At 37.7% G+C, this 139,889-nt stretch overlaps 2 protein-coding genes and 1 non-coding gene across 5 annotated transcripts in view; 1 reads left to right on the top strand and 2 right to left on the bottom strand.

The window, feature by feature from the left end:
* Window positions 1–20,363: 20,363 nt before the first annotated feature.
* Window positions 20,364–93,241, bottom strand: LOC141427271 (centaurin-gamma-1A-like). Of its 3 annotated transcripts, XM_074086557.1 has the most exons (15): window positions 92,707–93,241; window positions 55,456–55,602; window positions 53,796–53,881; window positions 37,892–38,033; window positions 37,447–37,581; window positions 36,261–36,385; window positions 31,666–32,193; window positions 30,491–30,656; window positions 29,809–30,003; window positions 28,978–29,138; window positions 28,295–28,406; window positions 27,890–28,007; window positions 27,012–27,131; window positions 26,235–26,457; window positions 20,364–24,616 (listed from the first exon to the last, which is right to left on the bottom strand). In XM_074086557.1, the coding sequence occupies exons 1-15, from the start codon at window positions 92,861–92,863 to the stop codon at window positions 24,179–24,181; spliced, it is 2,853 nt and encodes a 950-aa protein (XP_073942658.1). In that variant the 5' UTR covers window positions 92,864–93,241; the 3' UTR covers window positions 20,364–24,178. The 3 variants fall into 3 exon arrangements, with proteins under 3 accessions (XP_073942658.1, XP_073942660.1, XP_073942659.1); XM_074086559.1 differs by lacking the exons at window positions 53,796–53,881; window positions 55,456–55,602; window positions 92,707–93,241 and adding an exon at window positions 39,905–39,960; XM_074086558.1 differs by lacking the exons at window positions 37,447–37,581; window positions 37,892–38,033; window positions 53,796–53,881; window positions 55,456–55,602; window positions 92,707–93,241 and adding an exon at window positions 36,493–36,753.
* A 31,452-nt stretch (window positions 93,242–124,693) lies between these two features.
* On the top strand, window positions 124,694–124,765 carry TRNAH-GUG (transfer RNA histidin (anticodon GUG)). The gene has a single exon. It is a non-coding gene; the product is annotated as a tRNA-His (tRNA).
* A 4,460-nt stretch (window positions 124,766–129,225) lies between these two features.
* LOC141427273 (centaurin-gamma-1A-like) overlaps window positions 129,226–139,889 on the bottom strand; it is a 205,294-nt gene continuing 194,630 nt past the window's right edge. Inside the window, exon 2 of the mRNA XM_074086561.1 lies at window positions 129,226–129,465. Coding sequence (XP_073942662.1) covers window positions 129,395–129,465 — 71 coding nt within the window. The 3' untranslated portion in view covers window positions 129,226–129,394. The remainder of the gene's footprint in view (window positions 129,466–139,889) is intronic.

Here is a 139,889-nt window from a genome sequence, read left to right as displayed (position 1 = left end):
TTTGATTTTTTCACAGCTCCAACGGACAGTAGACCTGAGTATTTGATATAATTTCAGCTTAATACGTCTCGTCCTGAGAAAAGGGTCTTGACCGACGGACGGACAGATGGACAACAAAGTGATCCTATAAGGGTTCCGTTTTTTCCTTTCGAAGTACGGAGCCCTAAAATACGCAAAAATTCCGAGCTTCTGGTTATTAATTAAGAACACGTAGAGGTATCAAGATTTAAATATATCAAACTCAAGAGTCCGTATTGTCTATCGTGCTGACGTTCGCGATCGCATTCGCCAACTCCTTCTATCCTCGTCTTTCACCGTGTGACAGAAAGAATTGGAGAAAATGGTTGTGATTCAGTCTGTTAGACATAAGGCTCTGCATTTTATTAAAATGTTGAAAAATTAGTCTTAATTCAGTAGAACAAATATATGCACCTTTTCAATAGTTTATTTTTATAAAAAATATTTAGCGTCAAAACCTACTTGCCGTTAATATAGAATTATGAAATATGGCAAGTATGTATGTATGTATGTATGTAACTCTTTATTGTACAAAGAAATTAACAAAATACACTGACAAACTTTAAGATACTTGTAACAAAGGCGGACAAGTAATGTAATAGGCATCTTGATTATAAGTCTAGTAATCGTATCTGCCTAGTGGTTTGACCTATGACCTAGCTCGCACGCTGAGTTTTTCAAATGATGTGCGAAATTACATTTGGACTTAAGGTGAAGAAAATATCGTCAAGAACCTGCACGACATGGGATGAAACGTGTGGGTGAAGTTTCTAATTCGCATCGGGTCGGGTGGGAACTACGGCCCAATCCCTCTTATTCTGAGAGGAGGCCTGTGCCCTGCAGTAATTAACAGTCTGGACCCATTACTGAATTTTAAGCTACTTTACTGAGTTCTATCACATTTTTTTTTCTTTTTAGTTTTTAAGTCAGTCGAATTTTTTTAAACGAATATATATTTCAATTAATACCTTATTAGCAGAGGGTCGTGGGTTCAAACCCCGGCTTGCACCTCTGAGTTTTTCGAAATTCATGTGCGAAATTGCATTTGAAATTTACACGAGCTTTGCGGTGAAGGAAAACATCGTGAGGACACCTGCACAAACCTGCGAAGCAATTCAATGGTGCGTGTGAAGTTCCCAATCCGCACTGGGCCCGCGGCCCGCGTGGGAACTATGGCCCAAGCCCTCTTGTTCTGAGAGGAGGCCTGTGCCCAGCAGTGGGACGTATATAGGCTGGGGTGGATTTTAATTAATACCTTACCTTGCACATTACAGGGAATACTAAACAATTCAAACTTATTTTCTGTTCGCTTTTAAACTTTGTCGGAACCCCCAGTGCGCGGGTGATCACGCTTGGCCAGTTTTTATGTTTAATTTTTCATACATCACGAGTCTCTCGGCGCGGAGACCATAATTTCAGGATAAAATGAGTCCATTATGAGATGCGGCTTATATGACGTCATTACCATAATAATGGGTACAAACGTATGAAGGTGTATGCCGCGGTGAGTAGGGCGACCATGTTTACTGACTTATTGAGACTCCTCTATTAATACTAAATTCGAAAATTTGTGAGCGTGTGTGTACCTATGTGTCTGTCACTCCTAACCTAACAAACTGAGAAAGTTTGAACAACCCCCGATATTTTAAAGTTCAATATTCTCAAAACATCTGAACCGATTTTTATCAATAGCTAAGAACCAAAATAACTCAGTTTCAAGTGCAAGAATCCGCATCGAAATCAGTCCATCCGCTTAAGAAGTAATGCTACAGACTAAACCTATGTGTAACCAAGCCAACTTTGTCACCTCAAAGTTCAATATCTCAAAAACGGCTGAACCGATTTTGATGAAACATGTTTAAGAACCATCGCTAGAAGCCCTGATTTCAAATTAAAAAAACCGCATTCAAATCGGTCCACCCGTTTAAGAGCTACGATGCCACAGACAGACAGACAGACGTACAGAGAGACAGAAACACAGAGCGGTCAAACTTATAACACCCCTCTTTTTGCGTCGGGAGTTGAAAAGAGATTCCAAAAAAATCGAATATAGTCGGACATAGTCATAGTATTTATTCAATAAACAATACAGGTTTTGTGTTTGAAAGTTCATCATCATCATCATCATCTCAGCCGCAGGACGTCTACTGTTGGACATAGGCACCCCATAGACCTCCAGTTGCTTCGGTTCGCAATCGTCCTACGCTGCGCTTGCCGAAAAATTATGCAAACAAACTCAAATAAAAGAAGAAAGAAAAAACACCAAGTTTCTTTTTTGTAATGGAGAAACATAGTATGTAGGACATAACGATATAAGATATAGGTGAAAATACCACAAACGGGACTTATCACGCTAAAACACGCGAATAATATTTACATCGACGTTTCAACCACATAACAGTGGCCGTGGTCACGAATAGACTGAAGTGTAGGGTGTCAAGTCTGCCTAGCAGCGTGTCCTTAAAACGGTTTACTAATGTATCGGCGAAAATTATTTAGCAAATTATTAACTCCCAAACTATTTATCCCATATTTTTATTTAGGCGAAATGTTATTTCCCAACTCAACGTTTCGCACTGATATCATTTTCCAACTAATGATATGATAAATTATTATTATGCAAATTATGACCTGGAATTTTTTTAAGATGTAATTTATGTTTTCGTCAAATGTATTGATTGGCAAACCTCAATTTAGCAACTTATTGAATGGCATCCAACCTACTTTTCTAGTGTCATTTATCCTGGCTGCTATAAAAAAAAACCTAACATCGAAGGCTAAGGCGGGAGCTACGCTCCGCTTCGCTCCCGCCTTAGCCTTCTGAACCTAAACTATCCAAGTCGCTTCTGCTCCAAACCGTCTTGCTCGCTCGCTTCGCTCGCTCGCACAAATCAAATTAAAGTATAACTTTGCAATGTAAAAATTGCCCAAATGTTATTTGACAATTTGTTATTTGCCTAAGCCAATCACTTGCTACATAATTATTTGCCACATAAATGTGTGCTGAAGTAAAATTTTGCAATGTAAAAATGTTGCGAAATAAAAAATTGCGAAGTAAAGTTATGCCAAATATTAGTTTGCCAAATGAAACTTTGGCGAAAGGTTGGTTGCTAAGTGAAATTTTGCGAAACATATTTCGCCGAAAAGGCAGTACACCCCTTAAAACATTAGATATAGGTGAACTTGACTGTAATGAGAAACACTCATTGTTTTCCACTGCCCCAACGCAGAAATTCAAAGTTTCGTAATTAAAGCTATGAATTCAACATGAAAAGGGCAAACCGCACGTGTCCGCCATAGTTGTACACTTTCTTGGTTTACGTTAGGGACAACTTACAAAAACATTGTTTTAACTAGGACATTTTGACTGTAGGATATTACAATAAAAAAAAACAAAAACTTAATCAAAAAAGTTTTTGAGAAATTTACTATCTTTTCAAAAGAGCTGTCGAACTATGTGCCACACGTTGATGCGAGTTAAAAAAAATGTTATTCTATTTCTGTTACGTGCCAGGAAATTGGTCTTGTCAGTGCTCCCATTTAGCTATCCTTTTAATATTTACTTATTCCGCAACATTTTCTATAAATATTTATTTTGGAATTTAACTACAAAACTAAATAGCAGCTTTGACAAGACATCTATACTCCAAATTTCATTGTTATACATCAAGATGTACAAGTAGTTTTCGAGTAAAATGCCTGTGACATACGGACGGACAGACAGACAGACAGACAGGTAGACAGACGGACGGACTTGACAAAACTATAAGGGTTCCGTTTTTGCCATTTTGACTCTGGAACCCTAAAAATATGTAAGTTGTAATAACTACCTTGATTTATTCTCCTACATATGAAATTTGAATACCTTTTACTCCATCACACAAAAACGCCTGAAAGAATTTAAATGAAGGCACAGATATTTTATAACCTGGAAGAGAGGTAGACTGTCTAGCAGTGGACGTATCTGATATGATGATGAGGAATCATCAGATGATGCTGATGAGAGTTTATTTTAACCAATGGTGACTCCATGGTTTCTAGAACAAGGGCACGTGCAAGGCAGAGCACTAATAATAATTTTTATAATGTTTTTATACGAGCAAAATATATTTATCGCACGAGTGGCCTCATTTATTATGAAATTGTCGCCGTACGGAAGTTACCAAAGGTTTTCCTCCTATTCTGGTCAGAAACTTCTGAATGCTCAAGTCCGTGACCCAAATTATTAACATAATTAGAACTTTGCTCAACTCCAACAATAAAGAAGAAATCTTATAACGTGAGATCATTTATTAAGTACTTTTAGTGAAAGCAAAAATCTTCATTAAATTTAAGCTATGCTTGATATTGATATTGATTGCCATAATGGATGTTAAAAAGAATTTTAAAAAATTAACCACGGGTTTGGAAAACCTCTGGTGAAATTTACTCAGTTTTTCACGATTTACGGTTATCATATCACTAGCCTATTTAGAAGTTTACCAAAGGACGGAAGTTTAACAATGTGTATCTTGATTTTTGATATAATCGAAAAATTCAAAAACAACTATACCTACACAGAATAAGCTTACAAAGATGAATAAATTTACATAGAGACGTGACCTCCTCATTCCTTATTTTCTTCAAACTTGACGCTTGTCTAAGTACACAGAAGTAACTTAGTTAACTTTATTCCATTACTCACGCCTTCGTGTATCTAACTTAAAATGTCTCATTTCAGTAATTTCTTCAGACACAACAGGCGTCTTCTCTAAAATCCTTTTAAAGTTAAGACCAGCTTAAACCTACATTACGGCGCTCGGTTTACCACTTCAAACCAGTTCCATATGCAACCTGTAACCGAATCGATGTAAAGACGTTAATTTGAATCTTCTATTACTCGTACTTGGTTAGTTACGAGCAGAACAGATAGGCTCAGAGTTTCTCAGCGAGCTACGGAAAGTGCTACGCTTTGGGGTTTCTCTACGGGATCGAATAAGAAATAAGTAGATAATGTCATCGACATAACCAGGCGAATTAGCTTTAAAATGCTACTAAAACAAGACATACGCCACAAAGTTGAAGGCAATTCGACCCCAATCTAAGACAGATAGAAAGGCAATCAATCCTATCTTCAAGTAATGGTGGGTGTATAATAAAAGGATTGATCAGCAGAAATGTCGACAAGGGAGCTTGGTAACATAACGTGGACGAACAAAGAAATGATTGCAAATCCAATTTGCCGCGCGCGTCGATGCCGAAACAATATGCTGAGGGAATCACGCCTGTTGCGCAGAGGACTTTTCGGAAACAGTATGTTAATGGACGCGAAATTGATATGCTAATGGTTTTAAAAGGATTATTCAAATCTGGAACACCATGTTGTACTCTGAAACTCAAAGTCAAAGTCATAATGTCTTTATTCGAATTATGTAGCCTATAAACAAGCACTAATAAGATCATTCATAAGTGCTTGTTATAGCCTAAATGAACTATTATTATTAATTTGACTTCGACTTTAACACTTCTTCAAAAAATCTACCACCGGTTTGGAAAAACTTCTTTTACGAGCAGTCCGACAAGAAACACAAACAGATATATGAATCTGGATGAATTTGGATTGGATTGGACCCACCATATCTGCTGGATGCACCCATAAAAATGGACTCACTTAGCTACATAATAGTCCGCTAGATATGTTGAAACATGTGTTGTAGGGAGTTGTAAAGTGTTCCAAAGTTAATAGAATTTTTACAGGTTGTTTCATTAACTTAACTCTTCAAGTTGGATCGACTGCATATCCGTCAACATTGCTTAAAAACCTGGTTCATTAATGATTTTTTAGTCAATTTTATTTTATTTTATTTTATCAAGTTTTACTATACAATACAATACAAATTTTGAGGTTTTTGTTCGAAGGTTACCACGGGGATTTCGAGATCCAAAACTAGAATAGTCTTTTAAGCATCATTATTTCCGAATATTTTGCAGAAAAACTCATAAACGGTTAATAAATTCGAAACAGCCCTAATGCCCATTTATACAGCGACGTCATCAGCGCTAGCTACTCACTCAATAGCCTTCACAGTTGATCTGTACTATGTCTAGATGGCGCTATAGGTTAAGACATGTCCACTGTTCCTAACCTGTCTACTGGGCACCTAATATCGCCTGAAGATATTGGATATTCATAAGCAACGGGTATATTTAGGGTATTCCACTGCATAAATAATGTATTCGCACATACAATATTCAGCAATAGTGGAACTAGCACATAGTCGGTAGCGTTTTGCATTCTATATTGAGGCAGACAGAGATTAAAATGACCAAGATGTTACACTTAGAACATCGAATAAGTACAAGTAAATTTTATCCAACTCCAAAAAAGGAGCTGACTGCAAACTTTCAGTAATGGAGTGGCACTTGAAGAAGAAGAAGAAGAAGAATAACCTAGCCAACCAAAAGTTGGAAAACCCTGACTTTGTCGCAGTAACTGCCCGCCCCGTTTGCGCTTACCATTCTGCAGTTCGCTATAAAAGATGCGCTTTGCCACCCTATTGTCAGCCATGCATGAGACATATCCGCACTACCGCAATTGCCGTCTCATTAGATAGGCCTCTATTCCGGCGACACCGGCACGCCTAAGAACCTCCGTGTTTCTAACCCGGTCGGACCAATGGATGCCCATAATGTCGCGAAGGCACCTCAAGTGGAAATCCATATCCAGACAATAAGCCGCTTAGGTACAGGACTTAGCTTTGGGCTTTGCTAAGTTTGGGACTAAGCCAATTAGTCTACTAATGATTGTTCAATCATATAAAACCTTTTTAAATATACTGGTGCACTATCTATGAATGATAAATCTGCGGCTACATTAAATAGAGATCCCGCAAGCGTTGTTTAACAGCTACTGAGGGGGGATAAAGAACCAGATGAGATAATTTAATACCTCTTGTAAAATTGTACAGGGATTGGAATCTAATAGAAACTCCCTGCATAAATTGCAAAGTACTTGTCCACGTTTTAAGTCTATAGGACTAGTAGTTTAGCAAACAGGATACAATGGAGCGGTTTGTGATTCAGGGCAGAGTTGAAGGCAAGAGACACAAGAGTGACCGATTTAGAAGAGACAGAGAAAGAGAGAGAGTTGATTCCCAGTTACCATAATCTTTAACCGTAACATCAAGTGAAACAGCATTCTAAAAAAACACTTGTTCAAATGTTTTTAACCGAAAAATATTTTCGGATTACCGGTCCGGATTCAAACCCGCACCTCCAGTGGCTTAGCGTGCTAGAACCAACCAACTATAGACCACCGGGAGATATGTCCAACCGAACGGAAAATCTTAATAACCCAATAGTCGCATTTGGCTTCCCAAGTTACATAAATATTCAATATCGAACCCTTTAGGTATGTTGTATTCGATGTCCAATGAATCCATTAATTTCTGCATAATCATTCATTCGAGTGGGCTCAGATCTTTCAGATTCATCAAATGATCAATGAGAATTTAAATGAATGGGTGTGTTTAATTTATCTCTTTTTATTAAGCACACATGTATGTGGGAATGAGGGTGGATTAATGTTAGAATGATTTGATGTAAACGAGCGACCGAATGAATGAAGACTTATTGTGGAGTGAATGAGACGAGCGAGTGAGTGAAAGGGATTTAAGATTTGAGTTACGATCGGGTGAGCCTATGCGCAAGTTGTCTTTTCTGTTTTCATTGGTTTTTTTTTCGTATTCACTAGTTTCAATTTTTAATAAACTTTATCTTAGGTACTTTATTTCGAAAAGTTTGTTTTCCTTCACACGATCCCACATGTATTATACCTTAAAAAATATACAAAAAAGCAATTTAATGTAAAAATGTTGATGTTTGTAACGTGACCTGAGCTGCCTGCCTAGCCTAATCGCTTTTCTCAAACAGAGACGCTTACGTTGGCTAGGGCATGTGCATAGAATGGAGCCCTCTCGATTACCACGTCATGTCTTGCTCGGCGCAGTGGCCAATGCCGAGAGAAATGTCTGGAGACCTTTGCTCAGATTTAAGGACTGAGCTAAGCGAGATATGGCCGCCTTCAAAAGTGACCACCTTGACTGGGAAAAGTTGGCGAAGAAACGCACAGATTGGCGCGGACGTGTATTGGAGGGTCGCAAGTATTGCGATGAAGCCTGGCTCAAGGCACTTGCTGACAAGAAAAGAGAAACGACACCAAGGCGGTTCTGCACCAACATCCGCAGATTTCTCTTGTCTGGCCTGTGGGCGAACACGTCGCTCTCGCATCGGTCTAGTCAGCCACCAAAGACGTTGTGCACAGGCAACACGCCAAAATTTGTCTAGAACAGACGCGCAGGCCTGATGATAACGGCAATTTTTTGGGCTTTATGATGGTGTATCTTGATTGATTTATTTAATTTGTGTGACAAAGAGAAAATCGTCGAGTCGTTCAGTTTAACGAGTACAATTTTTTTTATTTTCTGTTAAAGACTGTGGGGTATGTAGAGGTACCTATATAGTTTATTGTCCGTGGCATAAAGAAGGATACATGTTTTAACACCGTTGTAACGTAATATTTATTTCCTGGGCTGTACTTAATTCGATTTGCACAATTTCTTCGCAGGTATTAACTGTGCTAAAGAACTTTACAAAAATAAACAGCAGATTTTTCGTAATAAAAAAGAAACCTTATGCAAAAATGTCCACGGGGCTTATCTTATATCAACCGCCGTTTAATTAATGATCTAATTAAGGAAAAAAGCTGGATTTTTCGCGTGAAATTTTACGCAAAAAGCGTTGCCACACCTCAGATGAGAAGAGATAATTTCCTGTCGGAAAAAATCAAAACATCTCATTTCCTTTGGGAAAAACATTCTCCGTGGAACATAGAAACGTTGATCGATAGAGGACTGTCGATAGGTGTCGAAATTTAGACGCATCCTTTTTACTACGCGTTCGATGTATTTTTAGCGAACCATGGTTGAAAATTTTGGTAAAATTGACATTAATAGGGTAGTTCAGAGAATTGTGAAGAATAGTAGATTGTTCAACAAGGGACTAAAACAAGCCATAATGACACGAGATGTTTAGCCATCCGAGCAGAGCGCGGGTGGCTATAGTTTGAGTGGCATTATGATTGTTTAGTCTCGCGTTAAACACACTACTTTTCACTTTGAATGCGAGGAAAAAAAGCAATATTTTGTTCAAAATTATAATATTTCTTTTTAAAAACGTACGCTCGACTAATGGACAGGCCATCTGTTAGAATTTGTTGCGCGTTTTTTTCTTTTCTTTCATTGTTTATGAAGTGACGCTTTAACATCTTGCATATTTAGCCAACAGTTTCAAAATTGAAACCTATTTTAAAACTAATTTGGACTGCATAATAAAATGAATTAATCCTTAATATAATTGAATAAATTCATATTCGTAATTATTAATTGTGTTTGACGAAATTAAATCGTGTTTTTTAAAATTCTTGCACAGTTGTCATTTTGAGGTTCTTTCCACGCCTAAAAATCCTCCATTCACAACCAACGTGTTGGCTGTTTAGGGGTTTCCAACGTAAATTTAAAAAAAATACTTTATCCCCTAGAGAATAAAAAGGAGCTTTAGTCCCGATATGCAGAGACTAAAGTAACATTTTAAGAGCATGAGAAGTGAAAAAATAATAATATACTCGTAAACTTAAAAGCCTTTAGATTAGCGCAGAGAGTGCAAGGAGTCATCCGCAGCAGCACAGAGTTTACTTACGTTCATTTAAATTACAGTTGAAGGGAATATTTCTTTCTTTCTTGGATCAATCAACAGTACCAATACACCAACAGATATACCCTAACTTATTTCAAGGTCAGCTTATCGAATCAGAAACTGTCGTAATTCCCCCACCACTGATTACCGTCACGTTGACGTGAAGTCGTACAAACTAAGCCTTTTCACCGAGTTCTCCAGAAGTCGTATTTGTAACGAAATTTTGGAAATCGGTAAGTTTTTCGTCACATTTTGCCCGTCCACATTGCAAATACTAGGTACCTGTTATGTAGAGAAATAATACTATTCCTATTTTTTTATGAAAATTTAATATACGTACTACATATCCAAAAAAAATAAACTTAAACCTAACAAACTAGGACATAAACACCTAAACTAAAAATCACCACTTCGCGTCGTACCCGATTGAAAAATGCCCACAACTCCAGCAGCGTTTCACCGCTTTATAGCCAGCGCTATCTGCTGAACCAGGTACGACCCAGAGTGGGGGTCGCAACCCCTATCCCGCAGCCTACCGCAAGTTCGCACACCAAAGATTTGGCCTCAGCACCCCAAGGACCTTCCGTTTCGACCGCAATAGGCACGAAGTTCTTATTTGTTGATTATTTATTGTTAGAAGTGTATCTCTATATTTTGTATTCGACTTTCTACAGTTAATTTGAAGCCCAATTCAATTAGTTACGTGTTGTGGAAACAACCCGATCCGCCTTAAAATTAGAGCACTAAAGACCGGAGACGCCTAAAGGCTAAGGCACGGTTTCACAAACTTTTTAGGTTTGCGGCGCACTTACAGATTTAATATATTTTCCAATTCATGTAAAAATTTCACGTTTACCATTTGTTTATTATTGTATATAGTTACCACTTGTTGATAATTTAAAATTTTATAAGTAATTATAATAGAATATCGTTTTGCTCGGAAGGATCGAATTCGAAACGAGGAGATACGACACAGAACTTAAGTCATCGACATAGCTCACCGGATAAGCAAACTGAAGTGGCAGTGGGCCGGCCATATCAGTCGAAGAACTGATAACCGCTGGGGCAAACGAGTTCTTGAGTGGAGACCGCGAATCGGCAAGCGTGGCGTAGGACGCCCTCAGACTAGGTGGAGCGATGATCTTCGCAGGTTAGCTGGTAAGAACTGGATGAGACTGGCCGAGGATCGTGCTCAGTGGCGTGCAACTGGAGAGGCCTATGTCCAGCAGTGGACTAAGATAGGCCGATGATGATGATGATCGTTTTTGCTCGCTGCACGTGCACGTGTATCAGACTGACTGTCAGTCAGTTGACTTGTCTTGTTAATGTCAGTGCCATACATGTCAAGTCAAATACTTATAACGCCCTTGTGTTGGTAGCGCTGATTATAGATGTTCGCGTTCACTCACAATAAGACACGGTCCGGTCACACGTGCAGCGTGCAATGACGGCCTCACGGTTCCACCGGAAGACCAGCGCTGGCTCTCGACCTGGCATTATGCTGAGGTGGGTCCGTTTTGCGACACTGTTTTCCTCGTCTGTCTGTCGTTTCTGTAATTGTCTGTAAGTCAATATCTCGAATAAATGTATTTTGTTTCTTTCTTAATATTTCGTCTTCCAGCTATGGAGCTTAGCTAGTTGGAATAGGGTACAGCTGCTAGCAATGGCGTGACGCAGTTACCTTCCCTTAGTTTCCGGGTTAACAGGAACCCCACGCGGTGCCATTGGGTCTCACCACGGCGCCCCAAGACGCCACGGCGGACCCTTTGTGACTCCACGTATGTATGTGTACGATTTTTCATATAGGCTTTTTAAGGGTAATTCGTCGAAGAACTAAGTAAAGTCGACGACATAGCTGGATAAAAATGCAAGTTGAAGTGGCAATGGGCGGTCCACATCGCTCGAAGAACAGATAACAATTGGGGACACCCTCATGCAATACGTTCATTTAAGACTTTATTGATTGCTTTGTTTAGATTTTTTTGTATTCTTTTAGGAAGAATTGCGGTAGGTACCTTCACTTATCGTGAATGGATTTGCCATGAGCCGGGCTAGCATAGCATAGCATACGAACGTCCACAAAGTAACACCTTAATCAATAAGTTTTTACGTCATCGAATGCAAGCAAGTGACTGTCTTACTCTACACACCGAAACACAGCAGTGCAAACACTGCTGCAATGTTTAGCAGATCTAGCCCAAGAGCGCAAATTAGTACAAAACAGACACACGAATGTGAAACACGAGCTTTCCCTGGTAAATGCGGTCAAGCGCCTACTTTGCCAAGCACGTCCTGCTCCGGTCATGGGTGCTTTAAGCACTAAATCTAATCTAATAATAATCCAATTACGTATTCAATACAGTTCACCTTGATTAATATTGAACATTATGTTTCAGCGCACGTAATTGCTGCGTGTGTCTGTGTGTTCATACGTACCGTATTAACGCAAATTAATCGAATCCTGATGTTGTTCGCGATCGGATGACTGCGGTGCAAATTAATGATAACACACGGCAGATAATTCGGATAAAAACGCTTTATTCTAGTAAAAATAAAAAGTTGAAATCTAAGTGTGAGTTACACCAAGTTACTATTATTGTTAGAGAAGAAAACAGTTTGGTTTTTTAGATTATAGTTACTTATTTTTTGTACCTTACCTATATATTTTTATAAAAGAACTTTGTTGGAAACATTGAGGCGTTCTGAAGTAAAATTTATATTACAGAGAGAATAGTGTTATTTATAAGTATATTATAAGTACCTACTTGAGCGACCGCGCCAAACTCAACGATTTTTTATCATGTTCTTGAAGAAATAAATACTTAAATAAGCTTTAAAAGTGAAATGTAAATAAATAAATACGTAAAAATAAAAATGAAAAAACTAGTCCGAGGTATGAACTAGAACCTCCAAAATTCTCACCTAAATTACGGGAAAATCTATAAGAAGTCTATAGCATTAAGTAACACAGGAAATTTCCGTTGTGTCTAGGAAATTCTCGTCCAATAAGCGTCTTTTGCTAGCAACACCGCGGCCCTGCTCGTAATTAAAAACTGTATATTTCGACCCCGTCTATTCTAATTATACTTAGTCTTGAATTTGTGGTGGCATGGAAACAAATGGTCACATTACGCGACATGGCTGAAGCCGATGACGTCAATGAAGAAAGAAAGAAAGAAAATATTAGTGACATTTTGGAAAAAAAATCACGTCAAGCATGTCACAAAATGGTCCTAAATTAGAATACTGGGTGTTTCCTTCTTTCGCAGACAGAAATTGCGCAGAATTTCGTTTCGCAGAAAATGTTTAATATAACATTTGGTCCTTGTATTTTTCCTTCGAATATTATTGTTTCATCGACTATTTACTTGAATGAAACATATTTATTAGAAAAACAATACAATGAATTTTATAATCTCAGTTTTTTTATTTAACAAACATAACAAACTGTAGAATTATTTTTTAACAAATATTGTTTGTTCGGTATAATACGTTAGAATAGGTTAGAAATCACAACCTAAAAAGTACAGCGACCCCGTTAGAAAACGACTTGCTGCCAGAAAATTAAGTTAGGTTAGGTTAGAACTGCGACCTCACCAGAAAACGAATTGAATGTTTTTCTTGGTAATCATTTTATATTAAATAAATAATATGAGAATAAAGAATATTTGATTTGTTATTCTATAATATGATATTGTTAAAAATAAATTTTATTTGTAACAAATATCATTTCTTCAAAGTAAGTGTTCTGCGTATTGATTATTCTATGTAACGATAATATAATAAAAAATGTCTGCGAAACGAAATTCAATTAAAATGTTGTCTGTGAAACAACGTACAAACTAGAATACTGCCTTGGGACCGGCGCTGATCTTCATTTGGGACCAATGGGGGATCTTTGGTTAAATTTGCTATCCCGTGTAAAAATATTTCTGAAAGACTAATTGTCCGCGTAGAATTCGTTTATCGCTATCCCGCGGGAACTATACAATTTTTCGGGATAAAAACTCCTTTCCCGGGACTAAAACTATCTGTACAGCCGAATTTCATCTAAATCGGTACAGCGGTTTAAACGTGAAAACAAACAAACCAACTTACAAAGTTTCGCTTTTATAATATTAATGGGAGAACAACCTAACGACTAAACCTTAATCTAAACTAAAACTACACTACAACGAAAGTACGTCAGTACGTCGTCAAAATTGTCCACCACTAGACTTCAAGATGGTAGCGGCATTAACTCTCCTGGACTATTACTATTCCCCTCCCTAGCTCCCCTTAAATTTCATAATTTTCACTGATGTGGATTTCACTAAGAAGTCGATTTTACCCGCCTCCGCTCCGTTTCCACGGAAACACACTCTAAATTGGTAAATTTGTGATCTCATGTCGTTTCACAAGATATATCTGGGGGCACGGTAGTGGCTCTGCCAAGACGGACAAAAACAGATGGGGCACTACCTAACTGCTACTCACTGCACCTAGGTACTACTCACAGCGGATTTACTTTTCCTGCGACTTGATAATTTTGTTACAGCCAAATGGAGGTAGGATCGAGATTGTGCCCGGCACTTATTCCGAATTCCCTCTTACATGGAGAGTGTAAGACGTTGAACATTCCAACATTTCTACTGGCTCTACTCAAACCTATTGTTTAGGTAGACTTATCACTTGCAATCAGGAACGCTGAGCGCTTGGATAGGCTGGATACACACTTGTGTACCTACTATATGTTTCAAATGACAGTAGGATTGGATTTACTGTCAATTTTACGTACTGCCAATGCACCTCCTATTTGTCTACTTGTTTTATTTTTATTTTCTAAGTATTTATTTTCCAAGGGAACTGCCCGCCGATTACAAATTTTCAGCACTTGTCTATTTTGATTGCATAGCTTGATCACACTACTTTAAAGCAAATCATGTTTATCCATTATATTTGTTATAATGATGTTTTTCTGTTTATTCCTATTTTAGTTGACTGTTGCGGTGCCATCTAAACCTACATACATATAAGTAATAATAGGTATATTAACAAAAATTGCACGGTTAGTAATTAACGGCTGTATTGCTACAGAGCGATATTGTTTATAATTAACCACAAATGTGTCAGTGATGTTTATTGGAAAAAATACGAAGTCCAAAAAAAGTTAAGACAGTTTTTTCCCTGTTGAGGCACGGAATCCTAAAATGTAAGAGCGAATTTACATCCGCCGTCGCCCATACTTTCTATTAACGCCTAGTGAAGTACTGCCTTTACGACTTAAATTCAAATCATTCAGAAAATTGGAGCAGAGCGAAACTGCACTGCTCTACGCTTGCGAAGCTCAGACTCGCTCGGATGCACTCCAATCAGTAACTGCAATTTACATCTAAGTACAAATAATATGTACCTACCAGTTAGTATAGCACGGAACTAGAACCTAAAATCATATTTCCCTCTCGCTCGTTTGAGACAAATGTGAACAAGAAAGTAATATGATTCGAGTTCTATTTTCGTGCCGCTTATTATAGCGGATAGTTCGTCAAAACCACAGTACAACTCGATATGAGTAACGGTATGATTGCAACGCGCAAACTTGGCGCTCTCAAACTTACACTGCCGTGTGCACATTTGCTAATTCATCTTAATTTACGTGACGTGACGTAGTTGTGAACATACCTACCTACAAAATCTAGGTTAACTACGAGATACGGTAAATGACATATTAATGTATAAAAACAACATTTACCTACCGATTTTTGCATATTCTGACGTACAAATGTTTATTTATACAAGTACAGAGTAAGACTATTATCAATATTGTATTAGGTAAAAAACCTGCTGAGCTGGCAACGTTGCATTTATGTTAGTTTTTCTCGATTATTCCATAAAAGCTGAATGGAAATTAAAAATGTGGTCTGATAGAACTCTTCTTAATATAATATTAGTTAATGTGTACTCCAATAATAATTCTTGATAGACTTTTATATTCTTTAAAAACGAACAAATGTTTATTAACGGATTAAATCGAATATAGAACGTCGACTTATCTACCTATTCACGTTACTACTAGGTACATACCTAGAACAGGTCATCTTCAAGTTTTTACCTAGGTACCTAATACTAGGTAGGTATACGTATTCTTTTAAAGTATTAGAATGACAAGCCATTGACCTTAAAAGAGCTTTGCTGAAAAACCGGCGGATTAGAGGAGAACTTCTAATTTACACTTTAAATGCATATTCATGAGAGCTAAATTCTAACTGTCAACGAACTGAAAATAAATATAATCGAATCGACCTTCTTTCATTAAATTTAAATGCTCTTTCGCTTAGCAGCAACCAAATTATTCATTGCGGGTGGAAAAATCTAAAACCACAATGGCCATGTCGGCGGCCGATCGTAAAATCCGCCAGATCACGAAATTCCTAGGCATCGTGATATGGCGCCATTTCATGATATGCCTAAAAGTTGGCCAGGCATAATATCACGATGTGCCTGCGTCGATATTCTTAGCTACATACCGATACCGGGCACATCGTGATATATGCCGAAAAAAAGAAAAAATTAAGTACGACGAGCGAAGCGAGGAGTGGTTAGTATGAATTGACACCACAACGCACGAGCCGAGTGAGCGAAGCGAGCGTGCCACGGCAGCGGCCGGCGAAGTGCCAGAACCGATATGGCAGCGTTTCATGATATGCCTAGGAATTTCATGATCTGCCGAAACTTTACTTAACTAGGCAAATCGATAAACGGTGAGTTTTGAACGATATGGCGAATGTCCCTTAGCCAATTCATGAAATGGCGCCATTTCAAGATATGCCTAAGGCATTTCGTGATCTGGCGGATTTTGCGATCGGCCGCCCGGCCGACAGCCATACCAGTATGTTTTAACCTGTTGAAAATAGCGCCTTTTTAAGTGGAAAAGGTAACTTTGTGTGACTATTTTAAACCTTACACTTAGCTCTGGCAGTTGACATTTGGACTTTGCAAAAGGTTATCTAAGCCACAATGTCCCAAAAGCTGTTTATAAATACACTGACATTATATCTGTGCCCATATCAATTATTCCCAGTAGTTTCTTTGCCAATACAATTAAACTTATGTTACTTAATCCTACTATATAATATTATAAATGCGAAAGTTTGTGAGTGAGTGAGTGAGTGAGTGAGTGAGTGAGTATGTTTGTTACTCTTTCACGCTGAAACGGCTGGACGGATTTGGATGAAATTTGGTATGTAGATAGCTGAACATCTGGAATAAAACATAGGCTACTTTTTATCCCGATATTCCCACGGGATAGGATAAATCTCGAAATATCAACCGCTGGCTTAGAGTCATGAAATTTGATGAGTAGGTCTGGACGTTTGAAATAACACATATGCTACTTTTTATCCCACGGGATAGGGATAAAATCTTGAACTAATAACCGCTGGGCTTAGAGCCCTGAAATTTGGTATGTACATAGCTGAACATCTGGTATAAAACATAGGCTACTTTTTATCCCGATATTCCCACGGGATAGGGATAAAATCTCGAAATAACAACCGCTGGGCTTAGAGTCATGAAATTTGATAAGTAGGTAGCTGGACGTTTGAAATAACACATAGGCTACTTTTTATCCCACGGGATAGGGATAAATCTTGAACTAATAACCGCTGGGCTTAGAGCCCTGAAATTTGGCATGTAGATAGCTGGAAATTATGGAATAAAACATAGCCTACTTTTTATTCCGATATTCCCACGGGATAGGGATAAAATCTGGAAACAACGAAATAACAACCGCTGGGTTTATAGTCATGAAATCTGGTAAGTAGGTAGCTGGACTTCTGGAATAACACATAAGTCATAAGTCTTCTTTCTATCCCGATATTCCCACGGGATAAAATGTTGAAATTTCAAACGCTGGGTTTAGTCTTGAAATTTTGGACAGTTGTTCGTGAGGAAACCTGCACAACCCTGCAAAGGTATTCAATGGTATGTGTGAAGTTCCCATCCCGCATTGGGCCCGCGTGGGAACTACGGTCCAAGCCCTCTAATTCTGAGAGGACGCCTGTGCCCAACAGTGCCCAGCAGGACTAGGATAGGCTGGGATGATGATGATGATGATGTTCTTAACACAAAACCCTCAACCTACCTACCATACCTAGGGATAAAAATATTGAAAAAACAACCGCAGGGCTTAGAGCCATGAAATTTAGTATGTAGGTAGCTGGACCTCTGGAATAACACATAGGCTACTTTTTATCCCGATAGTCCCCGGGATAGGGATAAAATCTTGAAATAATAACCGCTGGGCTTAGAGTCATGAAATTTGGTATGTAGGTAACTAGACGTCTGGAATAACACGTAAGGGACTTTTTGACTCGATATTCCTACGGGATACCTAGGGATTTACCCCTTATTCATAAAACTTAACAAGCCTATGGTAACTAACAAATGCTTTGTCCCTTTCTAACAAATACAAATGTCGAAGTGACAGATAAGGACAAACGAATTTTAGCGGCATTTTAACTAAAATAGGTTTGATTGTCGTTTATGAATAAGGGGGAAAATCTCTAAATAACAACCACTGGGTTTAGAGCCATGAATTTTGGTATGTAGGTAGCTGGACCTCTGGAATAACACACAGGCTAATTTTTATCCCGATATTCCCACGGGATAGGGATAAAATCTTGAAATAATAACCGCTGGGCTTAGAGTCATGAAATTTGGTATGTAGGTAGCTAGACGTCTGGAATAACACATAAGCGACTTTTTGACCCGATGTTCCCACGGGATACCTAGGGATAAAATCTCGAAATAACAACCACTGGGCTTAGAGCCATGAAATTGGGTATGTAGGTAGCTGGACCTCTGGAATAACACATAATCTATTTTTACCCCGATATTCCATCGGGATAGGGATAAATTCTTGAAATATTAACGGCTGAGCTTAGAGTCATGAAATTTGGTATGTAGGAAGGTGGATGTCTAGAAAAACACATAGATGACTTTTTGACCCGATATTACCACGGGATACCTAGGAATAAAATGTCGAAATAACAACCGCTAGGCTTAGAGGCATGAAATTTGGATGTAGGTAGCCGTATGTCTGGAATAACACATAAGTACGCAACTTTTATCCCGACATTCCCACGGGATAGTTTTGTAACTAAGGGACCCCATACATCCCCGTATTATTATTATTATTATTTTGTATTTTTTCTTTAATTGTATACTGTAGTTTTTAAGTATTTTATTTGTAATTATTTTATTTTGAAAAAATGACTTTCTGCCAAGTTTCTTGCGGCGCATTCTTCTTGCAATGACGGTCATTCCGAAAGCGCTGGTAGTTTAAAAAATGAGATGTAAAAGTGCCCATTGCGGCCTATTTACTGAATAAATGATTTGAATTTGAATTTTGCATTTGAATTTGGATAGAGAAAAATTTTGAAACTTCAGCACTGGTTTAGAGTCTTGAATTTTGTACAGTTGTTCACAACACAACCTCAATGAAGACCACGATATAAATATTGGAAATTTCCAGGGGAATTTTGTAAAATCCCGAAAATTTCAATTGCAGCTACTACACCGAATAGTTTACGCGTGCGAAGCCGCGCGTAAAAGCTAGTTGCTAATAAATCAAATACGTCGTACTTTAACCGTAACCTTTGTGTGAAGAGTTCGTAAAAATCAGTGGGCCTTAGCTCATTTCAAATGAGTCCGCTATTTATAAACCCCCTTGCAAAAAAAAACGGGCACCTATGGTTTTTCAGATTTTTAGGCATTGAAGCTTAGAAAGTAAGCTTTCATGCACATTAAATACAAAAACTAAACTATTCGATCCGGTAGTTACAATTGAAATTCCGGATTTTACAAAACTCCCCTGGGAATTCCCAAAATTTATATCGTGGTCTTTCTTCCCGTGCGAATATCGGGATAAAATGTAGCCTATATGTTATTTCACACGTCCAGCTATCTACGTACCAAATTTCATCTAAATGCGTCCATCCGTTTTAACGTGAAGGAATAACAAACATACACACACGCGCAAACTTTCACGTTTATAATATAAGTAGAAAGTAGGATGATACTTAATAAAAAAAAAGTAAAACGGTATTTATTAACTAAAGAAAACAATAGGCAACCAAACACCCAAACGACACACTCGAATCGCATTCCAGAATGGAAAGGCAGTACGGCCGCCGCGTCCACTCGGCCACGCATTTGACAATAACTGCGTGCCTCTTACCACGACACTCAGTGCGCTTGGTGACAAACGACGCCCGTCATACAGAGGGCCTACTCCGAAATTCGAAGTTCGTATCGTACCGTCCCTCTCACTCTCGTATTAAACAGTATATAGTCTGTCAAAAAAGAGAAGAAATTAAAAAGTGGCATCACTGTAGTGTCATCCCTTTCAAACCCTGTCAAACCAAAAAGGGAGGACACTACAGTGTTGCCACTTTTTAATTTCTTCTCTTTTTTGACAGACTATAAGTGTCAGAGAGATGGAACGACACGAACTTTGCAATACTGTCGCTATTCCAAAACGTTATCATAATAGGTATCAACTCTTGCGAACAGACGGCTCCGCCGTTTACACTGGTGACTGTATAGGCCAGGAGACAAAGAAAACAAAAGAATCGTGTTCATTATACACTTTATTTTCACAAGATTAAGAACATCAACAAATCTCTTAAAAATTACTTTAACGAAACACTAACCGGGACGATCCCGTAGCTGCGTACAGTACTATTTACAAATAAGCTCTTTGGCTGTACAAAAGAAAATATACAGAGATGTTAAAAATAATCTACATAAAATTGCGAACCGAACGACGTAACGAATTTAAAATTAACAATAAAATTTCAACATTTAAAAATACATACAGAAAAAGTGCGTAAGAAAAATTTCTAACGTGCAATTTATACATTCTCGAATACTGACGTCGGTAAACGATTTATTGCTAAAATTTACATAAAAAAAAATCTTATTCGCATTATTATTAAACAAGTAGAAGTACAAGATTACAGAAAACTAATATAAAGGGATTTCTATGGGCTGATACCAACATCATTATTGTTTTGGATATCATAGATTGTCTTAGTGACCTAAAATCAGACCTCAATTCACGTATAACGGGACAGATATCTTTTTGTCAATTTTATATAATGTAAACATTATACAAAACTTTAATGTATATAAAATTTGTTACTACGTCATTTGGAGGCAAGGTATAATTTTGGTCACCCTAAAAATGAAAGCGCGAATTGACATAATTATTGTTTTCAAACAGTTACTAGTTTTCTTAAACTCGTCTAATTTGTGATTGTACTAAATTGAAACGCTACCGTAAGAACCGACTAAAGTCAAAATGACAAGCTTTAAAAAAATGCACAAATTACAAAATAACCTACAAATCGCGGATTATAATCTAATAGATAGATGTGTACGAATTACATTTAAAATCTCATCATAGGCCAGGAGTCGACGTAAGAAAATAATGCGCTTCGTTTGAAGTCTGCTCCTGGGCTATGATGAGTTGAAGCGTTAACTACCTAAAGTAGGCACAGAAGGGTTCAGTACATTTGGCTTATAACGGGAAATCTTAGGAATATCACATCGACTATTTTATTTACTCCCCTGGGATATGGAATGTAAATTCAATAAATAATAAAAAAGTGACAGCTAACTTTCAATTTAAATACCCGAGGGGATTAGGGTAAAGCGACGATAATTACCACTAAAATATTTACCCTAATTTTTACCCTACAAATAGCATTGAGCTGAGATCTTGTACCTAATTATTACGTATACCTATAAAATTGCTATACTATAATTATTACTCGAGAATGTACTAAGTACGGCGGTCTGGAGTGCCTCATACAAACTTCGGAGTATCGCCTTGAAATGTAAAATGTGATGTGTGGATTCTATAATAGGGTAAACACCTAATAACAGCCGGCTAATAAAACGATTACCCTACAAGAAGCAAAAAAAAAGATTCTACAAAAACGTAAAGAGCAAAATAATATGGTAAGGCTTATATAATCATCAAAATTTCATCAATATTTTTCTATTCTGTTATGATAGCAGTTTAGGTATTCCAAAAATAATGGTTACTGCGGACATTTTACCATATACCTACAGACAGAGACGCTAATTGATATTTAATCGTTTATAAGATAAGCGACGCAAAAAAATTATCAGCGATATCAGTTTAGGTGTTTTTTTTGTCGCTGTTGATATTTTTGCCTCACGCAGAGATGCCAATTAGAATCCAATCATTCATGCGACTATTTTAATCAACGACTCTCAACGAGGTTATGTTTAATCAAAATAACAGAAACGCCATAGCGGGACAAGTCAGCATATCCAGTGCATCTGTACTTAATAGCAAGGCTTTAAAATTGATTTACCACCTTATTCGTAACCATTTGTTAAGCTCAATATTAACTTAACATTCGTTTGTCTTTTGTAACTTTAACCCTAGCCAGACAGAGACAAAAACAAATTGATATTTAATAGTTTTGGTATGTAACAGGCTTACGTGAGATAGTTTCGTTATGTGTATTTCATTGTATATTTACAGAATAAAATATAAATTACATCCTAAACAATTAAACCGATTAAATTTAAGTTGAATCGAGATTTTAACACTTTTAAAGTCTTTTATTAAGAGCAAGACCTTACATTATTCGTATATTTGCGTCCCTTATGCTCGTAAGACATTAAAAACTTTTTTAACGATTATTTTACAAATTACTCGCGTGAGATTTGAATTTCGCCTACAATTTATTATCCACTAAATTTAATCTACGAAACACTATTGCCTTTTAAACAAAAATTTGAACTATTCCAGTAGATATGTGGTAAATTAGGAATATACAGCATTTTACCTAATAATTGTTCTAAAGAATTCAATTAATTTCTCAAATTGATCGACTAAATTTAGCCACGATTTCGATAAAGAGTAATAATAAAGTTTCGTTTAAAAAACTGCATAGGAATTAAAATATTCGCCATTATTTACTCTTTTTTTTCAGATCCAGGGTCCCTGTATTTCAACATTTATATATATTTTTTTATTTAATGGCGAATTTTTAATTACTATACTCGTAACTACGACGACGACATAAAATAGCAGAAATGAAATGAGCGAAGTGGCGCCCTCGTCGCAACTGTCACAGTTTTAGAAAATGGCAACAATTTACCCATGTTCTTCGCTGTTTTATATCGAACTCTTGGGTGCTTAAAATACAGTATTTTTACACGTTTTAAGAACCAAAGATCCTGCGATTTCCAGCGAAAATCCTATTTCAATTGACCAAAATAGGCAAATAACCTACTCACAAAACAAGATTAGTGCTTGGTAAACTTAAAAAAAAAAACATCACCCAATCACCAGGCCGCTATTCTATAAACGTAACCAACGACAAGTCACTATGACCATTCGAAATCCATTACTGGCCTCTACTACGAAGTGCACAATTCGATCTTCGCATCTTGCCGTCCCGCTGTTGCTTATATTATTTAATACGGGAGTGAGAGAAACGGTACGATACGAACTTCGATTTTCGAATTTCGTAGTTGCCCTTATTTGAGGATATCCATCAGAGATAACACATTAGTTACCGCGTAATAGCAGCCGCTACATTCCTTCACCGTCAGTTGGCGTTAGAGTAGAACCAGAGAGTCCTGGCAGTAGCAATGTAAAGCAAACCCTGTTCTGGCAACCCTAAAAATTTGTCCAGCAAGGAGCAATGTAAATTGAACTGTGACAACCGTAAAGCTGTGATTCACATTCGCACGAATATGGTAATCATACTGAAAATGTTTACAAAGAAAAGTTTAAAATAAAAAAAGAAAAGCTTCAACCATTCCTCATTAAGTGATGAAGAAAGTTATAGTGAGTATTTTATAAAGTCATTTGTAGGCTTTGAATTTCTTGAATTAGATTCTGATTGAATTAATGTTTACAAAAAAAATAAAAACCATTCTGTCTCAAATGTTGATGATTATTTTTATCTGTGAAATGTGTTGCCAAACTTTTTTTTTGCCGTAATTTTTTACTGCATCGATTCGCTGGTCAGACTTCATCAGCACACACTATCGAGTGACAACTATCGAAGGAAATAGAATCACGAACGGTAGCGGTGGGGAAGTAACCTAACGTATGAAGTGACGTCACTTGTTCCATATTAAACCGGGCATCATACTGACCACGAAATTAACATTATTTTAATTTTACAGCGCATTGGAGTTTCAACTGTAATGCTGTAATTTTTTTGTTGAAAAATAAATAAATACTGTCGATGTCACGTTTACAAACGGGCCGGTCAGCAAAAACAGTCAACATCCACACGCAAAACAGTGGTAACTAAATACGACTTCACATAATTTAAAAATAAATAACTACATAATGTTTATATGTAACATTTTTACACGTAAAACAAATCTATACGATGCTGCCTGAGCATTTACCGTTGGTCAACGAAAGATTGTTACCAAGAGATGCCCCCCGGCCTAACGTACCGTGGGTAAACGTAGCCCCGTTTAGACTGTCGTAACCGTTCATGTATTGGTTGTTTTGAAGACCAATCAGTAACTCTACTAGAGCGTTGGCTGAGCTTTGTGCGTTCAACAACTCGAATATGATGCAATTGCATTCCGGTTCTGGATTTTTGATGTTGCTCTTGTTGCTTGAATTGGAGCTTGTGGAGTTGGTGGCTGAGGAGTTTGTGGAACTTACGGGGGGGTTGGGGTGGAGGGGGCAGGTTAATTGGAGGTTCTTTGGGTACTGGGTGGGGACTCCTGAGAGGTGGTTGGCGGCGGCTCGGGCGTAGAATACGCAGGTGTGGCCATCCGCGTCCGGGTAGTTTGGGTTGCCGTTGTGCTGGAATAGAAGAATTTGGTGTTATTTTTTGATCTGTTAGGCATTGAGTTAATATGAGGGATAATTTAATAACGTTGAGTTTCTTGCCGGATTCTTCTCAGCAGAGGTTTTTGGTAGTTTTTTTTTTGACATTCATAAGTGCTTGTTAAAGCCTAAATTGAATAAAGATATTTTGACTTTGACTTTGAATTTGAATTTTAAGCTTTACATTAAAAATTCGACTGAATTTCAAATCCGAGACGCGGACGTAGAATAGCGGACGACAGAAACGACGTTATTATGATCATCATGCGCGTCCTATTAGTTCTGTTAAGCGATACTAGATGCCGCTAATGACGGCAGCCGCCCCGCAGTGAGTTTCCTGTTAGTTTCCTTAGGCGATACTAGATGACGGCCACACGGCCAGCATGCGCGCTAGTAGAGACACAGTTGCCCCGCAGTGCGTTTCCTGTTAGTTTCCTTCGCCAATACTAGATGACGGCCACACGGCCAGCATGCGCGCTAGTAGAGACACAGTTGCCCCGCAGTGCGTTTCCTGTTAGTTTCCTTAGGCGATACTAGATGACGGCCACACGGCCAGCATGCGCGCTAGTAGAGACACAGTTGCCCCGCAGTGCGTTTCCTGTTAGTTTCCTTAGGCGATACTAGATGACGGCCACACGGCCAGCATGCGCGCTAGTAGAGACACAGTTGCCCCGCAGTGCGTTTCCTGTTAGTTTCCTTAGGCGATACTAGATGACGGCCACACGGCCAGCATGCGCGCTAGTAGAGACACAGTTGCCCCGCAGTGCGTTTCCTGTTAGTTTCCTTAGGCGATACTAGATGACGGCCACACGGCCAGCATGCGCGCTAGTAGAGACACAGTTGCCCCGCAGTGCGTTTCCTGTTAGTTTCCTTAGGCGATACTAGATGACGGCCACACGGCCAGCATGCGCGCTAGTAGAGACACAGTTGCCCCGCAGTGCGTTTCCTGTTAGTTTCCTTAGGCGATACTAGATGACGGCCACACGGCCAGCATGCGCGCTAGTAGAGACACAGTTGCCCCGCAGTGCGTTTCCTGTTAGTTTCCTTAGGCGATACTAGATGACGGCCACACGGCCAGCATGCGCGCTAGTAGAGACACAGTTGCCCCGCAGTGCGTTTCCTGTTAGTTTCCTTAGGCGATACTAGATGACGGCCACACGGCCAGCATGCGCGCTAGTAGAGACACAGTTGCCCCGCAGTGCGTTTCCTGTTAGTTTCCTTAGGCGATACTAGATGACGGCCACACGGCCAGCATGCGCGCTAGTAGAGACACAGTTGCCCCGCAGTGCGTTTCCTGTTAGTTTCCTTAGGCGATACTAGATGACGGCCACACGGCCAGCATGCGCGCTAGTAGAGACACAGTTGCCCCGCAGTGCGTTTCCTGTTAGTTTCCTTAGGCGATACTAGATGACGGCCACACGGCCAGCATGCGCGCTAGTAGAGACACAGTTGCCCCGCAGTGCGTTTCCTGTTAGTTTCCTTAGGCGATACTAGATGACGGCCACACGGCCAGCATGCGCGCTAGTAGAGACACAGTTGCCCGCAGTGCGTTTCCTGTTAGTTTCCTTCGCCAATACTAGATGGCGCCACTCACCCATATCAGCAGCTGCGCGGCGGGCAGCTGCCCCGCGGCGGCGGCGGCCCGCAGCGCCAGCGCCCGCTCGGCCGGCGCGGGCGCGCGCGGCGCGGGCACGGCCAGCATGCGCGCCAGTAGCGACACGGCGCCGCGCGAGCTCGCCGTTAGCAGCGAGTCGACGCCCGTCGGGACTTCGGTGGAGGAGAGGAACGCGCGCCGCTCGTATTTTAGGCGGATCCATCTGTGAAGTCAATGTTAGTTCACTGTTTGCAGGTGGTAGGATCTTGTGCAAGGTCCGCCCGGATTGCTACCACCATCTTGCTCGTTAATCCTGCCGTGAAGCAGCAGTGCTTGCACTGTTGTGTTTCGGCGTGGAGAGTAAGACAGCCGGTGAAATTACTGGCACTTGAGGTATCCCATCTTAGGCCTCTAGGTTGGCAACGCATCTGCAATCCCCCTGGTGTTGCAGGTGTCTATGGGCGGTGGTGATCTCTTACCATCAGGAGACCCACTTGCTCGTTTGCCATCCAATCGAATAAAAATAAAAATAGTTCGTTACTAGATATTAAATGAAGTGAAATGGGACGTAGTTATGCAAACAGGAACCAACCCCCACCTCCCCCAAAATATCGAGTTGATAGAAGATGCATTTTATTAACTTGTTGCATACTTATCTCAATTTTGGGGGGAGGTGTGAGTTGGTTCCTGTTTGCATAATTTGGAACTCGAACAAATTCAACCTCATTAATTACTAACTAAAGTGTAGATACGTAGACGTTTTTATCAAGAGCTTACCTCTCCTTTTCTTCCCTGCTGGAAGAGGCGATGGGTTTGATGTGCCCGCGCAGGTCCGCCTCCCAAATGGAGTTGGCGAGCCCGTTGCCCATCGACACCATCACGCTAACATGCCCCAGCCTGGAAACAAACAGCTTGCTTTAGTAAATGAGGGAGAGAGGAAGAAAGAACGTCAAATGGTAATGGTGAAATTAGTCAACCTTTTAAATGGGTTGTTATTATTTACCTACGATTGATTTTTTAAAGTCTTTATTACAATATTAGCCGTTACCCGCGACTCCGTCCGTGTAGGATTCGGTTTTCACTATCCCGTGCGAACTATGCAACTTTCCGAGATAAAAACTATTCTATGTTCTTCCCTGGGACTCAAACTATCCGTATACCGAATTTCATCTAAATCGGTTAGTAACAAATAAATAAACAAACAAACAGACTTACAAACTTTCGCATTTATTATATTAGTGGAATTTACTATTTAAGAGTAATAAGAGCTTTCAATTTCATTGGTTTTTACGCTCTATCACAAAACTAGTACCTATGACAGTGGACAAGAAACTTTTTTTGGACTATCGCAGCTAAAAAAAAATAACGACCCAGTTTAATGTGAAATCACGCGAGCAGAACGGTGGTTCGCAGTGCGCGTGTTGCGCCGAGAAGAAGGGGTACGAATTAGCCTGAAACATGTCGAGCTAAACTCGATTTAAGACGTTGAGTTATCCGGATTTATTTCATTAGGCATGAGTGAGTCTCACGGTACTTTCATATTCAACGACCCAATTATGCACTAGTTCCCCTCTTGATTGTACATGTATCCAATACTAGATGGCGCCACTAAGCATGCTACAAATGCTGAAAACGGGATAGTGATGGGTACTCACGGCCACTCGTCCAGGTCCAGCGATCGCACCCTGGAGATGTGCGAGCCGAGGTTGCGGTGTATCCCGGAACACTCGATGCAGATGAGCACGCCAAGGTTCAAGCTCGCCCAATCAGGATCTGATTGAGGGAAAACAAGATCATAAACAATTTATTTTTTTGACAAAATAGGGTGGTAAAACAAGGCATGTTTATTAAGCTTCGATATACATATTGTGGAGTTTTAGAGCCCGTTCCCACTTGTCAGTTGTCGGATTATGTAATGTGTGTGACACACATTTGTTGCATAGACGTAGTTATCATAAGGTGAACAAAGTAATTGTTTATAGTTCATTAGACCTAATGGTTTCCGCGTGTGAAGCCACAGATTGAGGCTAGTAATATTTGACCTTCGTCGAGATACGTACCGTTAGCACCGCAGTCGCAGCACTTGTCGTTCCCCTTAACTCTTCTGATGTAGTAAGTGGCTCGCACGTCGCCCGTTGAGTTGGCGCCCGTGGGTGCCGGCTGGCGGGACGTCTGGAAAACAATTGTTTGTCGTAACACACTGCAGTGGCGTGGTACCGTAACAAGTCGACGTCAGTTGACAAGCGTGGCAAAGGCTGTGTAGTGTACACTTACTGCAATGTACTGCCAAACTCACGTTGCCTAACGAAAATGTTTACTACACGCTACAGCTGAGGGGTTGCACATGCGTTGTAGCGTTGCAACGAATACCATATTTACGAATACGAATAAAGATTTTTATTATTCTGCGAATACAAAATTATCAATACAAATGGCTAAGTATGATTGATCAATCACTTGTTAATGAACATAAACTGTATTTAATAAGTAAATAAAATAACCAAAATAACTTTTTGATTTATAAAAAACATATTTCGTAGATAGTTGAGCCTCGAGATGTTTTTACTTTCACGACACTGCCAGCTGTTGAAATTTGGTTTTATTTTCAAAATCTAAGCTTTAATCAAAATGGCTAAAATGATCGACTACATTTTAATATACTTCTCCTTTCCTATACCTTACTTTAAAAAAAACATAATGACAAAAAATGTAATAAATAAAGTAAAATAATAAATAGTCTCACCCGTCCCTGCAGCGACTGCAATATCTGCGCTTCCACACACGCCACCCAGGCGTCTCTTTCTGCCGCGCACGCCATCCCGCTCGCACCACACACCTCCCAACGCCATCTTTTGCCGTCGAGCGATACTATCGTGAACTCGCATGACGCCGCGCCATCGCCATCTAGTGGATAATACATTAACTGATTAGTCTTGAAGATGGGTTTAGTTCCACTCACATGCTGAGCCACCAATTTTAGCAGCTCTCTCTCTCTCTTTATTAATTTGTAAAAGCCAGCAAACAAAATACTATTTGAAAAAAAAAACTCACGCATGTTTTCATGAAAATGTAAAGAAATGGTCTATGAAATCGAGGAATTTCAGCAGTCAAAGCAACGCAACCACACCTGACGTTAGTAAGTTAAAAGTCGCTGTCTTTTATTTTAATAGAAGTAATTTAAAAACATGAAGTATCTAGTCAATGTCATACACTTTGCTTCAAGTTAGCACTAGCAGAGTAGTGGCAACAAAGTGAGAACAAGAGTCGATCCCCCATCAATTGTTCCCCAAAGAACGCACCAAAGATTAGTTTAGCACCGCTTACATTCAATTCAACGGACTAGCGAGCACCAATCCACTTGTGGAGGGCTATGAGACCCATCACACTGCCACCACAACCCAGCCAGCCAGCCGCCAGCGCAACGTTTTATGCGAACAAGTACACTGATTCGCGCGACAGGACGCCTGCGCTGCGTAAGCCCGGCGTTCAGCAGCCGGCCAGCGCTGGCATCGCGTCAACTCTTACACACGTTGCGCGTTCCACCTTTCAAAATGTTTAAACTATATCTGCTCACCATCTTCTCCATTCTTAACCCCGCTGCTCTTCATCCTGCGATGCCTCTTCTTGACGTGAGGCGTGTCTTTATCCCCGTTCGTGGTGAGTTCCACCTCTGAGGCCAACGACTGCCGGCTGGATGCCGGCTCTTTCAGGGTGTCGAAGGCAGACATGAGGGCTTTGTCTGTGACGCGCGTCGGTTTGTCTTTATAGCCTGGAATTCAATAAAAAGAAATTTCAACACATCAACATTTTAAATACTTACTTAAGAAACAAAATATTTGAAAAAACATGTAATTAAAATGAACAATAAAAATTCAAAACAATAAATTACAATATGAATAACAAAATATCGATGTTACAATGACTGAATAAAAATAAAATGGTATATTATTAACTTGACACATTAGCTTAAGTAAAAATTTGTAAAAACCAATCTTGCAGTTAGATTTCTACCCACTTCAATGACCGCATTGACTTTTTGTTTTAATGTGTGGCGTTTGGTGGCGCCATCTGTTGTCGAACAGCTGAACTACAAAGTAAGAATTCAATACTTCTCTAGTAGTGGGTCAGAATTAACAAGCAAGATTTGAGGCAAAAATTATAAATGTGAAGATCTTTGCCTGTTTATTCTACTTCACATTGTAATAGTCAGTAACAAAACAAAAGCAACATCAACTTCAGATAGAACAAAAGCTTACCCAGACTCAACCCTCCAATGCTGTCATGGAGATCTAGACTGCTGTACCCATTGTAACCCGGAACAGTTGTGATGATAGACTTGGATCCCCTCGGCTTCTGCCCTGGGACCTTGACAGTGACATACTGGAGCGATATCTCTTTTCCATTCACATCCTCCATGTAGTCCTGGAAAATTATAATATTGAGATAAAACGCTAACCATATTCCTCGTTAAAGACGGAGGTTCATGGTGGATGCAGGCTGCTACCAACTAAACCAACTGGAGCTCTATGGAGGAGGCCTTTGTCCAACAGTGGACACCTGTGGCTGATATGATGATGATGAATCATTTTCAGCGAGGAAGACAGAACATGGGTTGGTAGTTTAACAATGAAGTACTCGCAATAAGTCTTTTTTTTTTTACATAGTATAAAATAAAGACACTTCCCAGCGACTCTCTGTATACTACGCTTAGGTATTTTAAACTACGCAACGGATTTTAATACGGCTTTTACCATCAGTTACAAGTAGATAATTTTTCACGGAAGGTTCATATTATATTGATAAATATGCTAGCGCTGCGCCCCCCGTCTTCGCGCGGGTGTAGTTTTGGGGAAAGACAGTTGAAAAATATGAAGCACCTTTGATTAGAGACCTGTTTTTCAAAATCGCACCTGTGTGATGCAGAGACATTCATTTCATATAAACAGTTGTATTATGTAAAGAGCAGTTATAAAATGAAATATCGTTTTGTTTATCAATAACGAATCTGTAAAAGCCTACTTTACGATTAAGATGAACAAGGAAAATCATTAAGTACAATAATAATAGAGGAAAATTGTATTCAACTGACAGTCCTAAGGTCAACAGGAGGACATCTTTGCTATAAGAAATTAAATATTATATTTTACTAGCCTTTGCGTGCGTGTTCGCTCGCGTTACTGTTAAGTGAACTGAAATTCCGAGATTACTTAATTCTCATGTGAATTTCCGAAAAATACAATATTGTGGTCTTCATCAACGATGAATAACGAACAACCGTACAAACTATATATAACAAGGTTAGTGTTTTGGAACTTTACATGGATCCCGGAATAATAAATAAATATACAAAATATGGCCTGCCCATTTCCACCTAACCAATCTAATTCACTTGACTATGTGGCTTGGTAAGTTTTTAATCAATTTCACTTACATGTAAACTAGGATGATACGTGAGCCTGCCGTCATCACATAGCGTCACATATTTCTTCTTCCACTCTTTATTCAGCGCCTTACTGCTCTTTTTGTATAAGTACCCCTGCTTCAACGGTATAGCCCTTCCGGACCCAAGCTCTCCATTCTTCAACCTGTCATCACCTTTCTTCGAAGGGGTGAACAGATTCGATCTTCTCCTAGACTTCCTAGAAGTTGTCGGGGTTGAGGATGGCGTAGGTAAATCTTTGGAGTCTTTTGAAGGTTGAAGGTTGTCCAGGCAGTGCGGGGCTGTGAATTTGACGTTGTTGTTTTCAGTGGCTATTGAAACCAGTCCTGATGAGGACCCATGGCTGCCGAGAGAGTTGCCCCAACGGGATGATGTGTCTGAACCATTTGTACTGTGTATCTCGACGACATGGGTGGACGAAATACCGCTGCTGTTGGACGATGCGTCGAAGGATGACGCGCCGCGGTGGAGGTGGTGGGAGGAAGCTGATAGCGTGTGGTGACCGCGAGGGAGGGAGTCCTGAAACAATTATACGATTATGTTAGAAGGCTGTTAGACTAATTTACCTACATAACTAACTGGTTGAGTGAGGCGTTACTTTCCGAAGGTTCAATCTATAATAAATGAACTATCTTTTACCTTCAAGACGGCTACGTGTGTACGATACGTGTTTTCATGCAGAAACCTGCCCTACTTTCCACAATAAATCAACATAATAAATCGTCACTACTTTTAAAAAAGTTCGTATCTGAAAGTCGATAATTTCTCTGAGTGAACTTTATGAACATTATTTCAAGGGTCAATTTTGGTTACATATTGATTTGAGATACGAGGTTTTTCCAAAGTGTGACTATATATCATACCCATACCAACTCAACTATCGCAAACACCACACAAGATGCTAACAGGTTTCAAACTCTCAACGAGTTCGTTCTCCACGCTATTTGCTACGCATGAAAACACTTGTGTGTCGCACAGAATTAGGAGTCTTGCACGAGTAGCAGCGGAGCATCGAGGTAAAGGTCTAAAAACGAGAGAACAATCTTCAAATTTATAGGTTCTCTTAGGCCTGACGTGGCCTAACGCGCACGGATAATTTTACTATGGTCGTAATTTAGAAAATGTGGGAAAGAGAGAACCGACTGGCACAAATAAAGAAGTCACTCGTGCGATGTTGTGTCGTTAACAAGGATGCTACAGAGACAGCGAGAAAGAGTATTTCCGGACCTATACAACTTGGGTATCTTCAAAAATGTGCCTACTTTTTTCTTAAAGGGCCGGCAACGCATCCATAATTCAACTTATGTTACGCGTGTCCAAGGACACCGGCGATTGCTTTTCACCAGGTACCCGCCTGCTCGTTTTCCCCCTATCATATAAAAAAAAGCATTATTCATACATAGTAGTGTTTTATTTTTTTATATTTTATGATAGTTAGATACTTAATTTTCTATTTTACTTTCATTGTTAATTATCTCTTTTTCCCATTGTCATTCAGGTGTTTTGCTATAGTCTTTAAAACCATGTAAGTAAAAGTACCAATGTAAGTAAATAGGCCACATACATATGAATACAACTTAGCATAACAATGAAAATCCTGTCTTTGAAATCTGTGACCTAGTTAGATAGGAACATAATGAAGTGCTAACATCAATCATAAATTACAGTCATTGTTACTGAAGTTCTGTTTACATTTTATTTATTACAAACTAGCATTCGCCCCGGCGTCGCATGGGTTCTTTGAAAAAAAAAAGAGGCAATAAATAAAGAAAGAGATTTTTCATCTCATTTTCCCAAACTACACAAGCACGGAGCCGGGACGCTACGAAAACTTAATATTTTTGGGGGGTTGGGTTGCTTTAATCACTACTTGTACTATTATTTATTCTGTGCCTTAATAGCTAGGTCCTTGCATAAACAACTGAGAACCAACTCCCTGGAGCCTATTATGAGGAGAAGAGAGTTGGTGGGGTTTTCTGTCTACCCACAGTCTTGCTGCAGCCATTTGCTGGAAAGCCAGGAGGAGCCCGCATTCTCCCATTAGGCTCCGGGGAGTATTTGGGGTCAGTCTCTTTTGTTGATCCCCATTAGCGTCTTCCTTGACCAACCCTCACCCTTTTGTTTACAATTCTAAGCTGAAGGATTTGAGTTTTCGATGTATGCATTTACTTAAAACTAAGGCTTCCTTGCCCTTCAATCAAAGGGAGGGAGGAGGGAATCTGAGGTCTTTTTTTCCTCTTAAATAACTCTATCTAACGAAAACGACGAACGACGACGAACTAGATGAAAACGGCATTCACATTCATCACCAAATTTTTTTTTTCCTGTTTTGTTGAGACTGAACACTCCAGCTGATAATGTCAGCCTCATGGGTGCTCGCTCATTTTCCCTATGCAAGGGACATTGGTATTAAAAAAGTGGTATATGCAAATGGCTTCGTGAGATGCTGGCTCTGAGAGCCAACAATTGACCTGGCCAGTGGGCATGGGGCCCAAACCCCCAAGAACTCTTCTCCTCAAGTCTGAGTTCCGAGCATTCCAACAACAAACGGGACAAGTCTTCTACCTTCTGGCAAATCTCACACAGAGGTAACCACCCGGTTTAACTCTCATTGTGTGTAAGAATTTGTTTGTTGGGATGTGTTCGGAACATACCCTGAAAGCAGATACTAACACTTCTTGTAAGGTTGGCAAAGTCAAACCAAGGTGTCCACAAGGGACTTGTTTGGATGGTTCTATACCAGATCCCTACAGCCCTGGATATCATAACCTAGTTTAAAAGATCTAAGTGTACATACATACAGACTGACAGATGGCGAGAAGTGACAGCTTTATAACACCACCAAAGTAAGGTGGTTGAAATACTCAAAGACTGTAGGCGATTTCCGTTTTTTTACAATTTAATTAAATTACATACTTAATACAATTAACTATATACATCACTTTACACAAATTGAAATCAAAACAAGATAATGAGTGTGAGAATCAGTATTTCTAATCATAATCACTTTAGAACTTATCATGGGAAAGTCCGTTTCCCAGGATAATCTTGATAACGATTCCATAACAAACCCAATTCTTAACAACTTATCTGTTGGATGTAACGGCGAGAGATTACCAATTGGATTGTGATAAGATAGTAATTTAGTTTTCTTAGAAAGACTGTTGACTGAACACTTAGTTCTAGATCACCTCTTTTTTTGGAATTTACACCTAAAAATTTGGTTATCATTTCTAGAAATTCCGTCTTGTTGGTATCCACTGGACCTATGTGAGATAGTATTTGATTTTGGATTGAGTCAGTATGTTTTTACTTTTGTTTACTAGTTTTAGGGGCTGCTGCATGCACCACCCATTAATTAATGTTATTTGACGGATAAATGTGATGCCTTCTCAGTCTATTTGAACAAAACAAACAGCTAGACAGCATCACATTTATCCGTCACATAAATTTAATCAATGGATGCTGTAACAGGGGGTTAGTTTTTAAACTTTAGATGAGGTGCTTTATGGAGGGGATGGAGTCATGCAGTCAGAAAAAGTCCATAATAGACAACTGGGAAGGGATGGTTTAGAAATTGCCAGATTTTCACTAGCTTTCAAAAAGTTGGAAAACTCCCGACTTTGTCACTTCATATCTCAAAAACGGCTGACACGATTTTGATAAAACATGTCTAAGAACCATCGCTAGAAAATCTGCTTTCAATTTAAAAAAAAACGCATTCAAATCAATCCACACATTTAAGAGCTACGGTGCCACAGACAGACAGACAGACACAAATAGCGGTCAAACTTATAACACCCCTCTTTTTGCGTCGGGGGTTAAAAAACCTGGCTGCACACTCTCAAGCTCCGGAGCTAACTAAAAAACAGAGATGTGAGACCGGGTTTGAACCCACAAACCTCTGCTTGAGAGGCCATAGGTCAAACCACTAGGCCACCACAACTGGAAGATTGGCTTAAGCATGCAATTTGCAAAATGTGGGTGCTAACTAGCTTGTCATGATTTAATTAACAGATCTGATGAAAATCTATAAATTTATAAATGTTTTAATTTATTATACAAAATGCCATTAAAAGCTCTCGAAGCAAATATATTAATATATTATACAGAGAAATTATTTTTCTCCCAATTAAATTGAATCAAGTTATGAACTGGATTCTGAATAATTAAATAAAATGTACATTTCAAGCTTAGTTTTAAATGTTTAAGTAATGAAGTTGGCCTGACATTGGACACCTGTATTCAATTTCACCACTTTCATTTATAAATAAACTAACCAAACCATTACCAAGACTAGAGGTTCAATCACATGGACCATTTATAGAATCAATAAAAATTACCTATGATAAGTATATTGGTTTAAAAAGTTACGGTCCAGACCAGAGGTTTTTCAAAGAGGAATGTTAAGGATTTTTTAAACTTGTTTACAAACACAGCCATAGGCCTAAATAATCGCTATACACGGATATTATGTTTCAAAAATAGAATAAAGATTTGCTAGACTCGGGTCACTAGGTGTTAGGCTCATTAAAACATAATTATTCTCACAAACCAGATTATGCTAGTGTTTAAATTAAACTCACCTTATAAAGGAATGTGGAATGATTATGGCTCGGAGAGTTCGCCAGAGGCTGAGGCGTCACAGGCCGGGACCCCGTCAAGCACTGCTGCGACGCCGACAACCGCGACCCAACGATCTTTTGACACGCTAAAACCAAAAACAAACACTTTTAAACCACTTCCTCACATCACAAACTAGAGAAATCACAGCAAATTCCATCGAGAACGTCATAATTTATTCGAAATTCAACACACATTCGAATTTGGCTGATTTCCTACGATCGCGTTCTTCGGCGCGCTGTATGTTATAACACGAGCTCCGGCGTCTCAGGCTCGCTATCGGCGACATGTTCGATTTGAAAATGAGCGTTTTATCCATCGTTCCATTCAGAATTTGATTTAAATAACAAATTTAAGCGGTAGCGGCCGACGCGAAGTCAAGACAAAGCGTACTGTCAAAAATGTAAACAACTTGCGACGAATGAACGAAAACGAACGAACGACCGCTCGGCGGGAGGCCGGTGTTACCACTGCGCGCCGTAGAAATCCCCCCGCACCAAAACTAGATCCCGCTGCCTCGCATACACTCATCCATCACGCAATGCTAGGCCATTCCTCGCAAAAAATCTTCAATATCGAATATTATGTAATTCAACGGTCAGTCACTTTTTATAGTTATTTAAAAGGTGTAAATTTTACCAAGTTTAATTTACATCGTGCCGCATCAAAGTAAAGGCTGTGGTAAAGGTCGTTTAGATATAACATTTTACTAATAGTAATAAGTATTAAGGATGTTTTCAGTCAAAGTCAATATATCTTTATTCAATTTAGGCTATAACAAACACTTGTGGATGTCAAAAAAAAACTACCACCGGTCCGGAAAAACTTCTGTTGAGAAGAATCCGGCAAAAAACTCAACGAGGTATATATTTACTTAAACAGATTTAGGTACAATATTATTAAATGATATTTTATTAGTATGCTTGTACAAAGTTTGCGTGCGGAAGCTACCGAGTTATCAAATGGGAACATCCTAATAAAGCTCCGACGACAAACAACACTAAAATGCAAATAAAAACGATTTTGTGAACTGATTTACATCAACGTTACATGTAAATAAACAGTAACAGCATTCCGACGGCTATTGTTATCGAGCGATTGACATGAAGTTGTGACGTCACAAATAAAATATAAAAAACGTGTTCTTACCATCTTGGAATACTCGTTCAACGTTCAATCCATACGTAGCGCAAGTCTCGTAGTATGAGCATCTTCGTAATTCGTTTGACAGCTTGCGAGCACGGTTGTCATCCACGACGCGTGGACTACTTTCACTTATGGCATCTGAAAGAGTAAGCAATCAATTTTGTAAATGGACAGGAAATCTATCGGAAACGCATGAGTAACTTCTTTGTTTTAGTATTTTTTGTTAATTATTCTGGAAATTGCGATCGTGTGCCGATAAAAGCTTTTTACTTGGAACTTATCAATATCGTATTTCAAAAATAATAATATATGTAAGTACCTACTAAAATGAGTCATAAAAAATAATGTTACATTATGAAATTTCTTTAAGTATATCAAACTTCATCAGTGATACTTATATGTTACAACATAAATTAAGATGTAGTGTAGAAGGTAGAAATTAATTTACCTTGTGTTCCAACAAGAATGATAGGAATCTCAGCTGAATTCCGGTAGTGGGACATTTTGTTGAAGTAATTCGCGACGGTGTTGTAGCTAACCTCGTTGTCGAGACTAAACACAAAGATCACGGCGTCCACCCAGGCTGTGAACTGTAACAATGAAATATAAACATTAGCACTTAAGTACAAACGAGTATAGTAAGCAAGTAAAGAGAACGAAGTATATTCCACCTGAAAAAATACGTGAAAGCAGTGCAGTAACTAAAAATTCCTCAATGGTTAACATTTTTAAATCCATGATTATCAAGTCATCGCCACACAACTGCAAATAACTACCGCATTACGTAAAACCGAAAACCCCCAACATGTAACCCCAGTATTGCAAAACTATTCCAATGGAAAAAAACACCCCTAGTCGGTGGTATGGTATAATTACGTGGGGTAATTTGTGTAGACGTGGGGGATTAAGGAAGGGTTAAGTACCTACCCTATGTAGTTTTTACTCGATCTATGTACTAAAGATGCTATGTATTTCATTGCAGCGCTCAGTGTCATGTCAACCAATTGACCTTATAACTACCTGTGTAATAATAGAGCTTTACTTTATTGAAGCTAAAAGACGACCATAGCAAAAATTTGAAACGTTACCTAGTAACGGTTGCGCAAGATAGCGAGGTAATTTATTCAATTTCAATCAATAGTAAAGTTGTGTGTTGATAAACAGATTAAAAAAAACTCTATCGACGACGACGAATGTTGCTACGACATAACAATCAACTACGTTTAATAGCTAAAAGAAACATCGTCTACATGGACGACGTAAAGCATAGTAGATTTTCCCGATGTATGCGTTGTATTAAAAAGAAAAATCATGTGCGGTAGACAATGAAAAGTGTATGGGCAGCTCAGCTTCCACTTGAATGAAGAATGCGTAGGAGGGTGTCACCCCTTTCCTCTGAAGAACAATTGACGGTAGGAGACGCGTCATCCGACATACGAGAGGTGCGTGATGATGACGACATGCAAGAACATATATGGCATGTCAGCTCTTTGTTTAGCTTTTTTTCAACAAATATTTGAAAAATCTTTACGAACCTGCACTGAATTTTGAATGCCCAATAAATTAAATCAAAAAATTCAAAGGTTCAAATGAAATAAGTAGAATTTACTATAATATTCGAAGCAAAGGTTAAAAGAAATGTATGGATAGAATGTGTCATTTGCAATTTGACACATCACTGAAACATCGTTATCATTGCTGTGAAACCCCTGAAAGCCTTCCACGATAACGAAATTAGAATAATGAGAGGACTCTATCAGTCTTCTTTCGAATCGAGGCCAATTTATAACGTAACTAGCCTTTTCCCGCAGCTTCGCACGTAAACAATTAGATCTGGAAACCGAATTGAAATTCCGGTATTTAAATTAATTCCCATGGGGATTCCCAAATGTTAAATCGTGGTCTTCATTCACATTGTACGACGTACAGTTTTTACAAAATTTTTAACCGTATATATTTTAAGTTCTAAGTCATAATTCAAAATATACAAAGGTATATGGAATATCAAATTTTACTTAATAACGAGAGGAATCTATCAATCTTCGGAAAATATAGTGGTCTCGGTGCCGAATATGATTTTGTACCTTTTGGCGTCGAGACCCTTGGTCCGTGGGGCCCTGGCGCTCTGAGTCTCTTCAAAGATCTATCAAAGATACTCAGAGATACCACAGGAGACCGAAGAGCTGGCAGTTTCCTCGCTCAACGCATCAGTCTGGCGCGATCCAGCGGGGAAATGCTGCCAGCATCTTTGGTACCATGCCGCAGAGTCCATTTTTAGATTTATTATAGTTTTAGTTTATTTAATTTTATTGTACCTTTTTTTAGTTGGACCTGTATTGTTCTGGAAATAAAGTTACGCAAATAAACTTTAGTACCTTAATAACTAATTACATAAAAAACGCAATTGTCAAAAAGGAACAACATTGATGAAAATATTGGATTTTTAAGCAATAACTCTTACCGATCCATGAGTTTTTTCAATTAAACAAGATGCACTCCAATGGCCGCTGAACAATAGGTGCGACAAACTGATATCGAATATTGTCTATTTTTATCGTTTTCTATTAAAATGTCAACCGTAACAAGTGAAATCACTGCTATCGGACCAGCGCACCACAGGCGACTGGGCGGGCGGGCGGCTTTCAGCTTAGGCGGCAAACCTCCACTATACCCATCACCCTCTCTCAACCCCCAAAACACATTCAACAAAAGAGACAAAGGACAAAAAGCTAAATGCATTTCCATGCAATATCTAGCACATATAAATTGACATGGGGATAACATGCGTGTTAATACACCAAGATAAGTGGAATCAGGTCGACGTGTCGATTAAAAGGGATTTTGTCATCAATAACGCTTAGTAAGTATTCTAAGTACCTGATGTTGAGCAATCGACCTTGTCTCTGATTCATTATTTTATTATGTATTTTTATTATGTTCAGCTAGACAATAGGTCTGCTCTTATGTATTTCTTGATCAGTGTTGTGGTTAAAATTTACAAACATCGCTGGTTACAACTCTGGTTCGCAATCATTGTTTTGAAACATCGTGAACCACGGCTATAGTAACGTATTGATCAGTATTATGTGTTTGTTTTTAATCAATAATAATGCCAGGGCAAAGTCTAGCCTCTAGACTAGTCCCTCGAGGCCGCTGTATCCCTTGACACCTCAATGTGATTCAATAACTCGTAATCGAAATCTGTTAGTAACAAGCGGGGGTCGGGGTAACGATCTGTGAAGAATTACAAGCTTTCTCAGACCTTGGGCTGATAGACGTTCGACAAGGTCGAACGATCAAATTTGAACGTGAAAATACAAAACCGGTACCACTGCCATGAGTTTACAGTGACCGTACTCGATAGCGACGGCGTAAATTATTTGTAGTAGCGCTGTACAATTCTCCATACAAATAATTTACGCCGTCGCTATCGAGTACGGTCACTGTAAACTCACGGTAGTGGTACGGAGGCACATTTTTTTTACGCACCAATCGACAATCGTAACGTTTACTGCCTTGTTCGCGGTACCGCTAATTGGGAGTTTAAATAAAAAAAATATTAATTTCAAGATTCACATGTTTATTTATAAGCAGTAAATTAGAAATAATATCCATGGCAGCTTAGCAATGATGTAAATTAATCAATACTGTCAAAATGGCTCATTCCTATCAATTTCGATATAGGACAAAAGTTTTATTCAAAATTACTATGTATTTAAAAATGGCGTTGAAATTGAAGACATTCACGTACTTACTTTCATATGTGGTCGACACCGGACACGGCGAGGAAGCAAAATAGCAAATTACTAGGAAGTAATCGAATGGTTTGAGTCGTGCGTGATCGTGTATTTCATTGTTTTAACAATACAAAGCTTGAAGTTAAAAACTGAAAGTCAAAAACAAGAGGGTTTTTAAAAACAAAAGCGGCAACATAGGTACGTGAATGGTGTGTAAAAACAAAGACAGCTAAGTATATATATCTTACGAAACTAAGGCACCAAACTGACATAAAAATACCTAATAAATTCAATCAAATCTGAAATTTTATTGAGGAATTCGTAAAAACATCAACAGAATCTCTGGTATTGATAATAATAATAAATTCATTTATTTCGGGCAACTTGGCCCATACAATTAAAAAAAGAAAAGAAAAAAATAATAAAAGCATATATCTCGAATAATACAGATAAGTAGATACAAGTGATACAACTGTGGATAAAAATAAAAGCTTTAAAATCAATATTTAATTTACATGGAAGTCTAGGTAAAATTTCGATGTTGAGAATAAATACGAAAATAAGATTTGGGTGTGAACTTAAATATATTTGCACCATCAATATTCATACGTTAACTACGTATTCGCACCTACTTTGGCTTTACTTTCACAATTTGGTAAAATACCTATCTACATACAGTTAGTGAAGAAGCTGGGCAAATCCATCATACGTATGAGACCGTAAGTTTCCGATAGCATCCAGCACTGAATAAGTTTTTTTTTCTATTTTATTACATTTTTACTTTACTGTTTTCTATTACATAATTTATTTTTACTTTCAATAAATAAATTTGCTTAGGTACTACTTGTTTTCGATAGAACCTTAACAAAGACTGTTTTTTAAATGGTCTAATCAAGTCCCATTATAAAATGAAAATTACAAGTATATTTATTATTATTATATTTATCTCGTCCTTGTTCCGTTGATGCACTAATAATCTTTTCAGGTCATTGTACCAAATAGCATTTTCATATCCGCAAATGATTTGATAACATTTCCTGTAGCATAAACCAACAACGTTCAATTTCTAAATATGTATATCTAAAAAACAGTGCAAAAATAAACTCATCAATTCTGCACTACGATACTGCATATCTTTGCACTTCATTTACGCCTTTTGTCTCGGGTCGCTATAGTATAGGTTTGTATAGTAGAGCTGCCAGGAAACTTGTTTCCATGCCCTTACAAAGCGAACAAAAGTCGAACCCATCTACTACATGCTTATACGAAGTTAGTTTTAGTCTTTTTTTCGATGAATAGGAGAGAGAATAATGCCGTAACGTAACTCGATATCGGAACGGGCCTGTACTTTCCTCTCACCTCCACATTGTTAGGATATGATACTTTGGCCGGACAAAGGTTTCCCGTTGCGGTCAGGTAACTTCCCTTGTTAGTGTAACCCTTGGGGTTAAACAATAAATTGTTTAAGAAAACCATTAATTATTGTCATGATGATAGCAACACTTTGAGTGGAGATTTCAAACCACGTTAAATACCCACAGACGACCTTAGAGCACTCCTTAACGAGGCTACTGACACCGTCTATTCATTCAGCACTAATGTATTCCACGCTTGAAACCAATTTCAATTCATTTCATCAATAAAGCATGCAACATAAGGGTCATAATCCTGTGAACCTCATTTAACATAGAGGCTTTGAGTGTGAGTCGAATGTCACAGAAGACCGAGCCGAATAAGACAACTGCTTTTATCTTATTCAAAAGGACCGAGAACGTGACTGACATTATTATGTATTTTTTTCTATTTGGTTAAACAAAACCGTGTTGTTATTGAAAGTAAATGCGTGTACACGAAACAGTTCCGTGTGAAAAAATTACGGTTACAAGTTGTCGAATAAAGTCTTGATAAAAATGGTACCACGCATCAGTGCGTCGGCGGCGCGAGTGGCTGGTGTTGAAAATTAGGCTTAAGTATGCGTGAATTGACAAAACGACATCCTATTTAAGCTGTAATAAACGCCGCAGGATCCGTAACAAACAAAACTTACAACAAAATTACGACCCAATTAAACCCCCCTCTAAATTAGATCGTCGACCCACTGTTACGGTGAAAACAGAAGCAAATATGCGGTTAATAAATTACAACCGAATCTCGCCCTTAATTTCATAGCAGTATGGGTATGTTGAATTAAACCGGATAAAATAATTTCTGTGCTAATATTACGGGTTAATTTATTTCAAAGCGCTCTTTGAAATACTCAAGTGAATACTGGATGTCTCAGAGTTGCCGCAGGCTAACAAACTTCAAGAAACATCGTCAGAAAGTGAAGTAGGTATCCTGCTTTGATTATAATCAAGAAAATGTCAAATGCAGTTATGAGAAAAATAGTGATGTAAAACCTGTACCCGGGGAATCCGAAGACAAAGAGAATAGAAATCCCGCAATAGTTTTTTTTTCTTAGCTACATTAATTTACTTCTTTACATTAAAATAGATTGAAATTTACATTGATTTTTTTTACATTTGAACTGTAAATAAGAATGGAACATATTAAAACCTCTTCCTTTTTTTGAAGACGGGTAAAAAAAGGAACGGGCGCTCAAATTAATGATATCTTTGTCATAACGGGTAAACGATCTCGTAACGTGACTTCTATTAAAAAAAACGATTTTATGGTGACATCTTGTACAAGGATTTTTTTTATTCCTATATCAAAACAAATGCTCATTTCAGTAAAGGTCCTATTAGACGTGCAAAATGGGGAATATGTAGGGCATGGCTGAAAGGACCGGTAGCCAGCGAAACACGTCCTTAGGGAGCCGATCCTGCCGGAGCGAAGGGACGTTTTCATGCTAAGAAGGCGCAATAACGCGAAAATATGATCAAAAATGCCCTTTTGGCTTATTGGGTCGTTAAATACCTAAGGGGTAAGGATATACCCGACAAATATAATTTATTATGATGAAATTTATTAGGAATTTTCAACATATTGTGGGCTTGTGGGATGGAAGATTTTGTCGTCTTACGTCTGGCCCTTGTACCAGAAAAGTTGCAAGTGGTACAATTTGACATAATTTCTAAGTTTCTCATACAAAAAAGTGACAATTATATAGAATTATAGCACTTGTAACTTTTGTTAAATAGGGGCCAGGACTATAATGTATTAGCAGGTACAAACATACTTTAATTAATTATCATAATCTTCATAAATTACTGAAGGGATACAGACCTGTCGTCCTTGTTCCCCAAATCATGCTAAGCATACCTCTGACACCTCTAAATAAAATACGAACCCGCAAAAGGGATCTGTCGGCTTTTATACAAAGTAGGTATCTTTCTCGACAAGTCCTAACTCAGTCGAGACTGAAGCGTATAAATTCTTGTTAAACTATGTATGATATACGTATTTGTACGATGACAGTTAAACTTGTTCTAGCGAATATTATCATATCATACATAAATCATAAGAACAAGCTTAGAAACGTTAACCGTCTCGTTTCTATATTTTCTTTGCTCCTAAAACAACTAAGCTCAAAATATGTACCTACACCAAAGAAAAACATATGACCGTCGTTAAATTTTAATGTGAGCAAGTCATTGCTGTAAATTGTATTTTTCTAAAAATGTATGAGAAAAATGTATATTTATTTCACGTTTCTCCAAATTGTTAGGGAGATCAAGAGACGCGTACGAAAATTTTCCTCCTGCACGCCATCGTTCCCTTTGCATCAAAGTTTCAGGAACATAATTTACCCAGTTACCCGTGACTTTCCGAGTTATAAATAACACCAAACGTAACGATGAAATCGAGTAAATAAATTAGATAACGTTTTATACATAATATATATATTGCCTACGATTTCTCATAAACAAACATTGATAAAAGTTAATCGAATTTATGGTAATTTGATAAATTTTGGCAATTTGTATTTATAAGGAACACTGGTGTCAGTATCACATGTCTACGTTTTGCTAATTTGCATGTTGGCTGAAGTAGAACAACTGAAAATTTAGTTCAGGTAAATAAAACGCAATTTGTGCGCTAATCTTAAACATATGCCGTCATTATTTGAACAACCGTTTGCAGACTATTGAATAAGAAATAGGCACGCCTTTAATATCATAACATTCAAATATCTTAAAATACCACTCCCTCGGAGTAAGAATATCTTTGCAAATCATCATCATGAAGTATTTTGTCAACTATACGGAAGTTTAGCGTTTCAATTTAATCATATTGCCAGGTAGAGAAAATAACATAGTTATCTGAACGAGTGACGAAAGTAAGAACTAAAATCGCCATACCATTCTTACTTTGTGCTGTGCGACAAACGCAACACTGTTAGCTGCACAAATAACTTTGTACGACTTTGCTGTCACAGGTCGTACGGTTCCTGAGAGTAAATACGGTTCCAAAGTTTTTGGTGCCAATTTTAAATTCAGATCATGAAACTCTTTAGATAAACTCGGGTCACTTTTTACGTTGAAGATTTTCCTCGGTGCTCTATGACCTTAGGGTCAACGGACTTTCAATGTTATAACGGGATTTAAAGTTCGTGCGACTATATGGTTCAAAAATAATCGATTAAAGCTGATCTGAGAAAATCGACAATTACACATCAACGAAAATTATTTTCAATCTCATCGGATTGACATTGAATTTGAACGCGTATAAATTAAGTATTTTCCCAAAAAATGGAAAGGTATGGTGTAGCTTCATTTTAAAAGTAAATGGTTGCCAATATAATCCTGAATAAACTTTTTGCAGTGTAAAATTAATCATATGACTTTAAAATACTTATCAACGTAACTAATCAACTGGAACTCGTATTCTAATTATAATTTTAGAAATTGATGGTTTTGTTCATTCAAATCAGTTTTAATTGTCATAAGGCTTTCGTCACTTCCTTGTTCTAAGGTCGCTGTTACCCAACTATTTTCTCCAGGTTATGCAATATGTATATATTAATACATAAAAGTTATTTACGATTTGCACAGGTGCCTGTAACATTCACCTTCCGGTCAGAATATATGAATAAATTCAACGAGAATGTAACCAGATATTATTGAAACAAACATTTAATGCAAATTTTAAAAATATGTCTATATTTGGGGTACCAGAGCTACAGGCGTACGATAGATATAAAAACAATATTTAGTAATAAAAGCAATGTGTTTAAAATTGTATGCTGTACAACCACTTCTTATTTCATGCTAGATAAAACTTAAGCCAACAGCGGTCTCAAGTTTTAATATAAATTGCGCAAAATGTGGCAAAACATTTTGAAAGCTCTCCCCGCCGTTGTGGTTTTATATCTCGCTTTTATAAGCTTTATTTATAAAATCTTGCTATTTTCTGGTTTTAATATTAATACTTTTTTTAATATTTACCTACTCTATTTTTGTTTGTTTTGTTGTCTATATTAAAAATAATTTACGTACATTAGTGCTCTTTATACCGTTAGCTGTGACTTTACTGTCGCATTTCCACGGCCTTGTTGCAATAAAAAATATACACTTAAGGTATTAGCCGTGCCGTGTAATACTCAGGGTAATAATTTGAGGCCTTCACAGTCGAGTCGGCGCCACACGCGATTTTACTGGCCCTAGCTTGGCGCCTTTACCCTTCCAGTGTTGTCGCCTTGTTATGATGGGAGACTTGATTTTGAACGAATGAATGAATGATGCGGAATTTATAAGTGTTCTTGCGTGATCCAATAAGGATGTTTACTACACTGACTTTTTTCAAATGATACCAGTTTATTTGAATACCCTTGTTTCTTTTGTAATGACGCCTAATAAACTACATTAAAAAGTTTTCTCAGGGGTTGTTGGCACGTAATCAATAAATTGAATTAAAAAACGGAAGTAGAGTAAAAAGTAGACACGTTCAAATTGGCAGTCTTTCCTGTCTCTTAATTAGTGGAAGGGCTCTTTGATCGTAGATTTCCTGCTCTAATTTTTTGCTGACGGCTAAGCACAGTCTGCTATGTCGCAGGATTCTTTATTTAATTATAGGTGAGATAAAAACAAAGCTTGTTTTACCAAGGGTTGGCTATTTGGTTAATTCCTGTGTAAATAAAAAGAATAAGAAATAAATTAGTGACAGATAGAATAAATCGAACTGATATGCCGCTTGGGTTTTTAACACCAATTTGCCTAACAAATGAAACTTAACATATTTTTAGGTTTTTTTATGCCAAAACGTAAACCAGTGGTGAATAGGTAATGCCGTAGTTCCTGAAATTAAATTCAAAACATAAGTAAAGCTACATTCAAGAACCATCAACTATGCATTAAATTTTCCTTTTCAAGCCCCTTCGAAGGACCGACAGCGTTCATTTATATTTCATAGCCCATCGTACAAATTAGCTGTCAACACTATTGTACGCAGCCGACTGGCTTTGTTTCTGTTTGACTTTAATACCCGCATATATACTTACATATACAATTGTACAGATACACTGACGAAATTATTGAATTATACGCCATGTCGTAATTTAGTTTTAATAGGCATTTGTTGTGATTTTAATGAAATATTTTCACTGACTTTAATGTCAGTTACCATTGATTTGTAGCTGAGGAGTATTTTTCCGACGCGGATTATTTATGAGGTTGATGAACTGCTCCAGTGCCATACAAACAAGGAATTGAATTTCATGAAATATAGGTAATTAAATTCCTACAATAAATGCAATGAACATTGACGTGTGGACCTATTGCATCGTATCCTAGAAGTTCTTTTCTACAACACCGAATCGTGAACTTAAAATATAATGTACCGTATGTAATGTAATGTAGATGGGTCTAATAAAACAATAAAACATTGGAGGTCATCAAAAACTATAGGTATGTCGTATAACCATGAGGCAATGTGTCATAATTTCAATGCAATAATAAAACCTGGAAGGAGTTAGTCTCAATGGCCAAAGTTACCTTTCAGAGCTAAAGTTACCCGGTTTTGCAGTATCTACTGTTTCATAAAATCTCGAAAAAAAAATTTTTTTCACCCTTTCAACCTCCGACGGGAAATATATAATGTTTGAAATTCCATCAAATATAAATTATATTAGTTAGAGTTGCTCTACGTTTCCCTTTGTGCCCTGGCGTTTAATTTTAAAAAGCGACTGCCATTTACTCTGCAGACGTCCACTTAAAAGAGAGACAAATTATGAAGTGTGGGTGGACCGTGAGTTATGCTTTTTTTACGTTAAAAGTTTTGACGTCTGCAGGGCTACTACGAAACTCGAAACTCGAAGTTCGTATCGTACCATCCCTCTTGCTCTCGTATAAAATTGTATAAGTGTCAGAGGACCACACGATACGAACTTCGAGTTTCGAGTTTCGTAGTAGCTCTGCTGGCCTTTATGAGCCGAAGGCGTTAAATTTAAATGAGATCAAATGCCATAGTCGTTACGTTGCGCTTCGTTGAACTGTCTTGTTTTGTACAAAACAAAACATGCTGGTGAAAACATTTGATTGCTTTCGTATCTGACGCTTCTAATGCTGATATCGTAAAACTAACACCTAGCTCAGAGAACAATGTAAAGTAGTGGCAAGTCTGAAGTGGCAGGACATATAGCTCGAAAGCATTAACTCCTGGACCAAGACTGTCTTGTCTCCACGGCTTTCGGGAGGAAAAAATGCCTAGCGTAAGACCACAAATATGATGGAAAGATGACGTGAAGAAGGTTACAGGTTCGAAATCAATAAAAGCGCGAAAAGCGATCGCGGAAGACCGAGGAAAATAGTTATATCTGAAGAAAACCTTGTTATTCTGTCTAAAACGCGGTTGCTTGATTTAAAAAAAAATGGCACACCTCAAAAAAACGAAATGGTACAGATATTTATTCCGTTAAGTCCTATATAATTACAGCGTAGAAAAAAAATACAAACATAACCTCAAAAAAAACGCACCACAGATTAAAAAGCTCGACTACTTTCGAAATAGGTCACAGCGTCATAGCAATTACCGGGAGGCGGATGTCAGCAGGACGCTCGAATAGCCCCATAGTGCCTTGTGTTGCCAGTGTAATTTTATTATGCATCTACTGTTAGGATAAACGCTGAGTAGGATGCGCAAACTACAATATAAAATACATTACGTGCTTTTAAGCGCTTATCGTTCAGTGCTAGTACCTACCTTCTATTTGATAAGTATTAAGAGCGTTTCAGAACCTGAATAGGATTTCACCACAATAATATGCGAAAATAAAGTGTATTTTTATCATACAATATAACCTAACCAATTTAGCAAAGTTGAAATCCTTCGACATTTTAATTTAATTTCAAAGTTTATGGTGGAACCTATTTTAATAAATAAATAATAAAAAACTGCATTTGTCTCGGTAAAAAGGCGCAGTGCAAATCCATTTCGAACAACAGGTTATTTTCAAAACTAATTTTCCGAAGGAATGCAAAAGCTGAAAGCTGAAGCTGCTGCGCGTTCGCGGATGAAAAACTCCCAGTGTTGCCAGTGCAATTAAACGAGCAGTTCAACTAGTTCCCGGCGCTTTCGTCGAGCGAAATAGTTAGTAAATGCATTTGCATATTGCACAAACACAATGCAATGATCGAGTTTTAAAAGGATTCTGATTTTTTGCTGCGAAGAATGCGCGCATATCCATGGTTAAGTGTAAACTAATGGAGATGGGTCTAGCTAGATAACGAATGTACTACGAGTACTTTGTTCGCGAGTGGTGTACCCTACAGTTCAGTGCATTTTACTTTTTACCCGACTTCCTGAAGAAGGGAAAAATCATGTTCAAATTCCCGAAGGAGGGTTATATTATGTTTTTCAAACGTATGTATGTCTATATATATATCTTTGCTCCGCTATAGAGGACCGGATATGTATTATTAGATTCGTTAATATTTACTATCGGAGTGACATAGGGTATATAATAAATATTCCAAAATTACCAGTAATTTAAATTATTTAACAGAGTTCTACACAAATAGACTTGTTTTTCCATTTTTGTATTTAATTTTTTTAGGGCACTCGGTTTTTGGGATATTTGTTAAATTCATTTTTGATCACCAGTTTCACATTAGTAGGATTATCCTAATTGTCCAAGTATAATATCAAACCCATTCATTAAAGCGGCGACCCTGTGTTTTCTATATTTAGTATTACATGGGACAGTTCGGGTGGCGGGTCAGTCCGGCCTAACGTGATGACGTCATGGGTAATACGACCGTTACGTCTATTTCTGTAACTAAGGTTGAGGCCATACCAAAAAACAAACTTAGCGCTTCGATAGCTTATTAAGCGCAACTACGGGACCTGAATTTAGTAAGATACCTTTTGTTGTGGATACAATTAGGAGTCATTACAAAAAAGTAGGTAACATAAATATATTATACTAATATAAAAACAGTTTCAACAACTTAACTGTAACAGCTTAAAGCACCGGCACTGGCCTCGGCTACGCCTCGTTTCATAAAACCACACTCGTGTTTTAGGACCCTTATTACGAACAGTTGCATAAACTACTATTTTGAGATAAGTACTGCCTTTTGGTTTTGGCTTAAGAGGGCAGAATGAACGCAATGCAGTGTGCAGAGTGGTCACTAACTCCTCAGCGGCATCAGTTACTGCTTACTGCTAAACACGCAAAGGTTGACAATACTCTGTAGTTTGCTAATCACGCTGTCACCCAGGCACAGCAGTAGCGATTGTATTTGTTATCACGTTTATCTAGTAGAAACAACGCATATTTAGTGTCTGCCAATCGCTACCAACGAATGAACGCAACGAACGCTTTGAAACTGACAACATTGCACGCTTAGCTGCAGCTATAATTACAAGAAGTGTGACCTCTGGTGTAGCCTTAGCTTTAGGGCTGGCAACACTTTATGGGAATCAGCTAAAAGGGTTATATTTGCCAAGTTAAGTGGTTTGGGTTGGTAAATTGCATTAAGGGGATAGCAAAATGGGCAGGTGATATCGTAGGTTAGTTTCAGTGGTCATCTATTAATGTGATTATTGCGTTTATGAAGTGTACAAAAAGGATGATTTTGGTTTAGTTCAATGACTAAAATGATCGTTAGACCCATGTTGGGCGCCAATAAAAATGTTCAATCAAAATTTCCATTAATGATACTAAGTTTGACCAAGGCCCAATGTCTTACTTACTCGTAATTCAAAGTGACATTGAATTCAATTATAAGTAAAGAGTAATTATAAAGTTTCAAATTCATAGAAAACAATTTGACGCTGGTTTTAGTGGAATGCAAAGGAAAGCACGTACGATAAGATGAAGAGCAAACAATTTATTTACAACATGAAGAACAAAAAAATTGTTTTCATGTGACCCTGACTTTCAACCTTTTCTTTTACTTACACTTTCTTATTTTCGAGTAAAATATTACAAGTAGTTACGATCACGGCTGCTTGACTACTTAATGTTTGCTGTCTACAAGTCATACATAAGTAAAGTCAGAACAATCAATAAACTGAAATCCAACTCTTTACTATCTTTACAATTTGTGTTTGAAACCTTTCAATTGATAGTGTAATTACGCCACAGTCAAGTACCCTGATTGTTGGCTCAGTAAACAGCGTAGAGTGCAATCTCGTCCTTACCTACACAAGGGCACATTCACCCGTAGATTCATTCAATTTATATTGACAAGCGTACCGATTTCGCCATGCAGATTCTAAAATTGTCACTGAAGAAAGTGACATGAATTTTACGAGATTAAAAGTGCATGATGTGGCAAGTGGCAACACTCATTTATTTAAAGGGTAATTTTGATTTTTGTTCTTGCAGTACCAGCTGTAAACTGTCAACTGTATGCTGTTATGAAAATCGATCATACAGAGGAGATACAGAGCGACCGCTGTGTAATTTTTGTAGTATATAATGTAAGAAGTTTTGATTTTAAGTAGCCTTATTTTAATTTAGAAAAAAAAAACATTTTCATGTAGAATCATTCCCAAATACATTCAAATAGCTTCTTCACTTTAAAGCCAGTGTTTTTTGCGTTTGATCACTATTACGCACGCCTAAAGTAAACTTAGAGCACGCTTGCCTGTTAATTTCATTCTACAGAACATTTTGACGCACGAAAAAATGGATGAATGTTGATGTCCTTAAATTTTGGGCCTCCCGCACAAAAACCGTTTAGTTGATTATAAAGTCGTAACGACACGGTCGTAAAGTGGCGTCAACACGGGCTATTAAAGTTCTGTGCTCTTTATGGTACGAATCGATAGCAGAGCTTCGGTCTGCAGGTGTCCAGTAGCACACGGCGTTCGATTATGTCGGATCAGAATCTGATCATCTGATGACGTGGGACGTGAATTTTTTTTTGAGATACAATGGCTGCTTAGCGCGCTACTACCAAGCATACGTAATAACAAAACAAACTGAGAAAAATATCGGCGAATCAATATTGAAAAGTGATGTTGAGATGTGTTTTGATATAGTGACAAAAATGTCTACTTAGTAAAATGAGTCGAGACTCGGCGGATTATAATTAGGGTGAAGTCACGCAATATTGTATGAAGTGCGTCCGCAATGAATGATGATGAATTGATGCGGATCTTCATACAATATTGCGCTTTTGTATTACAAAATGCGATTCGAGATTCGATGCTGATAGATGTGACTTTACCCTTAAACTGAAGTTATGAGCAAAAATAAAGGGTCATTTGTAGAAAAATATTGTGTGGAAAACGACTCTGTCTTTGCTCGTCACTGTATAATTTCCAATGCATTTTCCTCGAAAATTATACAGTTTAACCCAGTTTCCTCAAAATCTAAGAAAGTTGCTTGCACACAATGTCGGATGTTGTAGAGCAACGGAAACGCGCTACAATAGTGGGTCACCCTTTCAGGGTGTTTGAAGACGTGGCATTCAGGATCCTGCTTGCTTTGGGAGATAGTTTACGCTGTCCTTAGTACAAATAGGTTAATAGTGAAGAATAAACTGCTTTCAGTAGAGCTCGATACTTTGTTTTCGTTTTTGTGCCATTGAACTTGCTTGAGTCGAGATTTTAATTTTTAATATCGAGACTGTTTATTTTTATTTTTATATAAAATCCTAGTTTAGTTCTTCAAGTTCGCATATATGTTGTACTTCTTTTCTAATAGGCTAGTTCTTTATCCCGAGGGGATTTTAAAAACCCCGTCTTGGTGCGTCTTTATGATACTCAAAGTTTAGTCAAACCCTTTCGAAAGTCGAAGCCTTTGCACTCGGCTTCACACGCGTCAATCAATAGATCTAGAAGTTGAATTGAAATAAAAAACTACATGTAAAAAATACATGAAATCAGAATACATAGGCACTCAGTAGTTCGGCGATTCAGTTTGCTTCTAAGGATAGTGTAAGTATTTCTGTCGAAAAAAATATTGAAGTTTGCTAAGACTGATCGTGCGCTTGCGTCGCCTACGTCCAACCGTTAACTAAGTATGAATTTTATCAGTCTATCTACTTTATAGGGGCCCACGTATTGTTCTTGCAATCGACTAGGTACTCAATGTTTTTTCGCATTTATAATCAATTTTACAATACTCAATAGAAATTTGGCGCCAAATTTTTATTATTTTATTTTGATTTAAGTCAGGTTTCTTCTTTTGTTTCACTGCATTTGGGTAAAAAAGCTTACCTGCATTTCTGGGGAGCCACCTTCGTCTCGTATGAGTAGGAGATAACTGTGTCCGTCAATAATTACTTCTTTCTTAAATCTGCCTCCTGAAATAAAATAAACACATGAATAGAATGTTTTTTTTTTGCTTTTTTACACCCTTTTATTCATTTCACCTCTTAATTTGTTGACAAGTCTCCCAAGGCGATCTTTATCCACTTCTAAAGGTCCAATTGACTTGAGATTTGGTATTCAATGACAGTGTATTATAAAGAACCGTCTACGTAAATTACTTATGTTTTAAAAATTACGCTAATAAATTACAGATAAACTCCATCGAAAACTAAAACATGTTTTTATTTGAAAAAAAATTTTTAACTATCAAACTTTTTGACTATATTTTTTGTTCAATCTGGGTATTTGCATTGCATTGTCATCCTGAAACATGTTGGTATGTAATTGTATACATAGTTTCAAGTCAATCTCATTCGAAAACAACTTAAGTACACACGAACATTACAAGTAAAATAAATAAATAATAAGCTGCAAATGTGTTGCAATTCCCCCGAAATATAGATATTTTTTCTTAGTCTGGCAATACACGTAGCTCTTTCTTAGCCCTCATTCATGCTCTCTGTATTCGCGCGTGGCAGGCCATAAATTAAAAAAAAAGTCAATTGTATCATAGATTTATTTTATTTTCCTTTTATTATTTTTATGGGCGGGCCACATCGCCCGAAGAACAGTCCTCGAAATCCTCGAATGGAGACTAGGTACTCGGACTAATAACATCGTGAAATGTGATGAATGCAAGTGGCGAGTTGTCGTTCATTATTATTGTTCTAATTCTAAATGGGAAGTCTTGGTTCAACAGTGGACGTCTTCCGGCTAATGATGATGATGATGATGATGAAATTACTTATTATTCTTGATACTATACTTTTCGACGGACCCCTGCATACACTAACAATTTGTGTTCCTTACCTCTACGTGCCTCTACACCTAAAGTCCACAGTTAATTGTGTATTCAACCAACAATGTAGGCGAATTCGTATAGAACTATTTTACCCGAATTCAAAGCACCCTAACTGCGCCTCAATTCCCTATACCTGCTTTACTATTCACCGATAAAATCTTTGATACCCGTGCATAGAGAATGAAGTCTCAATACTAACACGATCGATTTTTAGAAACCTCCGTTATTAGTGTTATTACCTTCGGCAAACCCATAAATTACCTACTATCACAGTAGATCACTTCGAACAGTCATTATGGAGCAATTGATGGTATTCATGGTTTCGTATTCCTCAGTGTGGGGCAAAAACTGATACTATCTGTCAATGGAAAAACGACGTAAGTATTGCATTATGTGCTTATAGTTCTGTTGTTCGTGCTCCAAGTGGCAGATCTAGTATCTGCCTACGCACAAAATCCCTTGCGAGGTTAATGAACCTTGTTGTGTTTACGTGACTGCTAGCGCCATCTGCTACGGAGTAGAGTTATATTCGTTACCGGCTTGTACCTTGTACGTAACAAAGTGAAGCGGTTTGTGCTGTCATCTAGCGAAGCTAACGCAAACAACGTGCATAGTTTGTACTCTCTAAACTAGATGGCGCTTTAAACTCAAAAGAGATTGGAAATGTATAATAAAAAAATAAAATAATTTTATAACTTGAATTACCTTCTGGACTTTCTTCTTGCATATACGCGCCAGTTAGGTATCGATGGACCAGTGCTGATTTGCCGCTGTCTGGTGATCCAAGAACTCCCACTCTCAATTCTGTGACACCTCGGGACGCTGTCCATTCTTGACTGTTTACGAATGAATCTATAACAAAAGAAAAAACAAACGTTAGCGAGAAATTTTTATGCCTCAATAATAAAGTATTGAAAAATATTTTCCTCTAGCTGTTGTCTACACAGTGATCTCTCGCGGCGAATAGCTGAACTACGTACGTCTTTGTTGAGTTTAGCGCCATCTAGTTTTAGAATGGCACATTGTTGTAGTTTCTATATTGTCCCATAGGGGCAGTAAATCCGTAGAATGAAGCTAAATTTTAAATTGACACGGGAAACAAACAAAAATTACAGCATTGCTATTAAATTCATTGCCATTCTAGATCTTCTCTCTGTTTCGATTGTGTTTAAAAATATATCTCGTTGAGCTTCTTGCCGGATTCTTCTCAACGGAGGTTTTTCCGAACCGGTGTTAGGTTTTTTTTGATATTCATAAGTACTAAATTGAATAGATATTTTGACTTTGACTAGAGGGCTTAGATGGAATAGGTAGGTACCTCTTGTGTCAGTAATTTCATCGGCGCGTAGTTTTTGGGAAATGAAGCTAACAAACAAAGCCGACGCGCCGGTCGCTTGTAATCTATAAACAAATTAACCTTTTATTATTAAAAAATAACGAGCCGCATTTCCAATGAGTTGAGACGCCCTGATATTATCAACTCTTGGAACAGCCTTTAGTGCCGCCGCATAGCCTCCATAAGTAGCTATATTCCACGATACTAGCTGCTAAATGCGACTTTCACCGTGTACTTCCTAGTGTTGTCTATTATCGCATTTGTCGCGTAAGCCATTCGACCGTAGAGTAACGTAACCAGCGATATGCAGATTTCTATATGATTGTTGTGCAATACTAAGGCTAGGGGAGGTGGTTGAATTTACACTATACACAATTGTTGATATAGTGCGCTGGATTTGAAATATGAGTAGTAGAAAATTACGATTCCATGTAATCTTGTCCATCGTCTGAAAACTTGCACACATCTGTGAAGAAATGTAACGGCGGGTGTGAAGTTCCCTCAACTCTTGCGATATCGTCAGTCCACCTGGTGGGAGGCCTGCCAACGCTTCGTTTTCCGGTTCGTGGTCGCGACTGGAGAATTTTTCTCCCCCAACGTTTATCTGTTCTTCGAGCGATGTGACTCACAAGTTTCCAGTTCAACTTAGATTTTGACTAGTTCTTCGGCGCTTATATAATTTTTGGGAATTCCCACGGGAATTTTGGCAAGGTCTAATGGTTTACGCGTAAAAGCCGCTAGCAAACGCTAGTGCGAAATGTCCTAACATCCACATAAACCGCAACAAATCAACATTATGTTAATACTAACCTAATGACCGCTGCCATTGACCTTATAGTGAATGTTTAGTTTGCACGGTTTGTGGTGGAGTTAACTGATGTGGTTAAGCAATGTGTGGTTGCACTAACGACTTAGTAGAAATTGTTTGCACGAGTTGTATAATTGTCGGAAGTATTGTTGAGCTTTAGGGATAATATACGCGTACATAACACCGCATTTACACAATCGTGCTTCGCCATTCGCGACAAAAATTCGACAAAACATTCGTATACGAGTGACGTGGCGAACTACTGTTCACACATTCGCGGGGTGAATTAATTTGACATTGTGCGCTACATCTATTGAGTTTATACACTTATTTAGATATCCTGCGTAAAAATGAGGAGTGAACCGTCGACGCAGACGATGGACACGTCCTGTTGGATCAAGCGCTAGCAGTCAGTCAACTGAATGCAGGCGAATGTGTAAACAGCAAGTTCGTGTTCGCCATTCGTGCCCTTTGATTCGCGTCCGAAGAACCGCTCCCAACGCGAGCGCACGAATCGCGAGGCGAATAGTGAGCGCACTGTTTACGTATGCGTGTTCGTTATTCGCCTCGCGATTCGCACGATTGTGTAAATCCGGCATAATAAAATCGTCTTGTCATACGTCCCACTGCTGGGCAAAGGGTCTCTCCGAATGAAAGGGCTTGGGCCGTAGTTCCCATGCGAGTCCAGTGCGCATAGACACTACAACATGCTACAACGCACCATTTAATGAGGGTTACCGTTTCCGCTCTCCAGTTGGCGCCACTGTAGACAAAGGTCCTGCCTGAAGTATAGTAGTTATTTTGTTATTACGAGCGTGAAAACAAAATTTACATAATTAATTATATTTAATGCCTTAAAACCGTACCATAAAAATTATGAGCATGCCACAGTGTTGCGTATTCCAGTTTTCTTCGGAGCTTTCCGAAAGACAAAACCGTCTTAAAAAACAGAAATTAATTGCCTCGTAACGCATATTTGCCATAATTAATTTAAGGTATTGCAAAACATTCACAAAATTATTCTAATTGTAAATAAACCCGCGTAACTCACCCAAAAACAGTGACGTTTGACATTTCGGAGACCTCTCGCTACACCAGCGCCTCTAGTAGCGAATGAGGATTTTCACAGAGGCGAAATATCGCTAGATGGCGCTAGTATTTAGAATCCGTTTGACGTTTACTCGTGATTGGTTAAAAAACTAAATGAGCCAATCGCAAGCAAACGTCAAACGTCAAATGGATCTCACGATACTAACGCCATCTAGCGATATTTCACCTCTATTAAACCCTCATTCATACGCGATAAGCCTCATCACAGGTTTGTCCAGGTTATCCTTCACCGGAAATCTCGTGTTACGAATGCATACCTCGTGCCATCCACGAAGACGCGTGATTTTGTCAAAATTAGACATTAATGACATCGTAATAAGAACCACGGCACACGTCATCGTGAATGGCTCTACCTATAATTTCGCACATGAATTTCGAAAACACAAAAATGCGAGGTTTTAATGCAGGATCCTCTGCTTGAGAGGCCATAGGGAAAAGCACTGTTACCACGGCTTTTCATTTATTAATATCATCATCATCATCATCATCATCATCATCATCATCATCATCATCATCATCATCATTAGGACTTACGACGACCGGATGGCCAAGTAGTTAGAGAACCTAACTACGAAGCTTGAGGTCCTGGGTTCGATTCCCGGCTGGGGCAGATATTTGTATGAATAATACGAATGTTTGTTGTATAAGTATGTGTATCCGTTGCCTAGTAGGTATACATAGTAAGCTTTGCTTAGTTTTAGGGACTAGGTCAATTTGGTGTCAATTAATCAATTTATGATATTTATTATTTATTTATTATTAGCCGGACGACGTCTTCTATTCAACAAACGCCTCCCCATTAGAACTTCACAATGAGCGACAACTCGCCACCTGCATCCATCGGTTCCGCGCAACGCTCGCCATGTCGTCCGTCCATTTAGTGAGAGACCTGCCAAAGCTTCGTTTATTAGTTCGTGGTCGCCACTCGGGGACTTTTATATACATAATAAATAAGGTAAAATAAGTAAATAACTTGTTGCCGACACGTACTAACTAGATTCGTTTCCAATCTGCATATAATGGGCGTTCTGATAGCTTCTGTCAACTTGACGTTACAACGTCATTATATAAAAATGTTATTACTTGTTACAAAAAACAAAATTCCTACTTTCCACTGTGAAATCGCTAGTCACGGTCTCGTGCGGTTACATCAGCAAGAGACGATTGTCATTTGTCACACTGCAAGGTGCATTTTAGCTAGGAACAAGCCTATAGTATAGACTAAGTGGCAGTTTTGCAGGTTAAGCAGCAGTGCTTGCACTATTGTGTTTCGGCGTGGAGAGTAAGACAGCCGGTGAAAATACTGACACGTGAGGTATCCCATCTTAGGTGCGTATGCAATACCCCTGGTGTTGCAGATGTTTATGGGCGCTGATGATCTCTTACCATCAGGAGACCCACTTGCTCGTTTTCCATCCAGTCGAATAAAAATAATAAAAAATAAAACCCTTAAAAACTTAAAGCCCGTTCCCACTTGTCGGGTGTCGGATCCGTTTAGTATCGGATGTGGGTCACTTCTACCTATAGAAAATCTGTGTCGGTCAAGTGTTATAGCTTCATATAAAATGTTCTGCGACTGGAACATCCGATTAAACCCGACCCGACACATCCGACAAGTGGAAACCAGCTCTTAGGCTCTTAACTAAGGGACCCCATACATTTTTGTAATTTTTTCTTATAATTTTTTTTGTTTAAAAATAATACTTTCTGCCAAGTGGCAATGAAACTTGCAAAACGATGGGCTGTAAAATAAACAAAAAGTTTGCGAGATCAGCTTGTTAATTAAAACCCAGTCAACTTACCTACTTTTTTATCGCTGACTTCTGACTTTTAACTCGTTTTAAATAGTCATTCAAAAACACGTCCAAGAAAATTAAACATAATGATAAGGAGACAATTAAAAGTAAATTGAATGACTTCGACATTTATTACCCATAATTCATATTAATTCATTCTATTTAATTTATCTATAACAGGTTTCACAATTAAAATCTATTGCACTATTTCCAATACCAAATTCACTATGACAAGGACCTTATTATCCATTACTTTGAATGTTCAAAACAGAACACAGTTCTAAAACCATAGGGTTGCATCTAGTTTAAACTGAAGTTAAAACGTAATACGTTATGTGAGCCCAAACAATTGACCGACAGAAAAAAGAACTATTCAACAACTATCATTAACGACCGATTCCCGTAATAAATTAAGTTTATTACCGTCCTATAAATCAAGGGTCCCTTTGACCCCAAGACGCTAATCGTCTGGGTAAAAATTAATAGGGTTAAATCCTGTTCGTGAGTTTTAGGGTTCAGTACCTCAATTTTCTTGGATTTCACCTTTCACCGCACTAGGACAGTGTAGGTTTTTTTTCGACTGGTTGGCAAACGGACAAGTGGGTCTCCTGATGGTAAGAGATCACCACCGCCCATAAACATCTGCAATACCAGGGTTATTGCAGATGCGTTGCCAACCTAGAGGCCTAAGATGGGATACCTCAAGTGCCAGTAATTTCTCCGGCTGTCTTACTCTCCACGCCGAAACGCAACAGTGCAAGCACTGCTGCTTCACGGCAGGATTAGCGACCTTGCACAAGGTCCTACCACCTGCAAAACTACGGCTCAAGCTCTCATTCTAAGAGCCCCCTCTCTCTCATTCTAAGAGTCCTCTCATTCTAACCAGCAGCCGATGGGCTGTTTTCTGCAGTGGGACTGAGATGATTGTGAATATTGCTATGATGACAAATAAGTAACATAAAAAATTACATACAACTAGGTAAAGAAGCAATGGTAGAAACTAAATAATGCTTAAAGTCGTATGCGTAATATAAAGGAGTTCCGAGGTAACAGACACAAAAAATACGATTGAATTGAGAAATATAATTTTGTACAGTATGGATTTTCCGTCAAAACAATTATATGTGCGGCCGCGGTATACCGTCTTGTGTATGTTCACTGCAAAGCCGAAGTTGGAAAGAGACAGACCCTTGCATACTGCGACGTTATGACGGAACCCTATAGACGAAACGGACGCTCACACAAGAAACACTTAACTGATTTTATGGTGCCATAAAGGTGTGAAACGAGATGGAACGCGTGTAGTGCTTGAATGAAGTGGGCTTGATGCGCGGGATTTAATGGTCACGCAACTCATGTTTTGGCTTGTTCACTGGTGCAATTTTGTAGATCACATTGTGGTCCTTTATATCTTATATGAACATTTAAAGACGTATAAAGAGCGCTGGCACGCAGTTTACAGTTGGTTTTCCGTTCGAGCTCGATTATAATACATGAGTGACCCGTTTATTTTATTTTGATACGTACGTAAAACAGCTGAAATCAGAATCAGAAATCTCATAAAAATTAAAAAAATATATTCAATAATCTGATCTTTTTTACTGTGACCCAAAAATATGGGTTAGATGCAATTATAGACCATTAGCAACAACTGGTCTAAAAAACATTTCGTGGAAAACATGTAATTCTCATTTCGTATAATTGCACACGGCCTAAATTACAAAACGGTCTAAATTGCACAATTGCACTAAATCTAACTGTTTAGGCGAGCGAAGTCGCGGGTTAGTACTAGTAGTAGATATACTGCACAATGTAAATAAAATTAGTACAATACAAAGGTACACAATGGTATCAGTTTTTTTCAACATCATTGTCCAGCCTGTCCTTTGACACCAATAATAAAGGTTCTATGTCATAAACGACGCAAATTCAATACAACACACTCGTATTAAGGTTGCATTTGTAAAACTAGAAATCATACAGAACCTGTAAATCAGGCAATGCCTTCTATTTGCTTCTAAAGAACATCTGCCTGTGTCATGCTGTAGATACAGTCGCTAACACTCTGAAGTGGCCTTGATGTGAACCTTATTTGTTTGCACGAATAGTCGGCTGTGAACGTTAGACATGCTTTAAAGCTGGACAAATCGGAACTTCTTTGTCCGAACTTCAGAAGCCATTATGTTACAGATTTGAAGTGGAGCATTTTTTTCGGTTTGATTCGTGAGTTTTTCATTCATAGTTTTGTCAAGGATAACGGTGGCACGTAGCAGCAGGCGGTCATCGTACCTCCTTGTTCAATAACAAGATAGCGACGAGATCGGCTCGCCCTCTCTCCAATAAGCTGTACTGCGTTTCTACCAGAAATGTCCGAGGCTGTTTTGCGAGGAATGTGTTTTACATGGTTGTATGTTGTTTTTGGGGGATTTGTCTTAGTTTAGAGGGCGCCCAGAGAAGAAGCGGTTAATTGCATTAGATTGTAATTATACAAGTTACGGGATGTAGAGACGCAGCTACATGCATCTCGTCTATCGGTCATCAAGTCAAGATGCAAATGCGTCGAAATATTGGGAACTCATTAAAGATAATGAAGGTCTACATTCCGTAACGAATATGATCTCGAACTACATCCCACTGCAGGGCACAGGCCTCCTCTCAGAATGAGAGAGCTTGAGCCGTAGTCCCCACGCGGGCACAGTGCCGATTGGGAATTACACACACAATATTAAACTGACTCCATTTGATAATTCTGAAAAGAGGTTGGGCCCAAGCTCGAACCAACGACCCTCGCTTCAGGTACAGGTCAAATCTACATTTAATGACCTTAGGACAGCAGACCACTAGTTTTGTCGACTGTATCTACCATCAAAGAACTCCAACGCAGTGTAAACCATAGAGATCCCCGTATTATTTCCTTTGAGCAGTGATGCATGGCGTAGCATTGTATTTGCGACCTTTACACAATAGTGAATTCAAGGTTGAATGGCGATTTGTTTTTTCCGCTTCGGAAAAGACCGTGATTTAGGTTAGTAATTGTTTCCAAGTGCCGAACTGTTAGAAGTTTCCGTTGATAGGAAGCAAGCGCGCAGTTTCAGGTGAGATTTGGGGATAGGTATTGTAGTAGGTACTTTCATTCTAGCATGCATGGTACGGGTGACAGCTGTCAATATCACAAGACTAGAGAGTCGAAACTTGAGTCGATAAAACGAATAATTTTATAATAAACATAATGATAAAATTACTTAATTTTTGAAAGTTGCAGAACTAAAAGTAGTTCCATTTTGAGTAGCAGAACTAGTGTTTTAATTTCTTGCTCCTGTTACAGGGCCCACCCGGTATAAACTTGGATGACGGCTGACACATTCATAATATTAGTAGAATTTAGCTCAGTAGAGCGGCAAAAAATCTGGCCCTCAAATGTATGCAGTTATAGGTAAGTATGGAGAGCGGGTCAAATTATATCAATATAATAATATAATAGTAATATAAATCATATTGTATTAGTACTATCCTGTCTGGAATCCTGCAGATGGTAGGACCTTGTGCAAGGTACACAACACACAGTTATACAACATCTTGCTCGCTAACCCTGCAGTGAAGCAGCAGTGCTTGCACTATTGTGTTTCGGCGTGGAGACTAAGACAGCCGGTGAAATTACTGGCACTTGAGGTATCCCAATTTAGGCCTCTAGGTTGGCAACGCATCTGCAATACCCCTGGTGTTGCTGATGTTTCCATCAGGAGGCCCACTTGCTCGTTTGCTATCCAGTCGAATAAAAAAAACCTTTTTTGGGGGATTTGTGTGGGCGCCCAGAGAAGAAGCGATTAATTGCATTAGATTGTAATTATACAAGTTACGGGATGTAGAGACGCAGTTACCTACATGCATCTCGTCTATCGGTCATCAAGTCAAGATGCAAATGCGTCGAAATATTGGGAACTCATTAAAGATAATGAAGGTCTACATTCCGTAACGAATATGATCTCGAACTACATCCCACTGCAGGGCACAGGCCTCCTCTCAGAATGAGAGAGCTTGAGCCGTAGTCCCCACGCGGGCACAGTGCCGATTGGGAATTACACACACACCATTAAACTGACCTCCATTTGATAATTCTGAAAAGAGGTTGGGCCCAAGCTCGAACCAACGACCCTCGCTTCAGGTACAGGTCAAATCTACATTTAATGACGTGTAATTAACCTTAGGATAGCAGACCACTAGTTTTGTCGACTGTATCTACCATCAAAGAACTCCAACGCAGTGTAAACCATAAAGATCCCCGTTTTATTTCCTTTGAGCAGTGATGCATGGCGTAGCATTGTATTTGCGACCTTTACACAATAGTGAATTCAAGGTTGAATGGCGATTTGTTTTTTCCGCTTCGAAAAAGACCGTGATTTAGGTTAGTAATTGTTTCCAAGTGCCGAACTGTTAGAAGTTTCCGTTGATAGGAAGCAAGCGCGCAGTTTCAGGTGAGATTTGGGGATAGGTATTGTAGTACTTTCATTGTAGCATGCATGGTACGGGTGACAGCTGTCAATATCACAAGACTAGAGAGTCGAAACTTGAGTCGATGAAACTAATAATTTTATAATAAACATAATGATAAAATTACTTAATTTTTGAAAGTTGCAGAACTAAAGTAGTTCCATTTTGAGTAGCAGAACTAGTGTTTTAATTTCTTGCTCCTGTTACAGGGCCCACCCGGTATAAACTTGGATGACGGCTGACACATTCATAATATTAGTAGAATTTAGCTCAGTAGAGCGGCAAAAAATCTGGCCCTCAAATGTATGCAGTTATAGGTAATTTTGTATGGAGAGCGGGCCAAATTTTCTGCCACTCAGTATATTAGTACCCATAATTTTCATGTAAAATATACAACAGCACAAACAACTCACAACAACGTACACAACACACAGTTATACAACAGTATAAAATACGACGAGAGAGTTCCCAAGTTCCAACTTGCTTCAGGGCGAATAAAGTCTATTCAAGTTGCGGCAACTAGAGGTAACCAGAGACATATACAGGCAACAAAGTAACGGGAAATTGGCCCATTAGTGAGCCAAACTTTTTGAACATGAGCGAGTGTGATTTCGTGAGTAGTTTGCTAAGTTAATTACAGGCTTTTAGGCAGTGATATTTCCATCTAAAAGTTATCTAGTAAACCAGCCCTTAAGAAAAAATAACTACTTATTTTATCCATATTCTTGTAAATGGTCTAACAAGCGGAGATTAATTTAAATGTCGTAACTCAAATCAAAAAACACCGAATTATGAGATAGACGGAAAAAACATTGATTCAAACTCATGCTGTCAGCTGACAAAATGACAATCTTACAAGTACGGAAAAGTTATAAAATAAAAAGGATTCGCGCTGTCATCGTTCATCCACCATTACCTCTCATATTTCGTTTTATAGATTTTTTTTACCGTACAACGGCAAAACCTACTAGACACTGGCAAAATTGTCCTCCAATGGAAATGGACAGAGTCATATTTTTCAAAAAAAAACTAAAATAAAAAGAGCAAAGTCGTTATTCCTACTGATAGTTTCAAACTGTCTGTTGTCATTTTTTTATCGCTATCCTACAAGACTATGCAATTTTCCGAGATAAAAACTACCTCCTAGGGTTCATAAAGGCGAGTTTGGAGCTGAAAAAGGATGGAGGAGGAGAGAGCGAGAGGTTGTAGTCCTCTACAACTTGTTTTGCAACATTTTTAAACCTCTAACTAGCCTTGAGAATAGAAAGAGAAACAGATTACCTATATTGTATGTTATTGGAGGATCTTTATAAAGAGACAGACGAATGAAGTGATGGCACGGCTTTCTAAAAACACCGATGCAGAGATTAACTAATTAGTTATCACTAAGCAACACTAGCTGTATAATAGTCGTATAAGTGGCTATAGAAGCGCTATAAAGCTGTAATGTGGCATAAATCAATGCTCGACAGCGCGACAGTTGCGCGTGCGATTCATCACTGTCGACATGTTGGCGCCAGGACTTTGTGAGCGGAGTAAGGTGTAAGGTGTAAGTAACGAGCGGGAAACTAAACAAGCTTACTATTATGATATTACTAGCTGTTTAGAATTAATTTATGGCTATCGTCTTTCCCCGGAACTCAAAGTATCTGCATACCAAATTTCATTTTATAATAATAGTGGGATAGCGGGATTAGTAGTAGCTCTGTATAACCTTGCTATTAGTAGTGGCTCTGTATAGACCTTGCTATTAGTAGTGGCTCTGTATAGACCTTGCTATTAGTAGTGGCTCTGTATAGACCTTGCTATTAGTAGTGGCTCTGTATAGACCTTGCTATTAGTAGTGGCTCTGTATAGACCTTGCTATTAGTAGTGGCTCTGTATAGACCTTGCTATTAGTAGTGGCTCTGTATAGACCTTGCTATTAGTAGTGGCTCTGTATAGACCTTGCTATTAGTAGTGGCTCTGTATAGACCTTGCTATTAGTAGTGGCTCTGTATAGACCTTGCTATTAGTAGTGGCTCTGTATAGACCTTGCTATTAGTAGTGGCTCTGTATAGACCTTGCTATTAGTAGTGGCTCTGTATAGACCTTGCTATTAGTAGTGGCTCTGTATAGACCTTGCTATTAGTAGTAGCTCTGTATAGACCTTGCTATTAGTAGTGGCTCTGTATAGACCTTGCTATTAGTAGTGGCTCTGTATAGACCTTGCTATTAGTAGTGGCTCTGTATAGACCTTGCTATTTTATCCAAATACTTAGCTGTTTTTAAATATGCTTTTTACGTTTTCAAACCCCATGGCTCCGCTATTTTGAGAAACTTCATTTTCTAAGTAAGAATCTGTAATTATGACACTTTACATCATATATATCGTAGGACGTCTACTGTCGGACAAAGGCCTCCCCATAAACATCCAGTTGCTTCGGTTGGAAGCTACATCCACCTTGACTAAATTTTTTTTTTTTGTAAGTACTTTGGAGGGATAAGTTCACCTTTGTAGAGTCAAAGTTTCAAAAATAAGTTCCACGCAATAAGGCCGTAATAATACTTTTGAGTGGTTTGAATTGATACTTATTTTTATGTAAGTTTTTTAAGTCTAGGATAGTTTTTTTTTTAAATTTGATGCTTACCAATTATCTATTTTTATTATTTTTAATTGTATATAACAATGACATGAACATTAAAATATCTTATTTTTGCACTTGACTGTACATATATCTCAATGTCTGTCAATTGTGTTTGTTACTTATTTTGTACAATAAAGAGTTTACATGCATACATACTTTGTCTCAGAGACAGCCTGATAGACGGACATAAGAGTTTCATTTTTGCTATTTAGGTACACAACGGATTCCTAATAAACGAGTTACTAAGACTTAGTGGCTACTAAGTAACTTACAGCTTATTACGGTAGCATACCACCTTTATGCAGCAAAATTACACGTTAAGGCAACACTGGCGCCTAGCTGGATTTAGTTCCTTGTCACATTCACAAAACGTACGGCATAGGACAGCATTAAACACCAATTTAAAGCGACAAGGTACCAGACGCAGCCGCACATTATTCCCGCTTAAGCCTTTGCCATTTACTAAATTACCCTTATTAATGCATTTGCAAGTTATTTTTAGAACAAACTTGTTGAGATCAATTAATGCAGTTACTGTGAACCTTATTGTTTGGGATTGCGGGTTAGTTTCCTTCAACTAAAGTGTATGTGTTAGTGATATAATTACTTGTTTGATAGACGCTTGTAGTTTATATTAGTTCAGTATGAAGACTAAAGTTGTTACGACATAAGTAAATAATACAGTGATAATTTATATGGTTCTTAAGTAAATACTTACTGACGATGTTAAAGCAAATTGTTTATTTACCTAAAGTATTTAAGTAAGTACGTAATGTTTTTTTTTATCAAACTCAGAAATTTATTTAGAAGGTTAGCATGATGGTGAACCACGCATCATGAAATTATGAAAAACTGGATACATTCGCAGGCCCAGCTATACTTTTCTGGCCTTATTTTAAATACAATACAATGACTCTTTATTGTACCTTACACCAGAAGCGATACAGAAAACAGGTACACAGAGAGAAAATTACAAGGTAAGCAATAGGCGTTCTTATCGCTCAAGAGCGAACTCTTCCAGGCAACCTTTTTACAGAAAGAAGGAAGGACTAATATACCCTCATCCTACACCGTGTGACAGAGAGAAATGCTGAAAACGATGTGATTCCGAGTGCGTCAGGCAATAATTATAAGACAAGTATAAAGCCGCCTTTACATTTATCTGTAGCTTGTGTGCAACACAATACAAGCCGTCACAACACACTGCATCAGATAAATGTGAACGCAACCATATAAAATGTATAAAACCGATACCGTTCTGATGCGTCACTACAAAACACGACGGATAAATGTGAATACAGCTTAAGTTTGACGACTCCAAACTCCCTAATAAGCCTTGCAACATTGTCATTGAGGTATTGAATGGACAGACAGACAAGGTAATAGTTTTGTGTAGAACAAGGCCATCTCATTGTTTGAGCGTTACATAATTTTACTTGCAATTTGCGGTTGAATCATGGCGGTATTAGACAAAAAATTCTGTAAAAAAAATCTTAAGAAACTTGGACTAATTTATTCCGTATTTGCTTGACATACTAACAGCAGATGAAAAATGTACGTTTCTCTTCTAATTTCTTCCCTTCTTTGTCGTTTTCACGCATCTCCTACTTTTGCACTACAGATAGAATTATAAGTCAAACGGCTACCGTTCTTCAATCTTTTATCTCCATTTTTGTCTACCGGTTTAAAAAAAAAATGAATACTTAATTTAGTATATTTTTTTAAACATTGTCTAAAAAAACACTTATTTCGCATCTCTATTGACGTGAAAGATCTAACATATACGAAATCTACATATTTGGGTTCGTCTTTGACGTCTCTAAAAACGTGTCGAGGGTTTTCATTTGAAACTAATTAACACAAAAGTTATGGCCAGAAAACCAGTTTTTTGGCCTAAAATTAGTCAACTTTGAAGTAAATATGGGATACTATATTGCTCAAAGCCGTTGCTGTTAATATAATAAGCTACAAATAACATTACAAAACTAACGAATTCATATCGAAGGTCATTGGGGCATGGGATCCCCTTAAACAGCGGGTAAAGCTCCATATTCGAAGGCCACGGGCATTTCACGGGTAATCTGTTAATTACCTAATACACCGCATGATGCATTGGCCGAAGGTCCTTGGGGTGCCCCTCATTAAGGCGCATCAAGTGAACCTATTTTGTAACACCGGCAAAATAAGGTCTCGCGCACTGAGGATTTTGTACAAATTTAAGGCGGCGTTTCCACTAGATGGAATGTGGAATGTGGATGTGTTATGGAAGAATGTGTTTTTCATGAACCAATAGACACTTCATTTACCTATCTTCGCTCCGCTTAGCTGTTTCCACTAGAGCTGTGCTGTGCGAGGAGGTAAATGAAGCGTTTCTATTTGAACACATCCTTGCACATTTCTGGTGGAGACGCAGCTTAAGAGCCAGTAACAACAGGTTAACCTCGACGCAAACAGGGGGCTGTTATGAGTTTGACGCCAATGTCTGTTTGTCTGGCTGTGTGTGGCATGCTGTGGCATCGTAACTCTCAAATTGATGGGCCAATTTCGATGCGGTTTTTTACGAGAAAACGAGTTTCATTGCGGTGTTTTTATTGCGAGAATAGTGTTTTCTATGAACCAATAGGAACGCTTCATTTGCCTCGCCTCACTCCGCTCAGCTGTTTTTTTTTATTCGACTGGATGGAAAACGAGTAAGTGGGTCTCCTGATGGTAAGAGATCACCACCGCCCATAAACATCTGCAATATCAGGGGTATTTCACCGGCTGTCTTACTCTCCACACCGAAACACAACAGTGCAAGCACTGCTGCTTCACGGCAGGATTAGTGAGCAAGATGGTGGTAGCAATCCGGGCGGACCTTGCACAAGGTCCTACCACCTGCAAAACCTGTTTCCACCAGAGCGATGCTGTGGGAGGATAGATAAATGAAGCATTTCTATTGGTTAATGAAAAACATTCCTCGCAACACATCCTCGCACATCTCTGGTGGAAACGCAGCCTAAATTATTGGAAATTTACATGGGAACTTAGTAAAATTCCGGGTTTATAATTCACTAGCTATTACCCACGACTCCGTTCGCGTAGTATTCGTTTATCGTTATCCCGCGGGAACTATGCAATTTTCCGGGATAAAAACTATTCTATGTCCTTCCCCGGGACTCAAACTATCTGTATACCGAATTTCATCTAAATCCGTTTAGCAGTTTAGACATGATTGAGTAACAAACATCCAAACAGTATTTTGAACATGAAACTACCGTGAGACTCACTCATATTAAATATATTGACCCGGATAACTCACGTCTTAAATCCGATCGATCGACGTGAGTTATCCGGGTCAATATATTTAATATCCAAACAATATCTTCACAAACCTTAACATTTATAATATTAGTAGGATCTGACGGATATAAAAATAATAATCCGTGGGCAAAGGCTATTTAGTCAGTAAAACCTTTTTCTAAATTGCGTGACTGGGAATCTGGCCACTCCTAGCTTCTAACGACCAGTCTGGGCTAAACCATGATCGACCGAACTATTTGACACGCAGAGTTAAACTCGCATTTTTATTTTGACCTCAATTATGCTATTATGTTAGGTCTAAATTGAACGTGTAGTGAGAAAGATAAGTCTTTTCGAAAGAGAGTTGTTTCACGGTTAGTTTGGAAACTGCTGGGGCTTAGGGAGGCATAAATAATAAATATCATGGGACAATTAACATTAACCTAGTCTCAAACTAAGCAAAACTGTGGGGACTGAACAATGGAAAAATATACTCGTATATATGTCGGCGGCTGATCGTAAAATCCGCCAGATCACGAAATTCCTAGGCATATCGTCAAATGGCGCCATTTCATGATATGCCTAAAAGCTGGCCAGGCATATCACGATGTGCCTGAGAAATAATACGGCAGATCGATTAGAGCAATGCATTCGTCGATATTCCTAGCTCTATACCGGGCACATCGTGTAATGCCGAAAAAAAGAAAAATTTGGGTACGACGAGCGAATCGAGGAGTGGTTAGTATGAATTGTGACCACAACGCACGAGCCGATCGAGCGAAGCGATATGCCTAGGAATTTCGTGATCTGGCCGATTTTACGATCGGCCGCCCGACTCGCCGACATATACAATGTGTCTCTCTTCTCTGGACAATGATCGTAACTACGAGTAGAACTCCATCTCAGGAATTTAATTATTGATAAGATTAATATAAAAAAATATATTTCAATATACATATCTACATAGAGCGTTCTAAGGGGGAGGCCTTTGTTCAGCAGTGGACGTCTTCCGGCTGATGATGATGATGAAGATCTACATACAGGCTGTTCCAAAGTAGGTAAATCAGTAATTTCTCCGTTAATATTTTTCTCTGACGTTTGATATTAGGCTTTGTGCAGAGCTATTAGAAATACCCTAATTAACCCGTTCTATTCAATTTCGTTCACAGACAGACATGGAGAGGGTACTACAGAGAGGGCAGAGACAAGCTATAGATAAACACATGCTTAAATACATAGTAAACATCTAAGACTCGAGCACAAATATTTATTTACAAATCACTAAAATTACTTTCCAACCTTTCGTCGTTCCAATTACAGAAATTTCGTACAAAAACATTTAGATACCAAAAGATAAAAAATCAACAATCTAAAATTTGCCTACAGATTTCTTCCAAATTACCACTACAAACTTTTTAGTCTTAAAACTTTCCTTTTTTTTTTGCAAAACTTATTCGTTCGCCATGACTGCTTATAACCCTTCTGAACCGCAGATTTGAGTCTAAAAAAAGAACATCAAGAAATGGCGTTGCACGAAACCATGCGTTAAATAACTACGCCAGGGACAATATTAAAGATAACAGATCTACTTAATTTAGTTTTTTTTTTGTGGCGTTTTTTCCCCATTTCATTACCGTTTCAGCAAGTATTATTAAAAGAAATGATGCTCAGGGTTATTTTTTTTAAGAAAACTAACTAATTACTACCTAATTCTTGCGACTTATCATCTCTTTGTGCTAATGAATGTGGTATAATAGGATTATAACTTCAGTTTTAGTTTTGGAACTCGCAATTCACTTCCAACACCGCTGAATCAACGAATTGAAAACGTCTTCAGCTTTTATATATTTTAATGACACACTGAGTCAAATTAACCTTGAACTTGCAAATAAAGAGTCACTCTCAATCTCAAAAAGCCCCTTTCAATATGTCAAAATTAAAAATCAATTGCAGCAAGTATTCAATAAAGTCGAGACAGCTAATCAGCATCACAATGTACAAACAAACCGAATAAAAAACGTCAAAACATATCATTAGAGCGTGCGAAACGGTTAAAAAAAATGGGCGTCACCATGGTTACCGAATTTATATGACTCAATAATGATCCGACAAACCGAAAAATTTACGTATCGGAAAACATGTAATTATGGCGATTAAAGTTTGCCGGGACGTTTGAGAAAGGTAGTGACGTAAAGTGTAATGTGTACCAAGTTATCGATATTGGTAGGGTTAAAGCAGATGCATGTGTGCACACGTAAGATTTGCAAAATGATATATTGCGTAAAGTAAGGCAAAGGAGGTAAATTATGGCACGAGAGAGAAATAGAGCGCGATACTAATAGTGATTATTAAACGACGATGAAATGCTAAGATCAAAGAAATGATGATGCATACAATTACAATTGGTTCAAATAGAAGCAAAGGACCGTACGTAGATCAAATTATATCACAGGAGATTTTCACAAACCAATTTATTTACAATGACAGCCAGATTATTTGTAAGCTAAGGTAAATAAACTAGTTCAGTATGTCGCCCTCAATAAGTCAAATTAAAATCAACATATCCAACAATAGAAACATCATGACTGATATCGATAACAAACAGAAGCATGACATACGATGACTATACCGTCTGGTATTTATCGTTCATCGATGCTCGATAAGATTGAGTATCGATAAAAAGGATTTTAACGTCACTTGAAGGCAAGACGCATTCGCAAGGGGCCTCGACCACAATAGAGGAAGGAAGAGCAGATGTTAGCAGGTAAATCGGAGCATATCAGCAGATGTGTGGGGACGGTTGTGTTCGCTTTAATTAGATTGCAGTATTTGCAATGCTCGAGAGCCACAAGTATTTTTAAGATATCGCACCTACAGATTGTATAAATACGAACTTATCCAACGCTACAAAAATCTCTACCACAGATTATTTCAACGCAACAGAGTTGGAAAAATTATCTGTTTACGAATAACCGGAAAGATTATCGCTAACCCCTGGGAATTACTCGTTTATAATTTCCGGGATAAAACTATTCTATGTTTTTCTCAAGCTCATTTTTAATTTCATTTGAATCGGTTCAGCGGTTAAAGCGTGAAGTGGTAACAGACAAACATACTTTCGCATTTATAAGATTTGTACCTAAGGATTAGTGAGAATCGGGAAAGTATAAATAAAAGTTTAAAACCTCATATATTGCTAGGTTATGCAATTTGTAATACCTGTTTTAATAATTTTAATTGATATGTAATACAATGTTGAGGGCTCAATGTCGTCGTTTTTGTACTAAACATACTTCATCAGTTATATTGGCTTGAATGAATGCATCAATAGGCATGAACGGGTGTTTTTAAACAATGCAAGTGTCTAATTAAGTAGGTAAGTTTCTACAAATGAACAATTGGTAGTTAAACAAAGAACAGTAAGAGCGTAATAGTCAAAGTCAAAGTCAAAATATCTTTATTTAATTTAGGCTACAACAAGCACTTATGAATGTCAAAACAAAAATCTACCACCGGTTCGGAAAACCCTCTGCTGAGAAGAATCCGGCAAGAAACTCAACGAGGTATATATATATTTTTAAAACAGCTTTACAATATTATTAAATGATATGTATACATCACAAGTATTTAACACAACTTTATTTTTAACACAGTAGGTTCGCTATTTGAAGGGATCGCTAATGCGGATCGGAAGTATTACCTAGTAAATATTTACTTCTTTTCATTCATAATATTTGACACTTACGAGCGTTTATACCTGCTGCGCTGGCAACGTTGCATTTTTGTTAGTTTTTCTCGATTATTCCATAAAAAATAATGTAAATTAAAAATGTGGTCGGATAGAACACTTTCTTAATATATAAGTTAATGTGTCTATCCAATAATTTTATTTTCTTTAAAAACCGTTAATAAACATTTGTTCATTTTAAAGAATATAAAAGTCTATCACGAATAATTATTGCAGTAGACACGTTAACTTGTATAATTTTCATTCATTTTTATAGAATAATAGAAATAGAAATATTTTATTCGCTTCTCGCACATTACATAAAACATAATAAAAATACATTAAAAAAATAAAACAATAGTATTAACATAAAAACAAGTATTATAATCGAGAAAAGCTAATAAAAATGAAACGTTGCCAGCTGCTCTTAAATCCTAACAAAAATGATGTTCTAAAATATCATTTTGAGAAGCCTGTCTTTAGCAGTGGAAAGTATTTAGGCTGGGATGATGGTGATAATGATTATCATGATTATGATGATAATGAAGATGAAATCATCTTTTAAACACTCGTAAACAAAGTAGTATACAATCTACACAAGCTAATAAAATAAAACGACACATTTCTATCGAGATAGCACGTGTCTACCGGCAAACAATGACTTCCGTTTCCTTTGCGGTCCCATACAAAGTAATACAAAATAAACAAAAACCAACCTTAAACTAAGCACAATAGAGCCAAATTGAAAAATGCAAAGCAATATTTGAAAATGGAACAGTACGACTGTGATCGTTAGAATATCATGACCTCAGAACGAAAATGTTGTATTCAATGTTCAGAATGAATATAATAAGTATAAACTATATTTCTGTTCAAATATAATTCAAATTACAGCTACCCGAGTCTCCAGATTAAACATTTTGATTTATGGGTTATCACGATACGGCCAGTATCAACCGCAGTAATAACGGAGTAAGTAACGGAATGCCGAGGACCTGGGTTCGATTCCCAGCGCTGGTCTTATTTTTCTGGTTTTTCTGTGCATCTATATTTCAGTTTGTATTTTCGCAGTAATATATTAAAATAAAACAATAATAATAGCTTTATTTACTAAAAAAATAATACAAAAGTATGTAGACATTAAGTAAATAAGATGTCTGGCGGATCCCAAAGTAGGCTCATGCAGATGCAGATCATTTACCTAAGATGCAGGCTCACATCTTAGGTAAATGATCTGCATCTTAAGAGCGTTTACTCGTATACCTGCTGAGCTGGCAACGTTGCATTTTGTTAGTTTTTCTCGATTTTTCCATAAAAATTGAATGAAAATTAAAAATGTGTTCCGATAGAACTCTTCTTAATATATATGTTAACGTGTCTACTCCAATAATTATTCGTGACAGCCTTTTTTTTCTTTAAAAACCATTCATAAACATTTGTTCGATTTTAAAGAATATAAAAGTCTATCACGAATAATTATTGGAGTAGAAACATTAATTAACTTATATATTAGGAAGAGTTCTATGAGACCACATTTTTAATTTTCATTCATTTTTTATGGAATAATCGAGAAAACTAACAAAAATGCAACGTTGCCAGCTCAGCAGGTATAAACGTTCTTAATAACTAAATGAGCCAATGAGGGCTATCGTTTTTTGTCTCACTAGATGGCGCACTGTTGCGTGAGGTTTTTAAGTGTGGCTTTCAAAGTCTGTTATTACGGGCGTGGAAACAAAGTTTAGATTAAAATCATATTTAATACACCTTAAAACCGTACCATATAAATATCGAGCATGCCACAGTGTTGCATAATCCCCGTTTTGTTCGGAAAAAAGGGAGGACAAAGGTTTCCGAAAGACAGAACTGTCTCAAAACACAGACATTCATTGCCCCGGAACGCATATTTACCATAATTAATTTCAGATATTGCAAAATATTCACAAAATTATTCTAATTATAAATAAACCCGCGTAGCTCACCCAAAAACTATGAGATTTGACATTTCGAAGACCTCACGCTACACTAGCGCCTCTAGCGGCGAATTCATTCGCGATAGCCCTCATTGCAAGCAAGACCGTAACGTCAACACCTCACGATACTAACGCCATCTAGCGATATTTCGCATGTCTTTAAGCCCTCATTATGATCGTTTTCACCACTCTTTCTGTCGCACTCTGTAGGTTAAAGGTAGAAAGAGATAGTCCGCGAGTTAGGCAGCTTTATGAGAAACAATTATATAAACGAATCTTTTTATAAATAAATAAAATTAAATTAAGTATAGCTACATTATTTTATAACTAATCACTATTATAAATAGCACACGGCAATATGTACTTAAAGTAAACTTTATCACTGCAGCATAAGGTTGTATTCACAGTAATCGGTAAAGCCACGTGCGTGCTCGATATTGGAATACTAACGCAAACTTCAGCGTCCGCGTTACGTTTCGGTTTGCGTTAGGGAATTGCGTGTATTTGTTTTTAATTCGCGTTTCCGGTTTACGTTTGGGTTTTGGTTTGCGTTTTGTTTCTTGGGTCAAACAGTTTATTTGTAGCTTTGGTCTGGAAAGTGTTGAATGCCATGCTGTCATTTTATCGGTTTTTTTTCGCGTATTCATTGCGTGCATATCCTTTTTTTATTCGCAAAAGTAGGGCTGTTATAAGTTTGACACCAATGTCTGTCTGTTTGTCTGTGGCATCATAGCTCTCAAAAAGATGGATCAATTTCCATGCGGTTTTATTTCGTGAAAGCGAGCTTCCTTTAAAGTCAAAGTCAAAATATCTTTATTTAATAAAATTTAGGCTATGACAAGCACTTATGAATGTCAAAAAAACTACTACCACCGGTTCGGAAAAACTTCTGTTGAAAGGAATCCGCCAAGAAACTCAACGAGGTATAATTTTGGCTCTTTCTTAGCTATGATTGATAAAAAACAGTTAATCCGTTTTTGAGACATTGAACTTTGAAATTACAACATTCCCCAATGTTTAAACGGTTTAAATATTTACATAATTATTTAACCACTTTGTAATTAGTGTAATTCGTTAATTATCATTAAGATTTTTGTCTACTGAACAGACGTCATAGAAATTTCATTTCAGACACACCCTGTATTCAAACTACAGTTTATATAAAAACCTAATGGTTGTTTTACACCATTACTTAATGGTCTCGTAATTACAATTAGAGTAGCCTCAAGGTCATCATAATACAAACAACAATGACACAAACCTACAACGATGATCGTTCTAATTTGATTTCTATTCCATCGTCACAACGTCGGTATTCGAAGCGTCATTTCATTTGCTTAATGTATGTATTTGATTATAACAGACGTCATAAAATAAATGAAGCAACACAGCTGAACTTACTATAGGGACGTAACGTAACATAATCGATATATCGATTGATTTATTTGTTTAAGCTAGCTTTATTTGTACAAAGCATGGATGGAGGCTTTTAAAGTGAAACGGGTTTATTTTACTGAATACACAAGAGTATGAATTGCTTGTATTAAAAAAAGTAGACTAAAGATTTAGTTATCACAGCATAACGTATTATTATGTCAGTTTTTGTTTTCTGCCAACGTTTTTCTGATCCGGTTTTACCAGTTATATATCATTTCTATCTCAGACTCAATTTTAATTAGCTGTTGCCGACGACTTTATTCTGCGATTTATTTATTTATCGCGCGTCTGCAGGAACTATAAAATTTTCTGGGATAAAAACTATTCCATGTCCTTTCCAGAGCCTCAGCCCATCTTCTCATCAAATTTTTAACATACATTTTTAAATAAAAAGTAATGCTCTGGTGCATGCGAACTGAAACAACCGTTTCTTCCTGATTAGATACAAATGATGATGCTATTGGAACAACGCTCTTTGTTCTTTAACCGATGTTACTGATAAAGTCTGCTACCTAAAGATAAGATAAAAGATGAGTCATAATCTCAATGCTCGATAGAAAGATGACCCAAATGAACGCAGGTGACTTGAGTTCATTGGACAGTGACTTCGGTTCAGTATAGCAAATTCAGTGAATCTCAAATACTTAAGTAAATTTTGAGAATAATATTGCTTTTGATTGAAATGTATTAAAAAAGGGTCATTATCATCATCGGCCTATCTTAGTCCACTGCTGGACATAGGACTCTCCAACTGCACCCCACTGAGCACGATCCTCGGCCACTCACATCCAGTTCTTGCCAGCCACCTTGCGAAGATCATCGCTCCACCTAGTCTGAGGGCGTCCCACGCGACGGTCAAAGCAAATGGGTCATCTGGTGTTAAATGAATGACTATGATCATCGTAGACAGCTGCAACGATAAAAAGACTGCAGGTGCACGTGCTAGCGTAGTAATAAAATGGCTCTTGCTCTTGCTGGAACAGAAAAACACTCACCGATTATGATATGAAAACGATTGAAACGGGCTTTACCATGAGATTGTACCCGCGAAAGGGACGGAAGAGATTTCTCCAACAGCAAGAACATCGATAATAAAGCTGAGCGCTGTTACATCACTAGCGATTGCAATTTGGTCCCATACGGTGCCGCGATGAGGTCGATATATCGCTTCATTGGACTGCATGTGTTCCGATGAAGTCTAGGGCTGCCACAGTTTTAAACAACGTGTTATTTTTGACTTCCGTTAATTTTAAAGTAACATTCAACAAGCCTAAGACAGTAGTGGCTTAACTTATGCTGTTTAAAAGATAATCAAAAATTAAGATTATTAATATTGCGCAGTAAAACAGTGAAACAGTGAAATTGGTTTTTGGAGTATTTTTGTATTTTACATTTCAACTCCAAATCTTGTTACTTTTACGATCATTCCGTAAAATCCATATCGAAAATCCAAACTGAAACATAGACACGGGTTCGATTCCCAGCGCTGGTCTCTTTTTTCTGGTTTTTCTGTGCATCTATGTTTCAGTTTGGATTTTCGATAGTGTAAATGTTCTTAATTTATGAAGCTTTTTTGAAGTCTGTAACTAAAACGTTTTTAATTCATACCATGACATGTTTAGCAAAAGAAAGTTAAAAAAGTGAGTTTTACAGGTTGCGAATTTTATAATTTGACCTTTAAAAGTGACTAACTCATTATCTGTAAAAAAAAAAAAATTTGTCTAATTTTTTTTTTGTATTATAAGTTAGTATTAATATTAATTTCCAATGAACAAAGGGCGTCTACCAAAGTTAACGGAAATCAAGAAAACACCACATATAAAAATACTTGCTATGTAGCATATTATTTGTTATTAATTCTAATGTAATTTACAAAAGGCAAAATGCAATTTATTTTTATATTTACAAGGAAGTTGCTTAAGAAAATGCAGGATATTTTAATGGTATATACTGGATATAAATAATATGCATATGGATTTACCTGCAACTATAGGCCGAACAAAACGTTTTAATCTATTTTATTTATTTAACACTAATTTATAACAAAACAAGGTAAAACTTAAAGCAATTAAAAATATTTTAAAATAAACAAGTAAAACAAATTTGAAACAAAACGGTTAATTGAAAATATATGCGATTTTCAAGGATATAGAATAAAGTGTTTTTTATAAAAAAAAAACCATTTAGTCCATCTGTCGGACTCTATCAGTAAGATTATCAGAAAATATTGGACAAGTATTTTTTATTCTCAAAGAAACAAAAAAATGACAAAAATGGAACGCGTCAAAGTTCGTAATTGTGGGCCCGTGACGCTTGTTAGCACGGTGTGACTGCACGCGGAATTTTAAATATATCTTCATACATTTTTGTTTAATGAGGGTTTTCCGACAGGCGAAATATCGCTAGATGGCGTTAGTGTCGTGAAGTCCGTTTGACGTTTCAGTCTTGCTTGCGATTGGCTCATTTAGTTATTTATTGAATCACAAGCGTGACAGAAATGTCAAATGGACCTCTATTTTGCTTGTCGGAAAACCCTCATTTGTAAAGAATATTTTCTGATAATCTAACAGACGGACTTTTTTTTTAAGAAAGTTAAGACAACTTTAATAAAAGCTGTATAGACCATTGCCGCTTGTAATTATTGCTACCACGACCTTTTAGTTGTTATTTCTGTACTGGCAACCCTGATTTCCTCTCCGGAGCTCACAGCATCCGCTGTTTTATTTGTTTTAGCGGGTGTTTATCGCGAACTGTTTCACATTTCATTGCTTCTGCCTCCGTTTTATGGAGCCTAAAGTACTCTGTAACCAGCTAAGTATAACTTTAGCCAGCTTAGTATACAGCCAGTAAGATTGAATAACTTTTACTAAGACGGCATCTCGATAATTATAGTTTGGCGGGGTCTTAGGTTTAGAGAAAAAATGGTACGGCAATTTGCTTTGCGGACGACTTAGAGAGGGCACTGTTGTGCCCTCAGATAGTCAGATTGAGAACCTCTTCTTTTTTTAAATCCGTGAATAAGAATTAACTTAAATTGAAAAATAGAACTAAGCCTTCTTAACGAGATGGCAATGTCGTTAAAAATCCCGCCGGAACTGGGTCAGGCCACGTCACTGGCAACCTCGGGCAAATGGCTTTTCCGATTGCACTGCCCGGAGCGTTCCATTTTCGAACCGGGATTAGGGTTCACGCGGTGAAACGATTGTAGATAAAAGGTTTTAGTAATTAGCTTTTTTCTTTATGCCCCACTGCTGACCACAGGCCAGAATAAGGGAACTTGGGCTATAGTTCTCACGTTGATCCAATGCAAAATGGAAACTTCACACACAGTTTAATAAACGAAGTATTGATTTTGCAGTTTTGATCATAATATTCTGCTTAGAATTTATTTTGAATTTAATGCAAATTGCAACTGCACAAGTTTTTAAACTATTATTTGATATCCTGGTTTCTGACAACCCTAATGCTCATGCACTTTCCTTCCCACTTGTATTTTCAGCCTCAAATTTGGAACAGAGTGTTGCTTGAATTTTATTTATTTCCCAATAAAAATGTTGTACCTAAATTCTCGCCAGCCAGCAACGTAAGTCGCTATAAAATATTTTTATGACAGTGGCTGACATATAAAATGAAAATCGATGAATTGAATTTGGATTAAGTAAATGATAAGTTTTTCTAGTTTTTAATAATTATAATTGAAATCATCTTGCCATTGCGTTTTCGCGTGGTAATATCTCATTAACACAAACGTAAGTGGCCAGTTTGAAGTTTTTTTCTGACTCAGACAGATGTCCATATTTGGAAAAAAAAACCAGCGAAATACTAGTTCCACTAGCGCCGTGTATGGAAACAGATCTACCTCCAGTGATTTCCAACTAGGTATGTATACGAGCCTTATTTGATTCTCCATTTACACAAGTTGATCAGTACAACCAATGTCATCGGCATGATTCATGATTCAATGATAATGAATAAATGACTCAAGCTGAGTGCACTGCTGATTTTGATGATTACATCAGTGCTGATAAATAATGCGGCTTCCGACCTTTTAATTTGCGAATTAGCGTTTTTGCCAGTAGTTGATTAGACCACGAAAATAACCTGAGCAACTTAGAAATGCTGCCGCCGTTGTTAGGTAGTCAAAATGTAATATATATCTAAAAAAAACGACTGAATCGATATGAAACTTAGCCAAGAAACATCTCGATTAAATTAGGTTTCGACTTTAAAAAACCTTATTCTTAAAAATTATAGAACTTGCATATTCTAGTTGGGAACTATAGTTCCTCAGCGAATTTGAAATGACAGCATTTGAAATCTATAGGGATGTGTTGTTGTTAGTATAAAAAGACAATTATTTTAATTCTAAAAACAAACAAGTACAGAAAAACATCTGAAGCAATAAAAGTATTAGCATTCTGAAAAAAATAAGCTCCGACTAAATCCACAACGTCGAAAGCCACAATCTTCTTTCGCGCTAAAGCAATCCCTAATCCTAGGTAGTTGGGTTGAAAATTAAAAGTGGTGAAATAGGTTTGTTCCCTTCTGTACCAACTGATCCAATTGTTCAGTTTGTTACGCATAAAGAATTCTGCGCCATATCCATTCGCTTTCGGGAGACATGCCAAATGAAATTACGACACGAAACACCTTTGCAATGAATAATGAAAACAAAAATTCGCCACTGGGAAATTATATTTTCGAAATAAAAGAGAATGCCTGACATGGAAAGGTTTTTGTCCCTTCCCTATCTATAACTGGTACAGAAAAATAGAGACGCATGGTAAAATAAAGCAACATGATAACTTGTACAACCTATTAATTATTTTACACTGATTTCGTATCAGTGCTTTATCAGTTTCTTTTTCTAAGGTTTTAACAGTAGGTGCAAGTACCTAAACCTAGCTACTTGACTACTACTATCGATGTAAAAGTAATGCTTGTCATTACCAGTTCAATATAGAATTATTTCTCCACAGTGCAGTTTAAGAGGATCTTTCTTGTTTTTCCAACATGCTACAACTTGCAAGTGTCTTTAAAAGGAGTGCCACGCACCACAGTCCCAAGTAGGTGACCATCCATGGGCGCAGTGATCCCTCACTCAGGTGAGCCATCTCACCTGATACCGCAGGCTCTTTTTTCGGCTTTAGCATAAAAAAGCATCCGCAAACTCTTCAAATATTAATCTCTCCACGCGTTAAATTGAAGCCATTACAACCCATCGCTTCAAATCTTGCACCCTTACTTTTCCCGATCCAACCATCCGTCTTCATCCTGCCGGATCGACCCCGACGGCGTCGTTCCGGCAGCCGACCGCAATACATCTGCCTCCATAACCTGCCGGCCTTAATATATTGGATGTCTCTGGAGAACAGTAGGTCAAGGGAGAAGAGCTAGCGGGAACGTACCTTTATGCACATATGTTTGAAAAAGCGACGGCAAACGTACCTAATAGTACAGTCACCATCACCAATATCCGACAATAAGCGTGCATAAATATTCTGATACGACTTTATTTCTAGAGCCGGTATGACGTGTCAGATATTTTTGCGCGCTCCGTTGTGGCAGATATTAATGCAGGTAACTGTACCGGCCAAGTACGAACCAGACTTAATCAGGGTGATTTGGGAAACGTAAGCAGAACTAACCCTACACCCTCAGTAATTGCTAATAGATTGTTCACAATCACATTTCAGTAAAACCGCCACACTTTTAAATACAGAGTGACCAAGCACTTGTTAAAAAAAATACTTTTTCACTTCTCATGCTCGTAAAGTTGGTATTTATGCTGGATCAAGCGATATAAAATTTATTTTAATGCTCTAGTGCATAAAGTAAAATCTTCGTCTAAGCCCAAGGTAATTAGATATCAACAGCCACAAACAAAAAGTTTCAATATATATTTTTAATAATTTTTATTAAATGAAAAACTAAAAATCAATCAAATAAATCAATAAAACTAAACATTTATAATTATATGGCAATACATGAAAAATAAAAGGTACCTAGCCAGTGAACAATTGTTTCCACTGTTGCTATTTCATTTCCTAGCAATCTAAGTGAAAAGCAGAGTGTAAAACTCAAGCATTAAACCCATTTTCCCCTCGACGTGTCTATCCACCCTCGCCGTACCGGGTGGCTAGATAAACACCTCGGGTAAAATGGCACGTTTTATTCTCTCGTTGTATAATCTACTATTTATTTGCAACATTTTAAAAAATAAGTTTATGTCACTAATAATGGTACGATAGTCGATATAGAAGCCTTAACTGAATCCGGTAGTACTCGTATTAGTCCTGCTTACGTCTCAAGAATCAACTTTTATACGAAAAGTCCTACTTTTTTTCTGATCAAGGTGTCATTATTTTCTATTTGGCCAGTGACTTAAACCTTCAAACAAACCTATAATAGGCAAAGCCGTTAATTGAGCTACGACCGACCTTTATGGCCTTGATAAGGTCCATTCAAGGTTCGAAGGCGCGGCCATATCAAATGGACCATTACAATTGGTATTCAATTGTTTGATTCGACCCGATTCTGTAAGTGGTGTTCCATATGTGGCACAATGCTGAACCTAATCGTGCGTGATGTGGAATTTTCATTAAGTAGTTGTTTATTTTGAATTTAATCGATTATGGCCACGGAGATTGCTGCCGGTTTGATTCTTTGTGAGTCTGCAAAAGAAATTGCGCAGACCAACGTCAACCATAATATATAACCGACTAACTCGCTCGAGTTAACCGTTAACCCAGGTTAAGTAGTACCAAAATTTATGAAACTGTCATCATCAACAATTAAACTTTTTAACCCTTGATCATGAGGCTGACATAGTCACACTAAAGCCTCGTTAAAATATTAGATTAAAAAAAACCCTAGATCGCACAAACGGTCCCAAGTGGATCATTTCAAAGTACTTAATTTTCTTGTGTGTACAAATATTTAAAATATCATTGTATTTCCGGTTTATCATTGAATTTTTTGCAAATTATTATGAGGACAGAATCTGCTTTTAATTATCTTTGAGATCACTCAAAAACAGCTTTGAGGTCGCTAAAATACCTATTTTATTTAGTTTTTAGGCTGTATGGCCTTATGCCAAGTCGCATGGTTATTACTTACAGAAGGGCGGCAAAATTCCCCATTTTCCTTCCATTTCGGAAGCCTCATAACATATTCATTTACTCAAGCTCATGAGGCCAGACACGAACAGAAGTGACAGCTGCTTGGGAATTCAATTGGAAAAGGCGTACAAAATTCAATAGTTTGTATTTGGTAAAACATTTTGGGTCATGCGGGGGAAAAAATTGTATTTTCTTTTAAGTTACGTTAGTTTTTTCAGGGGTTTGTTTAGGGTAGGCTTCCATTGTAGCGCAGCGAAGATTGGAAAACCCATATTAAATGATATTGTAACGGATAACTCACGTCTATCTCGGGCTATTTCGTAGCCCTTCTTCTAACTCGGTTTAAGACGTGAGTTATCCGTTACAATATCACTTAATATGAGTGAGTCTCACGGTACTTTCATGTTCATAATTGGAAAACCCATTAAACTGATTATTTAGGGCCATTATAGACTCATCAGTAATGCCCACTGCCGACTGCCCATACATTTTCTATTGCTACTTTAAGAAGAGTAAAAGTAAAATTTAAAATTAAACTCTTTACGTGCTTTTTGCACATGGTGCACTCGAAATCAAAGATATCTTTAAACTCCTTGTCGCTGTCACTTTAAAGATTTTATGCAAAATTTTAATACGAAGTGACAGCGACAAGGTAAAGTTAACATGTTTTACATACGAGTATAATTTATAAGAACTACGAATTTACATTCGAGATTACACTGGTCCCTGCTCTATGCTAATCCTGTGTAAAGATAATCTTTACATCTCCTGTAAATTGGCCATCAGCTCAAAATGCATGCAATTCATACAATAGTCGAAGTACCATCAGCCAAATATGTGGTCTACCACCCTAAAGTAGATATTCGTTTGCAAGTCATAAAATAATAATGCCAATAGACGTGTCTGTCAACTTGAAAGTTCGACTTTAGCGGCATTTTCATTTGATAGGCACTTATAAAATTGATAGACCACTTATTTGGCTGATGGTACGTACCGTACATCTCAAAGAGCTTGAGATCTTTCTCTATAGAGGGTAAGGTGAGAGACGCCCCCATAATTCCAACTTGACGTTTTGTTCCCGCTGGGATTGCCAAATAGGTCAGCACATTTGTTGTCCCAACATATCTGTTTCTGTTATTGAAATTTAAACTTTTGTATTACGTATTAGAGATTTTTATCCGGTTTCTTGGCGAGATACCAAATGGCTGCATGTTTGCGAATGCGCTTCGATTTTTGCGAATTTGACTTTGTTATCTAAGCCATAGTAGCTTTGGCAACTTTATGAAAGTGAGTTGCATTGTGGGCGCCTTGCCAGCGGTCAAGGTGCAAAGAAAATAAAGCAATTAGCTTATATGTATTTACAAAATTCAGTTATATAACATCGGTTTCAATTAAGCATACTTAAAAACAAACATTTTTTTTCTAAATGACTTTGACCCAAACGAAGTGCGTGAACTCACATCTTTAAAAACAACACTGGCTGAAATCATTTTTAAAAATAAACACGCATTCGAACGCGTGTGATTTAAAAAAATACAGGCAAATTTAAATTCAGATCGTTTAAAATGGCGTGTTTTAAAGAACTATTTTACATTTTGGCATGGTTTTGTAAAATTTGTATGCGTCCTGCATTTTATCTGTAGTATACATACAAGCATGACATACAAAGTAGGTAGGTACCGGAATAGTTATTTTACATTAAATAAGATAAAGTAAGAACTCTTGATTTCAAATAATTTTTAATATCTTTTCAATACGATACGAAACGTACCAACAACGACACTAAAAAGAGGTATTACATTACAACTACATGTATGCATTTGGTAAACACTATCAACCACCATACATTTAATTAAAGGTGCGACCACACCGCTGCTTAAAATACGGAATCGCAGTGACGTGCCGTAAACGTCAGGACTTTACCAAACAAAAGTCGCACCGTTTGCGTATTTTAAGCAGCGGTGTGGAAAGCATGCAAAAAAACGGTGCGCATACGATGCGTCACTGCGATTCCGTGCCGTCACCGTTTTTTAAGCAGCGGTTTGGTCGCACCTTAAGATTAAATTAATTAATTTGATACATACTAACCTTGCCAAGGACTTTGTCTGCGCAGTATTCATTTATCGCTATCCCGCAGGAAATATGTAATTTTCCAGGATAAAAAATATTTGGAGTGCCATATTCAAAATTTCAAATCCGTTGGCCCTTTTTGCGTGGTGGAGTAACAAAATTCCCAACTCCAAATTCTCACGTTTGTAAAATTATTTAGACAACTACCTACTTATTAGAGATAAGTAGACATGTCCTCGTTGCAGAATACTCTTTGCCGTAGAAATTTGGTAAAATCATTCTTAGAATTAGAATGATAATAAGAATAAAAAGAATCTTATTCCTCAGAGCCCTTGCACACTGCGTTTTTTAAGCGCGTCGACGATTCGATGCGCGTTTTTAAAACTCATAGAGCAGCCGTACAACTCACGTGCGTATGGCGTTTGTATCGACGGCGTGTTTAAAAAGCACGGTGTGCAAAGGTCCGTATAGCGAATTCGTCAAAAATATTTTACTCTAGGTCCAAAACTTTGTACTGGACGTTGATGAATCGGACGGCTTTAGCACCCGCTACAGGTAATTGACATCTCTGAATACAACATTAAGTCATGATGAAATGAGTGCAATAATCTCGTTTCTGCCTGACTACTGCAACTTGACACGGTATATGGAATCCGGAAAGACTAGTAACGTGTAACTGACACTTGCCTGGAAATAGGTACATAATATAATAAAGTAGGTGTGCACATGTAAGTAAATGTCTTTAACAGTGTAATAACAGTGGCGACTATCCTGGCGGGACCATCAGAATTGCACTATCAGATGTATTGTCTCCGGGATTTACAAGTACCTATGCCAAATTTTACGTCAATCCGTCCGTTGGAAGTGAATCAAAATTAGCTTGCAATATTTTACCCAAAAACGTGCAGGAAAAACTAAATAAAAGTTAGTAAAAATATTTTTATTAATATAACATACCTAATACAATACAAATACTTTTCAATAAATTAAATGTGTTCAGATTAAAACGCAAACATATTTTTGATTCCACTTTACTTGGTAACGTCAATTCTGTTCAGCCAGCCAAGTCTTTTTCGTTCTTACCCGATCTCAGTTAATATCTATTGTTTGTTGTAAATTAGATAACAATTACATGAAATTTTATTAGGTTAAAAAAAGCCTGGCATCCAGAACAAACAAGCGATCACACGCCCTATCTCATTAATTAAAAACTTACGCTGGATTTCAAATAAAGAACGCAAGAAAAAGTAATTAGCCATTAGCAACTGCCAGTGTAGGTTGAGCTATTACAAAAGACAAAACGTTTTGAGTTGCTTTGGAGAGAGGGCTCAAGTTATACCGGTGGTATACAACGATATATGTGACATTTAGGTTGGCGCGTGCCAGCCAGGTGCAATTTTAATTGCTTAGTTAGAGGTTAGGTTCGTTGTAGGCGGTTATAGAAAACAGACTAACGATTCACATGTCAAAGTTTATAAGGATATAGACATAAAGTCTGTTTTAAGTACGTTGTGTGTTGCCAGTGTGTTTTAAGTGAAAGGTTATTATTGTTTAGCCGTTACAAGGGGCATGTTCTTGTAATTATTTGTAGAAAAAAACAATTGACGTAGAAATAAAGGCTTGGACTAATAATTTAAGGATTTAAGCGAATTGTAATTTAATTTCATTTTTTTCTTGTAGGTAGAGTAAGTAAAATAATTAACTAATTTATAGATTGATTCAACGTGATACGCCTTTTTACAGTCGAGAAAACTGAATAGGTAGAGTGCCAAGGTGAGTCCTTTTCATAATCAATTTTGCCATTATTTCTTTGGCAGATGTACTCATATAGAAAATGGAATGTCAATATGACATCAGCATGCAGCAGCACAAAGGTTCCTGCCTGATACGCGATTCAGTTTCTTTGAATGACTTCCCCACTTGACTGTAGTATGAACTGAGCCACACACACAATCTCCCATTGATCATCATCATCATGTCAGCCGAAAGACGTCCACTGCTGGACATAGGCCTCCCCCAAGGCTCTCCACTCAGACCGGTCTTGTGCTTTCCACATCCACCGCGATCTCGCGATCTTATCTAGGTCGTCGCTCCATCTTGTTGGAGGCCTACCGACAGCTCGTCTCCCGGTCCGCGGACGCCATTCGAGAACCTTCTGACCCCATCGGCCATCAGTCCTGCGAGCAATGTGCCCCGCCCACTACCACTTCAGTTTCGCAATTCTTCGGGCTATCCCATCCTCCCATTATGTGTCATAAAATGCAATATTAGTCATAATGCGTGATCGATGGCGTGTAGAGTTGGCTCCCCAGCGAGAGACCGCTCTATCTGAGGCTGAATCTTCATATTAGTTGATCCAGTTCTAGGACGTCTTATCTGGTCGATAAATATATCTAGCGTAAAAAAAATATGAAAAATGTAGCAGGCGCTGCGCGTCTTTATTTAAAAAAAAGTTGTGCCACCCGAACGCCTTTTGGCAGCTCGGTCGTTGACCGTCTGCCCTCTAATCAGTTGCACCCAATTACATTATGCCACCCTAATCACTGATTACTTGGCTTTAATTAATTACTGTGAGTGGCGCGGGACACCTTGATTGTTAGGTACACTTAATTATAGCACTTTTATTTATTTAGCGATTTTCAATACGTACAATTTGGTATGGAAATGTAGTTTGGATGAAAATACAAGTATATAACAAAGTACAGACAGCAAAAAAACCTGTAAGTGGATATGAAAAATGAAATTTTTGACAAAAATAAATTACATTATTATAATTACACCACAAATGTTAAAGGCAAATTTTAATAGGTACCTCATAGACATGGTTTGTAATGTACCTACTATTTTATTAAAATTCTAGTATGACGGTTAGTGAATATTAGAAAAGTGGATTAAAGTAAGCAAAAAAAAAATAGAAAACTTAATCACGGAAAGAGAACAGTTCAGCACAAAATCAGAACATTAGTAATAAGATTTAAGTATTCATTTTCCTTCTCCATAGCTACTCGTATATGTATGGAATGCGGTTCACTAGTAACAGCTTCCTTCCCACGGGAATGGACTAAATGCGAGTGTAAACAATAAACCATATGTGACCTAGTGCACTAACGCTAAACTATCGTTATAAAAACATAACCCTCTTTGGAGCAGTCTGGTAAAAACATAGTATTATAAACAGTTTAACCAGTTATAACCAGTTTATAAGAAAGGACCGACTCTACATTATAAACGCGAAAGTTTGTATGGATGTGTGTAGATCCATATGTGTAACAAACATCTTTAACACAAAAACTACTGAACTTAATGAAACTTTACAATAATAGAGCTCGCACATCAGTTTAACACTATATACCATATAATATTATAAAGATATTTTGTAAATTAGCCAAAGCATAATAATAAGTGTCATGTAAGTCGTATATAATCTCCCATTTGAGTCATTCTGGCCTGCGATGCAAAAACCTAGTTACATAAAAAAGCCCGCGACAGCATTATTTCTGTCTGTGATGTGTTAGTCATTTAATTATTTGTTAAAAAGGTAGATCAAAAGTAGTAAAGTCATTATGATTAAGTACGTATTTTGTACATTTTTATCTTAGGACTCTTTGTCGTTACGCGGATATAAGGTAAAAATTTACATAAGCATTCTGCGCAGTTTACTCTTTGATTTTACTGAAAAAGAGTTTGCAAATCAATGAAGAACTTAATGTACTTTTTTTAGCGGTGATACTACGATTTTCAAAAATGGACTCTTTGCAAGGGACTATTTAATTTAAGCCCCTTTCTGCATTACGAGTACTTTGTAACACCGAGTAATAATTGCCTAACGAGGAAACAAAAACTGTCATTGCAGCATTACGTGATATTACGTTTAGATTTTCGTGCAATGAATAATGTATACGATTTCTAAGCAGCAGTTGATGACAAAAATCACGGATTTTCTCCTTGAGTGCAGTGATTATGGAAAAACAAAGTTAACTCGTCCATCGACATTGTCGCTATCGTCTATCGAGAAAGATGAAATTTGTTAGGAGATTATTAGTTCTGAAATTGGCCACCGGTCGAGATAAGTTTGATTTTGTGGCGTTGCTTGATTATGATTAGAAACGGGGTCGGTTTGATCCAAAGCGTTTACGATCATCAAATCGTCATCGTGAGTTGCACAGGTTTGCACCAGATGATGAGGTTTGCGTGATGGACGAGAAGATGATTGTAGAGACTCTGTAGAGATGATGAATTTGGAGTTTGAAACTGGGTTGCGCGCTTTACCAATACAACTATACACCAACCCGAACTGTTGACATTATAAAGCCTAAGGACGATGTATACATATATTTGTTGCTATGGCTGTACAGATATTTACCTATGCACTCGATCATACTTGCATTGTCATTCAAACTACACATATCCGTACCAAGTTTCAAGTCGATGCCATAAGCCGTGGAAGAGTTCCGCCCTGCGGAGACAATCCTGGCCGGACCACTAGAATTTCGCTGTCAAATAGTTATACTGTCATCGGACTTGGAGTATGCTTAATTTGAAGCTCAAAGCTGGTATCCCAAGATTTTGAAACTACAACTTACGGACATAGTTACTTTAATTACTTACCCATACTTACCTAAACTCTTGTAACCTAAAACCAAGTTACTTACATTACGAACGAACGTTGTAGGTCACATAAAAGCTGGTTAAAAATTATCATCATCATCATATCAGCCTTAGCACGTCCAATGTTGGACTGCCTCCCATAGACCTCCAGTTGCCTCGGTCGGAAGCGGCTTGCATCCACCGTAAACCCGCGACTTTAACTTGGTTAAAATTACTCTTTGAAATTCATATAAATCTGGTCATCAAATAAAACGTGCCTAAGCTTATTCATACGCTGACAGTAAATATGGTAATCACAGAATCTACTTAAATCTACGCAGGTCGTCGCAAAACTGCGCACAATCAGTGAATTACCATATTGTTAAAAATCAAGTTTCAACGAACACTTCATCTCAGTATAAGAGAAACCTTTATTTAAAATGCTAAAGATATTTGCATAGTCAAAGACCTCAAATACAGTCGCGTGAAAATGTCAAAAGTTTTGGACAAAAAACGTCATCACACAATGATTTCCTTAATGACAGCGGACAATGGTTCATAATCATTATAATCACGCCCATTCATGTCTATCGTGAATGACTTCGGGACGATGATGTCATAGCATAAATAATACAATATATCGTTAAAACAGGCGAGGATGAAATCGTGCCAAATATGTTTTAAATCATATACCAAAACGTAGCTAGTTAGTTAGAAGGTGGAAGAGACTTTGTACTACTTTCTGTGTCAGTACACAACATTTGCATTTTACATTTACTTAAGCAATAAAGATTTTACACACTTTTTAATTTGTATTAGTTTCTGTATCTAAATAGTCGTCTAGAGGATGTCACTTTTAAGGGATAACAGCCTATTAACAGCCATTCCTTCTGTCTTTATTCTTGTTAATTCACCGACTAATTTTTGGTGTTCTATTAAGATTATTGGCATTGTACCTATCATATTTCTTTAGGGTTCATTGGTTTCTACTAATTTACTTTTCTATGTTGCGCTCTGTCTAAAGCTTTTCGCGTCTAGATTTTTCTAAGCGCATCTCCAATTCATTCAATAGCATTAACACTTTCAAGAAATTTCTAAACACAAACTACCATGTAATTTGTATGAAATCGGTTAATTCTAAAATCAGTCGTAACAGTCTTTTATAACTTGTGCATCTATGCAAAATAAATCAGCACTTACTCATTTCAAAAGCTTCGTTATTATAGGTTATGGGCCCGGAAAGTTTGCGTTAACTTAAGACTTTCTTTTGATGTGTACCGGGAAACGGCGGTAGGCCCGGTTTAGTATTCCGAACATAACTTCCCGGATATATCCATATGTATCTGATAGTTACTTATTGTGCTGCCAATTGAATATTTGTTTGATTGTTAGAAAAATCACAAATGTAATGATGTTACGGTAAAATAGGTATGTATTTAGGTATTTTTTGAAAAAGGATAGTATTACTGCCCTAGATAAAATGAAAAAAAAAAACGGTTTTTAGATTAAAATGAACAGTTTCTACTACTGTAAGGAAGGATAACTTTAGACGCAATAGAAAAAAAAACTTAATAAAACTGCATACGCTACCACTCACCGGACTTCCGTTTCTCATTGACAAGCACAAGCGACTTGGTCCTCTTGACCCTTAACGACCGCCTCCTAATGGACCTCATCAGAGCCTCAGGCATCCGGGAGAACCTCGGAGAGTCCACCCTCTTCTCGGGCATAAAAAAATTCTTTACCGCCAACATCTTTATCGTCCCCAAGCCAATCAAAAAAACATAGCGCTTATCGCGTTCCTAAAAAAACGATCGTCACTTATTTCCAATTCGGAAAACGTTCAAATTTTATTCAATCCTGATTGTCACTTGTCACACATTCCAGATTTTCAGATTGTCACTTGTTTTGAAAACGAACTCTCCCGATCGTCTTTTGTTTCAGTTCACACGCCCGCTCCCATGCTTTCTCTAGTCAACAATTCCGTATTGACTAAAAGAAACACTGGTTGGGTGAAATAATTAGCTCACTCATTTAACACGTTCACTGCATAAGCTCACTCTTTTCACGCGTTATTGCCATTGTGGGGTTGCGATTGACCCGCGGAGCTGGCAACGTCTATCGCCGAGCGATACTCGGCACGTACTGAGTTGCCCCCTGCCTTTGGCGCACGGCGCGGCGGGGTTGCCCTTGATATCACAAATTATCTACGTTATCACCTTACTTTAATGTTATGGTGACAATTTGATTACTGGCAGGTAAAGTTTTAGGTAATGGAGCAGTTTTATTGCGACGCATTTGTTCTATACTTGTTTTTGATGCTCCTGCATTTTGCGTCTATTTGCGCCTAACTCTAGGTTTTACAGCTCTACATTTTGTCGTATACACACAAGGAAATATATGTCAAATGGTTTTCTTTCATATAGGTAGAACATAATTTACTGCTTTATTTTTCTTTCACTAAATCATTTTTTTTTCAATTAGCTTAAAACTTACTTAACTTCTTAATATTTTTTATTTTAAAAGCGACTGTAAAACGCAAAAATAAAATAAGGTAAACTAACCGTATTTTCATTGACAGACTTTTTTCGACTCTTCTTTGGCTCAAACTAAAAAAGCTAGCTAAAAGACCATCTGAAGTGAATGGAGTTAGCGAACCGATTTAAAAAATAAACAGTTTCGGTGGACGTGCTTGTCGGATACCGTTAAGTGAAACATTGCTAACAGTAATAAAAGTAACAAATGTAGAAGTGCCGCATTACTCCAAATTAAAATTTATGTCACTTTAATAATTAAAAGTGATATTATTAATCTTAAGTATAATCTACACATGATAAAAGAATACATGGATTCATCATCATCATCATCATCATGTCAGCCGAAAGACGTCCACTGCTGGACATAGGCCTCCCCCAAGGCTCTCCACTCAGACCGGTCTTGTGCTTTCCGCATCCACCGCGATCCCGCGATCTTAACCAAGTCGCCGCTCCATCTTGTTGGAGGCCTACCGACAGCTCATCTCCCGGTCCGCGGACGCCATTCGAGAACCTTCTGACCCCATCGGCCATCAGTCCTGCGAGCAATGTGCCCCGCCCACTGCCACTTTAGTTTCGCAATTCTTCGGGCTATGTCGCTATACATGGATTAAACTTCTTTAAATTTGAAAGAAAAGAAAGAAAGAATAAATAAATTGATTTACTAAAATTCGGCAAAACAAAAAGAATTTGACCGTAACATTTTGAAAGATATTAGAACTCAATTAAATTAAATTCTTTATTTGTAACTCCAATTAGCACTATGATTAAACCAGTATTTTTTACGCAATATTGCTAAATAAAGTTACGTATTTTTCGTACAACCACGAACTGTTTTTGTACGAAAGTAGGTACTTGATGTCTCAAAACCCTTTTTTATATTTTTAACCAAAGAAAGGAAAACTAACTGCAAAATTATCAATAATAAATAATAAATTTTATAGTCTAAATTAGATCTGTTAAGCTTTTGTTTTTCATTTTTGTTTAAAAATGCTACAAAAATTGCGCCACGGCATTCAATATAAAAACATCAGAGCAATCTGATGACAACTTCATTAGCTTCTGAATTATGACCTCAGACGTCATTCCCGCCGAAAATATTCTTTTTCTGAAGTCTTTAACCTAAATGTAAATATTGTCACTGGCTGTTTTGAACCCATTCGTCTAAATTAAACTCCCGTAATAATCCCATTCATTTCGGTCGTTCTATTTGTGAACTGACTTTTTTAATGAATTTGTAGGTTCCATTTGGGAAATAAAAATTAACTCATATTTTTTAATGGACTACAGCATCTTAGCTGTAGGTAAAGAATACAAATTATTGATGCACATATTTGCCGCGTACTCTGCTTAGTGATTTAGTTACTGCCACTGTTGTGTTCAGTCTCTTGTTAGTATTATCCATCCAGTAACATATAAATGTGAGTGGTTCAGTAAGAGTGTTATGTTCGTGCCCATTGGAACCATGGAAAGGGTCACGTCGTTGAAATTACAATTTCCACGGACCCCCAGATAGCGGGTATCATTAACCCGGAGATCGTATTCTTGGTTTCATATACATGCGCTGCTCACCCAAAATTGCCGCTGCAGCGCTACAAAGGTAAAGAAAAAACGAGTTTTTTTACAATTTTTTTGCCTACTTAGTTTTTGCTATCACGTTTAGAAGAGTTCGAGTAAATCTTGGCCGGTGTCATTAAGTATATCTACAGTTAGTAGCTTCTTATACTGCAAAAAAATACGTAGGCAGTAATTGAGCTAAAGAGTTTCCGACTCTTCGGACTTATTCGGAGTCCTTTTAGCCTAGATTCTTTGTTTTGTTAATGCATTCGGGAACACATAATGTATGTGCTCGTACACGTCCATGGCCGCTGTTATAATAGGTAGTAATTTGAACAAACATGTGCGCATGTAGATGTAGCAGACCATTTATTGGTGTTCAAGTCAGTCTGGTGACAAGATAATGATTTGGCAGTGGAATTCTCCTGTTCCGGCTAGAATCGTTTCCACAGGAGGGAAATTCTGTAATGGTTGGCCTGACTTAAAGTTTGGTATTGATTCAGGAAAAAAAAACATTATCTATTTTTTTTTAACTTATTTGATAAAGCGCTGGACTCGCTTACTTCACCAGAATCCCTCCGAGTCGTGCAAATTCTTATCGTAGCATCATACTCGTAGCACGATGCGGTACCCGTTTTATTATCCCAACCACTCTTACTAGATCTCTCGCTTCACGTATAACGTCTCTGTTTTGCAATAAAAATCAACATTAAGGTATTCTTTACGGTTCATCCAACGCTGGCCAGTATGTTACGGCGTTCGGTACATTTACTTGAATCTTGTGTTTGAGATACATGCTTAGTTTGTTATGATTTAGCTGTTTTATGGTAACAATTTAATTTTCTAAACATTTTGACTTGAGTTTTGGTTCCGCTGATAATTAATTATTTACGAATTCAGCAACATTGGTCTTAAACAAACTATGTTGATTTTATTAAATTATTTTCCAGAGCCCAAATTATCTCCATACCAAAAGTAAGTGTGAAAATATAAAAAAAAACAGACATATAATTTAAAGCATTTATAAAATTAGTCATTATTATACTCCCACAGACCACCGACAACTACGCATTAAGATTCTCTGAGCAAGTACAAAATAAAACATAAGCTAAAAGACATCCCTAATTAAGACAACGGCCTCCAATACACACGAAGGTTGTAACAACCTCGCATGAAGACGGGACACACGCTTAATAAAGCTAAGCTTACAATTTAATTACCCTCTCAATCCGTCACGAACATTTTGAGAATGTGGTCCTCCCACGTAGGGTAACCGGTTCACTCCTGCACCTTGCCTGGCAACTGACGAGACGTCCTGATATCTGGATGCATCCGAAGTGTTAAGTTAACGACGATGGAAACAATGTATGAGTATTTTCTTATTAAATTTTTCATTCATGCATTGGCGTAATAATCAATTCGTCATTTGTTGTAGTTTCTGAGATATTGGATTTTGAAATAACAATGTAGGTGCTTTCAACTTTTCTAAAATGGTAAAGTTATATAATTGGCCAGTTCCAAGTGCCGTTCCTATGTGACCGATTGCCTTCATAATTTCTTGATTTGAGAGCAGCTGGATATTTCGGCGCAGTTGCATGCGCCATGATCACGAGACGACGGCGGAACAAAAGCCGAATTTAATTCATGAAGTTAATAATGACCGCGGTAATCTTAAATATTGTGCCTTCATAACGTAATTAAACTAATCAAAACTGAACATGCTTATTATGATACTAATTCCCAACAATATCTTATTTAGAAACACTTAATCAGTCTGAGGCTAAACCTGTCACTTCAGGCCTTGTCAACGCCCACACTTCTATGCAAAACTAAAATTTTGTATCCTTGTCTACCTTATTTCCAGATTATGCAACGCAAAGAGACACAAGATCGTATTTACACGTTATTTACCGAATCGAATAATTTGGGACCGAGTACAGAACCTTGCGGGATACCGTGTAGGTAGCTTGATGCCGTTTAAATAGGTTTACCTACCTTGAAATCTAGTATTGGTTTTGTAAATGAAACATGTTAAATATTAAGTAGGTGTTGGATCTACTAATGCGCCAAACGTTCGAATAGACAATTTCGCTGTTTCTAATAACTATAACTATGGCCCAAGCCCTCTTGTTCTGAGAGGAGCAGTTGGCTGGTGATGTATGAAAACCTAATGTTAATTTTGAATTTTCTAGCTTTCTATTCAAAGATTTTTTAAATTTGTACTGTAGTTCCAGAGTTTATCCCATACAAAAATAAAGATTTATTTTTTACTACTCGTAGAAGTAGACTAGTATTGATATACATATTAGTATAAATAAGCATTATAAGCACGGGTTTATCATAATCAAGGTTTTTAACGTATTTTCTTTAGGCAGAGTGTAAGAAAAGCTTGGCCTTTTTAATCGTAATGTAATTTGCATTAAGTACCATAAATCAGATCAGTATCGTCAATAACGTTTAAACTTACTAATGTATCATCCAGTTTTAATACCACATTACCTGCAACAAAAAAAAAACATGAAGTACAACATACATCATATCACAAACTCGTAAAACTAAACAAAAGAACTCTCTAAGACATTTTAACGATCAGATAAAAACCAGATAAACTGGCGACAAAAGATTTTACGATTTTGTTGGAGTCAATGAATGGTTACGACATTCAGTCGTAAATTTTGCCTTCGGACGAGGAGTGACTTGATATTTAATGGGCTTAATTTGAAAGTATTAATGCAGTTATACCTTTATTTAGTTTGTTTACTTTACACTATTAAATATAAAATGTTTTGATTACCAAAATCAAAACCCAGGCTATTTTTCAAACAGGCCGCGGAGGTTTTTTTAGTTATTTTTTTAAACCGCCAGCGATTTTGAAAAGACGCTCATTGCCTAGAAAAGAACAAACCGCAAAAGACTTGGCAGAAAGGAAGGAAAGGAAAGCTTCTCCTTTCTTTTTTTCTTATGTGTTTACAAGCTTTTATTTAGCTGGCTACGTTTGTATTTGTTAGTTTGTATGTAATTTTGGCCACGAAAGGGGTTCAGGAATGTGGGGAGGCAGCCAGCAAGATGGACGGACGATTTTGTGCGAGCGACTGGGAAGGACTGAATGCGGAAAACTCAGGACCGCACAGAATGGTCTAAAATGGAAGAGACCTTTACTCAGCGTTGGGTAGATCAAGGTTGCAGAAGAAGAGAGAAGAAGATGTAATTTTGGAAATTATGGTTTAAAAATTTGCAAACCATTTTTCGACCACATCTTGGTTTCCGATTGAGCTGAAATTGACATATTGATTTATGAAAATTGGGTTACAATATAATCTGGCAGTGATTTTCTGTTTGATGTGGCCAGGATCGTCTCCGCAGGAGGGAACTCTTCAACAGTTAATTGCATCAATTTTAAACTTTGTACGGAAATTTAGTTTCGATGACAATGCCAGTACCTACATACAGTCAACCAAAAATACCGTCAAAAATAAGGTTGGATTAAAATTAAAAAAATCCAATGTAAGTAAAATGATGTTGCAACTTGTTAATGGTAGATTAAGCTAGCATTTACAAACTAAGCAGATTATGTCAGTAATGATATAACATGACACGATAAGATGTAACTATGTCGCGAAAGTTCATTACATGACCTCAGTGCAGGGTTGCCAATCACTATTAAAAAAGATTTGAAATACTTATGAAAAATTAGGACGTTTTAAAAATAGGACGCAGTAATAGAGTAGCAATATTTCAATGTTGTAGAAAAAGATATTAAAATACAACAGTGGCACGCGAATTTTAAATTAAGTGACCTTATCAAGATGCTTTAAAAACTGAGAACGCTTTTAAAAACTATCTAGGTCGCTCCAGGACACCTTAAAAAGCAGGACATTGTCTGGAAAAGCAAGACGGTTGGCAACCGTAGCCTAGTATGAGGGTAAGAGGAACGTGTGATTTTTTTTAAATGCACTTACAATTTGCTTATGTAATGTTAAACTTTACTCGACTTTGTTTGATGATTTTAGAAAGGTTGTAGGTTTTAGAAAACTCGCCATTAGTAATGATGTAGAACACAATGTCGAATCAACCGAACTTTTAGCCTCAGGTTTTTTCTTGACGACGACGACGTTTCCCGACTGATATAAACGTGTAACGACTTACAAATATCATAATAAATAATAATACACCGACTCCAAATCTAGCAACAATTGTATATAATTCAATCAATTTTATAATTTCTATTTTACAGCGCATTGTTTTTTACAAATAAATAAATAATATACTCGTATATTGTTTTAATAGATTATTTAATTGTTCACAACGATATAAAATTGAGAAGAAGAATACTTAGGCAAGTAAATTGCAGAAAGTACATTGCGTAGTTATTTTTAACTTTAGTGTTTTTTGGAGTCGGTTTGATTTTTGATTGAAGTACTTGTATTATAAATGATGCAGCTTTTTTCAGAGTGAATTGTATTCTGCCATTGAAAAAGAGTGATCTTTCAACATTTTTTTTATTTGTGGCGTACGTAAGGTGTTTGATGGACTGGTCTGAAAAGCAACTAGGTAAACCGTGGGGTTGTTTATCCGATTTTCACGATTTGATTGACAAAGGTCAGTCGTTACATGGATTTTAACTTAGAGCTTAGTTTATTATGAATTAGCTCACCAGAAAATATGCAGTTTTAAATATTTTAATGAAAAAGTCAATTAAGTAGATGTAGAGGCGCCTTTTGTCTGTGAAATAATGATGTTAACTGGGCCTAAAAATATTAATTTTTGAATATAAAAAACATAATTTGCATATTTAATTGTTGTCGACAATTTTTTTCCATACATTAATCGACGTTCAAAGTGTACTTGTGTTAGAATTTGAATCAAAAATCTTATTTTTGACAATGTTTAAATTTCACCATGGCGAGAAACTGCGTATGACTCGATATTTTTACGGAAAAATCGATGTGAGTGGATCGTATTTTTTTATAATCATTCTCGGAATGAAATTCCTCGCCCACATCGTAAATTCGTGTTCTACTTATAAAGTGGGATCAGAGTTTTCATCGAACACTATTAATATCTGATATGATATAGGAAGAATTTCGAAAGTTTTTTTTTAATCAAAAGAAGAAGGCAAACGAGCAAGTGGTTTATTATGCAACTAGCTCTTACCCGCAACTTTTTTCGCGTCAATAATTCCATCTCGTATTTGAATTTGAATTCCGAAATATCGTAAAAATACAAGTGAGTCTTACGGTAGTTTTATGTTCCTTGTGAGATATTTAAAAAAACACGACAGATTCATTTACATTAATTTGCGTATTTAGTTCACGTAACTATTTGAGAACAGTAACCGAACCCGATTTACGTCATAATCCCCAAAATAAAACTATGTTGGCGAATATTATTATGTAAAAATGGGTCGCGACCTTAAGACCGCGAACTGGCCAGCGGGCAGTGGAGCGGGCAGCGGCGCGATTAGCGTTTTCTCTGTTCATTGCGTGTGCTGCCAGGTGGCCACTGAGCGGCGAGGGTCTCGGCCGCGCAATGGACAGCGAACACGCTCGCCGCTCCGCTGCCCGCTGGCATTCAGTAAGAGCCAAGGTGATACGATTAGAGCGTTGTGGACTAGAGATTGAACTTAGCATTGACCGACTCGCGATTCTTGGTGCCATCGAAATAAATTTCTATCTTAGAAATATATGTGTACAGGGAGTCTCTGACCATGGGAGTTTAAATCCAAGGTTCGATTCTACTTACATAACTGAGCTATGTACTTTTGTTCTGCAACTTATGAAAAATATGATCACTGTTAATTTTATTTTTATACAGATTAAATGTAATTTTCAATGTATGCCATACAATACTAAATTGACTGCACGTTAATAAACGTTTATCTAAGAGATTTTTTTTTATTCGACTGGATGGCAAACGAGCAAGTGAGTCTCCTGATGGTAAGAGATCACCACCGCCCAAAAACATCTGCAACACCAGGGGTATTGCAGATGCGTTGCCAACCTAGAGGCCTAAGATGGGATACCTCAAGTGCCAGTAATTTCACCGGCTGTCTTACTCTCCACGCCGAAACACAACAGTGCAAGCACTTCTGCTTCACGGCAGGATTAGCGAGCGAGATGTCAAATAAATGTCAAAAATGATTTAAAGGCCGGGTACCAAGGGCACTGGCACACATATAACTGAGCTACTTTTGTTCTGCAATTTATTAAAAATATGATCACTGTTAAAAAAAAAATATGTTTTTTTATACAGATTAAATGTAATTTTCAATGTATGCCATACAATACTAAATTGACTGCACGTTGATAAACGTTTCTCTAAGAGATGTCAAAGAAATGTAAAAAAATATTTAAAGGCCCCGTACCAATGGCACTGCCATGTTCGATACACTGATTTAATGATTAAGCTTTGAGGATCAATAAATGATCTAAATTCGTTATTTTGAAAATGTTACAAAACAAAAGTAGCTTAGTTATGCGAGTAGAACCGAAGCTTGAATTTAAAGACCTATGGTCAAAGACACCCTGTAAAATCGTACGCCGAAGTGTGAAACTTGGAAACAAAGTTGGATAACTAATGGTAAACCAATCATAGGAGCTTGTGTCGTCCAATTTCCCATATCTCACTTTTGAAATTCTGAATATACATATATAGTTTTTGTAAGTCACGAGTAGCAGCAACCTTGTCGCTATGCTTAATGAGGTATAGTTTACGTGTTACAAAATTATTAACCTTTAATTCTCCTGTTTATGTGAAAGCCAATAACTTACTTGTTGGATCTATTCTACATGGCTGTAAAAAAAAAAAACTGTCTGATACTCTCTACTTTCTCAATATTATTATTTTTATGTTGGCTACGAAACTGGAGCAAAAAATCCACAAGTGTCACCCATTTTTACGCATCACAACTCCGCAGTCTGGTCCCTGGGCCGTAAATATGGCGTCGTTGCACTGGGCCCGAGTACTTTACGACCCAAAACTAATACAATTTACGATCGGTACGATCACTTTCTTACAAAGCGACACGGGAAAGGTATTGTCTGTCGCTTAGGACTTTCTACCGTTTTTTTGTAACGACATGTGACAGTAAGAAGGGAAGCCAAACACCGGGATTTGAGACCGGGATTACGAATTTTTGGGTTTCTTATTAAATTATTCTCACAATAGTCTTGATTCTTTATTTTATATATGCTTATAAAATAATAATTGCTTCTGTATAATCGTGTTTTGTGTAAGTTGATGGTACTACGTGGAACAAGGGGTTGTCCCTAGCCCATGGAGGCATTTTTTGCATCGATCCTTTTTTATGTTTTTTTTTATTATATGACACTTTTGCTAACTGTACTGGCATAATTATCATATTTACACATTCAACTCCCGTCAAAATCCCGGTATTCTCGGTCAATAATCACGGGAATTTTCATCTGTAAGTTGTAAGCGCCAATTTACCACAGGACTCATAAATGTATTAGTCACGACCGGTTGCCTCGGTCGATTACATTTGTTATTTATTAGGGATCGGAATCGTTCGGGCGTAATATAGATTATCGATTAATCGAATTAACAATTGTATCGATTGCGTGTTCTCACGGGTGTGATTTCTTTATGATGTGTGATTGAAGGTATCAGGTAATATTTTAGCTCTCAGAAAGAATAACACATTTTTTTTGAGATGCCAAATGATGGTGTTATTGATTTAACTGTTGATTTTCTTTTAGTTATACAATAAACTGGATGTGTCCGTGACGTGGACTAAGATCTATTTATCTATTTTAGCCTGACACAAAATACTGACGACATTACATTATCTGTTTGATTTTGTGCGTTTATCATTATACCTACTCAATATCAAAAAGAAAAAACACCGCCTAGGATCACCTTTTAATCTAAGAGTACAGACTCTATTTAACATGCTCGACCATACTGATGTGAGTTCAACATAATAATGGACCTACATCGTTTTTTTACTTATCCAAAACCTTTTTATTTTAATTTTTCATTCATATGAACTCTCAATCGTCATTTTTATAGACCGTAATTAACTAAAACATTATACATGTAACTAAAATAATAAAAGAGACATAAATGTGACTAAACAAAAATTATACTTAATTTTTGACCAGACGTGACTTAAAAACTTAAACTTCAACGATTTTAAAATCTATCAATTAAAGAGAACAAAAAAAAACCCAATCCAACAAAATCTCTACATTAGAACTCTCAATGATTCATAAAGCAAGCCCCTGCCCCCTATTATTTCCCACAATACGATGTTCCGGAGAAACTGCGTAATTGCAAAACACATGACTTTCCTTTCCTAATGGAAGGTATAATGATTATAGACGCGATGCTTTCTCTTCCAATCCACCATGGATTTGATACTGGAATTATGGCTTTTTAGACTTCCGTATCAAAAGGGTTTTCAAGTGAACCTGGACCCTCTGATAAGGCTCAGTCAATCCGTCCGTCTGTTACAGAGCTGTTAATGTTACCTTTGAATTGTAATAATTATACACTTGATTGTTTTAAATAAATTAATAAATAAATAAATATCATGGGATACTTGACACCAATTGACCTACTCCCAAACTAAGCAAATCTTGTACTATGGACGCTAGGCAACTGATAAACACATTAAACACTTACATATTAAACATCGAAGACCTGAGAACAAACATTCGTATTATTCATAAAAAATTAGAGGATACATTTAGAGGTATTATTTTAGTAACTAAGGCCGCTATAATGACTAGGTAATTATAAAATATAACAAAATAAACAAAAATTGATGGGATGCCCACACAAGAAAACTATTTTTTGACATTTTTCTTTGTTTTTTGCACAAGTGTATGTATCGCGCGCGAGACTGACTTTTTTACGACAAAAAAGGCAAACGATCAAGTAGATCACCTTATGGCAAAAGATCACAGAGAATTTACCGGTGCGTTTCCAAAATAGAGGGTTGTCTATTTTTATTTAAACGCTAATGTTTTAAGCATCGTAGTAAATCAATTTAAAAAATATATTTAGGAACGCATCTATCGAAAGATTATGGTAATCTAGAATATAATAATCAATTAAAAACAAATTTAGGGTACCGGAGGAAGGGTGAATTATTTAACGAAAATAGCTTAGTAGCATCTGGTGGTGGAAAAGCGGTCCAAGTTATAAAGGTAAAGCTGCTGCTTAAGATATAAAACACAGGTTAGTTATTGATCATAGACACTACGCGATAAACATAGTGATCTGTAATTTTAGTCATAAATAGATATAGGTTTACGTTCTTTCTACGGCCACTTAACACTTATCTATAGTCAGTTTCTAATTAAATCTGTATCCAAGACCAAAAGTACCTAAGCGACACACCCTCGTTTCTTCTGAACGGGTCGCTTAGGAACTTTTTACTTTCAAGTGTTGACAATTTTACACTCTTAAAATTGATGTGCCAAAAATAGAGCGTATTCAGTACAAAACTAATAAGATAAATAAATATGTGACGCAAGGTGCCTATTTGGCTGGCTACAAAGCTATGTATCTTTCTATTCATTTTCCCGACTCGTTCTGTAACCAATCACCTGATTAATAGCTCCATAAAGCCGCTTTCTCATCAAAGCACTCAGCACGGCAGGTCTTAGAAAGTCTAAGATCGAGTATTCCCATTTTATTTCTGGTGTCATCCAGATGAACCTCTATTTACGACAACTCTATCGAATTTCGCGAGTGAGATGGATGTGGATAGATTGGACTACCCAGGCGCTTATGATTGGTGTTATCGTGATTTAACTTGTTGACCAAATTTCATACTTCTGTGTTCGATTTTCTACGCTATCCTAAAATAGAAATTATTTCGATGGCACCAAAAATCGCGAGTCGGTCAATGCTAAGTTCAATATCTAGTCCACGATGCTCTATCTAGTTGTATCACCTTGGGTCTTACTGAACGAGAGCGGGCAGCTGAAAGGCGAGCGTGTCCTCTGTCCATTGCGCGGCCGAGACGCTCGCCGCACAGTGGCCACGTGGCAACACATGCAATGAACAGAGAAGACGCTAGTCACACCGCTGCCCACTCCACTACCCGCTGCCGTCCATTGCAGTTTGAAAAAAGAAATCGCTTTTTATCTATGACTTGCAGCCAAGTCGAAATTAATAACGCCTATAATATTCCGTGGTTCCTAAAGCAGTGGCGCGAGAAAACTGTCACGCTGAACGATTCCGCCCACCCACCGAAACAGTAAGTAGTTATATAAATAACGTGTTCGTAAAACATACTGACAAATTACGGTAGCCAATTTTAACTGACTTATTAGGTGAATTGGACAAGCTTTGAAATGGGAAAAAAAACTCGGTTCGAAGTTGGGTCGCTACTATTCGGAATTTGAAAATCGAAGTTCGTATCGTACCGTCCCTCTCACTTTTGTATTAAATAATATAAGCGGCAGCGGGACGGCAAGATACGAAGATCGAATTTTGCACTTCGTCTGCCTGGCTAGCGGGAATCTTTTAGTTTCGTTTCGAAGCCAGATTTGGTAACTAGCTTCGAAATGGGAAAAATGTTCCCAATTCGAAAACACAATTACCATTTGTAGCTAGCTCCCAAATCTGGCAACAAGATGGCAAAATCGTTCCCATTTGGTAACTAGCAACAGGATAGGGAAGCACAATATCCATTTCTTAGCTATAGCTACGAAACCTGGCAAAGAGATGAGAAAATCGTCTCCATTTAGTAGCTAGTTACAAGATGGGATAGCACAATTCCCATTTCTTAGCTAGCTACCAAATCTGGCTACGAAATGATGGGACTAGAAACATTTAATAACAGTAATTTTTGCCAACAATTTCTTCTAATTATTTGAACTTTTTTGTAATTTGTTCTCATTTTAGCGCTAATAATCAATCAGAAGTAACTTCCCACTAACAAGCTTAGACTTGAGGACTTTCAGAAATTCATGGAATGTTCCCTAATTTGCCGAAGCTCGTAAACTTTGAGTTGGGAACTTTCCGAAACCGTATTAGTACGTAAATCTAGTTTTGGACCAATTACGGGGAAGTTAATGTATTAGATGTTAGCTACAACATCAGTGTCATGATAATTTTGGTCAGATGAAAGTAAACTATTTTTAGGTAACATGGAGTGGACTCGTAATGTAATTTATGATTTTCATGCGCCTCTTTTTAATATCCCTGAATCAAACAAGAGAGGAGCAAATCAAGTCCATCCTTTTGATTTTTTTTGTGTCTAACGGTTGTGAAGATCACTTTCAGGTTTTCGTAGATTTTATAACTCTCTCTTAGGTAGTAAAAAGTGTATAGTTTTTGAGCTTCACAATTGTCCACTACTGCTTCTCATCGTACAAGTTTTCGAACACAGCCAGAAGCTTGTAGAAACTGAATATGATTTAGAAACGAGCAAAACCACTGACAATAAGGAACACTGCTTACACAAGCCAGTACCTATGCTTGCACATTTTTTTTATCTCTGGTATTACATAGCAGTTGCAGAGTTACGAACACTAACAGTAAAATAAATATTAGTAAATCTATGTTGAGTATTACGAAACTGGAAGTAATAAAAAGGTGCTTGTAATAAGTACATTGAATTGATAATAATGTTTGTATAAACATTTTTTAATGATTCACGGTTAACTGGTAATCATTTTGGCATAATCTGGTATTGCATACTATCGTTTGGCGTAATTATCATATCCCCGAAATTCATATCGCATAGCCTCTTTTGTCCAAAACTCATATCGCATTGTGGTCATCATTTACAACAAAACTTCATGTTTCTAGACTTAGCGGTTCTGCGTGATTTTACTTGAATCCCGTGCGAATATCGGGATAGAAGTAGCCATGTGTTATTCCAGACATTTAGCCGTTTCTGCGGGACAAAGTTATTGACAGGAGTTGCGAGAATCCCGTGCGGCTCATCCAAAAATATTATTCGGTGAAGGGAAACCTCGAGAGAAAACCTGCACAAACCTGAAAGGCAATGCAATAGTGTGTGCGAAGTTCCCAATCTACACTGGGCCCGCGTGGAAACTACGACCCAAGCCCTCTCATTCTGAGAGGAGGCCTTAAAGCAACGGATTTGGTTGAAATTCAGTAGTAGATAGTTGGATCTTTGGAATAACTGAAGGGCTATTTTTTAGTCCGATATTCCTACGGGATCAAGATTCGGGATGTACAGTCAACGTCTAAGATTTCTTTACACTTTAGTACCTTGTCATAAGGTGACACAGTACAGGTTAATTTTTCGAGCGTTAAAATTCGCGTTCGCTTAAATTCGTCTTGTACTTGTACTTCTACTAGATAACCTGGAAACAGTAATAGAATCTTCTACCATGTCAAGAAAAATGTGCCCACGTAGTAAATCAAAAATAATAAACGCTCAAATAAACCCTACAGTGACAGCGGTAAGGTAGTAAATTGTAAATATGTCTTCGACCTCGACTATACATATAATTCCGAAATCAAGTCTGGAAATATTGCATATATAACACAACGTAAATGATGACCACGGTGCACGGTGATATAATAATGGAAATTCATTTTTTTATATGTACATTTAAAATGATTATGAAATAAACATGAATAAAATTCAAATCCATACTTTAATATTATAAATGTGAAAGTGTGTGTTTTTGTATGTTTGTGTGTCTTTCACGTCGAAACGGAGCGACGGATTGATGTGATTGTTGGCATAGAGATCTTCGATCAACAATTAATAGGCCAGATAGTGACATAGGCTACTTTTCATCCCAGAAAAATGCACAGTTACCGAGTGTTCCCTCCATAACCGAATTCCACGCGGACAAAGCCGTGAGCAAAAGCTAGTATATGTATGAACGAACGAAGCCACGGATATAGTCTAGTTGTGTATTAAGTGGATAGTTCAGAGGGTGGCATCGAAGGACCATTACGAGAGCGCCGTAATTGAACGAGGGGCATAGCGAGGGTTTTTATGAATGTCATGTGATAATATAACTTCACATGACTATACAAAGTCGTTTCCTTTGATTTTGAGGGTTGGGGTTGCTATTAATGAAAGGAATGTAATAAAGAACGGGGAAAACTAATAGTTATCACCATCATATCAGCCGTGAGACGTAGGCCTCCCCGATAGACCTGCGGTTGCTTTTTCCTGCCCATCTAAGCCTTTTTTTTTATTCAACTGGATGGCAAACGAGCAAGTGGTTCTCCTGATGGTCAGAGATCACCACCGCCCATAGACAGCTGCAACACCAGGGGGATTGCAGAAGCGTTGCCAACCTAGAGGCCTAAGATGGGATACCTCAAGTGCCAGTAATTTCACCGGCTGTCTTACTCTCCACGCCGAAACCAACAGTGCAAGCACTGCTGCTTCACGGCAGGATTAGCGAGCAAGATGGTGGAAGCAATCCGGGCGGACCTTGCACAAGGTCCTACCACCTGCAAAAGGCTTGCAGTTTCTATCACTAGAGTACCGCGTCTGGATGGAATTACAAGTGGTACATTTCAAGAGCGATTATTCAAGCATTTCAACCGTCTCATTTATCTAGTTAATTTTTTTACGAATTAGCTGTAGATTTTGATGTCGTTTTTACTATTATTTGTTAGAGTTCCTGTGTTCGTACTAAGTAGCTAACTAAAAAACTGTATCAGACTTGGCCATTTTTATAGAAAAGTGTCCAGAAAAATGAGACGGCTGAAACGCTCGAATAATCGCCCTCAATTCCTCTTTTATTAGTTCAGTGGTTATGGTAGTGTTACATTGATGTCAGATATTAACAGAAAAAAGTGTCGCCATGTCACGTAAGGGGCGTTGCACGCGATCGGTCGCGTGCCGCATGGATTGCGGGGGCGGTGACGGCTGCTGCATAACCCGTCATTTTGTAAGTAAATTTCAAATCAATTCTAAGCAAAGTGTGTGTTTTTATGTGTCTAGTTTTAAATGGGTCGCACTGAAAAACAGCGTTGCGGCTTACCGCAACATTATGCTGGGCGGGGCCCAATTTATACTAGTCGATGGTCATTTGTATTTATTTTTTCTGTGTATCGAATATTGTGTAAATACTTAAACTCCCTCTAGTTGAAAGAACTTTTTTGAAATCAAAATAAAATAACCGGTTAAGTGGAGACAGGTACCAAATTGAAGTCGACCCGGTCACTAGAAGTATGATACTTTTGTTAAAGAAGGCTTGAAGACTATTTACACAAAGACATAACATTGCTTATAAAAAGTTGTAAGTTGTAATAGTTTAAAGAAAGACGAACTACCAGTTACTTCTAGAAATTCTACATTCAATGAAATAATTTCATCTAAAAAAGCCGACTTCAAAGAACTTCTAGGACTAAATAGAATTTTTCGTGAAGTTTCCATATCTCGGTCGGCAATAACGGAATCTTTGTCCCGTCTGTCCATCCATGACGAACACGTAGAGGTATTAAGTAAAATATCGAATCCTCAGGTTTGCTGCCCCTTTGAGCAGAGAAAAAATCAAACTACTGAGTCAGCGCAATCAAATCATTAATAAAGATACCCTGCAAATTACCGGGGAAGCAAAACCTATAAGGGTACTTTCAATTTTCCTAGAAACTTGAAATCTGATATGGCGGTAAAGGTAGTTAGGTGAAGGTATACGGAAGGTAGGTGAGGCTAGAGTGAATAGGCTGTTACTGAACCAATGAGATACACCTTTGGCCTCATCTGCACTTAACATCAAGTGAGATAGGGGTCAATCACGGTCAGTTATATGTGACAAAAAGGTAGCTCTTATAAACACAATCCACAAGTCTCAAAATCTTATTTTTATTTTAAGTCAGTGCAGTGCATGTAGTGCAGTTACCGAAGCAGTAATAATGCAGTTATGCAGGGGATGAAATCAGGGCGCATTCTCGCCTCTAATTGACATTGATTTTTCCCTCCCCTGCCGATTGTCCTACATGAGCATAACGCATAGAAGAATCAGCAATGAGGGAAAAATCTAAATATGTATGTTATTTTTACTGAAGACTCATTTATATGAGACTGATTTTCTTATGAAAACTACACAAGAGTTTAAAAAAAGGAAATTAAAAAAAGAAAGAAAGAAAGATAAAAAAAAGAAGAAAAAGATGGAAAGGAAGGGGAGGAGGAGAACAAGAAGGAGGAGAAGAAGAAGGAGGAGAAGAAAAGCAGAAGGAGGAAGGGTTTAGGTTTATTTAATACAAGAAGAGTTACTAATTTATTGTCGTCAAGAGATTGTTCTCTTGACGACAATAAATTAGTAACTCTTCTTGTATTAAATAAACCTAAACACTTCCTCCGGAACTGCAACAGCTACGATTGCGCTACACACGTGTCGTGTCTTCATGTGAAACGTCATTTATTCTGTTTGGAAACAGTGTGCACAGCTCTGAGGATAGAGTTTGTAACGCTTTAGCTCTTGTGTTGTTGGTGACAGTTGGATCAGTGTGATACGTATATGTGGATTATAACAGCAGGTCTCTGCATGAAGACTATCTGCCTTGAACGTGTGGTTGCAGAAAGCTACCTCGATAACTGTTACGGTCCATTGATATTGTTATAGTAAGTTCATTTATATGTTGTTATGTACATCGATCTATTTGGATTTGTTGTGTATGTGTTATTGTATAAATGGTTAGTTTTATGTTTTCTTGCTCTAATCTACTGTAAATTGCACCACCTGCTAAAATGTATTTCTTCCTTCTGTCTATTGTAAAGGTTGCCTGGTAGAGATCGCTCTGAAGCGATAAGGCCGACTATTGCTTACCTCGGTAAATCTCCATATACCTGTGTTTTTTGTACTGCTTACTATGTGTTGGTGTTCAATAAAGAGTTATTGTATTGTATATCGACCACTGCAAAGTATACTGACTAGCTATTGATTAAATAGAGATATTGCACAACATTGTAAAATGTATAGTATTTTCTACGTTAAGTCACAGCACGCATCGCATGACCCACGTCACGCCGGTACAGTACACGTGCATTGCGGATTATGTCCCTTCAATAGCATGTCTTGCATATAAAACGTATCCGGTAACCTTGGTGCATGCAATGTGCCGAATTAGACATTACACTATTTACTCCTCTTTCACATGGTCCACCAAAATGAAGGGCTGAAAGTGGAAAGAAAACGGTCAATATTTTAATTTTATTAGGTAACTTTATGATGGTCAATCATTCAACCGATGACTGTATTTTTAGGGTTTCCTTAAAAGGAAAAAACGGAACCCTTATAGGATCACTTTTTGTCCGTCTGTCTGTCTGTCTGTCTGTCTGTCTGTCAAGACCCTTTTTCTCGGGAACGCGTGGAGGTATCAAGCTGATAAAAAGATTTACACACACTGAAAGAAGACAGCCGTTTATGCTGCATATTTCCGCAAATTTCCGAAACTCGATAAGGAATCAAAACTTACAGGGTAGTTCGTCTTTGTACATATATTTCATTGTTTGTCATCTGTGTTTGTTTACTTATTTTGTACAATAAAGAGTTTACATACATACATACATACATACTTCCCGTGAACTCAGAATTTTGAAATTTGGTATGAAGGTAGCTTATATAACACAATCAACTAGAAAAGTCAGAAAACCATGATTTTTTGTCTGTCTGTAAATATCAATGTCCAATATAATCTGACCCCACACTGCGTGCATTTTACTTAAGAATAGGGCTCATACACTGGATGTATTAAATCACTCCGAAAAAGCGAGAAGTTCAAGACACGATTCCCGTTTACTTACCTACATACCTATAAATGTGCACGGAACCCTCGGTGCGCGAGTCCGACTCGCACTTGCCCGGCTTTATTTTTATAAAAGCGATGTCTGCAAAATCCATCTAACATTACACTTAATGACAATTTTAACATTTCACCTATATATCTACAAGTAATACATCAAAATCGATCACACCATTGTGATGTGAGGTACAAAAATAGAGAGAATGAAGAACCCAGTCTCAAAAAAAATTTGTATAAAAAAGGTGAGTTAAAAATTAAATGGAATTCATTTCTGTACTTTGATTCAGATCATTGGCAAATGTGGAGTAAAAAACTTTTACGAGTATTGATTTAGACGGGACACAAATATCTCATGAAAAAATGGTTAAGACACCGTACAAAATTAATGACACGAAACATCCATTGTGGATAAATTGACAACATTAGATCCATTTGGATCATTTTGCTACATTTGCACGAGGCATTGACTTGCAATATTTGGATTAATGATGCCCTGTCAGGGGTATAATACAGTTATATTTTCGTAGAAATCATCGAATATGTCAGATAGTGTTTGACTTTAAATTTAGGTGAAATTTTTGTTGATTTTATGAAATAGAAAGCGTTTAGCAGACTCAACTATTAAAGTCTAATAAAGTTGAAAAATATACGAAAAAGGACGCAATATATTGTAACTACATACGTTATGTCAATGAATTCTTTCTAAGTATACGATATAAGTATGTAAAAAATACTTTTCCTATTAGTTTGTCATTAAACTTAATCACGTCTGATTCTGATGTAAGTATTTAATCATCTCTGACATATTTGTGGTTAACCAACTTAATTGCTCAAGTTTCCTCATAGAAAAACTTAATGCACCCAAATTGCTCAAACCACTAAGCCTGAACAAAAATTGTGTTCCCCATCTGTCAAGCTATCCGTCACGACAGGACATCAAAATTGTGTATGACATAGCAAAAAAAGAAGCATGACGAATCTCCAACCGTAGGGGTCCAATTAAAATGTATTTAGAATCTAATCCTTGCACATCTTAAGTGTAACAAAGCAGCAAAAGCATTGCCATTGAAATAGGAAGTTTTTATACTTCAAAAATTAACATAATAGTTAAAGTAAACAAAGTCGCAGGAAGTTAAAATTGAACTTGGAATTTTGAACTAATTGAAAGTGACAGGCCCTTTGTGAGACACTTCAAAGGGGTCAAGTAATGTGAAACTAGAAGACAAAAAGTATGTAAAAGGTGTTTATAAAACACAAGAACAAGATATTCATTTCGGCTATGATTTCATCGAATATATAGGATAGGCCAGAGTTTGAAACTTTTTACTTTTATTTAAACAATAGCAAAAAAGCGGGACTATTAGTTATTACAGAACTACCTTTGATCTCGATTCTCTAGTCAGTATGTCTTCCAAAATACCACGTAAAATAAAAATAAAACATCAAAAGAAACGATACAAAAACTATAGTCCCACAAAATCACATAAATTCTCGTAATGGGAATAGAAATATCTCATTCAAAAACCACGGAATCGGGTATAAATATAAAACAGTACAGAAATAAAAAAAAGTTTGAAATCAGTTTGGAAATTACAAATTTAATAATGCTGCTTATAATAACTATCCTGTATGATTTTTAATAGAAATTTCGTGTGGAGACTTAAGTTCCAAATTTGATCACAGGGTAGGATAAGTTGGTAATGTTAAACAAACCAACCCTCTTGTTTATTTTTTATGTAAGTAATATAAAGTGGAAGAAACGAGGGGTCAGAAAGATAAAGTTGCGAATATAAGGCGATACCCTATTGGTAGAATTCGCAAGGGTGACACCCAATATACGAAGGGCGGTGCGACCTTAAGACGCAATTTTTGTAACAGAGCCCGTTGAATGCATTAAATGTAAATGAAACTATCGAAAGTCAGTGCACCTTTTAGAAGGGAAGTACAATATTAAATTATAGCCAACTAGACTGAGACTAATTTGGGATCGCAAAGCCTTAGTAGCCTTGTAGTTTTACTTATAACCTCTTAAAAAAAATCTTTATTTCAGACTGGCAGATCCATAGCAGAGAATCGTGGGTTTAATAAACCCAGGCTCTCAGCTCTTAGATTTTCAGAATTTACCTATTTTTATTTAATTTAAAATTTGCACAAAATTTTCGGTCACGGAAAACACTGTAAGGAAACTTACGCACACTTACGAAGCATGGAAACTATAGCCCAAGCCCTCTCATTCTGAAAGAAGCCTGTGGGTCTTTTTATTATACATATAACAGACCGTAATGGGCGGTGGTGATCTCTTACCATCAGGAGAACCTCTTGCTCATTTGCCATCCAGTAGAATAAAAAAATAAATATATACCCCTATTTCACCTGATGTTAAGGCAGATGAGGCCAAAGGGTGTATCTCACTGGTTCAGTGACAGCCTATTCACTCTAGCCTTGAAGAACCCTAGATTGTAATACTACACTGACTGATAGACCTAGATGTTGAAATTAGAACGAAAATATGGCTGACTTAAGATGCAAATAATAACCCATTCAAGAGCAGCCAGTTTTTGATTAAATATGACATCTACATTTGATAAAATAGAACAGGTCATAAATTTAATATGAGATAAGCAAAGTTTTAAAACCATTACAAAATTTCGTAGTTTCAACTTACCAAAACAGTGTTACCTTTTCACAATAGACACACATGAAATACAACATGAAAGGTTACAAGATCGAAACAATAAGACATAATAAATCAGAATCCCTAATAAGTGCATCTTCACGCTACACGCGTACACGCACTTTCACAATTGAATTACGCGTTCCTTTAACTTTAGCACCTATGCCCGCCCTATGAAAGGCGTTAGACATATTTATGGCCCGTATCGCCGCAGTTTCAATTATTGCTAGTAAAATATTATCTATGGTTAGCATAATTTTACGCGAGGACATGGTTATGGGTCGTTTCACTAATTCGATGGATTGAGAAAGGAGAAAGTGTCATCTGAATGATGTATGAGTGATTTTGAATGGTTAGGAGTTGTATCTGCGCAGAGCAAAAAGTTTTTTTGAGAAAGCCGCATGAATATTTATGTATTTCAGTATGGGTCTATGTTAATTCCCATCACGCAACGCAATATTCCAAATCCAAATTGGCATAACGTTATCTCACATAATTATTAATTCGACCAACATTAATTCGAATAACTAAATACCAACATTTTTAATGCGCATTATGTAGTTAAAATGGCATAACGATGAGTTGCCATAAATTTAATAAACATAACGCTACTTTTTACATGCATTAAAAAGTATTAATTCGATCTGAAATGTGAACAAATATGAACAGTATAGAGCTGTTACAAAATATACCCTAAAAAAGTCGGGTTTGCCCTGACCCATCTAATTCGGTTACTTTATAAAATTATGCGAATTTAAATTATGACAACTAATACCCGTTTCTTTATTTTGTGTGAGAACATTATCTCTAAAGATTTGCCGCAAAACAAACAGTAGCCATAATCAAAAGTAATGAAATATCTGTAGTTATCTGGTTGAATACCGCATACTAGTCTAAAACGAGCTAATCTACACGATATCCCTTTAGATTAGCCCTAATCTAAATGTTGTATGATATTTCCCAAACAGATTTATTTATTTATTTATTTATTTATTTTAGGGGTACTTTCAGCACAATAACACTTAATAGTAGTATAAACATATAAAGGTGGCTATTAACAAGTTCCCACTAGTAGAAACATTATACAAATACTACACATAATACACATACAGATAATACACAATACATAATACATATACAGATAATATTATAATGTAGCTGATTTGCTGCTTTGACCAATATAATTTTAAATTAAATGAACTAAAAGCAATTACTTGGCTCACCCAAAAACCATCATTGCATATTAAAGTTGATTAAATTAATAATCGTATAAAAATCATTAGAACCCCACCTAAATTAAATATAACTGGACAGCAGCAAATAAAAATCAAACGCAAGATGTTTCCTCCACAAAAGCGGACATGAAATTATTCAATCCTGAAATAACAGTAACATGTTAATATCCGACGGTCAAAGGAAACAAGATGAAAGATGCACAAATTGCAACGGACGCAACAAAAGATGCCTCAATCAACCGGGAATAACAGAACGGACAGATGCCGCGTTCAAAAGATTATTTTACAAGAAAACAGGAATAAATGGTACGACTAGCTTCCGCGTTGCAGAACCGGTTTAGGTGATAAAGAGGTTTAAAGTTTACTGAGTTTAGGTAATAATAGTCGCTCCCATTGAAAACGAAGTGGGAATCGAAAATATGAAGGTAAAGGTTACGGCAAAAAGTCTGGGAACGTTCCAATAAAGAAACAGACAGTCAGAATCTTCGATCAAAATTACTCAGTTATTATACTTATGATGTAGTTAAAAGAAATAAACCTTTTATTTTACTGAAATAGAACAAGATATTAATAACAATAACATGGCACGAGAGTAGCAAGCAGTTGACTGTGATAAAAAAACAATAATGAGTTCTTTTGTGAAACTAAGCTTTCACAATAATGTAAAATATTCACGGCAAGCGCTGACCTTTCCTATCAAAATCAAACAACACATTCCGCCTGTCACAGTAACATTGAAAGCAATTTAAATAAATGTAAATGACAGTAATCTCCGAGGTGAGTTTTTATTTTACACGAACTAAACTCTATTACTTAAATATTACAAACTATTCAGTCCATTATCAACATTGTTAGAGTAATCTTTAATCTTATCAGTTTGTACGAACAAGGCAATCTGATTAGCGACAAAGCAAATATAGAACGCTTGCTTAACTTCGATCCGAACGATAACCCAACGATTGTTACTGTTATTCTTAATATTATATTCGCAAAACGTTTCGTCATTCTCGAACATTGTTATGGGTATATTGTTGACCTCAGTAACCCTTCATTCGTCATTGTCAGGGACAAGTTTGGAAATGACGAGTTGTCACTCACGTTGCAATGAAAATGCAAGTTGAATGCAGCTACAGGATTGATTGAAGGCGCACGCGTTCTCACGGATATTTTTGGCTGAGCAAAACATTTGGAGCACTTTGAATAACCGGAATGTGAAAAGTAAAAGTAAATTTAAACTGAACATGAATATTTTGAAAAGATTGTACTCGAAAATATTGCCCGTCATTATTTTCTGAATTTACAATGGATGTGTGAATGCATCCGAAGTAAAAACATAAATTGATATACTATAGACTTTATAGATCATCCCCTTATAGGTAAACATCTTGAATAATAGACTCAGATAGGCTTGTTATAAACAACTGATATTCGATGCTCCTGTCAGCCAAGTTAACAGACTCAAAAGAATTTATAATCATAAATGTCAACTCATCAAAAGTTTGCGAAAAGCAAACTTTTGTGCAGAAAAATATTACTTGGTCATAATGTTCACACAAACGCCCTACGATTTTGTATTAAACGTCTTCAGTTATTTTATTCGAGGTTCGTGTTACTGTGGCATAAAGTTTAAAGTTGAAGATGGTTTCGGACAAAAGAAGATAGTGAATTTGCTCTATTAAATCACGAAGTAAAACGAGGGTCTTTTGTGTTGAACACAGAAATATATTTTTGTTTAAAAATGTGAAATTTCACGTAGGACTGATCGTTATAGAATAATGTGATTTTAACTAGAGGATTTTTCGAATCTTTCAGATTTGTTTGGACAATGCTTTAAGCTAGATGCTAGATGTAGCTATTTCTCAATAACTTGTCGGAATATTTTAAAATGGGATACTGTAACAACAAACAGAAGTTGAATAGTGAATGATACAATACGAAAGTTTATAGTAAATTGTTTGATCAAGGGGTAACTTGCAAAACTAATATTTGGCCTCTAATATCTGTTTGTGGTACATAATTTACCTTGGATTTACACGTTTATTTGCTATAAACAAACGCAACAGGGCAATTTAAAAGAAGATTATCGAATTAAAGATTTAAAATATATCTAACTGCGAAAGTCTCTAGCGTTTTTAGGGCTTGTTAAAATGTTTAGGGTAAAATTATACCTAAACTTGGAAGATTCCGCACACAATACGATATCGTTAGAAAAATGTTACTTGACGGCTACGGAACTCTACCTCGGGGGTGTCCGACACGCTCTAGACCAGTTTTTTATTTCGGTTCGAAATAACTTATTAGTTTTCCAAATTTCTTTCCTTGTCATTCTTGAAATTGATATTGAGTAAGGAATCACTTACCACCGCATTTTCCTACTAGCTTAGGCCCGCGGGAACACCAAAGTTGCAGAAATCTCTATCCTTTGGGAACATAATGAAATCCGTCCTTATTCACTGTTTACATCTTAAAGTGAATTACGGAATATCTCAGCTTTCTAGATCCAGAGCTAGAGCATTTCTAGAGCTGGGCGTCGATGAGTTACTCAGCCAGGACTTTGTAATTGAACACAAAACTCATAAAATTTTCTTTAAGGTCTTGACTAAATTTAGGATTCTAAATAATTTAGGAATCCTAAATTTAGTCAAGTGTAATAAGCCCTTTAACACTAACGGCGACGCGCGCCGAGCTTTACGAAGAATTCATTTGTTGACATCCCACGAGAATTAATGCAATTTTCCGAAATAAAAAATATCCAATGTTTCAATCCAGATTATAAAGTATCTCTGTGCCAATTTATTATAACCGAACCCGTTTAGCTATTTTGCGTGATGAATAAACAAACAATCAAAACATCCAGACTTTAAGGAGATAGGATTATGAACGTTTGCTAAGGGCGATGCCAACCCAGCGTATTTTTTTGAGTTGTGAGTTGCGATTTTTGGCTGCGTATTTTCTGCTGCATTCGGTTTTATACGAAAGTCCAGTTTGTGCCACACAAATAGGACTTTTGTATGGCCAAAATTACGCGACTCACAACTCAATAAATCCCCTTCTCTGGCTTCACCCTTAGTGGGATAGTTAAATACTGTCTTGCTAGCACTACCTACCCCAAGGCATTAACAATTCAATTTTAAATGTCAAAAAAAACTAAAAATTTGCGTCAACCCTAATCGCATCGCCTTAGGCCAAACAAAATGTTCCTTGACGCATAGAAGATTTTTACACACAGCTATTGTTAGGGTTGGCAGCGAGGTAACAATACCATGGTCAGGCAGGAGCTCGTGGTCCATCAAGGTTAGGTTTTGGTTCATTGTGTACCGTTGTACCGCTGAGGATATGATCATTGTTTACGTGGGACAGTTGCCATGAGAACGTATGATCTGGTTGTGCACACGTGTTCTACGACGCGAGCGGAAGGAGAGAAAGCATAAGTTTGACAACTTTAATTTACAGTATAGGTAGTGCCACGAGAGTTGAAGTGAATATACACACAGCTACATGAAGAATAAAAGCAGAATGAATGAAATTAATTAGTAAATGTCCAAATCCTGCTGTCATTACATGACATGTTCTTGTGTGCGTGACCTCAACTCTGATGGCACTACCTACTTGGGCGACCGAGCTTCACTCGGCCTAAAACTCGAAGATACGCGTTTAAGACCCAGCTAGATCGATTAAGGCTCAGCTTCCACCGGAGATGTGTGTGCGAGGATGTGTTGCGAGCAATGTGTTTTTCATGAACCAATAGAAACGCTGCATTTACCTCGCCTCGCTTCGCTTAGCTGTTTCCACCAGAGATGTGCTGTGCGAACATAGGTAAATGAAGCGTTTCATGAAAAACAGATTCCTCGTTCATCTTTGGTGGAAACGCAACTTAAGCGTCTTCGTAAGCTAGAAGATAAGAGGAAATGAATGAAATGAAAATGGAAGAGTGACGACTTAGGCTTGTTTCACACGTACCACAACCACACGACAACCACAACACGTGGTCGGGCGCATATTTTGTATTGAAAATGAATAGTACTATTCACACGAACCTCATTTTGCCGTCATTATCGACCGCGTATGTGATACGACCAAATCAAAACCACATCGCAACCACATCGCAACCACAACGCCACCAAATCGCAACCACATCGCAACGGCAACTCAACCACCGGCGGCACCGCAGCGGCCGGCCGGCCACATCGCAACCACGCGCCTGCGCTCTCCCCCCTTCATTCATTCTGCGTTGTACTGCGGTACTAATAAAAGCCATAATAAATATAGCAACACCAATGTTTCCTGTTCGAATTCCATGAGTACGCTCAGTTAAGTCAAGGCGTGTTTCCTCTATGAAAGCCGGAGTATAACTGCGTCTGCACACGACGGAACCACACCGCAACCTCATTTTGTAGGCACCACAACGCAACTGCAAAATGCCGCAGCGACACTATTCACACGTAACCACACCGCAACTACTAGCGACAACCACATTTTGTAGGCGCCACAACACAACTGCAAAATGCCGCAGCGACACTATTCACACGTAACCACATCGCAACTACTAGCGACAACCACATTTTGTAGGCGCCACAACGCAACTGCAAAATGCCGCAGCGACACTATTCACACGTAGCTACAGCTTGACCGCATTTTAACGCTGCGACGTGGTGTGATTGTGGTACGTGTGAAACAACCCTTAGAAAAAATCCTCGATTTCTCATGTTACTGGATCGTTAAAAAGTATTCAATTACCTTTAGAATACCCACAATGGCACTCAGGCACAGATGTTTGGCTAACAAGCCGGTGTTTGCCGGACACCGCGACGGTAATCATCCGAGATTGCATCGCAAAATTGGATTAGACCGTGAAATAAACAAGTTGACTGCTGAGCGGCAGGAGGGGGAATATAATATTTGCAAAATTTAAATGCTTATTTCGTTAATAGGCCCCAAAGAGCTCATTTAAATAACTCTTCCTGTATAAGTACCATCAGCCAAATAAGTGGTCTATTAATTTTTAAACAAGTTCCTCTATCAAATGACTATGTCGCTAAAGTCGAACTTTCAAGTTGACAGACACGTCTATTGGCATTATTGTTATGTGACATGCAAATGATTATCAACTTTAGGGTAGTAGACCACATATTTTGCTGATGGTACCTACTAAATATCAGCGCTTTTGGAAAGATTTTCTGTGTGCCACAGAATAGATAACAGTAAGCGTACAAGTAGCCATGCCAAAAAGATTAGTCAGAAAGTCATTTTTTAAACTAAACCAAACGAAGTAAATAAAAAAATTGTAGATAGGGAGGGTAATAAAAGAAATAATATTATTTCCTTTTTATTAGTGTATTTTTTTGAAATAAATATCTTTATTTTGGCTGATCTATTATAAATTAATGATGGGTCTGCTCTTTTAATTTCATTATAAACATAAGTTATTATTCCTTGAAATTAATAGATAATTATAACACTATTTGGCTGTACGAGTATTACAACAACCTAACCAAGAAAAACTTTGAAAACCCCCGACATCGTCACTTCAAAGTTCAATATCTCAAAAACGCCTGGACCGATTTTGATAACACATATCTAGGAACCATCGCTAGAAAACCTGCTTTCAAATAAAAAAAACCGCATTCAAATCGGTTCACACGTTTAAGAGCTACGGTGCTACAGACAGACACACAGGCACACACACTTTTTGCTAATGACGACACCAGGCTTTCTTTGCAAAACGGCAATATCAGTTACCCGACGCTACCTCAAGCCAGCAGAACCGGTGGTCTTACTTATCCTAGCTAGTTTGCTAATATAATTTGGAGACAGGGGTGACCAATAAAGGGCATGTACATTGTAAAGTATCATTGAGGCCGTGTTCAGGTTTCGAGATGACTCGTAACATCTTTGTGGATGATTGAATTGATATTTATTAGTGTGCAGAGGTATTACATGTTTTGTTAGTGTATTAAACTTTGGAGGAGAATAAAGGGTTAGTAGCTGTAGGAATATGCATTGATTATAGTGAGTCTCTGGAAGGAAAGAGTTGGTTTTTTTAAAGCCCAGTAGCGTGGAGTGTTTTTGACCCCCGACACAAAAAGAGGGGTGTTATAAGTTTGAAAGAAGGTAAAATCATTTATTTATAACAGGAATAACACATAGACAGGTTAAAAAATATAAAAATACATAGTTTAACGTTATATAACCTAACCCATAAAAAGTTGGAAAACCCCCGACATTGTCAATTCAAAGTTCAATATCTCAAAAACAGCTAAACCGATTTTGATGAAACATGTCTAAGGACCATCGCTAGAAAACCTGCTATCAAATAAAAAAAACACATTCAAATCGGTTAACCCGTTTAAGAGCTACGGTGCCACAGACAGACAGACACACATACACGCATAGCGGTCAAACTTATAACACCCCTCTTTTTGCGCCGGGGGTTAAAAACCGGGCAAGTGCAAGTTAAATTCAGCTTAGTTGCTTAAAAACATGTAAGAGCCCTTTTGTTTGCATTGTTTTATTTTTAACCCCCCACGCAAAAAGAGGGGTGTTATAAGTTTGACCGCTATGTGTGTCTGTGTATCTGTCTGTCTGTCTGTGGCACCGTAGCTCTTAAACGGGTGGTTCGATTTGAATGCGGTTTTTTTATTTGAAATCAGGTTTTCTAGCGATGGTTCTTAGATATGTTGCATCAAAATCGGTTTAGCCGTTTTTGAGATATTGAACTTTGAAGTGACAAAGTCGGGGGTTTTCTAATTTTTTGTTGGTTAGGTAATTTGAAAGTCAGATACGTTGTTTTAATCGTAATATATAAAATTCTCGGGTCACAATGTTTGTGACCAAACTCTTCCGAAACGGCTTGACCGATTTCTATGACTTTTTTGGTTTATATTCGGTAGGTAATAGGACGTCTTCTTCTTGGTCGTCACACTCTTGGCAGAGTGGTCGTCACATCAGGGGTGGTGGCAAGCTTTACAATCCGTCGCCTTTCCTCCCGTACTGCAGCCCTCGAGCACTCGTGGAGTGGACCGTGGAGAGCAGCTTTAACTTGGTCCGTCTAACGTATGGGTGACCTGCCGCGTGCTCGTGCCTTCAACCTTCCCTTGAACCACAAGCCGTTCCACAGGTGGGGAATAGGACGTACCTAAACTATTTTTCATACTTCAACGCGGAAGGAGTCGCGGGCAACAGCCAGTTTTATATATATTTGTAGATTGCTACCACCGTGCTTGCACTGTTGTGTTTCGGCGTGGAGAGTAAGACAGCCGGTGAAATTACTGGCACTTGGGGTATCCCATCTTAGGCCTCTAGGTTGGCAACGCAACACCAGGGGTATTGCATATGTTTATGGGCGGTGGTGATCTCTTGTCATCCACTCGAATAAAAAAAAAGATAAGGAAGTAAAGTACCCGCGGATTTTTTTTGAACTAAGATATAAAATCATTTCAAAAAGTGGCATCTGTCTCGATTCTTTATAACCTTTGCCCAGCAGTGGGACGTTAACACAAGCAAGCCACAGGCTAATAAAAAGTACAATTATTATTATTTTTTTATTCGACTGGATGGCAAACGAGCAAGTGGGTCTCCTGATGGTAAGAGATCACCACCGCCCATAAACATCTGCAACACCAGGGGTATTGCAGATGCGTTGCCAACCTAGAGGCCTAAGATGGGATACCCCAAGTGCCAGTAATTTCACCGGCTGTCTTACTCTCCATGCCGAAACACAACAGTGCAAGCACTGGTGCTTCACGGCAGGATTAGCGAGCAAGATGGTGGTAGCAGTCCGGGCGGACCTTGCACAAGGTCCTACCACCTGCAAACCTGCACCTGCACCTGCTGTATTGTGTAGGCGTATCCTCCAAACATTTAAACAATAACCTTTCTAACTTCCTACTTTTCACTCAAACAATTAGACACAAAATCTAAACCTCAAAGTTGGATAGAAAGCTGGAACGCCAAGAATAACGCTGAAAAATCTTTTTGCTCTGAAACTTTTCCTAATAGAACGTGGGATTGATTTGGGTCGATCAACTTTTTGTTTGCTAGCGGAATTTCTGAGAAATCCGAGTTTTAGAGAGGTGAGTTTTAATGTAGTGAAAAACCAGCAGCTAAGTTTGTTTGTTTGATTGTTTAAAACCGGGCAAGAGCGTGTCGGACTCGCCCAAAATAGGGTTCTGTAGCCATTACGCAAAAAATAATTAATATTTTTCTAAGGATTTCGTATTTTAGGCTGCTATTTAAGAGTAAAACTACTAATAATTCTCAAGCAAACTTAGCCGTTATAATTTTCCTTGAAAGTTTGATATACTGATATCCTGAATTTTTTAAGATTTTTCCACCCACCGGTTTAGATTTTAGAGGAGAGCGACGCTCGATTTTAATGAAAATTTGCACTTTAAAGTAAATTTATTTATAAACAAACAAATAATATATACAATAATTAACAGAAATAAATAAAAAAACTAAAACTAACTTACTCTAAACCTAAAAATAAAAAGTTGAATATTTCGCTATTAATGTAAACCACATTGAGTTGCTATCAGTTTCGATAAAAGTAGCGAAGTAATAATATTAGATGCAATATTTTTATTATTATGGACTAAGATTCAAAAGAAGACGGTGATAAGATAAGAAAGAGAAAATCTAAGCTGTTTCACCATACATTGATTAGTGTTAACTGACGGTTAAATGTGATGCCGTCTCCGTCTATTCGAACAAAACAAATAGAGACGGCATCACATTTATCCATCGTGAAACAGCCCCAAGTCCACCGTAATCGCACACGCGTGATTGGTTACTTTTCTCAATATGCGTATGATGAAAGTGATACCAAATTTCGCACGCCTTCTCGACGCCTCGGTAGCCGTGATCGTCTAGTGGTTAGGACCCTACGTTGTGGCCGTAGTAACCCAGGTTCGAATCCTGGTCACGGCAGTGTGCAACACTGTCATGGCGGGGCTTACTTTTTGTATCTTTTGTGTTTCTTTTTTTTTCTATATTTTTTTGCATAATTATTTGTCGTTCAAAATATTTATCAAAAACAAATCATAAAAATGTACTTAGAATAAAACCTGTGTTGAGTTGGAGCGCCATCTATTGACGAGTAGCTACACTACGAAAACACTTTGCAGCGCCATCTAGCGATACATCTTGACAACGCGTACAAGCGGACACGTCTATTTTTGTTGTGGAACTAAATTTTAGAAGGAGCGTTAAGCTTGATAAAGTTGACAACAGGTGTCGCTAGTAGTAACGAAAATGCGAATGTTTTGTTTTCTTTTGATCGTTGTATTCCGATTCATGCCGTCGTCTCTATTATGGCTGGATGCGTTCTATGAAGTAGCGTGCTTTGCCTTGCAATTATCTGTTATTTATAAATTGGAAGAAACGTTAAACGTTACGTTTGTTGGCTATTAATTAATTATTTACTAGCATGTGAGGATCACGAAGAATGTTGTTGAAGTGTTTAATGAATACAAATAAAGTAGAGGATGCGGTTTTGATGGAAAATTGCACAGAAAGAAAAGCTTAGGTAATATATAAAATATGTTTAATATTTGAAAATTTTAGGCGTCAGTGTTAGACAGATTTCAAAAATGGTACCTAGAGGTTCTCAATTCGCCTGTACTTATGTTTTTTTTTGTATGTTTGTTACGTGATAATTTCGCCAATTGTTGACCGATTTTCAAAATTTTCTTTTTTCTTCTCTTTTTACAAATTTAATTTTTACAAAATTAAAATACTTCAATGTACGAGTAGGTACTTAGTAAACCTCTAACTCCAAACCCAATTCCAATGCAAAAAACACTTGATTTCCTCAAAGAGAGCTGAAATTCTTATTAATTTATTCAGAAAACGTCCGTATCAAGCTAATATCCCAATTTCATTAAGTCGCGGTTATTCTAGCGACTTCAAAAGGCTTTGATACGACTTCTAAGCCGGCTTATGAACCTTCCAGAACGTTTCATTTGGAACAAGCCTTGGAAAAGATTCTGCTAAAACGTAATACTTTAGACAGGTTATAGAATTGGGTACAGTGGCGTAGCTAGTTGGACAAGGGGCCCGGTGCATACAGAAAGAATCGGGCCGTCAGACACACACAAATATCACGCCTGTGTTCCCAAGTGGTAGTGGTATTGGTGTAGGCAGAGCACACGAACGTTACCGCTTCGAAGCCACTTTTAGCAATTTAAGGTTTAAAATTTCGCACTCCCAGACCAACACCGCATCAACTCAAAATAATACATTTTAATTTAGACTTAAATCTAATTTCTGGAAGGTCTAAATTAAAATGGTTTATTATTTTGAGTTGATGCGGTGTTGGTCTGGGAGTGCGATTTGTCAAAAACGGTACAATAGTGACAGATTGCTAGCTTGTCGCCTACGGTATACCTTAACCTATATCCTTGTCGCCTCTTACGACATCCACGGAAGAAATGGAGAGGTGTTATTCTAACCGGACACCACACGGGGGACCCTTAAAAACGTTTTAAAAAAAAGGCTACAGCCTGCTCACAAGTTTTTTTCTTTTCTTTTATGCTCCTCTCCTTTCAAAGCTTAGGTTAGAGGGCCTCCTGAGGTCCAGGGCCTTGGTGCACTGCACCACTTGGCCATACGATAGCTACGCCACTGATTGGGTACCTAAATTCCAGGGTATAACAATATATTATTAGGTATATTTAGTCCGTTGTTTTCGTGGTCATTTAGGTTACTTGGAGTTGAATATTGGGCACAATATATTTTTTACTTCTCATGCTCGTAAACTTGGTATTTATGCTGGATCTAGGCGGCATAAAATTAATTTTTATGCTCTAGTGCATCAAGTAAAATTTTCGTCTAAGACCAAGGTAATCAGGTGTCAACAGCCAAAAACAAAAAAGTTTCTACATATTGCACTGACAGTTCTCGAATGGCGTCCGTGGACCGGGAGACGAGCTGTCGGTAGGCCTCCAACAAGATAGAACGACGACCTGAGTAAGTTCGCGGGATCGCGGTGGATGCGGAAAGCACAAGCCCGGTCTAAGTGGAGAGCCTTGGGGGAGGCCTATGTCCAGCAGTGGACGTCTTTCGGCTGACATCATCATCATTCTATAAGTACTTAGTAAATTTTGATCGGCTATTTCTCGCGGCTTTAATCAGGTCATCCGTCCATTTCTTCGTTGGACGTCCTGGATTTGCTGATCTGCGGTCTCTACTACTAATACTATATCGTAATAGGTCGTTATTTTTAACCGACTTCAAAAAAGGAGGAGGTTCTATGTTCCAATGTTTGTATTTTTTTTTATGTATGTTCGCCGGTTAGGTACTCAGTCAATCGAGGACCGATTTTCAAAATTCATTTTTTATTCGAAAGGTTACTTTTCTTAGGTGGTCCCATTGTCACCAAGTCAATATCTGATGATGGGGTCCTAGGGAAATCGAGGGCAAACCTCAAATTTTATAGGTCGTGCTGAGTCACCGACTTCGAGCTAGTAGGTACCTAGAAAAATATTTTCAGGGGTTTTGTAGTCGGTTCAATTTCTCGTTTTTTTTTTTTTTTTTTTGGAGTCGGTTTTACTTTTTTGTTAAAAAAATTCTTTTAGATAAGCAGCGTGTGTTCAACACGTGTTATTTCTCTAATACTGTCATCTTACACTTCTTGTCAAAAGAGACTCTCAAGTTGATCGAAAAAAACACGAGTGGAAAAGCTAGCCTCGACTAAATGGCTACTTGCTGGAAACACATAAATTTCGCGTTAGCGTTAAGCTCAGTTTAGTAGTGTCAAATTGTATGGAACTGTCAAGCTTAAGTCTGGATTACCTACTAAATCTAGATTTATTTTTTCCTGCAAGACGGCCTAAGCCATAAATATTTAACAAAAAATCTCATCATTATTAAAGGTCAACTCCCCAACCTTTCCAATTACGGGACGCTAGGAAACCTGCAATAAACGAGGCATTACGCTAATCCGATGTTTTCGCCCGCATGCATACTTCATGCGCACGGAATTACGGAGATAAAGCACGAGCTGTAATTACTGAGTACTAACACAGTGCATAGATTTTATGCAGTACTTACATCGTACTTAATTAGTTCTATTAGTTAGTTTAGTTAGACTAACTAGCTAGCTGTCTAGTTAGTAAGTTCTATTTTAAAGATATGCTTGCATATTTCGCATAGATTTTATATTTTTTACCATTTACCTTGCCACTATACAACCTCGTATTTTTGCCTCTTTCTCATGCATAATGTCGCACAGACACAAGCGTCTTCCACACAGGTGTGGTTGTGGCTCAGTCATGAAACAGTAAACTAGAGCTCAGTAAATAAAAGGTCGTAATTCATCAATTTCTCCGCAAAGTAATTAATTGCACCCAGAAAACTTCACCCTTGAATTTTTTTTCAATGAGACATGTCCTCCCGGTGTCCTGTGATGTCCTCCTTTCATCCACTCAAAGGTTGACTGTCAGAGATCCCTTACAGGTAAAAGTTCGCCTTTGTACATGTATCTCAACATTTGTATTAGGTATTTTCTCTGTTTGTATTGTTCGAATAGACGGAGACGGCATCGCATTTATCCGTCAAATAAAATTAATGAATGGGTGGTGAAAAAGCCCTAAAAGTAAAAGAACGAAGATGTCTTACTGTTTTTCTTGTGTCGCATGCGCATTGAGTACGACACGTTAATTGTGAATTAGCTCCGTAGAGAGAGGGAGACGGAATAAAAAATGCACTATTTACACTTAAAAGGTTTTAGTGGATATCGAGTTTCGTTCGCAAAATTGGAGGACTGGTTTTACATTTTGGTGTTACCTCTTGGCCGAATACAGATGGCGCCGCCGTTGTAAGTACTTCAGGGCGCCGCTTGGGGCTCCTTTTTACCGGAAAACACAGGCAATCTGGATCTATGGGATCGAATCAAAAATGAGGAAATACGTAGAAGAACAAGGGTCCCTCTTTGAAGCGGCAATGGGCAGGCCATATAGCACGGAGAACAGATGGCCTCTATGAAATCTCGGATCGGCAAGCGCAGTGTAGGACATCCACCTACGAGATGGATGGATGAGCTGGTTAAAGCCGTGGGTTCACGGTAGATGCAGGCCGCTTCTAACCGAAGCAACTGGAGGTATATAGAGGGGCGGGGGCACCTATTTGGACGTCCAACAGTGGACGTCTTACGGGTGATACATGATGATGATGACAGGGAATATTTTTTTTTTTTTTTTTTTTTTATACAGTATAGGCTTGCGTTTGGCCACAATCACGCCTGATGGAAAGCGAGGATGAGGCCTACGATGGAGCACGCTTGCCTAGTAAATGCTCATAATCCTCGTAATGCTCTAGTAATGCTCATTTTCATATGATGGAAATGGAGTTGTTACAGCGTCACATCAATCAATGCTGTTGTGTTCTATTTAAATTATCCTATCCTATTTATACTGCCTGATAGGAAGTGTAACGGGGTGCTCTTTTATCGACGTGGGCCGAAGACGTGGAGGATCGTACAATGACACTGATCCTTGAGGTTTCCATGTCATGTTACATTGGAAGAGGGAGGGGACGGAAGATGTGACCGGTTGAATTTCACACGTTTTCGCTTGATGGAAGAGCAGTTTTAAAGATGTACTTCTTAAATGATGAGTTCGTTGCAGTACCTGGAACAAAAACAGAAACATTGTTATAATTTTATTAATTTATTGAATCAGGCGTTACTTTGCTCACCAGCGACCTAAAACTGACCACCACCAGCCAGCAACCACTGAGGTTGCGGGTGAGCAAAGTAACTGTTTATAGTTCATTGCTAGTTAGATACTGCTGTACTCGTACTATTTGATTAAATAACCAGAAAGGTATTCGTTCATTTCGCAAGTAACGTTTGGCAACCTGATTCATTTCGCAACTTTTCATTTCGCAAACTCTAGAACTGTGAATGTTTCAGGATTCATTTCAGGGCCATCGTGTTGAACCCCTCAGTTTAGGTTCAGTTAATTTTATATATAATCCGGAAATATTTACAGTTTCAGAAATATTAAACAGTTGCGAAATGAAAAGTTGCGAAATGAATCAGGTTGCCAAACGTTAGTTGCGAAACATTAGTGAACCAAACTGTAAATATACAAGAATTTCTCGTTTAAAGCTATACGATATGCATATCTGAATCACATTGAATACCTTATCTTCACGTGCAGTCAACATTAAATGAAAAGCAGATTTAATAAAAAAAATAACTCCACGGCTCGCTTTTACAAATTCAATTTATATTTTTACCACTGACTGTAAAAATTTTAGAACAACAATTGACTGGACCAAAATTTGTAACAGTCGCGCCTAACGTCTCTCTTAATTACTTTTTTCAGCGGTTTATATAAATTAGATTTCGCCCGTTAATTTACTTAACTGTAGTAATTATCCATAAAAGGGCAATTCAATAACCACTGGGGTCGAATTTAATAAAAACGTTATTTACTCCACCTCCTAAAATGCCCGCAGAAACGGTTAATTCTGCAAAATCTCACAAATACCGTACTGCAAACCTTTTCACACAAATTCCTTTACCTCTGGCTGCAAAACCAACAGCCTTTGCTTCCACGAAATAAAGCACAAATTAAAAAAGAAAACAAAATCACGTTCCTTTTCCAAATTTGTTAACGCCAATGAAAACAAAACGTGTTCGTATTGTCAAATTGAATTGATAACGTTTGACGTGGTAGACCGAAAGGTTAAATTTGGTTAGCAAGTTGTGTCGGGAATTGAATTGATAAGTTTGTGCCGAATGGGCAAATTGTTGCCATATGTAAAATACATAATAACGGTTTATGGTTGGGATTTATGAATTATTATTCTAAAGTATAAGTATGTAAAAATTTTAGGAAAATGAAGCGATACTTAGGACGCTCTTTTATAGGTCGATCTGTATCTAATTAATGAAACCTGGCAAGTTCTGATTTTCCCAATGCCAATTAGGTGGTCATTTTGCGAACTAGTCGTTTTGACAGTAAGCCATTCCGAGATGAAGACCTTCTACTTGGTAGTCATTATGATAATTTAGGCTTTCTGCATCTGTAGTCGTTTTGCGATCTACTTCTTATGTAGATTTAGTCGTTTTGAAACTAACCCGTTCAGCAATTGAAGGATGAAGAGTAATAGATAGACAGAAGTTGTAGGAGTGTCTTAAGCCTTTGTGAATGAAGATATTATGATATAATTTAAACCCAATCTCGTATTAGTAGCATCGTTTCCTGGATCGAATCCACTTTCACCCTTCCACCTAGAACCTTATTCAAAGTATTCTTATTTAAAACACTTTCACGTTAGCTTTACGAAGGTCATTCATATACATAAGAGTGTCCGGAAGGGTTCATAGTGAAAGGGTTCCATCTGGCCGGTCTGCCACTCGCGTTACACCCTTATCTGTTTTATGGGGGGTGCAAACGAGGGTATAGGTCTTAAAAGTTGTTGATTTTTTTGCGGGTAGGCCGCTGGGCTATTGTTTACGTTGTTGTGGCTTAGCAAGCAATATGTATATTATGTAGAAAGATAAGATTTAGAGAGTCAGCATGTGATAATGTGGGCAAATAAATGGGATTCTGGCAGTTAATTAAAAAACTATTTTGGAGAACTACTATTATCCACCACAGAAAGTCGCAACTCCCGCCAAAAGATCAAATTTCTTCGTCACCATCTCGAAGAATGGCGGTATATCACTGTACGTTGCCTTCGGAACTTCCTGCCAAGCACAGTGAAATTGTGGAATAAACTTCCGTCAGCAGTGTAGTGTTTTCAGAAAATTATGACATCGGGGCTTTTAAGAAAAGGGTTTATACTTCCTTTGACCAATGACTGATTTATTGAATCAGGCGTTACTTTGCGGAGGTCCACATCAATGAACTAAAACAATTTTTGCTCTAACATCTGGTAGCATGGTGTACGGTTGTTTGCTCTGAAGATGAGCTCTGGTTGAGTTCAAAACGCGTCAATGTAGTGTGGGGATAATGATAGATGGGTTTGTGTGTTCTTACAGTGTGGAGGTTCATAGACTAATGAATGTTCTTGAGTGGTTGGTGTACAATACAATGACTCTTTATTGTATACCAGGAACAGTAAGCGATACAGAAAATAGGTACACAGAGGTACTAAAAATACTAACAAAAGTTCACTATTGTTACTAACATAAAACCAAAACAGTACGGCACGCAATCGCTGAAATCTTAGTAATGCATGGTCCTTGGTAATGCCACTATCATAACGATCCACAAGAAGAGAGTTAATAATGAAGAAACGCCTAACAGTTCCTGAGACTGTTAGTTGCTAATTACACCAGTTGCTTTATAGACGACGTGATACTATACACACCCTCACATATGTAATACTTTGGAACATGTCATTGAAAAAAAAAAAGGATAACTAAACTAGTTAGGCTAGGCTAGTAGTTAGGCTACTTGACGTTTAGCGAAAATTTACTAATTAGGAACCAAAAATAATGCTAATACCTCTGCAAAACTGATTTTGTGAGACATCACCTAACTTTTAGTAGGCCTTAGTTTTGTAGTCACTCAAGTTATGTTACAAGCAACAACTTTTTTCGTTACTGTTAGCAAGTCTTTTTTTTTCAGTGGTTAATTTTATTATGATTGGTTTTTTGGAATCTTTTTGTATTTTTTATTTCAATTCCAAATTTTTTGTTACTTTTTCGATATAGGTTTTACGGGATGACCGTAAAAGTAACAAAATATTTGGAATTGAAATAAAAAATACAAAAAGATTCCAAAAAACCAATCTTAATTTGATTGCTTAATAACGATATCTCTTGTCCGGGTGAGCGGTTAGTTCCGATGGTGCCGAAAAGTTTCTCGATGAGGGCTACGGCATAGAAGCCTGTAGCCCTATATGTGTATTTGACTAACAGTTACCCTACCTGTATCGTTTTACCTACCTGCATTTCTCACCATATTTTCCTATACTAATGAAATCAAACGCAGCTCATTCCATCCCTGCCCCAAGGAAGCAATTACCTTCGTCTGCAAATTGTGTAAGTGCACTTAACCGGTTCGCTTATTTCCCCTGGGTTACCCGTTACCCCGAGCTGAGTAAATATGGGCAATACGGGTAATATGTTTAGCGCGATTGGCTTCGCGCTTTCTTTTGTTTTTTAGGATGATGACATTGATGACAAAGAACAGTTATAATTACGAAAAGAACACATCTTGCTGCCAGCAACCAGCCAACCAACCAGCGACATGCTGAGCCGGGACCTTTTTATAGCGGCAACACTTCTTATTGTTATTTTTCCTAACCTGTGTAATGTCTCACTGCTGTTATAAATAAAATATTTTCTTTCTTTCTTTCTTTATTTCTTTCTATCTTACTTCTCACTAATATTATAAACGCAAAAGTTTGTATGGATGGATATTTGTTACTATTTCACGCAAAAACTACGGATTTTCATGAAATTTGGCATGCAGGTAATATATACCCTGGATTAACGTATATGTTTCTTTTTATCCCGAAATAATGTATGATTCATGTAGGATCAAAGAACAGTTTTAATTACGATAAAGGTCTCTACTCACTGCACCGTATCCATGACGGTAATAGAAACGTGCCAGGCACGGAATGTAACGCGCAAACATGACAAACAACTGTGACAGTTGGTTAAGAAACGTTACTGTTTTGACTGACTCGTTACTGTTACAGTGGGCAGTTGTATGTTTTTGATAAAATTCATTTCTAATAGGTACAAGTTTTTTGTTGATTGTATAAATTTGCTTTGTCATCTAAACTACATATCCGTAGCAAGTTTCAAACGTCATAAGCCGTTGAAGAGTTACGTCCTGCGGGGACGATCCTGGCCGATCAGAATTCTCTAAAACCAAATTATTGTATCGTCACTGGACTACCATAATTATGGAGAATTTCAGCTCGGTAAAAAAATAGTTTGCAAATTATGAAACAACTCATAATAAGTACAAATATATTTACATACGAACGAACGTTGCAAGTTAAATAAAAGCCAATTACATTCTTTCCGTCTTTCATTTACTATTCATTCTAGTACCTATACACGAACGACAAACAATAATATCAAGATTATACACAAATATACAAACAATATACCTTATCTACCGAAATAACAACCCAAATCCATCAAAGTGAAGTCAATTTTACCATTAAACATGAATAATGCCGTTGAACATAATGACAGAAATTGGTTCCCATCATTATTTATGTATAGACAGCTCAAAGAGGAAGTAGAGAGACAGCTGATCGGTAAAGGTGGGCTTCCGAAGCAAGCGTTTGTGGCGTCAGAAACGCTGCAGCTTTGACGCCGGTACAAGCGTGTATTTTGGTCATAACCGCAAATTGAAAAGTGAAACTGAAGCGATAATGCCGCCTATAGCTTACCTTGGAAAATCTGTGTTGGTGTTTAATAAACAGTTATTGTATTGTATTTTAGTTAGTAAAGGTCCGAATAAACTGCGTTTATGGGCCAATCAACTATTTTACCAACACTTTGGGCGTCTCCTACGTTATCAAAATTGTCTGTGGCGTTACCAAAAAATCGTACTTCCAACAAGATATTTCACGGTTTAATAGGTTGCACTTACGTAGGATGGCATGTATTCATGTACACCATCTATTAAATTACAGAAAAAACATGTTAACTTACAAAAATCTGCAATTGTTTGAAAAATGTCGCGGACAGATTAGTGTGGGTAAAAAAGTTGATTGGCCTTTATAACATATGTTTTTTTAATACGCTTCCTTTTATATTAACCGACTTCAAAAAAGGAGGTTATCTATTCGGTTCTATATATTTTTTTTTATGTTTGTTACCTCAGAACTCCGTCATTTATGAACCGATTTGAAAATTTTTTTTGTGGTTCGTCTAGGAATACCTTCAAGTATATTAAGCACTAATAATAAGCACCGAAATAGGATCTGATGATTGAATCTTAAGGAAATCAAGGGAACTCTTCAAATATTGTAGGGACACCTATGGTAACTCGTGCATTTGCTCTTGAAAATCATAATTTGGTGAAGTGGAACTGATGATGAAGACCACATTTGACCAACAGAGCTACTACTCAATAACAAGTACTTCACGGATTGAATTTCAACTATTTTAACACAGTTGCTAAGCAATTTATGCTCGTCGTAATGCGAATGGTACAATGGAACGGGTGGTGAAGCACTAGGACTCCTCAATAATTAACGTCTCTGCATCAGAAAAAGCAATCTTTCGTTAAAAGTGTCGAGCATTTGACATTAAATTATTGTATCTTAGATTATCTACACTAAAAAGCGTGTCAATCCTGCTGTCTCGTGCTGAGGCAGTCTAAAATATCAGTAGATATGAAGGTGAAGTAGACGACTATGGATCCACTCCTGCTGGCTCGTGCTGGGGCACCGACTTCAGACTGGTAGAAAAATATTTTTATGGTTTTTTGTAGTCGGTTCAGTTTTTTGTTTCTTACTTATATATATATTTTTTTAAATAAATTACAGATGTAGTGAATAATGTTTGGCAATTGTATTTTGTCGGAAAAGTTCATATTTATGTTGCTTTCCCAACTACTTTTCTGAAGTTTACTGAAGCTTATTGATAAAGTAAGATAAATAACAAACTTATCCGACGAATACAATGGAAAAACGATATTCGTTAGATCTGTATATACCTACTACTATCTGTTGCACGCAATATACCTATTTACCTATTACGTGATCATTAGGTACTTTGTTTTAATATGAGAGAGAGAGAGAGAGAGAGAAAACATTTATTTACACATACAATTAAATATTTAAAATAATTATCTAGCGTTCTGTCGCAGTGTCACTGCCACAGTCACGGCGAGTCGCTGTTCTCCGAACTACAGCTTAAACGAAACAGCCTTTATTTACTCCCCCTATACAGGATGAGTTTTCATTTTCAGTATCTTCAAGGTTTTAAATGCAAGGGGAGGATTAAAGGGCCACTCAGAAAGGTACGAAATTGATGAGTGGACACATGCTTTGTTATAAATTTAAGGGTTTTTTTCGTTGGCAAACAAGAACTCACTTGGTCGCTGTCAAACTTCAGAAATGTTACTTTCGTACCTAATGTCACAGTTTTAAGAATTAGCCCTAAGGAATCTCCGTCAGTTAGATTTTTATAAAATATTGGTGACATATTTGTAGACGACGCATGTACAAAGTTTAAATAAAGAGTTTGTATACCAACGCTGTCTAGCAATTGGCCACTAATAAAATTGGAAAGCATGCAGCGCGGAAAGAAAACAAAAGAATATCGAGAGTGCTGTCATAGTCCTTGTCCGCGCTGCGTGTTTAATTTTGCATTATTATTAAAAAGTTGTTTTATTTTACTAATTTACACTCTAAAGATCACTATACAGTCTACAATTTTGGTACATCGAACCGAATAAATTAATTAAAACCAGTGCAATAGTTTTTTCCATAGTTTAAATTCAGTGTATATAGTGAAATAATGTTCAACACGCCACCACCACCTATGACACGGCAACGTTGCCGCGAGCTAGCTGCAGAAGAATCAGCTCGGCTCGGCGATGTTCCATGTACACATCGGCAACCTCCTTGTGATTCTACATTTGTCCAGCCACCTCCCTCCGATGTTCGCTCAAGTAAGTCGAAAAAGTCATCAGCATCGTCGGTAGCAAGGCGGAAGGAATTAGAGTTAAAGGCAGCCGAGGAAAAGGCGCGCATCGAGAAGGACCTCATCGACAAACGACTCGCGGCCGACTTAGCTCGCCTCGACGCTGAGTCTGATAGGGAGGACGACTTTATCAGTCACAGCCACAGCGAGAACCACGAGCCCTATAATTGGTTAGATAATCAACGTGTAAATATGTCTCCCTTGCCTGTGCAGCATGAGCCGGTCGCGCACTCTTCCGACCGTGCAGCGCCTGCACAAGCCACAGACATACTACAGTTGGCTCATGCAATCAAAGACATGATGGATCAATCATCTTCTCAACGTGAAGAACGATTACTAAGTCGCTTAGCCATGCCGCGTGACCTGCCTTTGTTCAGTGGCGACTGCGTTGAGTGGCTCCATTTCAAGAATGCGTATGACGAGTCTGTGTTGACCTGCAGTTTCTCAGAAAATGAAAACCTGTCTCGGCTTCGACGATCTCTACGAGGCGATGCTAGGGAAGCTGTCACCGATTTGCTAATCGGCAATACATCGCCCGCAGCCGTCATGGAAGCTTTAGAGCTAAAATTCGGTCAGTCAGAATTGATTATTATTAACCTTACAGCAAAACTACGCAAATTGCCTCCCTTGCCTGCTTTTTATCAATATGACCTTATTAACTTCGCCATGAAGGTAAATAATTGCTTGGCAACAATTCGCGCACTGAAACAAGACGATCATCTCCGCAACCCAGAGCTTGCATCAGCTATAACATCAAAGCTGCCCAGTACATTACTAGGAAAGTGGACCGACTTTGCTTACGATCGGCTGCGCGCCGGGGAGCCAAAGTTAGTGTTACTGGCTGAATTTTTGAAGAGAGAGGCTGAAAAAGTTTCAATCGCGGGTACACTTTATCAACCGCGTGAATTCAAGAGGCCGCTACCCGTAGACAATCCTGTCAAGCGAGCTAGTGACTGCTATCCAAACCCTGCTCGACCCATACTTGTTACGGTAAGCGCTGAACCAGATGTTATGACATGTAACTTTTGTAAAAAGGCCGAACATGCTTTACCAGACTGTCGAACATTTAAACGCGCCATGCGCAGAGACAGATGGAGGTACGTAAAGGCTCAAAAATTATGTTCGCGTTGTCTAATAACGCACCATGACATCAGCACATGCTCTGCCCCAGTTTGTGACTTCGAACATTGCCGCCAACCTCATCATCGCCTTCTACATTGGAAAAATACAACCTCTGGACAATCACGTGAACCTGTGTACTCGTATGACGAATCGATGTCTGCCACCATGGAGCCCGCGCCCGAGCTGTGCGAGCCGCCGTGTGCCGCCTCCGCAGCTGACGCTACCGTAGCTCATGTCGCAGTGCCAGAGGACGTCAAGTCAGCACCGGAAGGCGACGTTATGTTAAAAGTGGTTGCTGTGACCCTCCGCGGACCCCGAGGTGTGGTGCAAACGTACGCGCTACTTGATGACGCCGCGTCTGTCTCTATTATTGATAGTGACTTAGCTGACAAGTTAGGTTTGAAGTGTGAAAGTGCCAGTGATATTAAGTTCATTGATGCGTTCGGCCTTGAGGTCTGTCAATCAGATGCGCCCAAGGTGTGCGCCGATATAGCGGGACGAGACAATAACTATCGTAAATTATGTTTACGTAAAATGTCTAAGTTAAGTTTGCCTGTGCAAAATTTATCTTTTGTGAACAACATTTCTGATCCTCAGTTGTCAACTGTCAAAGATATCGTGTGCAAAGAGCGTGTAGTGCCGCGGCTACTAATCGGCGAAGATAAATATTTTCTAATAGCGCCGCTCCAAATAATTCACGGCGACCGAAATTCGCCGTACGCAACTCGCTGCATGCTAGGGTGGTCCATCCACGGCTACTGTGGTCGCGCTCGCTCTACCGCGCCACATGTAAGTCACAATGTTTTTCATACCACTCACGCCGATTCTGGGATCGACAGCTCTACGTCCGATATTCACGAAATAGATAAACTAGTACAGCATTCCTTTTCGGTAGATATTAAAGGAGTGTCTACTGCTTGTCGTGATAATAAGGCGCACTTACCTGCATTAAAAGTTTTAGATGAGTCAGCTCGTGATGGATGGGAAGTAGGTTTACTCTTCAAAAACAAGCATACACTCCTGCGCAGGAGAAACCGGAAAAAGAAGACGAGGCCTCTAAGAGAGGGTGAATATGAACTGCTAATCGAACCCAATTTGGACCGTGGTTTTTGGCGTTACGGTGCAGAAAGCGCAGCTCATACAAGTCGCGATGATAACGTTCGAATAGTAGTCGTGCGCACACGCTCAGGGCTGCTGCGACAGCTCGTCACACGCGTCGCCTTACTGTCCCCACGGGGGTGATATAGTGCTCTTCTAGCACTAGGGGGCGGATTGTAGACGACGCATGTACAAAGTTTAAATAAAGAGTTTGTATACCAACGCTGTCTAGCAATTGGCCACTAATAAAATTGGAAAGCATGCAGCGCGGAAAGAAAACAAAAGAATATCGAGAGTGCTGTCATAGTCCTTGTCCGCGCTGCGTGTTTAATTTTGCATTATTATTAAAAAGTTGTTTTATTTTACTAATTTACACTCTAAAGATCATTATACAGTCTACAATATTTTTTCGAAAATACAAACTGAAAAAGAGACCAGCACTGGGAATCGAACCCAGGTCCTTAGCAATCCGTGCTGCGTGCCACCACTGCTGGACAGGAATCTAGACACGAATTTTTCCTATGCATACATATCTCAGGTTGCTTATTTCTACTACGCTACTTAAGCATCCATGTCTCAGTTTGTATTTTCGATATGGTTTCACGGGATACCCGAAAAAGTAACAAATTTGAAGTTGAAATATAAAATACAAAAATACTCCAAAAAAAACCAATCATGACATATTTTTTCTTTTGCCAATTAAACAAATAATGATGAAGATGTAGTCGAACCCATTCAGTGCTATTGAGGCCGTCGGCGTCTTCGTGGCCCCTAATATAATACCGCAGATGCCGATGGGCGTCCAATTTAGCTTATTTGGCTGCCGTGGACGCCGATGGGCGTCTGTCTTCAGAAGCGTCGGCATCGTGGCAAAGTGCATATTCTGGCGTTCGTAAAGAAAGAAGTTAGGGTATGAGGGTTGATACAGACGCGCATGTAAAGATCAGTCGACACGTCTGTGTTGTAGGTGGAGCGATCATGCTACATAATTACAGGAAAACCTATAAGAATTCTATCAATTGAAAATAAAGTGGTAAACTCAATATAATACGTTTACTTACGCAAAATAGTTCACTAACACACAACTAGATAGCGCTAGTAGTGTTAACTCGCGTCTTACTGTGAGGATGTCAAATGTGATATTTTGTATTAATTTAAAAAGCACCGTAAAAATATTTGTAAAAAAGATAG

The sequence above is a fragment of the Choristoneura fumiferana genome, chromosome 4 (genome assembly GCF_025370935.1).
Source record: "Choristoneura fumiferana chromosome 4, NRCan_CFum_1, whole genome shotgun sequence".
In the NCBI taxonomy this organism is placed as follows: Eukaryota; Metazoa; Arthropoda; class Insecta; order Lepidoptera; family Tortricidae; genus Choristoneura; species Choristoneura fumiferana.
This window is presented reverse-complemented; position numbering and strand designations above follow the sequence as displayed.

Excerpts from the sequence above, each read along its gene's own strand:
- LOC141427271 (XM_074086557.1), bottom strand. The coding sequence starts at position 92,863 with ATGTTGGCGGTAAAGAATTTTTTTATGCCCGAGAAGAGGGTGGACTCT. Across the intron at positions 38,034-53,795 it reads GTGGCTCCCCAGAAATGCAG|TTCACAGCCTGGGTGGACGC; the intron begins GTAAGCTTTTTT and ends TCATTGTTACAG. Across the intron at positions 37,582-37,891 it reads CATTCTTGTTGGAACACAAG|ATGCCATAAGTGAAAGTAGT; the intron begins GTAAATTAATTT and ends TTACTCTTTCAG.